Raw genomic sequence first — 118,173 nt, forward strand, 5'->3', positions numbered from 1 at the left:
CCTCTATCCCCTCTCTCCTCGCCACTCTTCCCTCTCTCCTCTTCCCTCCATCCTGATAGCCTCATAGCAGTATGATTTATCCTCAACACCACTGGCCAGAGTATCAATATATAGAAAGGCAGTAAACTCCTACTACCTATAAAAATTATTAAAGTACCTATTTTTCCTAAATCTGTGCCCTCCCCACAACTGCATCTGATTTCCTGTGTAAACCAAAAACATGTGATGTTCCATGGTCTCGTCCAGACTTTTTTTCTTTGCAGTTTCAGGAAATGAAAACCATGATGGAAAAGAGAAAAAAAAAGCGGAGAATAATCGGATCCTCGTTGGTTCAGATGGTACTGAGGTTATAATGCCTGTGTGTGTCAGTGGTTAATTGGGAGAGACTGGTGCTGGCTCAGGTGTGCTTCTACTGTCCACCTCTGGCCAAAATATACAAGATTCTTGTCATGTGGAGAACATTTTCTTCAGTCCTCAGGAAATGTTTTACTTAATATCACTCGAATATTTTCGATTCAACAGATGAAAACACCCATAATAATAGATATTGTTAAAATTGTTTATTCAGGCTATAATGCAATCCTTCTCAAAGAATGCAATCATGTATTACACATATCATGCATGTACTACAGATATATCATGCATGACCCAAGAGAAAACTCTCAGATTATATATAAATACTGTGACATCAATACTATTAAAATATTTAGTCAAGGGAATTCATTTCCACAATATGTCAATTTCTATAAATACGGAGTAGTGAATAATGTCAGGGGAAGTGTATTGCTTTATAAAAAGCTGTGGTTCAAAAAAAAAAAAAAGCATACCTAAATTAACACAAAGCATCATTTCAGTTGTCAAAGCAATCTCAAACGTTATCTGTATTTTTAGTCGTAGGTCAAAACAGGCATGTGGAATGTAATAACCATTAACCCTTTACACTCATGGGAATAGGCCTTTATGGATAGGGCTAAATTGAAATGTTTCTTACACAGAAGAAATATCAAAAGCATATGCATCATGTGGTTACAATTGAAAGGGAACAGTTTGGCGATGATGGGAACATTATTAGACCAATGGTGAGAACACATCAGTTGAAGACTGAATCCAAACATGACATTGTTGATTTTATGTGCATTTTACATGTACTGTACTTTTTGCTGCGTTTGTTGAGAACGAAATCTGACAATACTCTGGATACGTTCAGTAGCATGATACAAATATTCCTGGAAAATGTGCTGTAGGTTCAACATAAGACAAAAACATGACAAGGGTTTGAGTGAGAGGACTAACTAGTATCTCCAAGTGGCACCACACCTGTCCAAAGTGTGCCCATTTCCTACACAATTTCAATCAACTTTTAAGACTCAAAGAAGAGTCTTCAACTATAACTGTCACGACTTCCGCCGAAGTCGGTTCCTCTCCTTGTTCGGGCGGCGTTCGGCGGTCGGCGTCGCCGGTCTTCTAGCCATCATCGATCCACTTTTCATTTTCCATTTGTTTTGTCTTGTCTTCCCACACACCTGGTTTCAAATCCCTCATTACATGTTGTGTATTTAACCCTCCGTTCCCTCCATGTCCTTGTCCGGAATTGTTTATTGTAAGTGCTTGTGCACGTTTATCTGGTGTGCGACGGGTTTTGTACCCATTGATTGTTTGTTTTGGATGCCGGTGGTTTTGTGTAATAAACTGCTCCGTTGTAACCCAGTTTTTGCTCTCCTGCGCCTGACTTCCCTGCCGCCAGTACGGACCCCTTACAATAACATACTTTCTTTGCTCTCTTAGCTGTGCCGTTGAGGAACCACAGCAAGCGCACTTGTCGTTGTTTTGTTTGGAACACAACCTTGCATTCCCGCCATCACACAATTACTGTTACGCAATCCAAAAACGGACCATTATAAATTGCAATCTGGGTTTGGTGGGCATCATTTGAAAGCTTGACTAGCTCAGTTGTAAAACATATTGTAGTGTTAGCCTTTCGCATTTGTGGTGCACATAGAAAGGAGTCATGAGTGCATTCGGGTGCTGCACATTTTCTTCACAATAAACAAACAGGCTCATTCTGTTCTGAACAACCCAGGGTATGACGCCATGTACATCACACATAGTGATCATAAACGTTGACACTGTACATGACATGAGTTTTATGATATGGAAATGTGAATTGCAGATTTGGACTCAGGTGTTTGGCTAGCTTGTATGGCATCAAAGCGGTATTTATTATAATCCTCAACGTCTCATCTTTCAAAATACATAGTCCCCTTAATGTACAACATTCAATCAACAACAAATGTGCCCAATTAGCAGGAGGGATGGGGGCAACTTCTGCCATTTTCAACCCGTATACAGGTATGAGTGCAAAGGGCTACAACAAAAACTGATTCCATTTTCTCTGGCATAGAAAAGGAAATAGTAGAACCTGTTCTCGTGCCATGCTGCACTACAACGTCATCTTTTATTTAAGTACACCTTAAAGAAAGCGACCTCCTTTCAAGCACTGCCCTGTAAGAGGTCTCCGGTGGGCGAGGACTGGAGCCCTAGCTAGGGGCTAACCTATGCCAGAATGCTCCCACCCACTGTGTTACTGTTACACAGTATAATGCCGTTACCTGGTGTGTCACTTGTTTGCTATGTCCGTGTGGGGTGGCGGTGTCATAATAGAGAAACTCAGATGCCACCAGCTAGCTCTAACATGCCCTCTCTCTCTCTATTCCTCTCTCTATCCCTCTATCCCTCTCCTTCGCTCCCTCTCTTTCACCCTCTCTGCTCTCATTTTCCCTCTCTGCCTCTCACACACACAGCGCCCAGCAGAGGAGAGTGATGAGAGGGAGTGTTGGCCTGTCTGTGCTCACCACAGGACAGTGATGGGCGTGAGCCCTGCAGACTCAAATAAACACACACACACATTCACACACTGGGCTGTCTGTGCTAAACACACTCTCTCACAGCCAGGGTGACCTGCTCTCAGCTAGCATGCTGGGACGACAGAGCAGTACTACGTACTTTAGTCTCACAGAGAACATTCGCACGCACACTTCAGTCTCAGAGAGAACATGAGAAAATAGTGCTTTTGCTGTAAAACCCAGATAGCCGTCGGACAGTGCTACAGGCTAAATGATGTGAAGAGACGTGAGGGAGAATTCTGCTGTGTTGGCCAATTTGCGTGGCTGACTAGCCACCAGGATAACAGCGAGGGCTTCGTCCCAAATGGCACCCTGTCCCCTATAGTGCACTACTTTTGACCAGGGCCCATAGGGTGATGAAACAATGGTAGCCCATTCATTTTCAATGGAGGGTAATGAAGTGGGCGGGGGGACGTGAACAGGGCGGGACCTACGTTGGGGAAAGCTCTGCGGTATCGCATCGCTATTGACCAATCGAAGCACACTATAGCTTCCGAACCCTATTGGATTGGCTGTTGATACCTAGCAGTGTACCTAGCATGATTGGTAGCTTGCTAGGACCCTCATGAGGGTGAAGCTAGCGTGGCTATCCAAATGATCATGTTCAGTGGATATCCGCCCGACACTGCCAGTCCCCCTGTCCACCCTTTAGAGGAGGAGGGCTTCAGACAACACGCTAACCTGCCAGGATAGCACGCTCACAGTAGGGTGGTTAACTACCTACATTTCCCCAAAAAGTGTCCGGAGTGCCACACACACAGGAGAGGATGAGAGGGAACACAGAACAGAGCAGGAGCAACACGGTTCTGTCAGTTTCACATCGGTTCCACCGTGATTAGAACCGGCTGGAGTCTGGGTTCTCTCTCTTTTGCCAGTCAGACCTCGGTAGAACTCAACTCTAGCGTGAGTTTGAACCTACAGTCTGAGCTGTGCGTTTTTATGATGATGTGTTCAGTGTGTGTGTGTGATGGAGTTGTGTTAGACGATATGAGGCATTAATATTCGCTCTCAGCCATCTGTGTGTTTGGGTCTGCCATTGTGTGTACTTGAACAGTACTACGTTGAACAGCACGAGCGGCCATGTTTGCTTCTAAATGTCAGCCTGTCCCAGACGAGGCTTGAACACATAGTGGAATGCAATGTCTTGCATTTAAAGAAAAGACATCCGTGTCCTCAGTAGAGATTGAGGTTTTAGACTGGGTTTCTGTATAGCTCTTTGACATCTGCTGATATAAAAAAGGGCTTTATAAATACATTTGATTGATTGATTGAGGAGAGACTGCTGGAAACAGTTACATCAGTGTGTTCTCTTCAGGGAAAACTTGACCTCTGCAATGTGTCAATGCTATGGGTCAGCAAATGGGATGTCATGTCCTCACTGTAATATTCATGACATGACATTGTCCTTTCTTGAGTCACTGAGGTGTGGTTGGCTAGTAACTAAATGTAAATCCAGTCACTCACTCACACACGCACACACGTACACACACACACACACACGTACACACACACAGTAGAGGTTGGATCAGACGTCCTCTATGTCTATATAGGAGGAGGAGGGAAGGACTACTAAATGGATGGAGGGAGGGGAGGAGTAGAGGAATGTATTATTTATTGTTTGATTAGGGCCTTGTTCTACCCTATTGTAATCCTGTTGTTCTGGAGGGCTGACAGAAAAGTGTTTTGCAAATTCCCTCCCTCCCTCCCTGCGTTGCGTGATGAATGTTGCCTTAAGCAGACAGAAGTGAGGTTTATAAATGCATTGTGCCCCGAACATTTCAAAATCAAGTTGAGAGGGGAAGAAGAATTACCTCAGGAAAATAGCTAAACCTGAGCAATAAAAAACTCTTAATCTTACCTTGAAAGCCGCCCGACGATAGAGGTGGGTGCCTCCCTTTGGAAAGAAAAACAGGACTGCAGATTATTTCCATTTGAAAGAACATGCCAAATTACAGAAATGTGTTTTCAATCGCTCTCTTTCACAAGCGGCAACAGATGGATGGAGGCTGTGCGTGCATGTGTGTGTGAGCAGATTGTGCGTGTGTGTGTCAGCAGATCATGTGTGTGAGCAGATCGTGTGTGTGTGTGTGTGTGTGTGTGTGTGTGTGTGTGTGTGTGTGTGTGTGTGTGTGTGTGTGTGTGTGTGTGTGTGTGTGTGTGTGTGTGTGTGTGTGTGTGTGTGTGTGTGTGTGTGAGCAGATCATGTGTGTGTATGCTGCTACATGGAACCAACCAGCAGCCCGCTGCAGCCAACGACTTCCAGTCTCTTCCACAATCAGATACAGAATGAATAAATCGACCACAGAGTTCTCATTCAACAAGTCCAAAGACAAGGTCAATGTAACCAGCTGTATTGTTAGGTTTCTCAGCCATCTTCTTCTCCTGTTTGAATGCTATGAATATGTAACATTGGCACTGGTTGGCTTTACTTTTCTGCTGCCTGTTTGGGAGCTTATTGTCTCTACAAAAGCCAGCTCAGGGCAACAATCAGTGTCAAGCAACAACGATCTGTATCACATGAATGAGGAAAAAAACAGGAGACATTTTTAGAGCTGGTCTTCAAAAAAAGCAACAGTCAGTGACCAGGATGGTGAACCAGGGCCAGATATGGCACATTGACATGCCAAACAAGAGCATATCCTGGAATGACGATGACGACAAAGATGAGGATGATGATCATGATGATGATGATAATGATGTTGATGATGTGATGACACATTCCTGTTCCCCAGAGAGAGCGAAATAAAAACAGCCGGACTGAGCATCTGCAGCAGTGCAACTATGAATCACAGGGAAGGTGAGGTGAGTGAGTGACAAATTACAGCAGTGACTGTAGATGAATGGTGAGCTGCTGGCAGACTGACTAGTTGCTGAAGGACCGGTGACTAAGGACCTGCATAATCAATTTCACCTGAGAGGAGGAGGGGGAGATTAGAGGGATGGATGTATTGAGAGGAGATGAGGGAAGAGGAGGGATGGAGCGTTTTTTTGAGGTGGCAGGCGGCTAAGTGAGTTATAGTGTCTCGTCTTGTTCTCTCTCTGAGGAGTGTCTGTCCTTTTGGTCCCCCTGAGAAACAACGCCCAGGCTGAACTCTGACCCCCTCTCCTCCGGCAGAGGGAGAGAAGGAAGGAGAGCAAGAGAGGGCTATATGAAGGAAGGGAGGGACGTCAGAAAGGTGGAGTGTTTTGTGAGAGGACATCTCTTTGCTGCGGCTCGCGGTCTGCTATTAATTATTCAACAGAGGTGTCATGTCCCCTCCACCCTTCCACTCTGTCGCTCCTCTCGCTCTCATCCCTCTTTTTCCTCTCTCATCCCCCTCTCTCTCTCTCCCTCTCACTAATTTTCCCCAAAAGGCTTGAATCAAGAGCAGTAATCAAGGAGCTGTCAGACTGACGAGGGCCATTTGATCAGGTGAGGAGAGAAAAGATGGAGCCCTCCATCCCCTCCTTCGCCTCCATGACCTCCATCACCTCCATACCTCCTTCACCCCCATCCCTCCTTCACCTCCTTCAGCAGACAAATGCAACATGTCCCCTCAGGGTTCCACTCCATAATCTCCAATCACCAACACCTTGGTTATGTCCCAAATGCCACCCTATTCCCTATAAAGGGCACTGGTCAAAAGTAGTGCACTCTATGTGGAATAGGGTGCCGTTTGTGATGCATCCCTTGAGGTCTCAGCACAGACCTCCAACACAGATATATTCTCCCATTTGGGAGATGGATGTACAGTACAATAAATGAAACCAATCTGCAACAAATTGATTGAGTTATATTGTAACCCCCAAACTTTCTGTGATATAGAAACATATTATACTTATGTCATGATGAAAGCCTTTTACGATGACGTAATAAAATATACATTTCATTCAGGAAATCCCATCAAACACCCAGGCACTCAGGCGAATAGTAAGCTACCAGTGTGACGGAAATAAGATGCACATCCAGGGAAGACCTTTCTGACAGGCCAGCCATTGGCAGTATTGAAAGGTACGATACTGAGACAAATGCAGGGAAGCAGCAGCCTGGCCTCTTTCTCTCCATCACCTCTCTTCTCCTCTCTCTTCTCCTCTCTCTCTCTCTCTCTCTCTCTCTCTCTCTCTCTCTCTCTCCTCTCTCCTCTCTCCTCTCTCTCTGTACTTTCTGCCACGGGAAGAGATAGCGAGGCATTGAAGTCGATCCCACTGTGAATAAAGCAGAGGTTCTTCTGAATCTAATTTGAGAAAAGAGACGTAGTCGGCAACACGAGGGACTTACTAAAACAGGTACAGTACAGGCAGATGAATCAAAGCTGCCTTTCGCTTTGAAAGATCAAAAGATTTATGAAACGGGAGGAAAGGCTGTTTTTGGAAGATCTTTAGGGGTATTTCCCACCTCTGAGGTCCCTGGTCTGCTCCTCCGTCTGCCAGTGCTACTGCTGAATCCCAAAACAAAACTACCAGATTCCAGAGCCTCAGGTTCTTCTGAGGTTAATTTTGGTCTGCGTCTGGAAAAGTATTCCCTATGTGGTGTACTACTTTCAGCCAAGGCCCACAGTATTACCTTTTTATTTTCCATGCTTCCTGTGTTGAACATCCATATATTACCTGGGGTAAAATGCAAATGGCCCAAAATGTATCAAGCTGTGTTTTATTAGTATTTAGTATTTTATTAGGATCGCCATTAGCTGTCTCTGAAGCAGCTACTCTTCCTGGGGTCCACAAAGAAATACAAAATGACATGATACCGAACAACAACAGACAAGAGCAGGTCTTGGCGAAGTGTACTTGGCAGAAGAAATGGGACGGTAAATGTAATCTAACGTTGGTGATAGATGAGCCACCTTGGATCCCTAAATGTCCCTGATGAACTGCTGACACAGAGAAGCAGTATGGTTCCCACGGTGCTGCCTGTCAGCACAGGCCTACCCATGAGCCTGGGTAAGATCCAGCCAGGGGTGTATCAACGTTTGTCTGCCCGGCTGGGGCTGCCTGTAGCTGGGGTGAATCTGTACCACCTATCCCTTAAGGGACTGACTGACTATTGTACTCCTTTCTGCGGGTGATGGTTTTGTTTGTAAATTGTTTGTGGTTTATTGGTAGAAGGATAGACGCTAGGAGACGAGAAGCAAGTACAGGGAGTGAACATTTAATAAATAACGGACATGAAACAACATATGGACAACATCTGGACAGGGGAAACAAAACAGCATTAATGCTGACACGGGGATCAAACTGAGGAACAAACAGATATAGAGGGGGCAATCAAAAGAAGTGAAGGAGTCCAGGTGAGTCCAATGAAGCGCTGATGCGCGTAATGATGGTGAAAGGTGTGCATAATGATGGACAGCCTAGCGCCCTCGAGCGCCAGAGAGGGGGAGCACGAGCAGGCGTGACAGTACCCCTTCTCTAGGGGCGCCATCCGGTGTCTCACCTGGGCGAGCCTGACAGGCCGGCCGAGGCATGGGAGCCTGACGAGCCGGCTGAGGCGTGATGTCACCTTTTGCACACACTACTTCAGAAGTGGATACTCTGTGTCTGACACAAGGCTCCAGAAATGGGTAACACCTGATCTTTTACCTTGCAATGTGTCATTTTCCTGCAGCTCCACTATCTCACTTTCTATTCCAGCATGGTCAGGACAAAGGGCCGTGATGACTGGGGTCAGAGATGACACTGGCACATGAAAGGTTCTCAATGAAGTTGAAAAACTCATTGTACTCCAGTTTATAAGGAAGTGCATTGGAGATGTTGTACACCCTGTGACTATTAAAACCTACCCTAACCAGAAACAGTGGAGAAATGGCGGCATTCGCGCAAATTGAAAGCACGAACCATCGCATTTAACCATGGAAAGATGACTGGGAATATGGATGAATACAAACAGTGTAGCTATTCCCTCCGCAAGGCAATCAAACAAGCGAAATGTTGGTATAGGGACAAAGTGGAGTCGCAACTCAAAGGCTCAGACACGAGACGTATGTGGCAGGGTCTGCAGAAAGTCACGGACTACAAAAAGAAAGACAGCCATGTCACGGACACCAACATCTTACTTCCAGACAAACTAAACACCTTCTTTCCCCGCTTTGAGGATAATATAGTGCCACCAACTGCTACCAAGGACTGCGGGCTCTCCCTCTCCTTCTCTGTGGCCGACGTGAGTAAGATATTTAAACATGTTAACCCTCGCAAGACTGCTGGCCCAGACGGCATCCCTAGCCACGTCCTCAGAGCATGCGCAGACCAGCTGGCTGGTGTGGTTACGGACATATTCAATCTCTCCCTATCCCAGTCTGCTGTCCCCACATGCTACAAGATGGCCACCATTGTTCCTGTACCCAAGAAGGCAAAGGTAACTGAACTAAATGACTATCGCCCTGTAGCACTCACTTCTGTCATCATGAAATGCTTTGAGAGACTAGTCAAGGACCATATTACCTCCACCTTACCTGCCACCCTAGACCCACTTCAATTTGCATACTGCCCCAATAGGTCCACAGATGATGCAATCACACTGCACACTGCCCTATCCCATCTGGACAAGAGGAATACCTATGTAAGAATGCTGTTCATTGACTACAGCTCAACATTCAACACCATAGTACCCTCCAAGGTCATCATTAAGCTTGAGGCTCTGGGTCTCAACCCCGCCCTGTGCAAATGAGTCCTGGACTTCCTGACGGGCCACCCCCAGGTGGTGAAGGTAGGAAACAACATCTCCACTTCGCTGATCCTCAACACTGGGGCCCCACAAGGTTGCGTGCTCAGCCCCCTCCTGGACTCCCTGTTCACCCATGACTGCGTGGCAACGCACGCCTCCAACTCAATCATCAAGTTTGCAGACGACACAACAGTAGTAGGCTTGATCACCAACAATGACGACACAGCCTATAGGGAGAAGGTGAGGGCACTCAGAGTGTGGTGTCAGGAAAACAACCTCTCACTCAACGTCAACAAAACAAAGGAGATGATCGTGGACTTCAGGAAACAGCAGAGGTAGGTGGAAAGTTCCTCAGTGTACACATCACAGACAACCTGAAATGGTCCACCCACACAGACAGTGTGGTGAAGAAGGCGCAACAGTGCCTCTTCAACCCCAGGAGGCTGAAGAAATTTGGGTGGTCACCTAAAACCCTTACAAACTTTTACAGATGCACAATTGAGAGCATCCTGTCGGGCTGTAACACCGCCTGGTACGGAAACTGCACCGCCCACAACAGCAGGGCTCTCCAGAGGGTCCAGAAGGTGAGGTCAAAACATGTGCATCTCAAAGCTGGGACTGAGAGACTGAAAAATAGAAGCTATCTCAAGGCCATCAGACTGTTAAACAGCTGTCACTAACACAGAGAGGCTGCTGCCTACATACAGACTTGAAATCATTGGCGACTTTAATAAATTGATTACTAGTCACTTTAATAATGCCACTTTAATAATGTTTACATATCTTGCATTACCCATCTCATATGTACAGTTGAAGTCGGAAGTTTACATACACCTTAGCCAAATACATTTAAAATCAGTTTTTCACAATTCATGACATTTAATCCTGGTAAAAATTCCCTGTCTTAGGTCAGTTAGGATCACCGCTTTATTTTATGAATGTGAAATGTCAGAATAATAGTAGAGAGAATTAGCTGTTCAGCTGTTATTTCTTTCATCACATTCCCAGTGGGTCAGAAGTTTACATACACTCAATTAGTATTTGGTAGCATTGTCTTGAAATTGTTTAACTTGGGTCAAACGTTTCGGATAGCCTTCCACAACCTTCCCACAATAAATTGGGTGAATTTTGGCCCATTCCTCCTGACAGAGCTGGTGTAACTGAGTCAGGTTTGTAGGTCTCCTTGCTCTCACACGCTTTTTCAGTTCTGCCCACACATTTTCTATAGGATTGAGGTCAGGGCTTTGTGATGGCCACTCCAATAACTTGACTTTGTTTTCCTTAAGCCATTTTGCCACAACTTTGGAAGTATGCTTGGTATCATTGTCCATTTGGAAGACCCATTTGCGACCAAGCTTTAACTTCCTGACTGATGTCTTGAGATTTTGCTTCAATATATCCACATAATTTTCCTTTCTCATAATGCCATCTATTTTGTGAAGTGCTCCAGTCCCTACTGCAGCAAAGCACCCCCACAACATGATGCTGCCACCCCCGTGCTTCACGGTTGGGATGGTGTTTTTCGGCTTGCAATCCTCCCCCTTTTTCCTCCAAACATAACGATGGTTATTATGGCCAAACAGTTCCAATTTTATTTCATCAAACCAGAGGACATTTCTCCAAAAAGTATGATCTTTGTCCCCATGTGCAGTTACAAACCGTAGTCTGGCTTTTTTATGGCGGTTTTGGAGCAGTGGCTTCTTCCTTGCTGAGTGGCCTTTCAGGTTATGTCGATATAGGACTCGTTCTACTGTGGATATAGATACTTTTGTACCTGTTTCCTCCAGCATCTTCACAAGGTCCTTTGCTGTTGTTCTGGGATTGATTTGCACTTTTCGCACCAAAGTACGTTCATCTCTAGGAGACAGAACGCGTCTCCTTCCTGAGCGGTATGACGGCTGCGTGGTCCCATGGTGTTTATACTTGCATACTATTGCTTGTACAGATGAACGTGGTACCTTCAGGTGTTTGGAAATTGCTCCCAAGGATGAACCAGACTTGTGGAGGTCTACAATTTTTTTCTGAGGTCTTGGCTGATTTCTTTGGATTTTCCCATGATGTCAAGCAAAGAGGCACTGAGTTTGAAGGTAGGCCTTGAAATACATCCACAGGTACACCTCCAATTGACTCAAATAATGTCAATTAGCCTATCAGAAGCTTCTAAAGCCATGACATCATTTTCTGGAATTTTCCAAGCTGTTTAAAGGCACAGTCAACTTAGTGTATGTAAACTTCTGACCCACTGGAATCGTGATACAGTGACTTATAAGTGAAATAAAAATTACTTGTGTCATGCACAAAGTAGATGTCCTAACCGACTTGCCAAAACTATAGTTTGTTAACAAGAAATTTGTAGAGTGGTTGAAAAACAAGTTTTAATGACTCTACGTGTATGTAAACTTCAGTCTTCAGATGTATATACTGTATTTTTATACTATCTATTGCATCTTGCCTAAGCCGCTCGGTCATCGCTCATCCATAAATGTATATGTATATATTCTTATTTCATCCCTTTACTTAGATTTGTGTGTATAAGGTACAGTGGTTGTGGAATTGTTAGAGTACTTGTTAGATATTACTGCACTGTCGGAACTAGAAGCACAAGCATTTCACTACACTCGCAATAACATCTGCTAACCATGGGTAATTTGATTTGATTTTGATATCCTTGAATCTTGACTCAATCTCCAACTTCAACTCTTCCAACACATGTACAAATGCATCATAGCTGAAATGTTGCTGTATGTCTGGGTTGGATGTGGTGACTGCTCTGAGTGTTGGGAAATGAACAAACTGTCTATCAGTTATGAACAGTGTGGTGATTATATTTTGAAATGCTGTGACCACACGCAGTATTTCCCCCAGCGTTTTAGCTTTCCTTTGGAGCTGGAGATTCACCGTGTTCAGGTGGCAGGTGATGTCAGTTAACTTCTCTGCGCTACGGATCCCTTTAGCGGGATCATTTTCCTAAACAACCGCTGAATTGCAGGGCGCAAAATTTTACTAACAATATTTATAATCATGCAATCGCAAGTGAAATATACCAAAACACAGCTTAGCTTGTTGTTAATCCACCTATCGTGTCAGATTTTGAAAATATGCTTTGCAGCGAAAGCAATCCAAGCTTTTGTGAGTGTATCAATCAATGCTACAACAGCTAGCCCCAAATTAGCATGGTCACGAAAGTCAGAAAAGCAATAAAATGAATCGCTTACCTTTGATAATCTTCGGATGTTTGCACTCACGAGACTCCCAGTTACACAATAAATGTTATTTTTGTTCGATAAATATTACTTTTATAACAAAAAAACGCCATTTGGGTTGCGCGTTATGTTCAGAAAACCAAAGCCTCGTTCCGTTCGACGAAAATTCCAAAAAGTATCTGTAATGTTCGTAGAAACATGTAAAATGTTTTTTATAATCAATCCTCAGGTTGTTTTTAACAAACATAATCGATAATATTTCAACCGGACCGTAACCTATTCAATAAAAGAGAGAAAGAAAATGGAGTTTCTCTCGCGCGCAGGTACTAATCAGAGGACACCTGACTAGTTTTGAAAAATCTCGCTCATTTTTCAAAATAAAAGCCTGAAACTATGTCTAAAGCCTGGTCACAGCCTGAGGAAGCCATTGGAAAAGGAATCTGGTTGATACCCCTTTAAATGGAGGAAAGACGGGCCAGGAAACACAGATTTAAAATTCAAAAAATCACTTCCGGGTTAGATTTTCTCAGGTTTTCGCCTGCAGAATCAGTTTTGTTATACTCACAGACAATATTTTGACAGTTTTGGAAACTTTGGAGTGTTTTCTATCCTAATCTATAAATTATATGCATATTCTACGATCTGGACCTGAGAAATAGTCCGTTTACCTTGGGAACGTTATTTTATTTTTTTAATAATAATAATCTGACCCCTAGCGTCAAGAGGTTAAAAAAGCCAGCTTTAATATCCACTGTGGATCATCCAGCTCTGGCTCCTCTTGCACCTTGCTTGCAACAAATTCATGGGTTGAGGGAGGAGAGAAATCTTTCCAAAACTTTTCCACGAGACAGCCATCTCACCTCATTGTTAAATATCAAGTCGCCGTATTCTGTCTGGTATTCCCACAGCAACTTGCAGAATTGCCGGTGATTCAGTGTCCTCGCAATAATAATGTTCACCACGCACACGACTTGCTGCATCACATTCTGTAAGTCACAGTCTTTGAGTTTAGTCACAAGTGCTTCCTGATGAATGATACAATGAAACATAGCAAATTCAGAAATATCCTCTCTTTCTTATCAGGCCTATGAGTCCCTTCTCCTTCTCTCGCATGTTTGGGGCGCCATCAGTGCACACAGATGCCAGATTTGACCAGTCAATATTATCCTCAGCAAAGAATGTAACAAGGGCTTTCAGAATATCCTCTCCTCGTGTTTGTCCCCGAAGGGGCAGTAAACATAAAAGTTCCTCTCTGAACGACTCGTTTTGAGGGAAGTAGACCCAAACACATAATTGGGCAATGTCACTTACACCAGGGCTTTCGTCAAGCGCAATACTAAAACACGGCGCCACAGATATATCAGTAATGAATTGCTCACTGATGTCCTCGTCGATGTCTTCTATGTGTCTTGTTATGGTCGAGTCTGAGAGTTGCAGTTCCTTAATTTGCTTTAAAATAGCTTCCTTGTTTGAGAAAAAAACATTATTTGACAATCTCCGCGTCTGTTTCTCTCAAGTATCCAAGCAATCTCATATGTTGCCTCTGTCGTTTTCTCTGCAACAGTGATAGATCTGTCCATCATTTGTTGTTGTCCTTTATGCTGTCCATTGAGTTGCGCTATTTAGTTTTTTCTGAGGTTGCTTTGTGGCGGATATGTTTTGTCAAAGTGGGCACGGTGTGACTGGAAATGTCACTCTAAATTTGCTCGATTAAAACAATTGACTGCCTTCTGGCAACTAAGACAAAGTGAGCTAGTCCCATCATGCAGTACTTGTCTGTCCATTTCTCTTGGAACTTTCTGTGTTCTTCTTGAATCGACCGTATACTTCTCTTAGCCACCGTTGCCACGTCAGCTACGTTAGCTAGCAGCATTTCCATCTTCCTAATTTTCCTGGTTCTCCAGTGGTTGTTTGTTCATAGCTGTCACGTTGTTCTCCAGCTCTTCCCCATCATTTTCATTGTCAATAGATTTACGTTTCTTTTTAACAATAAATCTACCAGTCTACCAGACTGCAAAATTAGCAAATAGCAAACTGATATGTGTCGGCCGCTGTAGCTGAGCAGTTGCGTTCTATTTCGGCCATTCTGTTCATCAGCTGCACTATGCTGCCGTCTATCTGCCATCCAGGGAACAATATATATATTCAATGAAGTGACTCAGGCCTGCATTAAACACATTGAATTGAAATTGTATTGTGGAAATTGTGGACATGAAGCTAGGTTTAGGGCTAGGGATAGGGCTACAGTACCTGACAGAATGGTTCTCACTGCTGTGCCTTATCAGACCCTGTTAAAATAGGACAATTATCTGGTGTCATTCCAGGCCTATTGGCCCAGTGAGTACATGACCTTGTTCGTCTAAAATCGCACCCTATTCCATATAGTGCATTTCTTTGACCCTGGTCAAAAGAAGTGCACTTTATAGTGAATAGGGTCCAATTTGAACAGAGGACAGGAGGGTTAGTGAGGTATTGTGGGAGTGAACATAGCTGTCATGCCATGCCCTTTTATGGTATTATCCCCTGACCTACAGCACACCAATAAGCTGGGAGGGACAGAGATGACATGCTAAGGTCTTAGCATCCCTAAGGAGGAGGAGGAGAGGGAGGAGAGAGGGGAGGAGGAAGGGAGGAAGGGAGAGGAGACAGAGGGGGAAGGGGTAGAGGGAAGAATGGGATTGGGAAGGAGGGAGAGAAGGAGGAGAGGGAAGAGGAGGGGGTTGGAGGTGAAAAACACAATAGGTTAAACAGAGGATAGTGTTATGAAGAATAAGTGATGTCAAGTAAAGGACAGATGCAATCCATGATGTGTGTGTGTGTGTGTGTGTGTGTGTGTGTGTGTGTGTGTGTGTGTGTGTGTGTGTGTGTGTGTGTGTGTGTGTGTGTGTGTGTGTGTGTGTGTGTGTGTGTGTGTGTGTGTGTGTGTGTGTGTGTGTGTGTGTGTGTGTGTGTGTTTCTACGTCCGTGTGTGTTTGTGGGCGGTAAACCCTTTAAAGAGGGGCAGAACATTTAATTGAATTCTGCGGAGCTGCAGTGCCTTATTATTCCAGTCATGATTGAGCGCTCTGCTGTGTTGTCCTAGTCCTAGCACACACACACACCTGGAGCCAGACAGACACATACAAACAGGCACACACACACACACTGTAGAGAGAGGAGAGCTGGGTGGGCTGGATGTACTCTGGAGGCCTCACACCACTAGGTCAGTCAGGGTTGCAGGGTGGTTGTGGTTAATTGTAATGTTTATCTAACAGTTTAAATGTCCCTGACTGGTAACTGCAGGGGAAGTGGTGAAATGCCAGTTCTGGTTTGGAGCCGCAAAATGGATGGAGCACGTGTGAAGAGTGTAAGTGTAATGGATGAGGAGAGTGAGAGTGTATCAGTGTCACCGTACAGCTCTCCAAACTCAATGCATCATTTATCAGACCCTGAGTATGGAGAACGGTCTGGTCTGTACGCTACTCCTGGAGTTCCCATGTATTGGGTGTGCTTTATACTATGCATATCTGTGTGCGCTGTGGTCTATTGCCAGTGGCTTTTGCATACGCGCAAGACAAACGTCCTCTCAAGTGCAATAAAGGCTTTTATAAAGTATTCTATACAGGAGGGTAGGCAAACTACAGGCACTCACCAAACAGACAGAGAAACATACAATTACTGAATTTCTCTTGTTCTCATACATACTACCAAAGAGCGGGTGAGCAAGAGAGGCCGTGGCTGTTTAAATGTCTTAGCTAGCAAGTAGCAGAGATAAAGGAATATGTGGTCTATAATAAAAGGAATATTGCCAGTGAGCAATGACAAGCATGGGCAGAAAGCCTTCTACAACCCTGCATAAATTACATTTCGCTAGATTTCACCAGATCTTATCAAACTCTATAATTGTATGTGTGTGTGTGATATCAGATTCCTGGGAGCACCACTTACAACAAGGACACACGTACAGACAGTATACTGTACATCATCTAATAGATACAAAGTCATAATAACAATGGATTGTTCTACTACACAATACATGTATTCCTGGAGGGAGGTAGAGGGAGGGAGGGAGGGAGAGAGAGAGAGAGAGAGAGGGAGGGAGGGAGGGAGAGCCCTTCAGGTGTCAGTAGTTAAATACAGCACAATGACAATCCAATTGCCCTCATCTCTATCAACATATTAGAAGAGAGAGGTCCTCTTCAAATAGCCACCTCTGTTGATGAGACAATGACCGCTACGATGAAACAAATATTACTTGTGTGCATACAGTGCCTTCAGAAAGTATTCACACCCCATGTCTGAATTTAATATGGATTAAATAGACATTTTATGTCACTGATCTACACACAATACCCCAATGTCAAAGTGGAATTATGTTTTTAGAAATGTTTACAAATTAATAAAAAATGAAAAGCTGAAATGTCTTGAATCAATAAGTATTCAAACCTTTTGGTATGGCCAGCCTAAATACGTTCAGGTGTAAAAATGTGCTTTTGTTATGGCAAGTCTTGTCACGACTTCCGCCGAAGTCGGTCCCTCTCCTTGTTCGTTCGGCGGTAGACGTCACCGTTCTTCTAGCCATCGCCAATCCACTTTTCATTTTCCATTTGTTTTGTCTTTGTTTTCTACACACCTGGTTTCAATTACCCAAATACATGTTCATTATTTAACCCTCTGTTTCCCACATGTTAGTGTGCGTGTTTATTGATTGTTCATGTCGGTTCTTGTCGGCTGGTTATGTTTGCCGGGTTATGTATGTACGCCCGTTATTTTCGAATGACCGGTATTTCTCCGCACTTAGAGTATTGTCTGTATACTGGTGCTGTTGTGGAATTAAATACCTTGTACACTCATCTCTGCTCTCCTGCGCCTGATTCACTGCACCAGTTACCCACCGCCTGACAAATCTAATTAAGTTCAGGAATACAAATTCGCTTAACAAGTCACATAATAAGTTGCATGGACTCTGTGTAATAATAGTGTTTAACATGATTTTTGAATGACTATTGAACCTCATCTCTACCCCACACATACATTTATCTGTATAGTCCCTCAGTCGAACAATGAATTTCAAACACAGATTCAACCACAAAGACCAGGGATGTTTTCCAATGGTTCGCAAAGAAGGGCACCTATTTGTAGATGAGTAAAAATGTAAAAAGCAGACATTGAATATCCCTTTGAGCATGTTAAAGTTATTAATTACACTTTGAATGGCGTATCAGTACACCCAGTCACTACAAAGCGCCCTTTGTAGAGGCGCCCTTCCTACAGGCGCCCTTCCTAACTTAGTTGCTCGAGAGGAAGGAAACTGCTTAGGGACTTCAACATGAGGCTAATGGTGATTTTAAAACAGTTACAGAGTTGAATGGCTGTAAATGGAGAAAACTGAGGATGGATCAACAACATTATAGTTACTCCACAATAATAACCCAATTGACAGAGTGAAAAGAAGGAAGCCTGCACAGAATAAAAATATTCTAAAACATGAATCCTGTTTGCAACAAGGCACTAAAGTAATACTGCAAAAAAAACATTTTATCCTAAATACAAAGTATTATGTTTGGGGCAAATCCAATTCAACACATTACTGAGTACCACTCTCCATATTTCCAAGCCTAGTGATGGCTGCATCATGTTATGGGTGCTGGGGAGTTTTTTAGGATAAAAAATAAATGGATTGGGGCTAAGCTTGGGCAAAATCCTAGAGGAAAGCCTGGTTCAGTCTGCTTTACACCAGACACTGAGAGATTCATTCACCTTTCAGCAGGACAATAACCTAAAACACTAGGCAAAATATACACTAGAGTTGCTTACCAAGAAGACAGTGAATGTTCCTGAGTGGCCGAGTTACAGTTTTGACTTAAGTCTTCTTGAACATCTATGGCAAGACCTGAAAATGGTATTCAAGCAATGATCAACAAGCAATTTGACAGAGCTTGAAGAATGAAAATAATAATGGTAAATGTTGCACAATCCAGGTGTGGAAAAGCTCTTAGTGATATATATTACATTTTTTACAAATGTTAGAATTTCCCCCCACTTTGAAATTACAGAGTATTTTGTGTAGATCATTGACAAAAAACAAAGACAATTAAATGCATTTGAATCCCACTTTTTAACACAACAAAATGTGGAACAAATCAAGGAGTGTGAATACTTTCTGAAGGCACTGTACATGTAAATGTACATTATAATTTATTACACATGTAAATGCCCTCTATTGACAGACCACATTGTAGAGAAGGGAGTGGATACAACCTTTAGTCCAAGCCAGTGAGATAGTAGTCTGACTGTGCTGATTCCTTTTCAACAGTTTAAATGTTCATTTTCTATCAAAAATCTGCCCGTCTTATAGCAGTGGCACTTACTATGATTAAACTCACGCACAGACACACACACACACACACATGGCATTGTATACCGTACATTCCGGTATGTAGTGGTTGAGTAAATGGACATAATATTTTTGTGCTATTTCCTGAGCACCATTTTTTCTCTCCTGTTGGCTTCTCTTTAAATTTCCCCTGGGACACTGGACCTTGGGTTTGGCACCATGTCAGAGACTCAGTCTGGGTTTGGCTCCAAGTCAGAAACTCAGCAGCTATGATAGTTCATCAGGCTTTTGCTCCATTACCGCCCTTAGCACACCATATCCTCTTAGCAGTTCTAATGGCTGGGTCCCAAATGGCACCCTATTCCCTATATAGTGCACTACGTGTATAGGGATCTATGTAGGGGATAGGGGGCCATTTGGGATGCAGATATATAGCTCTTAAATGACATTTTCTTTGAGCCCAGCAGAACTGGACCTATGGCAATACCTGAGCTTGGTAAGTCTCAGATATGACTGAAATCCTTTTATGAAATGGGCCGGCACAACCTGATCTGATACCTTGTGATTTTACTGGCTTACATTTTATGTTTGCTATTGATATCAAAATCGTAAAACTGATTCAAAATGGTCTAAATTACTGAAGGCAGTTTGATGTGATAATATGTTCCCTTACAGAAAAAACCTATGAATTTCACGTGATAACACGTGTGATCATGTGATTTTATGTGAAGTTAATGTGACAACATGTAAAAGCAACTTGATAATTTCAACTTTTTTTTCACGTCCAAATGCAATTCCACTGTGACAATTGTTCACGTGTGAGAGTGCAAATGAGATTTTCACATAACAAAACGTTATTCTCCTCACGTGAAAAGGTGGTGTTAACATGTGAACGAAAAATCTCATACAGTTTAATACATTTAAACATACGGTATCGTTTCACATGTGAACAACTGACCGTCAGTTTTTGTGACTTTTTGTTGGGCTGTTTCACATGTGAAAATGTGATTTGTGTAGGAATACAGGTGAAATCAGTCATTGACACAGACATGGTGGTGTAGCAGGAAGATTAAAATGTCGTGAACCAATTTTCTTTTTTTTAGGTCTAGTGAGCAGAAACTTGAATGTTGTGAGAATTTTGTGCAACTTCCGCCGTGCGTTAACAGTGAACACTGAGGCTGTACCCTTACAGTTTTGCACAGTAGTCAATAGGCTATTGTGGCTATTTGAGCATAATGTAGGCCTACCAACAAAACCAATGGAGCAAATGGCATAACATTTTCACATGGAAATAGCTTTTGATTTCTATGATATAGCCTACAGTAGCCTACACGTGGTGTTCAATGCAGGCCTACATTGCATGAGATTAAAAAATAAAAATAAACATTATGAAGGGATTAATTCATTAATTAATGATTTTTTACTTGGTCTGTAACACCATGGGCCAAATGTGACAGTAAATGGCATTGTATTTAAGTTGTATGATGCAAGAAACCACTTAACGAAATACAATTCATTAGTATTACCATATAGATAATTAGACAATGTAGGCTACCCCTCTGCCTATTAGCTTATTTCCATATTCAAGCCTGTCTCAATAGACAACACTGCCCCATAAATTAAGAGATACGATTTTTACCTGATTGGCTTTTCAAAGACAGCTTGAAATGTAGCCTACAAATGTTGTGCTCTTGTAGGAAGCAGTAACTCCACATTGCTGACCTATACTTATTTATAACTGGGCTAATAACTCACTAACTAGCAAAGAATATGTACAAACGTGCACATGCGTGGCCCTGCGCTCTGATCTGTAACTGATCTGAAAAGCTCATTCACTCACAGGTGATTGAAAGACTGCTCCTGGGCTACCCCCACCAATAGAATTCTACTCAGTTGCACTCTGGCTCTGCCTACAACAAAATCACAGACTCAATCTTGCAAAGTTTGTTTGTTCTGGTTTGTTGCATTGAAAAGGGGCGGATACAATGTTGACTAGATCATAGAAAACAGGTTGATCTATATCAGGGGCGCAACTTTGGTTTTAGAAGTGGGGGGGACATAATTATCATTACAGCCTACAGCTGTAATGAGGTGTCCGCATAGTCCTAAAGCACACCGTTGCCTTGTTTTGTATCACATGCCAAGGATTAAACTGGGGGGACGACAAAAATGCAATTTCAGAATGTGGGGGGGACATGTCCCGCCTGTCCCCAATGAAAGTTGCGCTGATCTATATAGTGCAAACTAATTGGGCGAACCCAGTGAAGTTCAATCTCTTGCATCGCTGTGCTGCCTGGCATTTCTTCCGTGCGGCAGTCCTGGTGGAGGTACACGTCTGAGCATGCGCGCAGCTTAGAGGGAACATTGCACTGAAACAAGAGGTTGTGAGTTCAAATCCCAGGTGAGGACACGTTGAATAATAATTACTGTATAAATAAACATACACAATGTAATCATGTATGTTAATGTGTGTCAAAAATAGCCTACCGAGTGGTGCAGCAGCCTAAGGCACTGCATTGCAGGGCTTGAGGTGTTAGTACAGACATGGGTTCGATCCCGGGCTGTGTCAGAGCCAGCTGTGTCCAGGAGAGCCATGAGGCTGTGCACAATTGGCCCAGCGTCGTCCGGGTTAGGGGAGAGTTTGGCCGGCCTGGATTTCCTTGTCGCATCACGCTCTAGTGACACCTGTGGCGGGCCGGGCGCCTGCACGCTGACTTCGGTCGCCAGTTGTACGGTGTTTCCTTTGACACATTGGTGCGGCTGGCTTCTGAATGAAGCGTGCAGTGGCAGGGTCGTATTTCGGAGGACACGTGGCTCTCTCGGCCCTCTCCTGAGTCCTTATGGGAGATGCAGCGATGGGACAAGACTGTAACTACCAATTTTATGTCATGAAAAAGGGGTAAAAGTACCAAAAATATATATGTACGCTGAAAACACACTGTTTGCGTGTGTGTCCTAACGACTCATTTTTGTTTGCAAGGCATCATCTGTGAAATCGTGTGTGAAAATTAGAATCCACTTGTAAAAGGTTAGGTGATCACGTGAAAATCCAGGTGAAACTTCATTTGAAATGTCATCACATCTGTGTTTCAAAAACATGGTTTCAAATATTTTTGGAGGGTGGAATTTCGTGTGAAATCGTGAGGGTTAGTATATAATGTTATGGTAGTGTGGTACTATTAGACATTATCACGCCTTCCACCTCCCTCCCCTACCTACTCAACACAATCAACACTGCCAAATATGACAGATTACTTTCTCTGACACACACACACACACACACACACACACACACACACACACACACACACACACACACACACACACACACACACACACACACACACACACACACACACACACACATTCTCTTTTACACATTCATCATACCCACTATCAACCTAGACAAAGAGAGGCTTGGCGAATTGTTGAATCCCCTCCCACACAAACACACCCACACCTGCTCTCATTTTTTACCATGGAGAAAGATGTAGAGGATCTAGACATGGACCAAATCACCAAAATCCCTTCAGAAAGTATCCCTTCTCCAGTCCCGAGGTAGAGAAGAGTAACAGTAATAGACATGTTAGAGTATTGTATCATGTTCACCTCCTCATCAGACTATAGATTTTGGGTCCATACCATTACTAATTCATGTTAAGGGTAGACCCTCCCTCTCCCTGAAGGAAACCTGATCGGGATCAATAGAAATGACCTTGGGCTGGTCTGGGCTCTGTTCAGCAGGGTGTAATGTCACACATCGTTACACAACGTTCAGATAGAAATGTATTGTTTAGAACATACAGTGGGGAGAACAAGTATTTGATACACTGCCGATTTTGCAGGTTTTCCTACTTACAAAGCATGTAGAGGTCTGTCATTTTTATCATAGGTACACTTCAACTGTGAGAGACGGAATCTAAAACAAAAATCCAGAAAATCACATTGTATGATTTTTAACTAATTCCTTTGCATTTTATTGCATGACATAAGTATTTGATACATCAGAAAAGCAGAACTTAATATTTGGTACAGAAACCTTTGTTTGCAATTACAGATATCATACGTTTCCTGTAGTTCTTGACCAGGTTTGCACACACTGCAGCAGGGATTTTGGCCCACTCCTCCATACAGACCTTCTCCAGATCCTTCAGGTTTCGGGGCTGTCGCTGGGCAATACGGAATTTCAGCTCCCTCCAAAGATTTTCTATTGGATTCAGGTCTGGAGACTGGCTAGACCACTACAGGACCTTGAGATGCTTCTTACGGAGCCATTCCTTAGTTGCCCTGGCTGTGTGTTTCGGGTCGTTGTCATGCTGGAAGACCCAGCCACGACCCATCTTCAATGCTCTTACTGAGGGAAGGAGGTTGTTGGCCAAGATCTCGCGATACATGGCCCCATCCATCCTCCCCTCAATACGGTGCAGTCGTCCTGTCCCCTTTGCAGAAAAGCAGCCCCAAAGAATGATGTTTCCACCTCCATGCTTCACGTTTGGGATGGGTTCTTGGGGTTGTACTCATCCTTCTTCTTCCTCCAAACACAGCGAGTGGAGTTTAGACCAAAAAGTTATATTTTTGTCTCATCAGACCACATGACCTTCTCCCATTCCTCCTCTGGATCATCCAGATGGTCATTGGCAAACTTCAGACGGGCCTGGACATGCGCTGGCTTGAGCAGGGGGACCTTGCGTGCGCTGCAGGATTTTAATCCATGACGGCGTAGTGTGTTACTAATGGTTTTCTTTGAGACTGTGGTCCCAGCTCTCTTCAGGTCATTGACCAGGTCCTGCCGTGTAGTTCTGGGCTGATCCCTCACCTTCCTCATGATCATTGATGCCCCACGAGGTGATATCTTGCATGGAGCCCCAGACCGAGGGTGATTGACCGTCATCTTGAACTTCTTCCATTTTCTAATAATTGCGCCAACAGTTGTTGCCTTCTCACCAAGCTGCTTGCCTATTGTCCTGTAGCCCATCCCAGCCCTGTGCAGGTCTACAATTTTATCCCTGATGTCCTTACACAGCTCTCTGGTCTTGGCCATTGTGGAGAGGTTGGAGTCTGTTTGATTGAGCGTGTGGACAGGTGTCTTTTATACAGGTAACGAGTTCAAACAGGTGCAGTTAATACAGGTAATGAGTGGAGAACAGGAGGGCTTCTTAAAGAAAAACTAACAGGTCTGTGAGAGCCGGAATTCTTACTGGTTGGTAGGTGATCAAATACTTATGTCATGCAATAAAATGCAAATGAATTACTTAAAAATCATACAATGTGATTTTCTGGATTTTTGTTTTAGATTCCGTCTCTCACAGTTGAAGTGTACCTATGATAAAAATTACAGACCTCTACATGCTTTGTAAGTAGGAAAACCTGCAAAATCGGCAGTGTATCAAATACTTGTTCTCCCCACTGTACATGTCAGCTAAATAGGGGGATCATGTTAGCTCTATTCATTACATTTCTATCTGCTTGCAACGGTCTGAATGTTTCACCTCACTGAATACACCCCAGAAGGGAATCTGACTGATCTCTCCAGGCGGCGAGTTTTATTAGGAGCTGGATTCAATCCGTATCGCAAGAAGTATTGAGGAAGATCCGCGTTATTGCTCGATTGAAATTTAAAGGTGTTGTTCCTCCGTTTGCGGAGACTGCATTCACGGTAAATTCTGCATATGTCCCTAAGGGCGGGATTCAATCCGAAACCGCACTATAGTGCATTTGACATTTAAAGGTAATTTCCAATTCAGCCGACATCTGCAGTGTTTACCTGAAATACGATCTCCGCAAACTTTAACAGCCGCATTGTCTCCAAACACGATCGGATTGATTGCTGGCCTAAAGCTTTATTATGCAAGCAAATACATGAAAAAATAGATGATCAAACCAGGGGGATGTAGTTGATGTATTTTATTGTGAGATGGGGAGTCATAGAAAAAACAAACAAAAACTATCACTATAAAAATGATCATGGATTAAAACAAGTACATATAAAAGAGGTTGTGGCCTTGACGTAGTATACATACAAAGTAACAAATTGGCACAAATAAAACACAAAAAATGTCAATATTATTTTGGCTTGGCAAAAGGACAGGTTCATGGTTACGGGTCATCCTTCAATACAACAGCACACTCATGCTATTAGACATACAGTTAGTTCTCAAAAAGTTTCAGTAGCTTCATATTAAAGTGGGCAAAAGGTAAAAACTAACATGAGAATGAATGGATTTAGAAAGGTAACATGTTTCAATTTCAGGCTTGTGGGGTGTGTTGACAACTTTACATGTGTTTTCGTTCTAAAACATACTTCAAAATGCCAGAGCTTTTTTTTCTTTTCCCACCTTTGTTGTAGTCAGCTTACATTTGAAATGATTTTCATACTAAAATATATTATTGTATTAATACAAACTACAGTATTGTACACTACATTGTGTAATAAATAACTATAAAGAAATATAAAATAAAAAAAAGACACATAAATATAAAATGTTTCTATAACTAAACAGATAACCCATATCATTGGGAATGGGAAAAATACTGCCTTTTCTGAAAACATACAGTACACACATTTTAACATGAACATACAAAACAATCCAACAACAAAACAACAAAATAATACTGACAGGTAAAAAATATTGTCTCAATAACCATTATGGGATCATATTTGCCTACTTTTGTTACCTGAAGAGAGCGCGAGCGTTTCACAAGTGTTAAACAAGTGCACTGGAATTGGACTGGGGGAAATTATACATTTCAAGGCAGGAAATATTTCAAAATCACGTTTCGCCGTTCCGTTAAAACATTGTAAGTCCTTTTAGTCTTTGATTGCTCTGATTATAAAAGAGGCAGATCTTTTATCTCAAATATGTAATTCATGTCTAAATTATAATTCATGGTAACGCTATAATCTACAACATCAGGACAAGTGGTAGTGAGCCAAAATCAACAGGATATCGTCTGAAAGAGTTGACATGTTTGAGCTGCTATCAAATCTGGGCCTCGACACAACCTGACAACAGCTGCTAAGGAAAAACAGCAGTATTCAATGGCACTTTTGATACGCATCATGTCTTCTTGTTTTGCATAAGGCTGGGAGTGGGAATAGGATTCAGGGGGCAAATGATCTGACGATTTGTTCTTCTTTCTTATTCTGCTTGATCTGATTCTGTACATGTAACACTGATGATAACAGATTGATGAAATGAACAAACGAACGAACAGAACATTTTAGAACAATGTATCAATGCAGACTCCTTCGATACTCCCCCTTGTCTTCTTCTTCATCTATAAGGTAATCAACTACTGGAATATCATCATGGATGAACTCATCTCACAATCGTTTTCTTCTTTAAGGCTCACAATCCATGTACAACAAAAGGTATGTTGTTAACATGCTGATGATGTATACTGTAAGTCTAGTGCCATAACACTGAAGGGTAGACAACACAACTGTTAGTGCCGTAAGTAAACCAAGCCACTTGTAGTGCACAGGATCTTTTTTCCTCCAACTTAATAAAATACTGATATTTTTTTGTTCATTGGCAATAAAAAGATATAGAAATCTCTCCTAACTGTACAGGTTTTTAAAGGTTAAAATATGAGGGATAAAATTAGTAACACTGATAAAAAGAAATGACCCAAGGTTGATTTAGTAATAAAACATTATCTAAAACGTGTCGGCTCTAGCTTCCAAAGTCCGTATAATGCATTTTTTGTTGTTAAAATTTGTGTTTTAGTTTTTTACAAATACATTTTCTAACACTGAAAATGTTTCTCCTCCTGTGGAAAAAGCCACTAGTATTTTTTCAGGCACACCTGGATTCATACACAGTAGTGAACTGAAATGCAGCGTCCGTCAGAGCAATCCAAACTTTAGCTCTCTATCCTCTCCCCCAATGTCATGGGGAAAAAGGATCCTTCCATTTCATTAAGGAAGAAGCACGGGTCTGGTATCTCCCTGTTTTAATTCGGATCACCTTTCTCTCCTGTCGGTGTCTGGTTCTTGTCTTCTGAAACAGTGTTCCTGTTTGTTTCACCTTCATTCTCTTTCATGACCTCGCTTTCCTCCGCCGCCCTCGACCCTGACTCTTCCTTGTCCTCTGAGGTCAATCCTTTCTCTGTGTCCATTGTCTCCTCCTTCTCAGACAGCTCCTCCTCCACCTGCTCCTCAGCCTGTTCCTTCTCACCTTCATGTTCCTCCTCTTTCTCCCTGTTCTCCTGTACCTCCTCTTGCCTTGTGTCTGCCTTTTTCCCTGTAACCTCCTCTTCCTCCTGCTCCTCCTTTACTTCAACCCCCACTACCCCCTCTTCTTCTCCTTCCTCCCCTTCACCCCCCACCACTACTCTCTCCACTCCCTGCTCTTCCTCATTCTCTCCCTCCTCTCGACCAGTGTCTTCTTCCTTCTCCCCCTCCGCCTCGTCCTCCTCGTCCCCTCCCTCGTCTCCTATCCGCACCACCTGTATATCATCCATATCCAGAACTCTGTCCGGATCCCCCTCCACCTCCTCCCCTGCCGCTGTCTCCATGTCCTCCTCCTCTCCCTCCTCCTCGCTCTCCTCCTCGTCCTCCCTGGTGCTGCTCCCTCGCTCGTCAGAGTCCAGGTGGGAGGAGGTGGGCCTGCTGTCTGACTGCTCCTGCTGCTCCCCTCCGAGGCCCAGGGCCAACCCCACAGGGCTCTCCATCTCCTCCTCCAGCACCTCCTCCCCTATACCTCCCTGACTTCCTTCCTGCGCCTCTTTCTTGCAATAGGAGTAACGGTGGTTCATGTGCTGGGAGTAGGAGCCCGAGTGAGAGAAGCGCTTGCCACACTTGTCGCACTGGTAGGGCTTCTCTCCAGAGTGGAGACGCATGTGTTCTATCAAGTGGTGCTTGTGTTTGAAGGCCTTCCTGCAGATACCGCACTCGTGGGGTCGCTTGCCTGTAGCACGGGAGAAAATAAACAGTCAATAAAAAGGTATCTGAAACAGAGTGATAAAACATTCAGGCTCAGGATTATTGTTGAGTGAAATCACAGAGTAACACCGTATGGGCTTGTAACAGGGGTTGCACCCTCCTTGAAAAATACAGGTCAAACTGTTGTAATTCCCCAGACTGTTGTGCTCGTGAAATGGTTTGGATTATTGCGCCAAAGGTCGGTGAAACCCATATTATTTATCATCACGTATCCATGGTAAATATTGCAAACAACGCAACAAAAAACAGGACAAAGTGAATTTAGATTTAAAAACGGTGGTTCTACGGCAGTTATCAAAGTCGTAAAGACAGAACGCCTCGGAGTGGGTTGACCTGTGCTTGGCCACAACACTACCCATGTTCTCATTTAAAATTACTAACAGAGCTCTGATGCAACATCCCTTCAACATTTCATACCGGAAGGTAATGTGGTTGGCAGGGGGAGTTCTGGTGGAGTGCGTGTGTGTGTGTTTATTGGGTAATAGCTGCTGGAATGGTGGTGTCTACCGCCCTTCTGCAATATACTGAAAATTTCCCCCTTCAGTTTCACTTCGCCTCATGTTTTCCTGAGGTCTCTCTGGGGAGGTGCAGTGAGGCTGATGTTCAGTAGGTATGAAATGGAAGAAAACCGTCTAAAATGGGGAGGTACTATGTGAGCATTTTATTTTTCAGTTGCAAAGCGATTCGCTGCATGTTGCACCCTAAAGAACATGACCCAGGTCTGATTGATCTAGTCCCTGATGTACCTGTGTGTTCGTATTTATGTCGGAGCAGAGAGCTGCTCTTCTGGAAGATCTTGTCACACAGGTCGCAGGCGTACATCCCACTCTCCGTTTTCCTCATTTTCTTCCTGGAAGGGGCAGAGTCTGAGTCGTTCAGCTCTTCCATGGTGGACACGCCCTCTGAGCTGGTGTCCTGACGCTCCTCCTGAACAACAAATATCAATACATGAGAACATATAATTATATAATTTATAATGTATTATGTCAGATCTAATATGTGTGGATATATGTAATATAATGTTTACTGTTTTTAAGTATCAATTGTTACAGTAGTACAGTAATACAGTTATAGAGAGGCCAGGAGAAGTGTCATGAAGTGTCATTCTTGGATTATAACGGTTAACAATATGTGCAAGACAATAATACAGGCAATTTAGAGATGGAAGTGATTTGGTGGAGGTGTTTTTTTGGTTTGTCATTCTGTTTCTCAAGGAAAACAAATCAAATCAAATGTTATTTGTCACATGCGCCGAATACAACAGGTGTAGACCTTAAATCAAATCAAATCAAATTTATTTATATAGCCCTTCGTACATCAGCTGATATCTCAAAGTGCTGTACAGAAACCCAGCCTAAAACCCCAAACAGCAAGAAATGTGTAGAAGCACGGTGGCTAGGAAAAACTCCCTAGAAAGGCCAAAACCTAGGAAGAAACCTAGAGAGGAACCAGGCTATGAGGGGTGGCCAGTCCTCTTCTGGCTGTACAGTGAAATGCTTACTTACGAGCCCCTAACCAACAATGCAGTAAAAAAAAAAAAACGTTTTAAAATACGGATAAGAATTAGAAATAAAAGTAACAAGTAATTAAAGAGCAGCAGTAAAATAACAATAGCGAGACTATATACAGGGGGGGGTACCGATACAGAGTCAATGTGCGGGGGCACCGGTTAGTTGAGGCAATATGTACATGTGGGTAGAGTTATTAAAGTGACTATGCATAGATGATAACAACAGAGAGTAGCAGTGGTTTAAAAGAGGGGGGGGGGGGGGCAATGCAAATAGTCTGGGTAGTCATTTGATTAGGTGTTCAGGAGTCTTATGGCTTGGGGGTAGAAGCTGTTTAGAAGCCTCTTGGACCTAGACTTGGCGCTCCGATACCGCATGCCTTGTGGTAGCAGAGAGAACTGTCTATGACTATGGTGGCTGGAGTCTTTGACAATTTTTAGGGCCTTCCTCTGACACCGCTTGGTATAGAGGTCCTGGATGGCAGGGAGCTTGGCCCCAGTGATGTACTGGGCCGTTCGCACTACCCTCTGTAGTGCCTTGTGCTCGGAGGCCGAGCAGTTGCCATACCAGGCTGTGATGGTGCAGCTGTAGAACCTTTTGAGGATCTGAGGACTCATGCCAAATCTTAGGTTTTGTCGTGTCCAAGGAACTTGAAGCTCTCAACCTACTCCACTGCAGCCCCGTTGATGAGAATGAGGGCGTGCTCGGTCCTCTTTTTCCTGTAGTCCACAATCATCTCCTTTGTCTTGATCACATTGAGGGAGAGGTTGTTGTCCTGGCACCACACGCCCAGGTCTCTTACCTCCTCCCTGTAGGCTGTCTCGTCGTTGTCGGTGACCAGGCCTACCACTGTTGTGTCATCAGCAAACTTAATGATGGTGTTGGAGTCGTATCTGGCCGTGCAGTCATGAGTGAACAGGGAGTACAAGAGGGGGCTGAGCACGCACCCCTGAGGGGCCCTTGTGTTGAGGATCAGCGTGGCAGATGTGTTGTTGCCTACCCTTACCACCTGGGGGCGGCACGTCAGGATGTCCAGGATCCAGTTGCAGAGGGAGGTGTTTAGTCCCAGGGTCCTTAGCTTATTGATGAGCTTTGAGGGCACTATGTTGTTGAACGCTGAGCTGTAGTCAATGAATAGCATTCTCACATAGGTGTTCCTTTTGTCCAGGTGGGAAAGGGCAGTGTGTAGTGCAATAGAGATTAGAGGTTGACCGATTAATCGGAATGGCCGATTAATTAGGGCCGATTTCATGTTTTCATAACAATCGGAAATCGGTATTTATGTGCGCCGATTTGCCGATTTTTTAAAAATTATTTTAAAATTATTTTATATATTTTTTTATATACCTTTATTTAACTAGGCAAGTCAGTTAAGAACACATTCTTATTTTCAATGACGGCCTAGGAACGGTGGGTTAACTGCCTTGTTCAGGGGCAGAATGACAGATTTTCACCTTGTCAGCTCGGGGGATCCAATCTTGCAACCTTACAGTTAACTAGTCCAACGCAATAATGACCTGCCTCTCTCTCGTTGCACTCCACAAGGAGACTGCCTGTTACGCGAATGCAGTAAGCCAAGGTAAGTTACTAGCTAGCATTAAACTTATCTTATAAAAAGCAATCAATCATAACCACTAGTTAACTACACATGGTTGATGATATTACTACTTATTATCTAGCGTGTCCTGCGTTGCATATAATCTGACTGAGCATACAAGCATACAAGTATCTAAGTATCTGACTGATCGGTGGTAGGCAGAAGCAGGCGCGTAAACATTCATTCAAACAGCACTTTCGTGCGTTTTGCCAGCAGCTCTTCGTTGTGCGTCAAGCATTGCGCTGTTTATGACTTCAAGCCTATCAACTCCCGAGATGAGGCTGGTGTAACCGAAGTGAAATGGCTAGCTAGTTAGCGTGCGCTAATAGCGTTTCAAACGTCACTCGCTCTGAGCCTTCTAGTAGTTGTTCCCCTTGCTCTGCACGGGTAACGCTGCTTCGATGGTGGCTGTTGTCGTTGTGTTGCTGGTTCGAGCCCAGGGAGGAGCGAGGAGAGGGACGGAAGCTGCTATACTGTTACACTTGCAATACTAAAGTGCCTATAAGAACATCCAATAGTCAAAGGTTAATGAAATACAAATGGTATAGAGGGAAATAGTCCTATAATTCCTATAATAACTACAACCTAAAACTTCTTACCTGGGAATATTGAAGACTCATGTTAAAAGGAACCACCAGCTTTCATATGTTCTCATGTTCTGAGCTAGGAACTGAAACGTTAGCTTTCTTACATGGCACATATTGTACTTTTACTTTCTTCTCCAACACTTTGTTTTTGCATTATTTAAAACAAATTGAACATGTTTCATTATTTACTTGAGGCTAAATTGATTTTATTGATGTATTATATTAAGTTAAAATAAGTGTTTATTCCAGTATTTTTGTAATTGTCATTATTACATTTTTTTTTTAATCGGCCGATTAATCGGTATCGGCTTTTTTGATCCTCCAATAATCGGTATCGGCGTTGAAAAATCATAATCGGTCGACCTCTAATAGAGATTGCGTCATGTGTGGATCTGTTGGGGCGGTATGCAAATTGGAGTGGGTCTAAGGTTTCTGGGATAATGGTGTTGATGTGAGCCATGAGCAGCCTTTCAAAGCACTTCATGGCTACAGACGTGAGTGCTACGGCATGTCATGAAGTGATGGTGTAGGCTGACTAATACCACCTTCTTTCTATAGCTCTCAAGGTACCATAACCTCATCAGAACCAAACAGCTAGTAACACTTTTTATTGGCTGAGTGAAAATCATCCCACCTTGGTGTTGACCCTGAAAACCAGTCATCCCCATCATCATGACTCATCAATGGTGAGTAAAAACCCCTCAGAAACACCCTTTACTGCTCCCATCCCTTCCTGGGTGTAGGTTGAATATGGATGTGTCCCAAATGGCACCCTATTCCCTTTATAGTGCACTACCTTTGACCAGGGCCCATAGTGACCTCTGGTCAAAAGTAGTGCACCACAAAAGGTAGAGCCGGGATGATACCAGTATCATAATCATTTTCCCATGGCAACAATGACAACACGAAGCAGACCAAACTCGTCAGGTATCGTCATCTCCCTAATATAGAGAATAAGGTGCCATTCCGGACGCATACTACAACTGAGTATTCAACACTGAGACACTGAGAGAGAGAGAGGAAGTACAGCACAGTAGCATCAACATCGTTAAGGAACTGATATATAATACCTATACGTACAGTGAGGGCTTTTAACAAGGCATGCTCTATGCCAGTCCACTTAACAGGAAAGCATAATACAACAACAAAAAATCAATGGTGAGACAGGAGGCTGGGCCTTTAAACAGATTCCTACCAATCAATAGGTCTCTACAGTAAGTGCTGCCTCATGTCTTTTGGCTCGGTGACTGCAGCAGCTTAGTGCTGGGCTGGGGGAGTGATGGCTCTTCTATCCATCATTATGGATCATTAAGTGGCCTGGCTCTTACTTCTAATACTACTGCATGAGAGTCTTTTGGCAGAATTCAGAATGGCACTTTCTGTATATAATGCATCCGGGATGTGTTAGACATTTTAAAAACATTTTGACACTAATACTTTAACTAATTTCACATTTTGAACATTCACATATCATGAGCCGCAATAACTGTGTTGGCAGTATACTATAGCTTGAAACCCAATTTAATTTTATTCCACCTCTCTCTCCGTCTTTCACCAAGAGCGAGGGAAGAGAGGAGCGCTAGAACTCCTCCCTTGAGTACTCCGGTCCACCTTTAACCCTCCTCCTCCCAGCGCTGAAGCTAAACAGTTCATCACAGGAGACAAAGACAGCGGTGCCAAAATACCACCGCCTCCACCCAGAGCTACAGGAGAGAAACTCATTCAGCTGAGACTGAGGAGAGTTCCCATATCTCCAGCTCAATAGGTGGAGCTTAACCTTCTCAGTATGGCTAAATTGCAGTGGGCCAGATCCAAGAGAACTGAAGCACTAAAGGGGCTATAGACGCTGAAGTGTTGAGGGAGGCATCTGTCCTAGGCCTTGCTATTTTACTCAAAGCAGATGAAACAGGTAGAATGAGATATAGGAGGAATGATTATACTGAGAACTTCCTATTCTTCCAGTACCTCGTCCCTCACTAAACATGAGCCAAGTCAGTCAGAGAGGAACAAACAGCAACATACTGTTCGGAGAGACTAGGCAAGAAAACATGATTCTCAGTACCGCACCTGCAATACCAATCATGCTAGACTGTTTTCATGTAGTTTTCTCTCTAACTGGCAAAACAAATTCCCATAGTACACTCTTCGGGGGAAAAAAAGTGCCATCTAGAACCTAAAAGGGTTCATCGGCTGTCCCCATAGGAGAACCCTTTGGAGAACCCGTTTTGATTCCAGGTAGAACCCTTTTGAGTTCCATGTAGAACCCTATACACAGAAGGTTTTTCATGGAACCCAAAAGAGTTCTACCTGGAACCAAAAAGGTTCTACCTGGAACCAAAAAGACCTGGAACCAAAAAGGTTCTACCTGGAATCAAAAAGGGTTCTCCTATGGGGACAGCCGAAGAAACCTTTTGGAACCCTTGTATCTATGTGTAGTCATACAGACACAGCAGATGCTTTTCTTGCAACTGACTTGAAAAGAGCATCTGCTAGGCCTTTGTTATTGACCAAAATGTAAATGTAAACTGTGCCGCTGATTTGACCTTGGGGGGTCCAGGCTGGGTTCACAGTAGGCTGGTGAGGGGAGGACAGCTCATAACAATGTCTGGAATGGAGTAAATGGAACGGTATCAAGAACATGGAAACGCTGTGTTTGATAAGTAAAGTAAGTAAGTGGCCTTACACAAGCCTTGGCTTTTGCGAGTCGGAATGGCTAACGTGAGGCTGTGTTTGATACCGTTCCATTTATTCCATTCCAGCCTATTTGAGCCCATCCTCCCACATTAAGGTGCCACCAGCCGCCTGTGGCTGGGTTACTGAAAAGCACACCGTGACAACTGTTGCTGTGAAAAAGGGCTATATAAATACATTTGAATGATTAATTGATTAACCAACCTTGATGCCGTTGACCTGCAGTGTGGTCTTCTCCTGTGTCTCTGTCCCTGCAGGGCTGTTGGCTGTAGCTGTAGTGGTATAGGTATAGGCCAGCTGTGGGATGAGGATAGTCTGGTTGTTACTGGTGGTAACTGCCCGGAGGCAGGGCATGCCTGCACGGCCCTGGTCAGTGATGGCATAAATGGTCCCGCTGGGCAGCTGAGTGGTCATGATACTGATGGGGTTGGCACTTTGTGGGCTGGCGGTGTACAGGGACACAGGTTGACCAGTCACGTGGTGGCCAGCGGCGCAGGCGAGCGGAAGTTCTTTCTTTGTTGTGCAAGTCTTCGTCAAGTTCAGGGGTTCGTCCTGATGGGAGTAAACAGCGGCGTGGTAAGTGGCGGCGGCTGCGGCCTCCTCTCGGGTGGGCTTTGGTAGCGACAGGTCCAGAGGGCCATCAGTGCTGTCCGAGGAGGAGGGTTTGGCTGGGACGGGCCCCCCGGCGGTCAGGTTTAGTGGTGTGGGGGAGGCTGGGGAGCGCATGGAGCCGTTGACCTCAGCCGGAGTGGCCTCGGCTGGGCCGGACTGCATCATGGTGGGACCCTCTGTGTCCTGCTCCGATCTTACCTTAGGGGACACAACTGTGGCCCCAGGACTCTCAGACAAGGGTCCCTCTTCCTCAGACGGAGGTGTCGGAGCTCCTAGTGAAACCTGACTGCTCTGCATCTTGTCGAACCACTTCTTGACCACGTCGGTGGGCAGGCTGACTGAATCTGAGATCTTGCTGAGCTCCTCCTTGGTTGGCTCAGCGTTTAAGGCGAAGTAGGCCTTGAGGAGGGACAGGAGGTTCTTGGGCTGGTTCCCGACCCCCTCGGACAGTAACGAGGCGATGGCCGACTCTGATTTGTCCCCATTGATCTTGAGGCCTGAGGCTTTCTTACAGTGCTCGAGTGCGTGGAGCACGTCCAGACCACCGGGGCAGTCGTCACAGAGCAGACAGGTCTTAGTGGTCTCCTCCCCCTCCTCCTTCTCGTTTTCCTCTTCCATCTTCTCCTCTTTGCTCCTGGGGGGCCTGCTGAGTGTCAGGTCCTCTGGGAGTCTCTGCTGGGCCTTGCTGCAGGGCTCTATGGCAGCCTCGGCCAGGGGCTGGCCTGGCATTGTAGCCAGGGTCTGAGGTTCCTTCTTCAGGTTCTGGGCAGTGAGCTGGGTCTGGCTGGGATCGAGGCTGTAGTTGATGATGATCTTGGTGGCGTTGCCGTCCTGACCGATGATGGGCAGACTGATGGCTGAGATGAGCTGCTGGTGAGGAACACCCGTCGCCCCTGTGCCGGTCCCCGCTGCCTTGGCGTTGTTCTCCAACATCTGTCTGATCATGTTACCGTCCACCGCCACCTTCAAGATGAAGATGATAATGGTTTGTTCATTGTTCAACAAATAATTGTACAAATAGCAACAAGCAGCTCTTTACAAGTATTTCATGAATTGTAAGTTGTATTTCAACTGATGATGCAGACAATTACATTGATGGAAGCTACAATCTATTTGCAATATTAAAGCTGATCTACCCCCTTAAAAAAAAAAGTTGCATTTGAACTACAATTAAATTATTAAATACATAGTACACTTTAGTCCTATTACAAGTTTACAAATCACCTTCAAGATGTTCTGCAGGTCTGCCAGGTTGATGCTGATGGGAGATACCAGACCCATGGTGGGGAGCATCACAGCCTGCACCGCACCCTGCAGGGGGGCCACGGCACCCCCGTTTAACACCCCTCCTCCATGACCATTTCCTCCCGTCGTTGCTGGAGACAACACCATGGCCTTGTACTCATAGTCAACTGGCTCGCTCTTGATCTGATTGAGGGGTAGTTGCTCCTGTAAAGGTTTATCCCAGATCTGTGTGCGTGTGGTGGAGGAGGGCGAGGCGGGCATGGCTGGGGACGGGCACTGGGACGCCTTGGCGCTGGGCCGGGGGCGGCCGTTGACTGCCGAGATCACGCTGATGCACTTCTTACTGCTGATGTGGGAACTGTAGGAGCCCGAGTGGGAGAAACGCTTCTTACAGTTGGAGCACTCGTACGGCTTCTCTCCTGTAGAGGCAGACGGCCATGCACAGACAACGCACACACACATGACCTCCATTAGGAACAGAGCTAAATGAATCAATCTCCTCGGGGAAAAAGGGACTAATGCATTTCAATGACGCTTAAAGGCTGAGGATAATGGGTCCATTGGGAAATACTCTCTAGTTGTTGGCCGGAGCCGCCAAAAGAAACACAATTATGTCACATTAGGACGAAGCACAATGCTCCAAAACACAATCAAGGACACATGAATACACAGAGTTACTAAACATAAATATTTGTTGGATGGAGGCAGAAACATCGGTGCGGATGGTGTGGCCAATAGAAACTCACGTCTACAATTACCCCAACCTTTTTCCCACATAACAAAATACACACGCACGTTCACAAACACACATGCGCACTCACACACTGAGGGGTCCACTCACCGCTGTGGATGCGTAGGTGCTCCTTCAGGTGGTGCTTGTACTTAAATGCTTTTTCACATTCGGTGCAGTTGAATTTGCGGTTGCCCCCCGACTGCGTCACGTGCCTCTGTCAGACAAAGGGAGAGGGTGAGGGGGATGGTCAGTTCACTTCAGTCACACACTCATGGAAACAGGCACTTTGTGCTACTTTCAATTCATGAAACAACCGCTTTAAACAATGGCTAAAAACAATGGAAAAAACAACCCTTTTTGAGTTCCATGTAGAACCTGTAGAACCTTCTATAGAAAGGGTTCTACATAGAACCCAGAATGGTTCTAGCTGGAAGCAAAAAGGGTTCTTCAAAGGGTTATCCTATGAGGACAGCTGAATAACCCTTTAAGGTTCTAGATAGCACCTTTTTTTCTAAGAGTGTACAGTGTAAAAAATAAAAAATAAAATTGGTAACATAATAATCTGTAAGTTTTTTTTTTCTTCAAATGTTTAATTTAACCTTTATTTAACTTGGCAAGTTAGTTAAGAACAAATTCTTATTTACAATGACGGCCTACCCCGGGCAAACCCAGACTACGCTGGCCAATTGTGCGCCGCCCTATGGGACTCCCAATCCCAATGTTTTTGTCGCAATGCTTTGCTTTATCTTGGCCAGGTCGCAGTTGTAAATGAGAACTTGTTCTCAACTGGCCTACCTGGTTAAATAAAATAAAATCGCAGCCAGATGTGATGCAGCCTGGATTCAAACCAGGGACTGTAGTGACACCTCTTGCACTGAGATGCAGTGTCTTAGACCCCTGCGCCACTCGGGAGCCCCCTAAATTACTGTAAAGAATTATGTTACCGTAAGTTTCTTTGGAATTTACGGTAACAATGTACTTTTTTTTTACCATAACTTACAGGTAACTGTCTGTCAGTAAATTACTGTAAAAACAACAGTTTTTTTTTTAGAGTGTACATTATCTTTACTACACACTACGCAGTGCTGTAGCTAGTAGTTAACAAACAGCAGGTATAGTTGTGTATCTATCTATAAGTGTTATGTATAGGGTTGTGTCTATAAGTACCTGGTCTCTACCAGCTTTGTGGGCCGTCATGTGTCTCTCCAGCTGTGTGCGGTAGGCAAAAGTGTAGCTGCACTGGGAGCAGCTGAAGTTGTCCTCGCTCTTCTCGTGGCGCAGCTTGATGTGCTCCTTCAGGGACGTGTAGCGCTTGTAGCCGCGGGAGCAGTAGGGACAGGTGAGGAGCTGGGAGAACGCATCCGGAGTGCCTGGTGGGGGGGAGTAGAGAGACGGGGAGGGAGCATGTGAGTGGGTGTGGAGAGGTCTGTAGACTAATCAGAGGGTCAATAGAGAGTAAGGATTATTTGATGTGGTTGATTGACAGACAGACACAGGAGTTCTGGACTGCTGTTTCACCTATTTCACCCGGTACTGACCGATCCTCTGTTAAGACTAACAGGGGTCTGTAAACACTAACTACATGACAGATGCTGCAACATACTCTCACCTGCTGGCTGGATACTGTTGGTTATTCATTAGTAACGTAACAGGTGTCACAACACTCCTGCTCTCGGAGTCGGAAAAGTGCACTCAACGGTCCTAGTTTACATGAGTAACATGACTAGTCTGTGTCTTTACAATATTGGAATTCAAGGCCTATATCTTAAAAAAAAACAAAAAAAAACATTGGTTTCAAATGAATGCCCAGACGTTGGGTAAAAGGCGTCTGGAAACACGGTAGAACACGGTGAGAAGACATCATGCACACCTAGCTCCAGGTCCCCAGGGTTGTTATGCTCCACTGGGTCCCACACAGGTAAAGTATTACCTGTTAACAGGTGATGTATTAAACCTCCCTGCTGGCCAGGTGAACCTCTCAGGATGTGAACACACACATTATCTCTCTCACACACACACACACACACACACACACACACACACACACACACACACACACACACACACACACACACACACACACACACACACACACACACATTATCACCCAGGTAGGTACTAGTGACTCATCACTCACACAGACGTGTTGCTATTTGCTGTTTTTCCTCCTGTGAGGCTGACAGGTAACAGCCAAAAGCCCTTAACTCATAAAGAGCCCAGTGTGTGTCCATTTACAGCAGAGAGAGTGTTTGTGTTAATGGATGAGGGGGGGTTAACACCTTCAGAGGAAGAGACGGAAGTTAGAACAACACAAGGTTTTTCCTGGAGGCATAAAACCTGCAGTCCCAGAGGTGGAGGCGTTGTGTGTAAAGCGCTATTGTGTAGAGTCCACATTTGGGAGGTAGGGGTAGAAAAGTGTGAAGTTTTTTTTTTTTGTGCACTGCTCTTGCTGTGCTTAGTTCAGACCTGGGACGCTATGTGTGTGAGTGGAATCCTCTGGCTAATCAGTTAAATGATGTATCAATCAATTAACTACCAGTGAGAAAAGAAAACCAGTACTTTGTACAGCGTCGAACAGTGGAGAGTAGATGCACAGGTGGTGTGAGTGTTTGTACGAACCGTTCTCGTCATGTCCGCTGGCCTCGGGCGTCCCTTGGCGTGGCTCGTCCTCCGGCGCTTCTGGGTAAATGACGGCCGTGTCTCCCTGCTGCAGCATCTCTTCCACCAGAGCATCCGTCCTGCCATCGTCCTCCCCGTCTGAACCACACTCCTCCCTCGCTGTAACCCACAGAGACAGGACGACTGTTTACACGAGGACATGAGGAAAGGACATCAAGGACCTCTCCATTGTTCTAAGACCTCACCATTGTAATACATCATTTTATCATGTTCCTTCTATCTAAAAAATATGATTCTTAATTAGAACTGTGACCTCCAACCAGACACACAGGTAAGTCAGTACAGTCTAATGCACCCCCCAGAACCAACCAATCCCCATAGCTCCTAAATCCCCAGGCCTGCATAAACCTTTGGATAAGAAATAACAACTTTCCCACTGTGGTGCCTAATATCCCAATTCCCCAGTAAATGAGATCCGTTATCCGTTATCAGGGAGCATGTTCTCTCCTCCGCATCACATCAGATGCCGTCGCTCCACTAATGAGGGCTAATTAAGGAGCTGTAGGCAGCAGTGTAACCTGAGGACACAGTTAGGAAATGAAAAGCTTCCGTCTCTCTCCCTCACTTCCTGGAGCACATACAGCAACAATGTACAGTGTGTCAGCAGTTTAAAAAAACACAACTACACCTAGCATCATTATTATTAAGTAGTATTATTATTATTAACCCTTAAAAACCAGTGAAAACAAGGGGGGGAGTGTCACGACTTCTGCCGAAGTCGTTGCCTCTCCTTGTCCGGGCGGTGTTCGGCGGTCGACTTCACCGGTCTTCTAGCCATCATCGATCCATTTTTCATTTTCCATTGGTTTTGTCTTGTCTTCCCACACACCTGTTGTCAATCCCATTCATTACCTGTTGTGTATTTAACCCTCTGTTTCCCTTCATGTGTTTGTCAGAGATTGTTCGTTGTCAGGTGTTGTGTTGATTGTGTATAGGTGTGCGACGGGTCTTCGTACCCAGATTTGTTTTATATTTTTTCCGTGAGTGTTATGGAGCAGATTACTGGGACTTTAATTAAAGTACTCCATTCTACACTCTATTTGACTCTCCTGCGCCTGACTTCCTCTGCCACTTATACACGCCATTGTGACAGAATCTCTGACCATAAAAAATGAAGTCAGCAGGAGGAGGCACTTCGCTAATGGAGGTTGAGAAACGCGTCCTGGAACACGCGGCGGAGATTGACAGTCTGTGCGCTGCCATGGATCGCATTGTCCAGAGTATGGACCGCTGGGAGAGACAGGGAGCTTGTCCAGTACCTCCACCACCACCTGGAATTCCTTTGAACGTTTTTTTATCCTCCGGAACAGAACAGGATCCAGTTATCCCTACCCACGGGATACAATGGAGATACTGCCAGCTGCCAGGGTTTTCTCCTAAAACTGAACTTGTATCTGGCCACGGTCTCTCCAGTACCATCAGACCGTGAGAAAAGCTTCGCCCTCGTCTCATGCCTTACCGGGAAAGCCCTGGAGTGGGCCAACGCTGTGTGTGGAGAGGATAAGGTGTTGGACCATTTTGAGGAGCTCATCTGCCATTTCCGGAAGGTATTCGACCACCCATCCGAAGGCAGAGCAGCAGGTGAGCTCCTCTATCATCTGAGGCAGGGGAAGAGGAGTGCTCAGGAGTTCGCGTTGGAGTTTAGGACTTTGGCTGCCGGCGCTGGATGGAGCGACAGGGCCCTGATCGACCACTACCGTTGTAGTCTACGCGAGGACGTCCGTCGGGAGCTGGCCTGTAGAGACACCACCCTCAACTTCGACCAACTGGTGGATATGTCCATCAGGCTGGACAACATGCTGGCTACTCGGGGACGTCTAGATCGGGGTCTGGTTGTTCCATCCTCCCGCACTCTCTCTCCCGAACCTATGGAATTGGGAGGGATGGTGCGCAGGGAGACCGGAGGGGGTACCCGCTCGAGCACCATCTATGATCGCAGAGATCACACTGCTGATCGGTGCCGGGTTGGTTCCTCTGGGAATAGAGAAGGCAGGCAGGGCACTCTGGCATCACCCCAGGTGAGTAGGCACCATACTCATCCAGAGCCCTCTGCTGCACTTATGTTTGTCTCTGTCACCTTTCCGGATTTTTCCCTGCATTCCCAGTATAAGGCGCTAGTAGATTCAGGCGCGGCTGGGAATTTCATTAATAAAAATTTTGCTCATAGTTTAGGGATTCCTGTTGTTTCTGTGGATATGCCTTTCCCTATTCATGCCTTAGATAGTCGACCAATAGGGTCAGGGTTTATCAGGGAGGTCACCGCACCTTTGTCTATGATAACGCAGGAGGGTCACAAGGAGAAGATTAGTCTTTTCCTTATTGATTCCCCTGCGTATTCTGTGGTGTTAGGCCTACCCTGGTTAACTACTCATAACCCCACTGTTTCTTGGCCACAGAGGGCTCTCACGGGGTGGTCGCGAGAGTGCTCAGGTAGGTGTGTAGGGGTTTCCGTTGGTGCTACTACGGTGGAAAGTCCAGACCAGGTTTCCACCGTGCGCATTCCCTCAGAATATGCCGATTTGGCACTCGCCTTCTGTAAAAAGAAGGCGACTCAATTACCACCCCATCGACAGGGGGATTGTGCGATAGATCTCCTGGTAGACGCTGCATATCCCAGGAGTCATGTGTATCCTCTGTCGCAAGCGGAGACAGTGGCTATGGATAATTATATCTCTGAATCCCTGCGTCAGGGGTTCATTAAGCCATCCATTTCACCCGCCTCTTCGAGTTTCTTTTTTGTGAAGAAGAAGGATGGCGGTTTACGCCCGTGCATTGATTATCGAGACCTTAATAAAATCACGGTAAAATATAGTTACCCGCTACCTTTGATCAATACAGTAATGGAGTCAATGCGCGGGGTCCGCTTCTTCACAAAATTGGATCTCAGGAGTGCGTACAATCTGGTGCGTATTAGGAGGGGTGATGAGTGGAAGACGGCATTTAGCACCACCTCAGGTCATTATGAGTACCTGGTCATGCCATATGGGTTGATGAATGCTCCATCAGTCTTCCAATCGTTTGTAGATGAGATCTTCAGGGACCTGAACGGGCAGGGTGTAGTGGTGTATATTGATGATATTTTGATATACTCTGCTACACGCGCTGAGCATGTGTCCTTGGTGCGCAGGGTGCTTGGTCGCCTGTTGGAGCATGATTTATATGTCAAGGCTGAGAAATGCTTGTTCTTCCAACAATCCATCTCCTTCCTAGGGCATCAGATTTCCACTTCAGGAGTGGAAATGGAGAGCGACCGCATTACAGCCGTGCGTAATTGGCCGACTCCAACCACGGTAAAGGAGGTGCAGCGTTTTTTAGGGTTTGCCAATTACTACCGGAGATTTATCCGGGGTTTTGGTCAGGTTGCAGCTCCCATTACCTCACTGCTAAAGGGGGGACCGGTGCGCTTGCAGTGGTCGGCCGAGGCGAATAGGGCTTTTGGTAAACTGAAGGCTCTGTTTACCTCGGCGCCTGTGTTGGCTCATCCGGATCCCTCTTTGCCATTCATAGTAGAGGTGGACGCATCCGAAGCTGGGATAGGAGCAGTGCTCTCTCAGCGTTCGGGTGTGCCACCGAAGCTTCGCCCCTGTGCTTTCTTTTCGAAGAAGCTCAGCCCGGCGGAGCGTAACTATGATGTGGGGGACCGAGAGCTGTTAGCTGTCGTAAAAGCCTTGAAGGTGTGGAGGCATTGGCTTGAGGGGGCTAATCACCCTTTTCTCATCTGGACTGACCACCGCAATCTGGAGTACATCCGGCAGGCGAAGAGACTAAATCCTCGCCAGGCAAGGTGGGCCATGTTTTTCACTCGTTTTGTGTTTACGCTTACTTACAGACCAGGCTCCCAGAACGTCAAGGCAGACGCATTGTCTCGGCTGTATGACACAGAGGAGCGACCCATGGATCCCACTCCCATACTCCCAGAGTCGTGTTTGGTGGCGCCAGTAGTGTGGGAGCTGGACGCGGACATTGAGCGGGCGTCACGTGCAGAGCCCTCTCCTCCTGAGTGTCCAGCTGGTCGTCTGTACGTTCCGTCTGCTGTCCGCGACCGATTGATCTATTGGGCTCACACATCACCCTCCTCTGGTCATCCTGGGATAGGTCGGACGATGCGCTGTCTTGATGGGAGGTACTGGTGGCCCACTTTAGCTAAGGACGTGAGGATTTATGTTTCCTCCTGTTCGGTGTGCGCCCAGTGCAAGGCTCCTAGACACCTGCCTAGAGGTAAGCTTTTACCTTTACCCGTTCCTCAACGGCCGTGGTCGCACCTGTCAGTGGATTTTGTGACTGATCTTCCACCTTCACAGGGTTACACCACGATCCTGGTCGTTGTGGATCGGTTCTCTAAGTCCTGTCGTCTTCTCCCTTTGCCCGGTCTCCCTACGGCCTTACAAACTGCGGAGGCTCTGTTTACACATGTTTTCCGGCATTATGGGGTGCCTGAGGATATAGTGTCTGATCGGGGTCCCCAGTTCACGTCAAGGGTCTGGAAGGCGTTCATGGAACGTCTGGGGATCTCGGTTAGTCTTACCTCAGGTTTTCACCCCGAGAGTAATGGGCAGGTGGAGAGAGTTAACCAGGATGTGGGCAGGTTTCTGCGGTCCTATTGCCAGGACCGGCCAGGGGAGTGGGCGAAGTTCGTGCCCTGGGCAGAGATAGCCCAGAACTCGCTACGTCACTCCTCCACTAACCTTACCCCTTTTCAATGTGTATTAGGGTATCAGCCGGTTCTGGCTCCTTGGCATCAGAGTCAGACCGAAGCTCCTGCGGTGGACAATTGGTTTCGGCACGCTGAGGAAACTTGGGAGGCAGCCCACGTCCACCTTCAGCGTGCCATAAGGCGCCAGAAAATTGGCGCAGACCGTCGCCGCAGTGAGGCCCCGGTGTTCGCACCAGGGGACAGGGTCTGGCTCTCGACCCGAAACCTGCCCCTCCGCCTGCTCTGCCGGAAGCTGTGTCCGCGGTTTGTGGGGCCGTTTAAAGTCCTGAGGAGAGTGAACGAGGTATGTTATAGATTACAACTGCCCACTAATTACCGTATTAACCCCTCGTTCCATGTGTCTCTCCTCAGGCCGGTGGTGGCTGGCCCGCTCCAGGAGGCTGAAGTGCGTGAAGTTCCTCCGCCTCCTCTAGACATCGAGGGGGTCCCGGCGTACGCTATTCGATCCATTTTGGATTCGAGACGTCGGGCGAGGGGCCTTCAGTACCTCGTGGACTGGGAGGGGTACGGGCCGGAGGAGAGATGCTGGGTTCCGGTGGAGGACGTTTTAGATCCTTCCATGTTAAAAGAATTCCACCGCCTCCATCCGGATCGCCCTGCACCTCGCCCTCCGGGTCGTCCCCGAGGCCGGTGTCGACGCGCTGCTGGAGCCGCGCGTCAGGGGGGGGGTAATGTCACGACTTCTGCCGAAGTCGTTGCCTCTCCTTGTCCGGGCGGTGTTCGGCGGTCGACTTCACCGGTCTTCTAGCCATCATCGATCCATTTTTCATTTTCCATTGGTTTTGTCTTGTCTTCCCACACACCTGTTGTCAATCCCATTCATTACCTGTTGTGTATTTAACCCTGTTTCCCTTCATGTGTTTGTCAGAGATTGTTCGTTGTCAGGTGTTGTGTTGATTGTGTATAGGTGTGCGACGGGTCTTCGTACCCAGATTTGTTTTATATTTTTTCCGTGAGTGTTATGGAGCAGATTACTGGGACTTTAATTAAAGTACTCCATTCTACACTCTATTTGACTCTCCTGCGCCTGACTTCCTCTGCCACTTATACACGCCATTGTGACAGGGAGAGTTCTATTATCCTGTTTGAGCGAAGGAAGTGAGAGGATGATGGTGATGATGAAACACCTAACAACAACGTTGACCTCCCTAAAGAGATAAAGCATTATGCAACCGTTTAATTTACTGAGCAGACGCTGTAGGCCGGGGGAATTGTATTCTCCTGCTAGTTTCTTCAGGGTTGGGTTGAGGGTTGAGGTTGTTCTGTGAGTGTGAAGGGCTGTAAAGGTCTGACAGTGAGACCCAGCTGTGTGTTGCTGTGTCAGATGGGAGCAATGAGAACTTGTACGCTCCGTGACTCAGCAAGCCCGGCAGGCCAGTAAATTCCAACAGCTCTCCTCCTGCAGGGCCCAGCCCTCTCCTGACGCTCTCCTGTGCATTATAACAGCGATGAGACACGGTGAGAAATGGACGGTTCCACTACACGGAACACACATCCCCACGCCAACCACGCGGTACACACACACAGTTACTGGTTACCATGGTGATTAAATACTTTCAGCGGAACCACCCCCATCCTGCTGCCTCACATCAAAGAAGGGAGAGGAAGGAGAAGGAGAGAGAGTGAAAGGGAATGTGAATGAAAGAGACTGGCCAACACAGTGTATGTATGAGAGAGAGAGAGCGAGAGAGCTCTGCGCCAGGTGCTGAGAAAGTCAGATTGCAGGATTATATGCATCCTCAGTATAGAATGGAGGGATGGAGGGGGCAGAAACAGATGAGAGCCTCCTAACTCGCCACAGCTTTACTTCCCATGACCTCAGTGGAACCATCTCTCTCTCTCAACCATTCAGGAACGTCTTAACAGCTCTTCACTGAGATGGATTTTGAAGATTTCCACTTTCTTTTAATAACATGACGCAGCTAAATAACAGCCTGTTTACCCAATCACACGCGTTTCTGTTGCTGTATCTACAGTTACCTGATCCCTGCCTCACTCTGGCTCTCAGAATGATGTAACAGCCCTCCAACACACACAGCTACCCCGGGAGACTGTGTGTGTGAGGTAGGGTCGCTCTGAGGGTCGGCACTTCCAGGTCTCTGGTTGTTATGGTTAAGGCCCCCTCGCTGTCTCTCTAAATTAGAGCTGAAGGCTACATGGTTCAAAGCCAGTCAGGCAGTATATGAAAAGTGGCCAAACATCACTCTCAGACCGGTTGTGTGCTGACACATTGGACGTGAACGAACTGAAGCACGAGTGGAAAACCTGGACAGACTCTGGAGTTCTGACTAAACCCTAAAGAAGATTCATTCAAAATGCATTTTGTTATACATACCGTTCAACATCCAACGTCAATCCTTGATGTAAAAACTCTCTAACCTTGTGCTTAAATAAAAAGTTAAATCCTCGCTTACAGCAGTATCCCATGTTCCTAACTTTACAAGACAACGACATCAGCATTTCCTGTCCTGGTTGAACTGGACTCACCTTTGACCCCTACTTCCTGTGGCCGTGCATCCTGCCCCTGTTAGGTACCCTCTATAAGGGAAGGAGAGGGGAGCCAACGTGTCTCAGAGATAAGCAGTTCCACAACAGAGAGTGAGTGATAGTCTCACATAGACCCAGTCCATTCAAAAAATCTTGAAACAACAGGATGCAAGCCAGTGTGGTGGAACCTGGGATGAATGTGAGGTATATCCTATCTACGCTATACACTGAGTGTACAAAACATTAAGAACACCTTCCTATTATTGAGTTGCACTTCCTTTTGCCCTCAGAACAGACTCAATTCGTCTGTGCATGGACTACAAGGTGTCGAAATCATTCCACAGGGATGCTGGCCCATGTTGACTCTAATACTTCCCACAGTTGTGTCAAGTTGGCTGGATGTCCTTTGGGTGGTGGACCATTCTTGATACACATGGGAAACAATTACGTGTGAAAAACCCAGCAGCGTTGCAGTTCTTGACACGCTGGTACCTACTACCATACTCAAAGACACTTAAATCTTTTGTCTTGCCCATTCACCCTCTGAATGGCACACATACACAATCCACGTCTCAATTGTCTCAAGGCTTAAAAATCCTTTGTTAACCTGTTTGGGATGATTTAGTCAGTCACGATGGATCCACCACACAACTTTCCCAGCACTCTGTCTGTCCGTCGGTTTCCCTTTCCTTTCCTGTTCTTCCAAGGTGTCTTAACTTGATGACTGAGGGTCCACTCATGACAAGCCCTACTGGAATGTATTATGACTCCTACTGTAGTATTCATCCTGAGTCAAGGCCCATTCTAATGTACTACTGAGACTCATCTTCACGGGAAACGCATGAGACATTGCAGAAGAGCTACTAGGTGATTGGCAGCATACTGTGTATCGAATCCTGCGACGTGAGCAGGAAAAAACTCTGGGGTTTATTATATAGTTATAGATGCCGTAGCAGATACATGCCGTGCCTATTAACACAGTAATCACACAGAGTGGAAAGAACCCTGCATAGTTCCACATGGCCAGTCAGTCAATACCTCCTTCCCCCTCCTCAGTCCTCAGTAACAGTAATCATCCAGGTTGTTCACTGAGGTGGTTAAGGCAGTGTTTAACTTGTGGCGGTGCTGCAGTGGATATTCATTTAGAACTAAATGAGTAATGACAGCGAGCAAGGGGCCGGTGATACCATATAATCAGGAAGAATGATTCCGGTAGATAGGGGGAAAACGGAAGGAGGGAGCGAGGGAGTGCAGCAGAGTGAAAACCACCCCTACGGTATGTTTCTCCTCACTTGGTCAGAGAACTGGCGTCAAGTCTTTCATTTGAGCGCCAGACAGCCAGAGTGACGGAAAGATTAGTGGGTGGCTGCAGTTTTCAATGGTTACGCTGACCTACAGTACAGAAAACTGTCTTAAAGGAAGAGGGCTGAGACTTGCATTATGTATAATCAGTTTAGTCCCTTAGCGCTGGCGTGTGAGAAAGGGAGAAAGAGAGAGAGAGAATTAGGAGGGAGAGAGAGAGAGATTATCATTAACAGAAGACTCGTACATTTCCTCAGTGAAAACAATGTACTGAGCGGTGTTGGGGGAAAAACATACGACATTATAAAATCCACGTACACAAACACACACATTTCTTTCCACAGGGCCGTGGGGTGAGACAGGGATGCAGTTTGAGCCCCACTCTCTTCAACGAGCTGACAAGGTAAAAATCTGTCGTTCTGCCCCTGAACAAGTCAGTTAACCTACTGTTCCTAGGCCGTCATTGTAAATAAGAATTTGTTCTTAACTGACTTGCCGAGTTAAATAAAGGTAAAATATATATATATATATATATATACACAGTTGAAGTCGAAAGTTTACATACACCTTAGCCAAATACATTTAAACTCAGTTTCTTACAATTCCTGACATTTAATCCTAGTAAAAATTCCCTGTCTTAGGTCAGTTAGGATCACCACTTTATTTTAAGAATGTGAAATGTCGGAATAATAGTAGAGAAAATGATTTATTTCAGCTGTTATTTCTTTCATCACATTCCCATTGGCTCAGAAGTTTACATACACTCAATTAGTATTTGGTAGCATTGCCTTTAAATTGTTTAACTTGGGTCAAATGTTTCGGGTAGCCTGCCACAAGCTTCCCACAATAAGTTGGGTGAATTTTGGCCCATTCCTCTTGACAGAGCTGGTGTAACTGAGTCAGGTTTGTAGGCCTCCTTTCTCGCACACGCTTTTTCAGTTCTGCCAACAAATTTTCTATAGGATTGAGGTCAGGGCATTGTGATGGCCACTCCAATACTTTGTTGTCCTTAAGCCATTTTGCCACAACTTTGGAAGTATTCTTGGGGTCATTGTCCATTTGGAAGACCCATTTGCGAACAAGCTTTCACTTCCTGTCTGATGTCTTGAGATGTTGCTTCAATATATCCACATAATTTTCCTGCCTCATGATGCCATCTATTATATGAAGTGCACCAGTCCCTCCTGCAGCAAAGCACCCCCACAACATGATGATGCCACCCCCGTCACGGTTGGGATGGTGTTCTTCGGCTTGCAAGCCTCCCCCTTTTTCCTCCAAACATAAAGATGGTCATTATGGCCAAACAATTCTACTTTTGTTTCATCAGACCAGAGGAAATTTCTCCATCTTTGTCTTCATGTGCAGTTGCAAACCGTAGTCTAGCTTTTTTATGGCAGTTTTGGAGCGGTGGCTTCTTCCTTGCTGAGCGGCCTTTCAGGTTATGTCGAAATAGGACTAGTTTTACTGTGAATATAGATACTTTTGTACCTGTTTCCTCCAGCATCTTCACAAGGTCCTTTGCTGTTGTTCTGGGATTGATTTTCACTTTTCGCACCAAAGTACATTCATCTCTAGGAGACAGAACACGTCTCCTTCCTAAGCGGTATGATGGCTGCGTGGTCCCATGGTGTTTATACTTGCGTACTATTGTTTGTACAGATATACGTGGTACCTTCAGGGGTTTGGAAATTGCTCCCAAGGATGAACCAGACTTGTGAAGGTCAATTTTTTTCTCCTGAGGTCTTGGCTGATTTCTTTTGATTTTCCCATGATGTCAAGCAAAAAGGCACTGAGTTTGAAGGTAGGCCTTGAAATACATCCACAAATTGACCCAATTGGAGCTTCTAAAACCATTACATAATTTTCTGGAATTTTCCAAGCTGTTTAACTTTGTCAACTTAGTGTATGGAAACTTCTGACCCACTGGAATTGTGATACAGTGAATTATAAGTGAAATAATCTGTCTGTAAACAATTGTTGGAAAAATGACTTGTGTCATGCACAAAGAAGATGTCCTAACTGACTTGCCAACGCTATAGTTTGTTAACAAGAGATTTGTGGAGTGGTTGAAAAACAAGTTTTAATGACCCCAACCTCAGTGTATGTAAACTTCCGACTTCAACTGTGCATATACATATATATATATATGAATTGGCGAGGGCACTAGAACAGTCTGTAGCACCCAGCCTCACTCTACTAGAATTTGAAGTAAAATGTCTACTGTTTGCTGATGATCTGGTGCTTCTGTCCCCAACCAAGGAGGGCCTGCGGCAGCACCTAGATCTTCTGCACATATTCTGTCATACCTGGGCCCTGTCAAAAAACCTCAGTAAGACCCCTGGCAACTGTTCCAAAAAATGTCCAGTTGCCAGGACCACAAATACAAATTCCATCTAGACACGGTTTCCCTAGAACACACAAAACTATACATACCTTGGCCTAAACATCAGCACCACAGGTAACTTCCACAAAGCTGTGAACGATCTGAGACACAATGCAAGATGGGCCTTCTATGCCATCAAAAGAAACATTAAATTTGACATACCAATTAGGATCTGGCAAAAAATACTTGAATCAGTTGTAGAACCTATTGCCCTTCATGGTTGTGAAGTCTGTGGTCCGCTGGCCAACCATGAATTAACAAACTAGGACAAACACCAAATTGAGACTCTGCATACAGAATTCTGCAAAACTCCTCCATGTACAACGTAAAACAACAAATAATGCACACAGAGCAGAATTAGACCGATACCCGCTAATTATCAAAATCCAGAAAAGAGCTGTTAAAATCTACAACCACCTGAAAGGAAGCGATTCCCAAACCTTCCATAACAAAGCCCTCACCTACAGAGAGATGAACCTGAAGAAGAGTCCCCTAAGCAAGCTGGTCCTGGGGCTCTGTTCACAAACACAAACAGAGCACCAGGACAGCAACACAATTAGACCCAACCAAATCATGAGAAAACAAAAAGATAATTACTTGACACAATGGAAGGAATCTACAAAAAAACTGATCAAACTAGAATTCTATTTGGCCCTAAACAGAGAGTACACAGCGGCAGAATACCTGACCACTGTGACTGACCCAAAATGAAGGAAAGCTTTGAATATGTACAGACTCAGTGAGCATAGCCTTGCTATTGAGAGAGGCCACCGTAGGCAGACCTGGCTCTCAAGAGGAGACAGGCTATGTGCACACTACACACAAAATGAGATGGAAACTGAGTTGCACTTCCTAACCTCCTACCATATTCCCTTCAGATTACACAGACCCACAAAGAATTTGAAAACAAATCCAATTTTGATAAACTCCCATATCTATTGGGTGAAATACCACAGTGTGCCATCACAGCAGCAATATTTGTGACATGTTGCCACAAGAAAAAGGCAACCAGTGAAGAACAAACACCAATGTAAATATAACCCATATTTATGTTTATTTATTTTCTCTTTTGTACTTTAACTATTTGCACATCGTTTTAACACTGTATATAGATATAATATGACATTTGTAATGTCTCTATTCCTTTGTAACTTTTGTTTGTAATGTTTACTGTTCATTTTATACGGTTTATTTCACTTTTGTTTATTTTCTATTTCACTTGCTTTGGCAATGTAAACATATGTTTCCCATGCCAATAAAGTCCTTTGAATTGAATTGAATTGTAATTGAAAAAGAGAGAGGAGGGAGAAGGGAGAGGAGAGAGAGGAGAGAAAGAGAGTAGGGAGAGGAGAGAAAGAGGGAGAGAGCGATAATTAAGAGGGAGAGAAAGAGAGAGATAAAGGAGGGAGAAGGAAAGTGCCTGATCAGGCATGGACCTGGCCAGAAGCCAGCCCTCTTGGGCTTAGACCGTTTCAGTATAACTCATGCTTTTGAAGTGTTTAATGTTCTCATGACCTGGCCAAAACCAATGACATTATTCTTCCCAAACTTTCCCTTTAAGAGGGAGCGAGCAGATGGAGAGGGGAGGATATGGATTATGTTGATGAGAGTGACATGTCTGGGGAGTAGGTCAGTCAGGTCTGAGAGAGCTGTTGAGACCGTCAAAACTGTCTGCATCACAGGCAGTCCACATAAAATAATACACAAATCTGTTTTGTATTGAGAGCTAAACTGATGACCAAACTCATCTTTCCAACCCAATGTAATGAAGAACGCGCAGGTTGGCATTTATTGAGATGACTCATGTACTGGAGGCAGCTCTGCAGAGTGGTCACTAGCTGGCACAGCCACAAAGTAATACAAAAACCCTAACCTTAATCCTTGCCTTAACCACACTGGTAACCATAATGCCTAACCCTAACCTTAAATGAAGATCAAAAAGTAATTGTTTGTTTTCATGAATTTTTACAATATAGCCAACTGACTTTGCACTTGGCCCATCTAGCGGAAACAGATGAGCTCTGCCTCCAGTGCAAGACTCATGACAATAAACATCAACCTGCGAAAAACACACTGTTCTATAAGTATATTTACATAGTCATATAAACACAACTCTGTCACGACATCAGTCCCTCCTACGTATTCCACTGGCTAACACACCGAGCCAACTGAACCAGTGTCATATAAGCAACAATCCAAACTAAATAGCCCTGTAAACGACATGTACCATTAAATAAACCTGTTGCATTACATATACACTACACACTTGGCACAGGCCCTAGAACCACACACACACACACACACACACACACACACACACACACACACACACACACACACACACACACACACACACACACACACACACACACACACACACACACACACACACACACACACACCATGAGCTAATGCTCCCTGCGAGATGGCCTTGGGGCGGCTGTTGAAATGTTAACATCCTTTAACACCTCACATTGTTGTGCTCTGGGACCTGACATCAGACCCTTCCCGCAGTGATGTCACTTGCAAGTGTAGCGGAGTGTGTATAAGTGTGTAGGTGTATGTGTGTATGTGTGTGTGTCTGTATGTAGGATTGTGCGCGTGTGTGTGTGTGCGTAAAGTAAAGCTCGGTTCAGTCACAGAGCCGTACAGCCCTCTAACGCCCACTAGCAACATACAGTTCTCAACGTGGCCTTTTGCCACTGGTCTATTTTAGTAAGTTGAAGGACTCTGCCCTGGTGGCATTGTCCTGCTTAAATATCAGGCTTCCTGTCTTAGTGTTAACCCTGCAGCCTGTAGTACCCATTTTCTTTCACTATCTCACAGTCACACACCGGCAGAGCCCGGTCAAGGTATTACGTTCACTGTAAAGGGGTTGCCATGATTTTGACAAGAGACAGAGGAGGCTCAGTGGCGTACAGTACACCAACTGTAATATACAGTGCCTTCAGAAAGTATTCACACCCCTTGACTCTTTCCACATTTTGAATTTAAAATGGATTCAACTGGCCTACACACAACACCCCATAATGTCAAAGTGGAATTATGTTAAAATAATGTTGTTCAAATTAATAAAAAAATGAAAAGCTGAAATATCTTGAGCCAATAAGTATTCAAGCCCCCCTTTGTTATGGCAAGCCTAAATACGTTCAGGAGTAAAAATGTGCTTAACAAGTCACATAATAAGTTGCATGGACTCACTCTGTGTGCAATAATAGGGTTTAACATGATTTTTGGATGACTACCTTCTCTCTGTACTCCACACATACAACACAGATTCAACCACAACGACCAGGGAGATTTTCCAATGCCTCACAAAGAAGGGCACCTATTGGTAGATGGGTACCAAAAAAAAAAAAGCAGACATTGAATATGGTGAAGTTATTCAAATCTATTGACGAATCCGTGTGTCAATCTAAGCAACATTATTTAAAAAATCCCCATCAAAATCCGTCCGTTTTTTTTTACATGGGCTGCGTCTCAATCCACCACATCCGCCTATGTCGGCCTTCCGCATCTGCGGTGGAAGGTGGGCGAGCTACAGTGGTGCTTGTTAGACCATGAGACATCCCGAAAATGTGTCTTCTCACGAAAACGTACGTAGCGTCCAAACGGTTTGGCCTAAAAACTATTATGACCACACTGTTGAAAGGGGAGACTCATGAACACGTTCTCCGTTTTGCTCTACGACCCCCTTAAGTGCCACCTGACTCGTCTGAAGGTAACCCATACAAATGAATGGAAATATGGAGGTAGGTTTGTGCCAACAAAAATAAGGGGTTAAATATGTGTCCAAAAATACTAAAATAATTCCTGAGCTTTCGTATATCTCCTAGATATTGGACGGACACTTCAAAACCTTATATTTTTTTGGTCATTTATGAATGTGTTATTCAATGCATTTTGATGATCTTTAGCAGTAAAGGCCAAATTCAATATTTTATCAAATAATTGTTTTATGTATTTTTTTGACAACCAACTTGACAGAGCTTGAATAATGTTTTTAAGAATAATGTGTAAATATTGTACAATCTAGGTGTGCAAAGCTCTTAAGAGACTTGCCCAGAAAGACTGACGGCTGTAATAACTGCCAAATGTGATTCTAACATGTGTGAATATGTATGTAAATGAGATATTTCTGTATTTCATTTTCAATAAATTTGCTTACATTTCTAAAAACATGTTTTCACTTTGTCATTATGGGGTATCCATTTTGAATTCAGGCTGTAACACAACAAAATGTGGAATAAGTTTAGTGGTGTCACGTTCGTCGTATTGAGGAGACCAAGGTGCGGCGTGATATGAATACATTCTTCTTTAATTAAACGAAGAACACAGAACAAACTAACATGACGCTATAATAACCGAGTGCTGACAGGCAACTACACATAGACAAGAACCCACAAAACCAAAATGGAAAATGGCAACCTAAATAGGATCCCCAATCAGAGACAACGATAAACAGCTGCCTCTGATTGGGAACAAATTCAGGCCACCATAGACCTACAATACCTAGACATACAAAATCCCCATAGAGAAACAAAAACCCTAGACAAGACAAAACACACATACCCACCCTCGTCACACCCTGACCTGACCAAAATAATACAGAAAATATAGAAAACTAAGGTCAGGGCGTGACAAGTGGTATGAATACTTTCTGAATGCACTGTAAATACGGTATCAAAGTATTTTACACCACCGTAAAAATTGACTGTGTTATATTGTAAAAAAAAGTAAATGCTACCGTAATTGGAATTAAAATATGAATGAATGAATGAGTGAGGGGAGAGGTTTGTATTTCACAGTATTTTACTGTAATTACAAGGGATTGGTGCAAGCAGGTTGGCTGCTTGATAAAGTGTTTACACATTACAGCATATTAATTAATATTTGTGTCTTATATCACTTGCACTTATAGAGGCCTTAAAAAAGGCTTCCAAACTGGCAGTGACTACAGAACAAAACAGACCAAAAGGACATGGCAAAATGTTCAAACATTTAAAGGTGCAATATGCAGAAATCGCTCTTCCATTTCCTAGTTGCTAAAATTGTGATAGTTTGCCTAAATGTGTAGAAAATCATTGTACCATCTAAACACCTTGAAGCATTTCACTACACTCGCAATAACATCTGCTGACCATGTGTATGTGACCAATAAAATTTGATTTGAAATATCTTTTCAATAACCCCAAATATTGTTTTTTCAGCTATTTGAAGCCGGTGTACAAAACTGAAAGTAAAAAACGCAAGAATGAAACTTAAGAACGGGAAGCACAAAAGTAGCGTACATAGAACAGATCTACCGCTTCTTAGACTTGCTTTCAATGAGAATGACAGATCTATAACTCAAATGTCTATGTTAATGTGGTCAGGTCACCCAAAAAGTTACATATTGCAAGCTACATATTGTTACATATTGCAAAAATTACTGTACAAATTACAGTTTTCTGTGACAGTGTATTCTTAACTGACGCCATCTTTACTGAGTTCAGTGCAAGGAAGAATACGTTTTCAAAGATTTGCATTAGAACAGCAGACAGTCACCAAATGTTGCACACAGAGAAACAGGCACGGAGAGGGAGACAGAGAGAGAGAGAGAGAGATCTTTGTGTGTGTGTGTGTGTGTGTGTGTGTGTGTGTGTGTGTGTGTGTGTGTGTGTGTGTGTGTGTGTGTGTGTGTGTGTGTGCGTGCGTGCGTGCGTGCGTGCGTGCGTGCGTGCGTGCGTGCGTGCGTGCGTGCGTGCGTGCGTGCGTGCGTGCGTGCGTGCGTGCGTGCGTGCGTGCGTGCGTGCGTGCGTGCGTGCGTGCGTGCGTGCGTGCGTGCGTGCGTGCGTGCGTGCGTGCGTGCGTGCGTGCGTGCGTGCGTGCGTGCGTGTGTGTGTGTGTGCGTGCTTGTGTGTGTGTGACCTGCATCAACTAACCTTCATCTGAGCGGTCTCCGTTGTGATCTTCACTGGGCACATTACTATCACAGTCTGCCCCGTCTGCCAGACTCCCGTCCTCCTCCACGATGTGCAGCTTGTCCTCATCATCTGAGTCTGAGCCAGGGGTCTTCACCACATTACTGTAGTTGGTTACTGCAGAGAGAGAGAGGGGTTGGTCATTTCACTGCCTATCAACGATTACCATAGAAGTGATACGTGATAGAAGTGTCACGTCTGCTTCCGCCCCCCCCCCCCGGCGCTTGAGGGCGCCAGGCTTCCCTGCATCACGCACTCCTATCATCCTTTACGCAAACCTGCCTTCCCTCGTCACGCGCATCAGCGATATTGGACTCACCTGGACTCATTCATCACCTGTTTATTTACTCCCCTATATGTGTCCGTTCCTTCCTCTGTTCCCTACAGCTGCATTCATTGTTTTTTGTTTGTGTTACTTGTTTGCCGACGCTGTTCCTGTCTGGTTCCATGTCTGTTCCTTATTAAATGTTTGACTCCCCGTACCTGCTTCGTCTCTCCAGCGTCATTCCAACAACTCAGAATAATGACCAAACTCACCCCTGGATGTGTCAATTGTCAACAACTGACCCAGAAAATTGCTGAATTGGAGGGTAGAGTGTCTACTCTTCATCAGATTAAAGAAGATGAACAGCTGATTGACTCTTTGCTTGAGTCCGCCAAAAATGTGGTGAACGAAGCCACTTGCCCATGGCTTGTCACCGCGGCCTCGGAGGAGCCTGCGGCTGTGAGACTTTGGTCCCGCTGGAAGAGCCTTGGCCATTACCGGGAGCTGTGCTCGAGCACCCGGTCTGCTCCACTCCCTCTGCTCCACTCCCTCTGCTCCACTCCCTCTGCTCCACTCCCTCTCTCCACTCCCTCTCTCCACTCCCTCTGCTCCACTCCCTCTGCTCCACTCCCTCTGCTCCACTCCCTCTGCTCCACTCCCTCTGCTCCACTCCCTCTGCTCCACTCCCTCTGCTCCACTCCCTCTCTCCACTCCCTCTGCTCCACTCCCTCTGCTCCACTCCCTCTCTCCACTCCCTCTGCTCCACTCCCTCTGCTCCACTCCCTCTCTCCACTCCCTCTGCTCCACTCCCTCTGCTCCACTCCCTCTGCTCCACTCCCTCTGCTCCACTCCCTCTGCTCCACTCCCTCTGCTCCACTCCCTCTGCTCCACTCCCTCTGCTCCACCTCAGGAGCCATGGATTACTGTACGGAAACCAAAAAACCTTGGCAGGTGAACGCCAAGGCAAAGTGATGCCTTGGAACTGGGAAACAGATACCAGGTATTGGAAGAGTTGGAGATTTTTGCCGCTGGCCCCAAAGGAACAAAAATTTTGCCCGGAAGCAAGTGGACCCCTGCCATCTAAACAATTTACAATGAAACAGCTGTATAACTAGCCCCAAACAACCTTCTAGGAGGCTCATCTATGATCCAAAATGTTTTATTAGGAAAGCAGAGACCATCTGTTACCCGGGTGCCCGGATCCAGGACATTGACTGTATGATCCCGCTACTTATTAGTGAACACCCAACTGATTCAGCTATCACTGTCCATGTAGGGTCCATGTCCATGTCCTGTCCATGTAGGGTCAAATGATATTCAACTACAGCAATCTGAGCAACTTAAAAAGGACTTTAAATCACTGATTCATACTGTACTTAAATCGGGTAAACAATGGATTATTTCAGGTCCATTCCCGTCTCCGCGCTCTACGGATAATCATTTCAGTCGTATACGCCAGCTACACATCTGGCTTAAAGGTTATTGTTGTTCAATAAGCATACAATATGTGGACAATTTTACAGCTTTTCTACATCGACCAAATGTATTTCTCCGGGATGGACGACATCTGAATAGGTATGGTACAAGCATTCTCTCCTCAAACCTGGCTCTCACTTATAGCCTCAAACAGGGCATGTGAGAATTGACAATATATAGCCATGGGGGTTGATACTCGGAATTGGTTGATTCCCCATCAGACTATACTGACTGCTCCCCCATAGCTTTAAATAGCTCTACAGGTGCTGCTAACATGGATGCAACTTTTGATGGACTTTATGTTATTGTCACACTATCGTCAAGGTACCGTGTTGCCACTTCCTCGCACAGGCAGAGGGGTATTGTTAGAAGTAATCTCATCTCCATCCAACTCAGGCCTGTCAGTAGTTACACCAGGAAGCATTGCTCATCTAATATTACCTTGAATACTCCATCTGATATGAGCTCTCGAAATAGTGGCCTTGGAATTACTCATTTGAATGCTAGAAGCTTGATCCAAAAGTTAGATTTGATTGAAATACTGGTCTCACAATCACATGATGACATATTGATTATATCTGAATCCTGGTTCTGTGTGTCTCTGTTCCAGACTCAGATGTTCTGTTAGCTGGGTGTAATGTCTACAGAGCAGACCGAGTGGGTAGAGGAGGAGGTATTGCCATATATGGTAAATGCAACCTAGATGTCACTGTGTCCATTTCAACTTCTGTTCCGAAACAGTATGAATGCTTAGTTCTAAATGTGGTCCTTGGTCATAATGCACTATTAACGCTAGCGGGAGTTTATCACCCACCCTCAGCTCCGGTATCTGCACTAAGCAAATTGTTTGAGTTAATGTCTAATTATGTCAACTCTGAATGATTGATTATCTGAGATCTCAATCTGGACTGGCTGATGCCAGCATCGTTTAAATTAAAAGACATTTGTAACGAACTAAATCTTACTCAACTAATAACTATACCTACCCGTCCTAATCCAAAAAGACCCCCAAAAATCTACACCTCACAAATATATAGCTAGTGGGTTATTTGCTAATGACATCAGTGACCACTGCCCTATTGCATGTATCAGAAATACTAGGCTAAAAAACCCTGACCCACGTATAATTCTAAAGAGAAACTATAAACTCTTCTCAGAGCCTTTATCCATGACCTTTATTATTCAGAGCTTTTATCCGTAAACTGCATAATGGACCCAGTTTTAGCCTTCTCTTTCTTTTCATCAATTTTAACCTCCATGGCTGATAAACACGCCCCGTTAAAGCGACTTAGTGTAAAAAAATCAAACTAATCCTTGGTTCTCCTGTGATTTGAAAATCCCTTTTCTGCAAAAGAATCAAGCATGGGCCTTGGCGAGGAAAACTGGTGAAACAATTTATTTATTTTTTTATATATTTTTTTGTATTATCTGTGATGGTTTTGTTTGTCTTGTTTAGTTTTTTAAAATCATTGTACCTAAACTGTATGTGTAAACATGTATATGCAGGACCCAGCTGTAAAAGAGACCTTGGTCTCAGTCTGTGTTCCTTGTTGAAATAAAGGTATAATAATAATAATAATAATGTGACAAGAAGTGAGGCGCGATTTTGGACAAGGACGATGGAAGATGCTGTATTAGATGGCAGAACGGTCTCCGATCTTGGAATATAGTCAATCATGCCAGCAGTTTAGAAAAAATTGATCAGAAAACAGGCCAACAAATCATATAAAGGCTAATGCCAAAGCACTTCATTGCAATCAAGCAAGGAAAGGCTTTTCTCAAACCACCTCTCTAAATTCAGTCTTTTTCTCCTGGAGGTGCCACACAACCAGTGACCTCCATTCCATTCCAGCGTTAGTTTACACAGAGGTTTGGGAAATAAGGGGAAATGCGATGAATTCTGTCTAGTAGCAGGCCTGACAAGTCGAATTACCTGCTGTATGCTAAGGGGCGTGCTAGCCTAGCCTAGCATGCTGACGTTATACAGCAGGAGAACAAGTACTGTTTATGAATGTGATATGTATGGGTTGTAAATGTGTAATGAAGTCCTTGTTCAGACCCATAAGAGGGATGTAAAGTAAAGGGGAACATTCATACACTGGGCCTCATGTGCTTCCTACTAGCCAATAGCCTATAGGCTGCCTCCATAGTAAACCTTGAACTCTCCCCTCCCCCGTCCATGTGTACATCTTTACCTCTCCATCATTACTGTCAGAGAGGTGTGTGTGTGTGTGTGTGTGTGTGTGTGTGTGTGTGTGTGTGTGTGTGTGTGTGTGTGTGTGTGTGTGTGTGTGTGTGTGTGTGTGTGTGTGTGTGTGTGTGTGTGTGTGTGTGTGTGACCCTCTAGTGCTACAGGGTTGGAGCGCTAGGAGAGTCTCAGTCTACAGAGGTGATTATTAAATAATGCTGCCACTCGGCAGCAGATGTGTGTGTGCTTGCATGTGTATTTGCATCTGTGTTTGCATCTTGGGACATGGGACTAATTACACTTCATACGGCCTCTCATCATTTTAACCTGTTTCTCCATCTCTCGCTCTCTCTCTATTCCACCTGTGGTGACTGTCTCTCTCTCTCGCTCCCCCTCTCCATCTATTTGTTCCCCAGCTCACAGCACTGTGCCTCTCTCAAGACAAATCAATTCTCCACCGAGAGGTGCCCAGTCAGCAATGGGCTCAAGCTGCAGAGCTGAAACGCAGATCACACACCTGCACTCACATCACACACACACTGCACAAAACCACACACTACTTCCCCAGACCACACTCTCTGTCCGTATCTCTCTCTGTCCGTATCTCTCTCCGTCCGTATCTCTCTCTGTCCGTATCTCTCTCTCTCCGTATCTCTCTCTGTCCGTATCTCTCTCTGTCCGTATCTCTCTCTCTCCGTATCTCTCTCTGTCCGTATCTCTCTCTGTCCGTATCTCTCTCTGTCCGTATCTCTTTCCGTCCGTATCTCTCTCCGTCCGTATCTCTCTCTGTCCGTATCTCTCGCTGTCCGTATCTCTTTCCGTCCGTATCTCTCTCCGTCCGTATCTCTCTCTGTTCGTCCGTCCGTATCTCTGCACCCCCCTCTCTTTCTCTCTAGGGCATAGTGGTGGGGAATTATGTTTTTGTGAGACGTGGCAACCTGTGGCTGGGGAATGATCTTCTGTTAGAATCTACAAGAATAGTTCTGCAGAGCTGACTGAGAATCACGGGAGGTTAGGTTTCTGCATAGAGTACACCTGGTTGATATTCACAGTGACGCCCAACAGGGCCACACACAGCTCAGGAAGAGAGGGGGGGGGGGGCTGTTATATGGACCAGGGTCTACATGCTCTGCATCTGCAGAATTCCACAGCTAGGGAAAGAGAAGGTGGATTACCTAGTCAGTTGTAAAACTGAATGCATTCAACCCAACCGAATCAGAGAGGTGCGGGGGGCTGCCTTAAACGACGTCCATGTCATCGGCGCCCGGGGAGCAGTTGTTGTTGCAGGTTAACTCCCTTGCTCAAGGGCAGAATGGCAGATTTTTCCACCTTGCCGGCTCGGGGATTTGAACCAGCGACCTTTCGGTTACTGGCCAAATGCTTTCTCTACCTATCATCTCTCTCTTCTAATTCTCTCTCTCCCTCCCCCATCTCTCTCTCTCTCTCTCTCTCTCTCTCTCTCCCTCCCTCCCCCATCTCTATCTCTCTCTCCCTCCCACATCTCTCTCTCTCCCACCCCCTCCCCATCTCTCTCTCTCCCTCCCCATCTCTCTCTCTCCCTCCCCATCTCTCTCTCTCCCCCCCCTCCCCCATCTCTCTCTCTCCCTCTCCCCATCCTGTCAGGCTTAGTCAGGTGATGTATAGACCCCCTGGCTGGAGTAGCAGAAGCGCTGAGTGACTCTTCAATCTCAAACAAAAGGCACTCATTTAAAGCCCCAAGAGGCTGTTTAGGGCCATAGTCACGGAGATACAGGCGCTAAAGTCAGCAGTAAAAACACAGGAGCAGCACTGAGAACGGATCGCGTTTTCTCCAACAAACGACAGACCGAAAGTCAACACAAAACAAAGTAGTTTGATGTTGCTGGTCGTGAGAAAAAAAGAGAAATCCCCACTAGACACAGCAGCCATGTTGGTTTGTTTCACCTCAAAACTGACAGAGTAAAAAGATGGAACATATACTTATATGGGGATAGGCAGACACTGACCATTAGCTAAACAGGAAGTAAATTCCTCTGAGCCAAATGGTCAGTGATACTAGCCTAGAGCATGTTTCTAACAGCAGTAGGTAGGTAACACCTAGGGGAAACAAATAGACAGCAGAAGTCCCTCTCCCTCCTCTCCGCTCTGCGGACGCCTGATCTGCTGAATGTTTAGACAGTTGTATTCATTAGCACTAGCATGCTAACGGACAACATGACCCATCTGAGGCTCCACCCCTTTTAACTTAATACCACAAAGAAAAGTATTTTTACAGTCACCTTTACTCTGTATCTTCCAAATACAGAACCAGCTGGAAATTTGTTCCGCAGAGACTTGGCTAACTTTAGGTTAAGTTAGGTTAAATTCAGTTGACCTAAAGCCCAATGCATAAAACTGTGTTTCTCACAAAGTACTTAGTGCAGGAGAGGACTTTAGGAAGGAACAGTCTGGGGATGAACCAGTTGGGATTTCAAACAATACACGCATCAATACATACTCCAATAGAGTAGTGGAGTTGATTCCTATTGGAAAATACTGTGTCAGAAAAGTATTTGGATGAGTGCAGAAACCTGCAGCGCTACACATACTGTACTTTGGTGTCTGAACTATGCCTGGAATGTCAAACCAAACCTCCACAGTGTTTGGGCCTTAAAGAGACAGATCTGAGCGTGTGTGCGTGTCTCTCTCTCTATACTAATCCTCTGCATTCATCCTGAACACTAAGCCGAGCTGCGTTCAGAGCCCTTTGTTACGGCATTGTGTGTGTGTGTGTGTGTGTGTGTGTGTGTGTGTGTGTGTGTGTGTGTGTGTGTGTGTGTGTGTGTGTGTGTGTGTGTGTGTGTGTGTGTGTGTGTGTGTGTGTGTGTGTGTGTGTGTGTGTGTGTGTGTGTGTGTGTGTGTGTGTGTGTGTGTGTGTGTGTGTGTGTGTGTGTGTGTGTGTGTCTGTGTGTGTGTGAGACGCTGAGCAGTGTTAAGTGTTGGAGAGGTTACATCCTGCTGTAGACGTGATTGTGCACCTCTAAATTTAACCTGCTAGGATACACGGTCCTCTGCTGAGGTACACCACTTCTCTACACACACACACACACACACACACACACACACACACACACACACACACACACACACACACACACACACACACACACACACACACACACACACACACACACACACACACACACACACACACACACACACACACACACACAGAAACAAAATTAGGTACAATTTTATCTCACACAGGCCACGTAGCTACGCAGCCAGGCAGCCAACGGACGGTGAAAATACCACAGGCATCCCCCTCTAAAGAATAGACCAGCGCCGTCACAGAGTCTGCTGCGGAGTGAGGTACATTGCTTTCCTCACGAAACCCACAACAACAAAAACGAACCAAACTAAAACAAAGCCGTGCCATTCAACATCTCAACTATGCAGACTCAAGGTGAGACACCCTGCACTTGACTGAGGCAACGCTCCTGTTATTTACAACAATACCACACACTCTCCCTAGAGCCCAGCCAGGAAGGTCATCTACACAGTGTGGGTCACAAAACTAAATCGAGCTTTTTAAAGGCACCCTCTCACTTCACTTGGTAAAAATACATTCACCACCACGAGCCTCGATTTCAGTCTTTCTCACGTTCACTACAAGAGCCGAGGGAGACTAAAACAAATGGAAATGCTTAGTTTGGTTCCATTCATGGATAATATGGCCATCCATGATCACTCTATCAGCCTCTACCTTCTTATAGCCATGACCCAGTGCACAGCTTCCTACCAGCTGTAGAGGGCACTAGGCTCTCAGGGTACTACTTCCCAGCCTGACACTCACCCATTCACCCACTTCACCACAAGTAGGCTCTCCCAGCCATATCAGAGCCCCAGACTCAGTGGAGATAGCCTGAGTGTAGTCATATCCTGCATCAGGCCTCTTTCCATGACTACACAACACAACACAGAAACATGAATCACTATTCTAAGTTTAATATTAAGCCCTAAAAAGAATAACCACCACGTTGCCATAATAGTAACACGGACACCAAGGGGGCTTAAATCAACGAGTTAATCATTCCAATCAAAGAACTGCCGAGGGAAAGAGGGCCCTTCATATTCATCACGTGAGAAGTGAGGAGACAAAGGCCCCTGTCATCTTAATGGCGCTAATCAGGTTTAGCATCGAAGCTATTTAGTCTCTCCACAGGTCACATCCTCTTCCCACAGCATCTCTTCAGGTAGAGTCGTGGAGGGCGCTACAGCTCTGCCACAGATGCTAATGGGTGTAATTGTTCTGTAGGGCCATGTGACCGAGGAGGAGATCGGCTTCACAATCACTCCAGGAAATGAATGACTTCTCACAATACCACAGAGGTAGTAGCTAACGAAACCAAGGCCTCTCACAATAGACAAGTCCCTGTTGGATCGGTGAAGAGAACAAAGACATAACGTTACAGAACATGAGGAAACGATTCGATGAAGTGTTTACGGTTAAATACATGAATTCACTGAAGAACACATGGCCTAACTCTCACAACATTAAGATGAGCCACAGGCGCACAGACGCAGTCTCTGTTCTCAGCTAGTAATGTCTGTGACTGGCTCTTCAGAACTCTTCTAAATAAGGCCAGGTGAACTGGTGTTAGCGAGGTTAGCTGGGCTAGCCCACAGCTCAGAGCTCAGACACGTTCCTCAGTAATGCCCCTGTCTGCCAAGACCTTTACACTCACACACATACTGCCTGTTTACAGTAGAGGTTAGACAGCCCTAGCCACCGCAATAACAGCTTACCTTAATAAGCTGCTCATACAGATGTTGGATTTTGATTTGATCACCCTGTTGCAGGAGAACTTTCCTGCAATGCAGGACATTTTAAACTTGTGGTGTATTTGAGGTTTAAAACGCTTCTTAAGTCTGAAATTTGACTTGATTTTCCCTTCAGAAAAAGGTATCAACCCCTACAAAAATCTCTATTCATTATAATCCACATAATATTTCACATTTCATATTGTTGAAGGATTATTTTCCTGCTATAGCAAACTGGCTCAATTTAATATCCTACATCTGTACCTTCTAAGGGAGTGGAATGAACTGTGTGGGTGGGTGGTGGGTGAGCTCTGTGTGTGCGTAGGTGCATGTGTGTGTGTGTGTGTGTACGTGTGTTTTTCTAGGACAATGCTGGACAAATGGGCCTGTCTGACCGACTTTGTATAGCGCTTACAGTAAGGGCTAGAGTTGATGCGTGAGTGTGTGTGCTGTACATCATGCTACGCGTGCGGGAGAATGTGTGTATATGGCAGTACATTACGGTACGCGGGCAGGGGGAATGTGTGTGTATGGCAGTACATTACGGTACGCGGGCAGGGGGAATGTGTGTGTATGGCAGTACATTACGGTACGCGGGCAGGGGGAATGTGTGTGTATGGCAGTACATTACGGTACGCGGGCAGGGGGAATGTGTGTGTATGGCAGTACATTACGGTACGCGGGCAGGGGGAATGTGTGTGTATGGCAGTACATTACGGTACGCGGGCAGGGGGAATGTGTGTGTATGGCAGTACATTACGGTACGCGGGCAGGGGGAATGTGTGTGTATGGCAGTACATTACGGTACGCGGGCAGGGGGAATGTGTGTGTATGGCAGTACATTACGGTACGCAGACAGGGGGAATGTGTGTGTTCTGTGGCCTACACGAAGCTGTTAAAAGGCACGCCTGCCATGTAAAAATCCCTCCATCTCTATCAGCAGTAGATGCGGCACGCTGAGTCACATGACCTCACCATGTTAGTAACAGCAGGGACAAGCTGCAAGGAAGTGGGAAGTCATACGCGTACACCTATAGGCCAACCGAGTCACTAAGCCCAGCACTTTACACCTGAATATGAAAGTTCCCCGCAAACAACCACCCCACACACACAAGCTCAGCTCCTACGCAGGTCCATACTGAGGTCTGATGTTATCATTCCATTGATTAATGTTGTACTGGCTGGAGGCTGTCCTGTCTTTTATAGCCTGTCTATATGAAGCCAAGGTGTGATGGTTCTAGCAGAGCCGTGACATGCAGAGGAGAGGAAACATCTGGTGGTGTAGCCTGGGAGAGGTACTGTACCTGCTGACCCGCTCCAGCAACCTCTCGTCTGGTCTGCCTGCTCTGTTTCTCTCACCAAGTCTCTCTGTTTCTCCTTTTCTAGAATTCTCGTTTCTACCTTTCATACCTCGCCAGCGAATTTGGTTTAGTCAGTCAGTGGGAGAGAAACCTGATGGCTCCACTTACTAACAACAACAACAACAACGCCGGCAACACAGCAATCCAAATATTGTGATAGCGCACCTGGATAAACAACTCTTCCTCTCCTGGGGGATAGGTTTAACTGCAACACCTCTAGAGGGAAGGGTTTCACTGTAACACCTCCACAGCTCCACAAACACTGACAGAGCAGTTAAAGACACTGGTAGTTACTGCACTACTTCAAACCACTCCACCTTCAGAAGGCAACAGAAGATGTTGTCCAGTGGTTGTCTCCACTCCGAGACCTCACAGAGAGACAGACAGGGGCAGTGAGTGCACAGCGCGATGTTATTTTTCCTTTGGACCCCCCCCCCCCCTCAACTGATAATTGGAGCAAGAGGACAGAGGAGTCTGAAGTTATAATTAGAGCAGCTTCCTGGGGCTTTTCAGGCCCCTAGTGATGGGTCGTTGGTTGTCTGAACACACATGCACGGGGCTTTATCATCACCTAGCATCAGATCAGCTGTTTCAACCGCCGCTCTGCTCTCACCCCTTTGAATAGCCCAGCAAAAAAGAAAAAAAAGAGTTTGCTCCATAGTCCGTCCATACACTGTTCCTGTCCCCTAATGGACGGGTTGGTCGTTTAGCATTAAAACCGACGTGTGTGCAACTATGGAGCTAAACAGACCGCGTCGGCTTAGATTGTTGACAGCGTATAAACTATATTTTCGTCGCCAATGTTTATTGAAAACATAACATAAGTACTCGTTGTGCAAATGTATTTGTCTCTCAAATACATCATTGCAGTTGTTGGTTAGCTAGCTAGCGATTTTTGTTGTTGTTGCCATATTAGCATTGAAATGAAATTGGTTGAAACACCTCAAAACAAGACATGGTATCAAGAACAAGAGAAAACGAGCTGAAACGAGCCACCTACCATTCCCCACATGGCAGCTTCTTGCCTTCTGCCCCATTGAAGCATACACATCGTTTTCGTGACATCGTCAGCTAACCCGTCTATACATGGCTCAAGCGTGAAGCTAGGCCAGGCTAGCACTCAGCTGTTGCATTCTATGAGCAGGTGTCTAAACATTCCAAGCCCTACTATCCTTGTTGGTGGACTCTGCAGGAGGTAGACTAGAGTAGGGTGCGGGGGAAAGGCCTTTGGACATCAGGTGAGAAGTATGTAGGGCAGGTGGTGTGATGCCACCGTTCCACAGCAGCACACACTACAAGTACACTACACAAATACAAACCCACATCCCTATTGTCATCAGTATTGTCCTTCACCTCCACAACACCCTGTCAAGCCAATTCCCTCCTGCTAATGTAACACAACAGGTTCGCAGTTGATTTGGTAAGAGCAGGCAGTACAGTACTAGACTACTGGGCTCTGTGCAGTCCAAGCAATAACAGTCAGCAGAGCAGTCACACACTTCACCGAGCTGCCAGATCTAGGAAAATCCTGTTAAAAGGCATGGACACACACATGCAGATTCATGCGTGTGTGCACACGCACACACACATACACACCCCTGTCGAGTTCTTAATAAAGTGACATCTGAAATCACTTCCATATCACAGAGCCGAGCTCTCCTGCCCCTGTGTTTATCCCCTTCTCCCCCTGAGGCGCTGGCTACAGATGGAGGGTAAAGAGGAGACAGAGAGATTTTTTTTTAAACGACGAGAGGGAAGATGGGGGGGAGCTATGTGACAGGGGGCGTGAGGAAGGGGTGGAGGGGAGGAGGGGAGAATCCACCAAGAAACTGCTAATGACTTAAAAAGACAAAGCTGGCCTGTCAGATACAATGCTCATCTGAGCCTGGAGGGAGGCAGTGTCACAAACAGTCAGAGTCTGTGACTCCCTGCTCTGCCAAGCAGAGGGAGAGAGAGAGATGGTCAGAGAGACGATGACCAGAGAGGAGGTAGAGAACGATAGACAGACTGAGAGACGAGAGAGAGATGGTCAGAGAGACGACCACCAGAGAGGGAGGTAGAGAACGATAGACAGACTGAGAGACGAGAGAGAGATGGTCAGAGAGACGACCACCAGAGAGGGAGGTAGAGAACGATAGACAGACTGAGAGACGAGAGAGAGATGGTCAGAGAGACGACCACCAGAGAGGGAGGTAGAGAACGATAGACAGACTGAGAGACGAGCACCAGAGAGGAGGTAGAGAACGATAGACAGACTGAGAGACGAGCACCAGTACCAGGGTGGCTGTAGTGACGGTGGCAGTCCATGTAACCCTGTCTCTGTCTATCTCTTCTCTGTGGTTCCCTGGTCCCCCAGTTAAAGGTCAGATGTTGATGCGGTGGCAGGGCTGTAGTCAGGCGGCATGACAGATGCCTCGCTGAGCAGAGCGCCAGGGGCAGGTCACAACCACCACACACAGGCCGCTAAATCACACGCACACCCGTGCACACACACTCACCCACACACACCCGTGCACGCAAACACAGACACACACATACTGACACAGTAGGAAATGCTGAAATAACTAAGCAGAAGTGACTTTGTTTGTCTGCTAAATTGTATTTTTACAACCCTTGCAACCTGCACGTTAGAATGACCAGATCAGCACACCTATGAAACCTTGACGACCAGGATTCATGTGGACATCCTAGGTTAACTAATTCTGACACCAACACAAACTGCATAGACACAACTTTTTTATTTATATCTGAGAAAACGCTATGCTTTGTCCAATTGTGAGGACTTCTGAGAAATCTCCCCTTTCTCTCGGTTCTAGAATGTCAGCTGAGGACCATCTGATGACCTAACTTCCTGGTTACACACCCCGCCCCCTCCCTTCACAACGCTTCAAGCTGTCCTGCTGTTCTCCTGTCAAGTGACATTAGCAACTTGTTATTGGGCAGAGCTGTAAGAAAGGGTCATAAACTTTCATCAACAAAGGGCCCTTCTGTCACCCTTACCCTACCCCCCACAGACCCCCACACCTCCCTACCACTCTGCCCCAGGCCAAGTGCCCCCTCACTGGGCTATCAAGCTGGGTTAAGCCCCTCCAGCCCCATGCAGCACCAGCCTACCCTATCCTTCAACCCTACCCCTATACCCCTGCTCCGATCACTAGAGCGGTCAACCAGCAAAGCTCACACCATTACTCCTTAATGACCAGGACAACCATCACTTAAACCCTCCGTCGGCTGGCTGGGGAAATCTGTCTTGTTAAAACAGGTGCGGGAGAGAAAGTGAAGACGGGGTTGACTTTACAAAGCCTTTCCCTGACGGCGTCTCGTGTGCTGTGTGTGTGTGTGTGTGTGTGTGTGTGTGTGTGTGTGTGTGTGTGTGTGTGTGTGTGTGTGTGTGTGTGTGTGTGTGTGTGTGTGGTTGTGACTGAAGACACTCTGTACTCAGTGGGTGTCTATACGTGATGCAAAACCCACATGATTTCTCAACAATATAATGACAAACCAAGAAAAACAAAATGACCCCGCAATGAAACACTGTCTTCTAAGTGCCCTTTCCCTCTTTCCCTGGACTGGTGCTGATGTGAACAACCCAGTCAAATGGCCGACCTAGCAGGTAAGCTCTGTCGTCAGGTATTGACATACTGACAGCCGCCTTTTGTCCATTCACCCCAGAAGTGCTGCACTACACACTGGAGATGGAGATGTGTGTGTGTGTCTGTGTCTGTCTGTCTGTCTGTCTGTCTGTCTGTCTGTCTGTCTGTCTGTCTGTCTGTCTGTCTGTCTGTCTGTCTGTCTGTCTGTCTGTCTGTCTGTCTGTCTGTCTGTCTGTCTGTGTGTGTGTGTGTGTGTGTGTGTGTGTGTGTGTGTGTGTGTGTGTGTGTGTGTGTGTGTGTGTGTGTGCGGGGGGTGGGGGGCTTTAGCACTGGCAGAGAGACCATTCGTTTTCTGTGGCAGAAATCGAAGAGAGCATCGACACTCTCTGGGGGCAGTCGATAGGCACAGGTCTCTCATTCCCTCCTCCCTCCTCCCTGCCTGCCTCCCTGCCGGCCTCTGACCCAGCCATTAATGAGTGCCTTGGTCTACTCTATGGAGGCCTCACCTATCTGACAGAACCTGACAGAAACACAGAGAAGTCAAGGATATGAACTATCAATACTGATCTAGCCTAAAACCAAATTCAGTTCTGATTACATTTCTCCATGTCCTCTGTCCTCTATCAGGAGGTCATTACGGTGGCTGCCGATGGACACACAGAGCACTGAATGTGTGAAGTGAACGTCCCTGGCCTAGGGGAATTCCATGAGGCAATGTGACCGTGAACAGTGGCCTTCCTTTCCAGGATACAAAGAGTGTTCTACGCAAAGTGAAAGACAAGCATCTAGACCGGTCACGCCAATGTGAGGCTGACTAGTAGTGATGGTAGTCTGTGCATGGTAGTCTGTGGATGTGAGTCTGTGGATGTGAGTCTCTGGATGTGAGTCGGTGGATGTGAGCCTGTGGATGTGAGTCTGTGGATGTCAGTCTGTGGATGTGAGTCTGTGGATGTGAGTCTGTGGATGTGTAGGTTTTGCTGCTGCTGCGTGAGGTGCGAGTGTGACACTCGTGTAAATCTGCGGGGTGTGTGTGCGTGTGTGCGTTTTGTCAGCCAGATCAGCGATCACACTCGTGCTTTTAATAAACCCAGCATGCGAGGTGTGCTGAAAGACCCTGGTGGAGTGATTAATGGTAGGCCTAGCACTGATCCTCCTTACCGTAAACACACACACACAGACACACACACACACACACACACAGAAAGAGGAGAGGGGGAGGGGAGGTATACATTGACACTTTGCTAACATTATTCATCCCTCTGCTCATCCATGCAAGCAAAGGCCCCTGTCCTGTCCTCCATATTGATGAGCTGTGTCTGGGAATTAGTCATTTTATTGACATGGAGACGCAGTCTGAAAACACACTGAGTGAGGGACAAAGACAAAGCCTTGGGAGTGGCTAGACAGACATGAGGAGATGTGAGTGTGTTTTGGTGTGAGGAACCACCTCTTGGTTACTCATTCCGCCCTGTCCACAGATTTATTTTGGGGAGTAAAGACTGGCACTGAGGATAATAGGAAACCCAACACACTATTAGACAATGTGACCTGCGAGAAAACAAAAGCGAAAGACGTAAGAGACACGCCGGACGGGTGGGAGAAGGAGAAGTGTAATCAGAACCTCCAGCTGCTTCCTCTCAGGTGCTCACAGGGACGTAAATAGAGAAACAGAGAAAGAGGGAGGGAGAGAGGAGGTGGGGAGCGAGAGAAGAGGGGAGGGCAAAATGAAGACAGCAACGAGTGTCACATAAAGAAACTGATAAATTACAGATAGATAGCCTCGGAGAGAACCAGTTGAAGTGGAAGTGGGGATCCAGGAATTCGGCTGATATCTAGTCAACACGTTATTGGTAAAAAAACAAAACAGTAGGCCAGCCTATCATATAAGCATAACCAAATTCTCCCCAGTCCATGCACTCACACGTTACCCTTCAGGCTGTCGTGTGAGAGGCTGTAGAGGCAGTGGATTCCAACACGGGACTGGGACAGGAAGTGGTCATAGCAGGAGGATGTTTGGAGAGCTGACGCTACACTTCCACAGCCTGAGGGTTAGGATGCCGTGGTGGAACCTCTAGCCCACGGCGGTGTCCCAAATGGCTCCCTATTCTCTTCATAGTGCACTACTTTTGACCAGGGCCCATAAGAAATAGGGAATAGGGTGCCATTTGGGACATACTGTAGCCTATGTCTCTATGTCTGGAAGTGGGTGTCCGGTTGGACTCACACTCAGCAGCTGACACGGACAGACGGACAGACGGACAGACGGACGACAGCGACTCACCGAGTTGTGCAACCGGTAAGCAAGAGGGCGTCTAGCTGGCTTTTTTCAAACCAGATCTGTCTGCTGTGTATGAACCAGAACCCTTCTCATCTAGCACTGTAAAGGGAACTGGTGTTGGTCAATGTGAACCCTGTCCTGTACGTCAACAGGAAGTGCGGGACGGTGGACCGTGTCCAGGCTAAGTCGATCCACTAACATGGTTGAGTCAAGCAAGCGTTCCTTCACTTAGTCCGAAGGCTAGCTAACGAGCTGAAGTGGTCCGTGTTATTGAAATGGGGCCTTGACATAACATTAGTGTGTTAAACACAAACAGTAGGTGTGTAAGGTCAGGGTAAAGTACTACTGACACACACACTGTACTATACACACACACACACACACACACACACACACACACACACACACACACACACACACACACACACACACACACACACACACACACACACACACACACACACACACAACCCACCGCCCACCCACACACACACCAACTAGTCACAGAGAGTGAGTGATGCTGGAATAAATCCCTTCCACATGGGAGGGCAGTCTGGTCCACTAGCGGTGCGTCACAGTAACTAATCCATGGCAGCCGTCCATTATTTTCACAGAAAAACAGTGGCGCCCGTGAGCCATGTCGCCAGCCACAGCTAGTCAGCCACCCCTGTTCCGCTCGCTCCATTTTCAGTCTGTACAGCACTTTTACTACCAAACCACATCCACATTATCCAGCAGTCACCAGACCCTGAGCTCACTGCTACGCTACAGTCAATATAGCCAGTACACAGTACTGTTATATTATAGAACATCTCTGCTCTGTATATCACTACCCTATACTGTCCCTTTACAGGGCCCTGAGTTCACAGCTGCATCATACACTATAGCATGCGGAGGACACTCAATCTTTCCATGAAATATATTGACCAGGTGAAAGCTATGATTCCTTATTGATGTCACCTGTTAAATCCACTTCAAATCAGTGTAGATGAAGGGGAGGAGACAGGTTAAAGAATGATTTTTAAGCCAACCGAGACATGGATTGTGTATGTGTGCCATTCAGAGGGTGAACGGGCAAGACAACTGATTTAAGTGCCTTTGAACATGGTCTGGTAGTAGGTACCAGGCGCACCGGTCTGTGTCAAGAACTGCAATGCTGCTGTGTTTTTCACTCTTAACAGTTTCCTGTGTGTGTCAAGAATGTTCCACCACCAGAAGGACACCCAGCCAACCTGACACAACTGTGGGAAGCATTGGAGTCAACATGGGCCACCATCCTTGTGGATCGCTTTCGGCACGTGGTGGTCCATGCCCCGACGAATTGAGGCTGTTCTGAGAGCAAAGGGGGTGCAACTCAATATTAAGAAGGTGTTCCTAATGTTTGGTATACTCAGTGTAAGCTATAGCTATAGCTATAGAGCCTATCATCACAATGGCGAATGGTGTTTCGTAAACTACAGTTTGTGGACATGCCTCTAAATGCAAGAGTGCAGCCTGCTTGCTTGAGCAGAGATAAATCCGGCCCCTATCCCTGCCCAGGGCTACTGCCTAGCCAGCTGTATAGCACAGTCCCAGTAAATGCAGGCGTCAGCAGATCCCAGGCCTGTATTTATGGTGCTGGTGATGGAGGCTTGGTTTTATGAATTGTTGGGATCAAACCTGTAACTACAGCACTACTAGCTGCACTGGTTTTTATTATAGACACTATCAGCAATGTGCTGTGTGTGTGTGTGTGTGTGCGTGCGTGCGTGTCTGTCTGTCTGTCTGTCTGTCTGTCTGTCTGTCTGTCTGTCTGTCTGTCTGTCTGTCTGTCTGTCTGTCTGTCTGTCTGTCTGTCTGTCTGTCTGTCTGTCTGTCTGTCTGTCTGTGTGTGTGTGTGTATGCGTGTGTCTAAAAGCAAGGCAACTCCAGTCTGTCGTATAGAGGTAGCCGTGTTCCCTTACATAATATTTGAAAAGCACTCCATCCCTCCTAGTGTTCAGCAACGCCTCATCCACCGACACACCACAATATGTACCAGTCAGCCATATCATTTTAAACAGACGGTCAGGGAACAAAAGGTTTGTCACTTTAACTAAGGATCATACTAATAAAGTGTCAGCTCTCTCTCTCTCTCTCACACACACACACACACACACACGCACACGCACACGCACACACACACAGGATAACAAACAGGTTCCTAGCCATGTAGCCATGCAGATCAAAGTTCACAACAACAATAGGAAGCTCGATGCTCAAAATGACTGAAGGTGAAAGGTTAAAGTATAACACAATGTCATCCTCTTAAAACTGACACTCAGGTTATTGCACAATCAAACCTGTCCTCCACTAAGCAGTAGGATCAAAGTAGGATCACAGAATCAAATAATCTGCAGCCTGCCTGTTCGTGTCGTGTAGTGTGATGGCCACACACCTGCTACTTTTCTGTAATGCCCGTAGGATTCTGATTAGGGCTACAACAAAGGGACATGTGGGTGAGTAGAAGTAGGATTTAGGTACTATCTAGGGATCTATTGAGGTAGATAGGGTTTTATCAACCTGAGAGGTTTTCCATTTAAATTGCCTCTGAGAAACCACCACACTGACGCAAGTTATTGGTAAAAGAAAAACATTAGGCCAACTTATCATATTAACAAAAGCAAATGATTCTAAAATCTGCCTAGCACTCACAGACTGCGCTCCAAATAGTGCACTACCTTCCTTCACTCATCCACTTGGTCAACAGATTGTGTGTCAAGGTGTGTGTGTGTGCACGCATGTGTATGCCCATGTGAGTGTGGGTGTGTATGTAGCATTAGAGGGCCTGATATCTCTCTCCGCGTTAAAGTGGCGTCACCATCTCTGATAGAATGGAATCGTACTGCAGAAGAGATTGGACTCCCTGGTGGGTTTAAACAAGGCACCGATCCAAAGTAAGCCCCCAAATAGTGCTGCTACTCTAATGCCAGGAAAGGAGAGGAGAGAGGGATTAAGGAAAAAGTTGACCTCTTTCCTTTCTGCTCACTTTAATGATCTCGCTCTCTCTTAAATTAACCAGGATGATAATCTGCTCAGGTGCTCAGTTGAGTCCAATTTCACTCCATGGACAGGCAGAACCCACACACTCGCACGCGCACACACACACACACACGCACGCACGCACACACATGCACTCAATTGTGTCTCACACAGAACATGCACACTTAAATAGGCCCACAGCGCACAAATTCAAGGAGCAGCAGTCAAGATCCTCCACACATTACATCAGCGCTTGTTTTCCCCTCATTCCTGAAACCACTATCCTATTAAACCAATGGGCAGGAAGAGGAGGGGGAGAGAAGAGGGGGGAGGAGAGAGTTAGAGAGAGAGAGAGAGAGGGGATGGATATCACGCTGACACCATCAGCGTAGCTAGCAGTGAGTCCACAGGAAGTGCTGATTCAATTTACCTCATGAATTCCAGCAGCCAGAGGAACGAGCTAACACAGTCAGCCGCTCAGGGAGAATCGCTGGCCAAGCACTCCCCCCCCCACCGCCCAATCTACATTTTTCTTTACCTTTTTCCCATTCTGTTCCTCTCTCCCTGTCTTTATCTCTCTCTTTAGCAGTCCCCTGTGGCACATGTAACTACTGAGTAGGAAGGGGATGCTGCCTGGTACATCATATAAGGTATGAAACCTTTTGGGCTGAAAGGCCAATAGACACAGACACACTACTGTCCGCCATCACCAGACAGGGGCGTCATGCCGATTGAAACGATTCAGCCTATCCAGTTGTAAGCTGAATAAAGAAGACATTGTTTCTTGTACCCGTAGGCCTAATTAGTTCAAAGATGTCAAATTTGTCCATCAGTGCCTGAAATGTGCGTGCATGCCAAGTCATGCATATAGTGCATGTTGGGATGGGAGTTGGGAGGAGATTGCCTGGCTCTCTCCAGCCGTAGTAAAAACTCTGTCATCTACCACTAGTGTCCACTGGGGCCCTCGGCAGCATATGGCCCTCCTGTCCCCAACACGACTCCGTGGGGCCCTAAGAGAACCACCGTGATGCATATTTCATCCTCCCTTCCTATCCTCATCCTCCTCCACTCAACACATATCAATAATGTACTTCTCTGTGGGCATGTTCCTGTCTAATGGAGAGAGGTACAGCAACAACTGGCAAAGGCAATTCTCCTGCTGTTTTAATGGGGATGAATAAAGGATGACGTCTCAGACACCTACAGGTCTGACAGTAGTGTTTATCACCTCCAACACAGCATGGATGGAATAGAACAGAACAGAACATAGTTTAATGGTACAACGAACTGAAGCAGAGAAATTACTCTTTAAAGGGACAACTTTTCAACTTGCTTAAAAATGTCAAATTTAAAGGTGAGTGAATGGAACAGAACAGAAGACAAATTGGTACAGCAGACTGAAGCAGAGAACCATTTCTATAGAAACCATGGACAAATAGGAACCTTACAAGAGAATGCCCTTCCGAAAAGGGAGGCCGAGAGCGGGCGCTTGTCGACATTGAGTCTAGGCTCTATAATTTGTACTCCTTTGTCTATGATCTAGCTTGAGAATAAATAAAAAGAGCTCCATTTGGAAAGGGCAACCTGAAAAAAGGAAGAAAAGGGGAAAAGAAGAGAAAATAAAAAAACACCTCTGTTCCTTTCGAGAAAGACAGAGGTCCCTACCCACTGACCTTCTCTTCCAATGGGTTTTGAGAAGGAGGAGGGAACAGAGGACGCGAGGAGTATGCATTTGAGATTCTCCCTGTGACATCTCTGGCGGCAGAGTAACCTCACCTCTGGATACATTGTAATGTCGGCCAACTGCTTCTGAAGCACAACCAACCAGCGCTATCATCAGACTGTATTAGCCCGCTGAACTAAAGGGTAACAAAGTCTTCATGTCTCAGGCGAGGTTGATCATCGGTAAGGGTACTCCTCTGCTCCTGTTGACTACAACTTATCATCTTTGGCGAACTTGCTTTAACATTCAGGTACTTCAAAGGGGTGAGAGTATTTGAGAACTTGTGGGGCCAGTATCACCAGACAAGGTGTCGCAAGACAAGGTGTCACATGACAAGGTGTCACAAGGCAAGGTGTCACAAGGCAAGGTGTCACATGACAAGGTGTCACAAGGCAAGGTGTCACGAGGCAAGGTGTCACATGTCTATCAGAGCATCTTATTTTAGGGTGTGGATAAGGTGTTTAGAGGAGGGAAGGGGGCAGCATGTTGGAGCTCCCCGCTGGCCCTCCACAGGCCCCTGTTCCTCTATATATCTATATTCAGTCCTCTAGTGCTCTTTAACATAACTCCTGCTCCATGCTCCCTCAGGTTCAGTCACTGGTCTGAAGTAACTCCCTGGGCTCCAGTCTCTCTCTCCCCCACCCTCTCTCAATTCAATTCAATTTAAGGGCTTTATTGGCATGGGAAACACATGTTAACATTACCAAAGCAAGTGAACGAGATGATAAACAAAAGTGAAATAAACAATAAAAATGTACAGTAAACTCTCTCTCTTTCCTTTTCTGTCTCTTTCCTCTCTCTCGCTCTCTCTCCCTCTCAATTCAATTTCAATTTACCCTCTCTCTCTCTCCCCAGAGCACTCCTCCGCCCCACATAGCAGTTTATTTAGCTCCCCTGTTTACATTCCGGAGCAGTCGGACAGCTTCTCTCTCTCTTCTCTCGCTCTTCTCTCGCTCTCTCTGGGGAATGAGTGACTGGGCAGACTGGACCCTCACACCCTCTCTCACAGCCACAACCCAGACGTCCTCAGTTCCATTCCTCTAGGAACCTCTGCTGGGGATTTCTGGGAGACACGTACACACACACACACACAGCTTCCACACCAAGCAACACGCACTCATCGATAAAACAGACAGATGAGTTGCACAGTTTATAAGTGAACGTGTAAGGCAGAATCTCTTCGTCTGTGACAAAGACCACTGTGGCTAAATGGTACCCACCTAGGTGCAGCTGTCCACCTTGTCACTCAGGCTAAACTGCGGTGCTCAGACGTCCTGACCATTTACACCAAGCTCGACTGGCTGGCTTCCTCTCTAGCCTCCAGGAGAATGCGGTCTGCCTGTCTACATCTAATGAACGCTGAGTCACACGTGGCGCCATTAAACAGGGCTGTGCTACTGAGCTCAGAATGGACAACAACGGTACATTCCCCATGCACACTCACAAGCATCTACAGTGTGGTGCAGGAGACAGACAGAGGTCTCTGTTTACATTGCTGTAGACCCTTCAGGTGTTGCTGTTGCTCCGTTCTCTAGGGGCCACTCTGCCTATGACTCACCTCTCTAGTCATTCCAGAAGTGAGTGACTCATCGGGGTGATTTTCACCCAGCCATCACACCCATCTCTCAGCGTTGTTGTGAGAGTGACTGTATTGGGGGCTGGTAGTTAGTTGAGCAGTCACGGGTTAACAGGACAGAGTCACACAGAGGAACGCGGCACAGAGAGCTGCTCTGTTTTCTAGTCTAGTGTGACTGGAGGGGGTGTGAGGAGAGACCACTCCTGACCAGGGGGAAGGAGAAGCAGCTTGTGCTGCTATCTTCTCTAACCCCTGAAGGGGGGAGAAATCAGAAAGATGGGCTGAATCACTTGTGATCATCACAGTAGGCCTGTGTTAAGGCGAGCAGGAAATCCCCTTTTTTGAGTGGTGCATCAGGGAGTGCCTCTGCCGAGCCAGATTCGATTTCCATGCGAGCCCACGCACGATCATGGAGTCTGCCTACGTAGGATGAAACTCTCCCTAACGGAGAGAAAGCCTCAACACCCCAGATATTGTAAGTCAAACTCCCCAACAGGGAAGACCCATTTATACCAAGTTAAGAAAAGGAAAGAGAGCAGGAGAGGAGGAGAACCCTGGATTCCCAGGGCATTCTAGAGGGGGTTTAACCCTCCTCCTCATTGTTCCCCCGTGTTACCTCAGGCTTCTGCCCAGCTGTTATCTGGCAGAGAATTGCAGGCTGCATCATTCCTCCATTAGACACTGTCTTAGTGTCCGAAAGCCTAGCACTCCACAGCCAGAGCCAGGTGTGACCAAAGCACTGGGTGTCGACAGTGGGAGAAGAGAGACATCTGGTAGGGATTTGGGATTGGGCGAGATGACCAGTGAGCCTGTCCTGAGAGAGGGGAGAAGATCTGCCGTACACTGAAAGAAGATACCACGAGAATGTCAAGTCAAGTCAGCCAAACGGTGAAATATTCTAAATATGTACGCTATACACCGCCATCAGCTAATTATGAATATAGGCAATAACCTACAGGCTACATAGTGATCAGTGCATTTACAGCAATGGCCCTAAATCACTGGGATCATGCAGAGCAGGGCTGGTCTGGTCGAGTGGTTCTAGTAAAATGGAAAAGCAAACTGTCCTTGTCTGCCACAGCCCCATAAATCAGACTGAACCATGCGAGTTAATGCTGTGGAAACACCCAATGAAACGTCCCAGTACACAGCCTTATATAGAGACACACAGACTGGAGAGAAGCAAGGAGGGCGAGGGAGGAAGGGAGGGACGAAGGGAGGGAGGGAGAGAAAGGAGAGAGAGGGAAGGGAAGGAGGAGAGAAAGAGCAAGAGAGGGAGAGGAGAGAGAGCAAGCGAGAGAGAGAAAGAGAGATAGATAGAGAGAGGGGAGATAGGGACAGAAAGAAAGAAAGAAAGAAAGAAAGAAAGAAAGAAAGAAAGAAAGAAAGAAAGAAAGAAAGACGAGTAGAGAGGGAGAAGACTACGGCCTAAGTCCACAGAAGTAAACATTTTTTTTTGCCTCTCTCCAGAGACAGAGAGCAGTGCATCACTCCTCCTGTTCCCCTATCCTCTGCTTGTAAAAGGACGCAGTCTGCCAGTACCATCTCCACCCGGGTCCCTTGCTGCAGCATGAGCTCAGAGATGACCACTTAATCAATAACGCCAGGTTGCCACGACAACCTTGATTTCCTGTTGCTGGTTTCTGGTATCTGATGATTACACTCCCCGTTAGCTGCACCTGCCACCCGTCTCTCCTTGTCTCATCCACACCTTATCCATCAACCCACTGGCTTTGGCTGCTTCTCAAATGGTACCCTAGTCCCTATATAGTGCAATACCTATGACCAGGGGCCATATGGTTTTGGTCAAAACTATTGCACTATATAGTGAATAGGGTGCCATTTGTGATTCAGTCCTTATCTGTCAACACACCGGCTTTGTCACATAGGAAACCTCACTCAGCCATCAGCACACTAGATACATAAAGCAAAAGGATATTCAACAATACTGAGAGAGAGAGAGAGAGAGAGAGAGAGAGAGACAGAGACAGAGACAGAGACAGAGAGAGAGAGAGAGAGAGAGAGAGAGACAGAGAAAGAGAGAGAGAGAGAGAGAGAGAGAGAGAGAGAGAGACAGAGACAGAGACAGAGACAGAGAGAGAGAGAGAGAGAGAGAGAGAGGAGGAGGCTTGTGTCCAGGCAAACAGACAGTAAGGGCTAGTAATACACAGACACACCCTCTCTCTCATGGATAATAAACAGAGCTGATAGACATCATACCTCCCTCAGAGTGATGTCATCCCACCTGGGGAGAGCTAAGCATCATCTTCCTACTCCCCCTCTCTCCTCCCTCTCTCTCTCTCTCTCTCTACGGCATCTCGCTCTCTTTAACCCCTGTTATCTCTCTCTCTCCGCCTCCTCCATGCTTTCCCTCTCTCCTCCGGGCTGGTGTTACACATGTGGAGGAGAGAGGGAGGCGGGAGGTTAGCAACTCCTGCTTTTTTCATTAATGGCGAGCTCATTAATCTAGGGTGATAACGAGGACATGTGTCAGTGAGATGATTAAACCTCCCCTGCTTTACAAAGAGGCGCCCTTGGGGATAAACAAGCTCGGGACAGACTCGGGCAAAAGGTGGAAATCACACACACACACAGACAGATAGAAAATACACACACACATCAACAAACAAACACATACTGTAAGCACACACTGCCACACACAGTGTGTATCTCTTAGGTAAAGGGCACAGCCCACACATTGCCTATCTGGAGGACATCTGGAGGTTGAGATACTACATGTGTGTCCACTTAAACACACCCACTACATCCACGTAACATTCCCTTTCTCACCAGCCTAAAATCTCACAACACATACTACCAAAAAAGCAAGGTGAGGGGTTGAGAGGGGGAGGTCAAAACCTCCCTGGTTACAGCCAGGTGAGTGGTTGAGAGGGGGAGGTCAAACCCTCTCTGGTTACAGCAAGGTGAGTGGTTGAGAAGGGGAGGTCAAACCCTCTCTGGTTACAGCAAGGTGAGTGGTTGAGAGGAGAAGGTCAAAACCTCTCTGGTTACAGCCAGGTGAGTGGTTGAGAGGAGAAGGTCAAAACCTCTCTGGTTACAGCCAGGTGAGTGGTTGAGAGGAGAAGGTCAAAACCTCTCTGGTTACAGCAAGGTGAGTGGTTGAGAGGAGAAGGTCAAAACCTCCCTGGTTACAGCCAGGTGAGTGGTTGAGAGGGGGAGGTCAAACCCTCTCTGGTTACAGCAAGGTGAGTGGTTGAGAGGGGGAGGTCAAAACCTCCCTGGTTACAGCCAGGTGAGTGGTTGAGAGGGGGAGGTCAAAACCTCCCTGGTTACAGCAAGGTGAGTGGTTGAGAGGGGGAGGTCAAACCCTCTCTGGTTACAGCAAGGTGAGTGGTTGAGAGGAGAAGGTCAAAACCTCTCTGGTTACAGCAAGGTGAGTGGTTGAGAGGAGAAGGTCAAAACCTCTCTGGTTACAGCCAGGTGAGTGGTTGAGAGGAGAAGGTCAAAACCTCTCTGGTTACAGCCAGGTGAGTGGTTGAGAGGAGAAGGTCAAAACCTCTCTGGTTACAGCAAGGTGAGTGGTTGAGAGGAGAAGGTCAAAACCTCCCTGGTTACAGCCAGGTGAGTGGTTGAGAGGGGGAGGTCAAACCCTCTCTGGTTACAGCAAGGTGAGTGGTTGAGAGGGGGAGGTCAAAACCTCCCTGGTTACAGCAAGGTGAGTGGTTGAGAGGGGGAGGTCAAAACCTCCCTGGTTACAGCCAGGTGAGTGGTTGAGAGGGGGAGGTCAAAACCTCTCTGGTTACAGCCAGGTGAGTGGTTGAGAGGGGGAGGTCAAAACCTCCCTGGTTACAGCCAGGTGAGTGGTTGAGAGGAGAAGGTCAAAACCTCCCTGGTTACAGCCAGGTGAGTGGTTGAGAGGAGAAGGTCAAAACCTCTCTGGTTACAGCAAGGTGAGTGGTTGAGAGGGGGAGGTCAAAACCTCTCTGGTTACAGCCAGGTGAGTGGTTGAGAGGAGAAGGTCAAAACCTCTCTGGTTACAGCCAGGTGAGTGGTTGAGAGGAGAAGGTCAAAACCTCCCTGGTTACAGCCAGGTGAGTGGTTGAGAGGAGAAGGTCAAAACCTCTCTGGTTACAGCAAGGTGAGTGGTTGAGAGGGGGAGGTCAAATCCTCTCTGGTTACAGCCAGGTGAGTGGTTGAGAGGAGAAGGTCAAAACCTCTCTGGTTACAGCCAGGTGAGTGGTTGAGAGGAGAAGGTCAAAACCTCCCTGGTTACAGCCAGGTGAGTGGTTGAGAGGAGAAGGTCAAAACCTCTCTGGTTACAGCAAGGTGAGTGGTTGAGAGGAGAAGGTCAAAACCTCTCTGGTTACAGCCAGGTGAGTGGTTGAGAGGAGAAGTTCAAAACCTCCCTGGTTACAGCAAGGTGAGTGGTTGAGAGGAGAAGGTCAAAACCTCTCTGGTTACAGCAAGGTGAGTGGTTGAGAGGAGAAGGTCAAAACCTCTCTGGTTACAGCCAGGTGAGTGGTTGAGAGGAGAAGGTCAAAACCTCTCTGGTTACAGCCAGGTGAGTGGTTGAGAGGGGGAGGTCAAAACCTCTCTGGTTACAGCCAGGTGAGTGGTTGAGAGGGGGAGGTCAAAACCTCTGGTTACAGCAAGGTGAGTGGTTGAGAGGGGGAGGTCAAAACCTCTCTGGTTACAGCCAGGTGAGTGGTTGAGAGGAGAAGGTCAAAACCTCTCTGGTTACAGCCAGGTGAGTGGTTGAGAGGAGAAGGTCAAAACCTCTCTGGTTACAGCCAGGTGAGTGGTTGAGAGGGGGAGGTCAAACCCTCTCTGGTTACAGCAAGGTGAGTGGTTGAGAGGGGGAGGTCAAAACCTCCCTGGTTACAGCAAGGTGAGTGGTTGAGAGGGGGAGGTCAACACCTCCCTGGTTACAGCCAGGTGAGTGGTTGAGAGGGGGAGGTCAAAACATCCCTGGTTACAGCAAGGTGAGTGGTTGAGAGGGGGAGGTCAACACCTCCCTGGTTACAGCCAGGTGAGTGGTTGAGAGGGGGAGGTCAACACCTCCCTGGTTACAGCCAGGTGAGTGGTTGAGAGGGGGAGGTCAAAACATCCCTGGTTACAGCAAGGTGAGTGGTTGAGAGGGGGAGGTCAACACCTCCCTGGTTACAGCCAGGTGAGTGGTTGAGAGGGGGAGGTCAAAACCTCCCTGGTTACAGCCAGGTGAGTGGTTGAGAGGGGGAGGTCAAAACCTCCCTGGTTACAGCCAGCTGAGTGGTTGAGAGGAGGTCGTCCATGGGAGAGGACGCCTACAGCAGAGCAGTGTGAGTGGGGAGGTCTAGGAGAGACAGGCCTCTCACTGGGAGGAAGCAGGACTTAATAAACACATCTCTGGAGGTTATTTTCTCTCTTTTCAACAGGAAATAGGGATGCTGAGTCACAGGCATTATTTAGGGGAAAGCCAGACCATAGTTTCATCCCAAATAGAATTATGTGGATCTGTCTAGTCACATTGTCGTTGTGTTTTCTAAAGTAGGGGTGCTATGATGCTGTAATTATCAGCCACGCATGAGGGAAGGGAGGTGTTTGTGCATGTGTGTGTTTGTGCATGCACACGTCGCACACAGGGGGGTCAGAGGCAGACATGAACAGATCATTCCCTACATGAGAGCTTTGCGATGCAGCAGCAATTATTTTGTCTAACACACACATTAAATCCAATCTGTCTCCCCCCCGCCACCTAATCGCCTTTTCACGGACAGACAGACAGAGACAGTAATCCTCCATATCTGTATTTTAATAGCAGGGTAGGCTCCCTGCTAGCCTATATCATGATACTGGTAGGTTAAGCAGGCTTTAAAGGTCCAATACAGACGTTTTTTTTCTCAATATCAAATAATTTCGTGATAACAATGAAGTACCTATTGCGATTGTTTTCAATTGAAATGCTAAATAAAGAAAAAACAGCAATTTCTCAAGCAAGAATCTGGGAGTGGTCTGAGTGGGGAGGGAAAACTGAAAACTAGCTATTATTGGCAAAGAGGTTTGGAACTTTCTTTCTTATTGGTCTAATAACTAATATATACCGCCTGGTGATGTCACCATGCAGGCCAATACTCCATCCCACCAAAACAGGGTGAAATTTCAGGCAGTCTTTTCAGATAACTCTCACACTAAATGGGCTTTATCATTATTGTCACAATTTCACAGTATTATTCCAACCTCATAGTGTGGAGATATATATAAAAGTCAGGTAATCACATTTTTGACTGCACTGGGCCTTTAATATGCATCTCTAGATTAGATTAGCAATCCAGGTATAGGACTATAGGGCAGGAGTATGACTAAATATTTATCTAAAAATACTCATAATCTACAACAGCACATACAATTGGGGCGCATACATAATCTTCATAATCGTACATTATTCTAATCCTACAAGAGACTTGCATTAGGAGGTCCTCTTCCCCCAGATAATGCAAAAAGAAACACTTCATTTTGAGAACATGCTACAGGTACTGCTACCTTAAAAAAGTATCCTCGTTTTCAGAGGTTTAAAGGGCCACTCGTATGGTATGCATAGGCTATAAATACAGCTATGTGGAGTTGATTGAATTACAACTCATTCTGTGACTGCTGATACAATCAGAAAATACTGTAGCTAGGTAAGATTCCTTTAGTTCCCATTTCTAGAATTGATTGACAACTCCTTCCATGTCTCCTGATAGAGGGGATACAGTAAGATTCCTTCAGTTGTGACTCCAGAAGGGCGTAGCAACATTCTCTCTCCCTGTCGAGACGAGACGTTCCCACAGGCCAGCCAGAGTTAGGAGATTCCTCTTGATCTAATTGATTTATTAGACAGACATTCGATTAAGAAGGCACTGCTTTAAATTAGCCAGCCAGGGGGAGGACACGGGGGCTGCTTGACTCAGGGAATTAAGGCCTAAGTGGAAAGTCAGTGTCCTCCATGCTAAACCTTACCATGGCCTTTACCATATTAAGACATTTCCATTTTGGGGAAAATAGCATTACGTAATCATTTCTATTGCAAGATTTACATTAATATACAGTATATAGAGAATTGCAATCTGACTGAGTCTTGGATGAATCAGTCTGTGAATCTGATCAAGCAAAGCATTTAATTATTTCAGTTATGATGGTATTTTACATTAGCGGATAATGTAACAAAGTGCCCACAGACAAAATCTGTGTATCCATTCCAGAGAGTCTGGTGAAGGCCAAATACCTTCCCATGTTACTGAGGGGCAAAGCAGCCGTGGTCCAAACCTCTGGTAGTAACAGCCCCACCAGGTCAACTGGGCTGGGTGGCAGGCGCGAGGCATGTGGCCTCAGAAAAAAAAGCAGTTCATTCACAGGTCATCATTCAGGTGGAGGTCAGGAATGCATAGTAAACCAGATCTCACACACACACACACACACACACACACACACACACACACACACACACACACACACACACACACACACACACACACACACACACACACACACACACACACACACACACACACACACACACACAATGTTAGAACACATGCAGACAGACCATGTGACTTTCACGGGTAATCTCATGGCAGCACCATCACCTTGTTCGCCCAACACAAGTTACGGCAGCGTCAACAACAGGAAGTGAGCTTCCACTAACCCTGACTCGCCTCTCCCCTCAGGCCTGGGAGTGCTGATCTAGGGTCAGTTTAGCCTTTTAATAATAAATAAGAGGGAGTACCTGACCCTAAATCAGCACTCCTACTCTGAGACGCTTTGTGAATATGGACCCTTGGTGTTTCTACACTCCCGAGGTCAAGTTGACCATACAGGCACAGATCTAGGATCAGAAAAAATGACTTTAAACAGCTGTAAAAACTATATTTTTTGGTACATTTAGATGGTACAATGATTCCCTACACTATTCAGTGCTTGTTTTCTCACATAAACTGAAATTGAGCGAACAGTGTAGAATTTTAGCAACCAGGAAATGACAGAGCGATTTCCATAACACAGCCACAAAGTCAGAACAGAGACGTCAGAACAGAGACGCCGCTCCAGCAGGTAGAAATCAATAGGTGAATATCGCAGCCAATCACAACACTGGCGGGTAAGTAATACTGTGACACACTATCATTCCACTATTAGCGCCAGATATAATATGGACATTTTCTGAAATTACAATGCAAAAATTCAAAAAAATCCTGTGTAGCACCTTTAACTCTTTACAGTGTTAATTTAACTCTTGAATCAACACTCGAAATGTTACACTGAAAATTCAACACTATTTAACACTGACCATTTTACTGTGTGCTATGAAAGGGACACATTTGCAGGTTTCCATACATTTTACGAACCCTTTAGAATTCTGAAGAACCGTAGATGCCACGCCAAGAACCCCACACTTAACTCAAAGGGTCTTTATCGGGCAAGAGTTCTCCAAGGAACCGTAAGAGCTGAGGAAGAACCATTTTAGAACCTTTCTCTTTTCAGTGTAGAATAGACTTAACACTACATACAGTAACAACATCCTATAATATAGGATAACGATACATAACACAGATATATTATCAGTGAGTTGTACATGGTGCCACGATGGCAACGATGCCAAGGAAGACTGGCTACATCCTGGCACTAGAACAAGGAAGGCCACAGTCACACTGGGCAGGGGGGTACACACACACACATTGGGCAGGGGGGCTTTTTACTGGTTGAATGAAGCGTCTTTATAGCCCTGTTTAGAAGTCAGGAGGGCGCTACAGTGAATGAGGGCAGTTAGCATAGATGGCAGAATAAGGACCGGGTCATTTGTATTGAAGGCAGGTTGGTGTTGGGGAAACGTTTGATGCCAGCGGCACACACTCAAAAGAAAGGACGATGGGACACATTGTGTCATTTTCAATGGGTGAGAATTTGACTTGATAAAGCAATGGGTGACAGGGTTAATAGACAATTTCCTATCAAACAAATGATGACAAACTTTTCGCACCAAATAAAAACCAACCATCTTTAGTCAGCACACCAGGTCTATGTAAGAGGTTACAGACGGCAGCTCTATACCGTGTGAGGCCAGAGTCAGACCTCTTTTATAAACCTGTGTCTGCAGCTATTTGAGAAAAACATGACCTCTCATTCCTGCAGTACCCCTCAATTGACGCAACTAACATTTTGATACTGTTCTCACAAAAGTTGTTTTCTTCTGCTAAGTTCACAGAGCTTTTAAAACGATATGGCAGCACAGCTAGTCCTCCTAACCCAAGTCCTTTATGTTGTTTCCAACTCCCAACAAGAAGCCTTAAATAGGTCCCTGCCTTCCACAGGGGCTGGGGTTGCTGCCTTTAGCTGATTAGGACCAGACCTAGGCTGCATCCTAAATGGCACCATATTCCCTATACAGTGTACTACTTTTGATCAGGGCACATATGGTTCTGGTCAAAAGTGGTAGTGTACTATATTATATATGGAAAAGGGTGCCATTTGGGGCGCAACCCTGGCAAGGAACACCGTTGTTTTGACAGCGATAAAGACCAGAGACAGAAGAGGAAGCGAGACATTCCACTCCCTAATTTCTTCTGTTTCAATGGAAGTCAATGAACTAAGTAGACCAGACCCATCTGCTATCACATTGGTGTCTATGGGAGAGCCACCCCCTTAAGTAGACCAGCCTGAGTGAACTACCTTCATTTATCCACCATTTTTTATAAAGACTGCTCAGGTTGCATCCTGGGTGATCTTACAGACTTCCTGGTTTTGTTCATAGGTTAGCCAATCAGAGAAGTGACTGACTGAATGAGTGATCGATAGTTGTCCTGAAGTGGCTAAAGACAGACTGAAGATTTGAAGTAGCCTGGGCTATAAACGCATGTTCTTGCATTATCATTTTTATTTAATTTCTTTGCGGTACAAGTTCATTATTGTGAGAGATTATTAAAGTGTGCATGAAATGTAATTCCTGTTTGACCACTTCATTTGCTTTTAGAGTGCCGGACAATTAGCGTTGTTCAGAAGCTCTTCGGTTCTTAATTGCAGCAAAAGATACCTCAATGACAATACCCTCTGTCTGTGTGGTGCCCTTCTCTTTGTAAAATGTATTTTTTTACTAATTTGATGTGGCATGAAAGTGTGGGCTATTTGGCTTACATTTTTAATGGGTAGTTGGTGGAAGAAAGGGAGTGGAGGCGGTGAACAAATACATTTGAGAAGGGCAGGCAGGGTAGGCAGCCACTTCATTCACATTGCCCCCGGTGAACAGCAGCATCTCCTTCTGCAGGAGGCTGAGGAACAGAGCTGACCATGAATCACGCCCTGCTCTCCTTGATATAGCTCTCATGCCAGAGGAAACTTTAAATCTTGTTCACTCTTCTATCTCTCTCTCTCTCTCTCTCTATCCCTCCTTCCAACTCTCTCCAATACTTCTGTCAGGTGTTATTTATGAGTGCTGTAGTGAGTTCCTGCATGCCTGCAGCACCTGCTCATGTTGGAGTGGGAGAACCCTGGCAGCTGTCAGAGAGAGAGAAAGAAAGAGAAAGCGAGAGAGAGAGAGAGAGAGAGAGAGAGAGAGAGAGAGAGAGAGAGAGAGAGAGAGAGAGAGAGAGAGAGAGAGAGAGAGAGAGAGAGAGAGAGAGAGAGAGAGAGAGAGAGGGGTAGCGCACCACCAGTGCCAGGCTACAAAATAATGTGATGCTAGCTCAGTGGCGCGCGGCTAACAGATGAGACGCCTAATGATGCCTGGTCCTCTGTTTAGAACACACCACGAGCCGGCAGCAGGAAACAACAAACAAACACACAAACAACTACAAGCACTAATTAATGGTGTCATATGACTCTAAACATGATCAATTAAAACCCACGGTTCATTGGCTCTCCCTCTGTGTAAGCGGGACAGGAAGCTCGGTGCCTGAGTAATGAGCGCGGCAAGGATGATGTCGTTATGGCTAAGAGGAGGACAGATGTGGTACTGTCTGGCTATAGCGACCACGTTTGTACTCCTTATCTCCCTCCACCCCAACTCTGTGGATGAAGCGTGTGTAGCGAGGCTGAGGCCAAACACCTGAACGATAACAGAGAGGGAGACGGGTCAAAAGGGTAGTCAGTGGTTCGATCAGGGTTCTCTGCTCCCAGAGTTGACAGAGAGTCTGAGGGGTGGAGCTTGGAGAGGTAGCTACAGTAGGTAGGTGTACTTTGCTCTAGTCTAGAGTCAATGACATCAGGTGAGTATTGGTAGGTAGCTAGACACACAGAAACCTGATCAAATGAGGACAGTAAGCAAGAAAATGCCATGCCGCCTCTGACCAACGGGCCTACAGTAATGAAGAGCAAAAAACACCAAAGAGATGTGCTTACAGCTCACCAACTCCCCAGAGACGTGTACTTAACACAGAGAACAATGACATCAGGGGAAGCAGCATATGGGGTGGTGGCGGTGTAACAGCTAGGGGAATAAACCGTTTATAAAGCTGTTTACAGACCAAACTCATTCATCACCCAGGGATGTGTCCCAAATGGCACCCTATTCCCTATTAGGCCTAAGTACACCACTTTTGACCAGGGCCTGTAGGGGCCCATACTAGTGCACGTTATAGGGAAAATCTTGCCATTTGGGCGGAAGCCTCAATGGCTAAATGTGAGAGCACTCCTGTCTCAGACTGAACTCTGATGAAACAATACGATTCACTCACTATATCTCTGTTGCACTAGCAGGGCCGATCCAGCTCAGCTGCACATGCTCAGTGACGCTGGGTCTAGGGACGATGCTGTGTACATTACGCTCCAGCCTGTCCCATTCCCCTCCCTGCCTACCACGCTCTGTTTTCAGGCTACTACCTCTCTCGTTCTCTCTCTGTCTCTCTCTCTCATTACTCCTGTGTGCTGTGATGTTTACAGACTCTGACATTCAGCGTAGCCTCCCTCCTCTCCTCTCTGCCTGACTAATAAACAAGGTGACTAGGGTTTCTGTTAAAGCAGTGTGCTAGCTAGCTACTTGACTGTGTGGCTCCTGTGTAAGTCACTAACGGTGGCCTGGGGATAGGGACATCACAGGAGCCGTTTTAGTCTCTGTCAACATTTTCAGATCATTAGGATAGCTCTTGACACACACGTCCCTCTGGGCTGAGTCCCAAATAGCACAGTATTCCCTATACAGTGTACTACATTTGACCCCAGCCAATGCCTGTCTTGCCTGATATAATCACAGCTATAGTACATGCAGGCCAGGAGGTAATAATGATAAGCAATGGTAAGTGACTCAAAAAGACGCACTACAAGAAACGTTACGATCTGTCAGCATAAAGTCACCATATTGCTCCATTGGCTTTGTACTGTCACGTTTTCAGGGAAACTGAGAATGAATTGTCAGGTTAAAGGTGAGGAACAAAGATTCCACTGATGAGTTTGTGGCCCAAACACAAACTGGCATGATCAGGGCTGGCGGCTCAGCGCCTGCTGCCTGCTGCCTGCCTATTGTTAACACAGACCTTTCATTAACCGCTCCACTGAGAAACAGGGGAGGAGAGGAGGAGGAAGGAGAGGAGGAGAGGGAGGAGAAGGGAGGCTGAGGCAATATGAGAGTAGGAGGGGGGAGGCAGGTGAAGGAGAGAGGCGATCGCGTGAGAGGGGAGGGAGAGGGAAGAGAAGATGAAGCAGCAGACACAGAGGAACAGGGGGGATAAGAGGAGGAGACGGAGGAGAGGGGAGGCTGAGGCAACAGACAGTAGGGTCACTGTCAACTCCCAACACGACTAGCCCAGCCTAAAGAGCAGCCACCAAACACATTATTCAAAAAGACATGTCACCAACTGATCCTGGAGCTGCCATCTCCCCCGGCTATAAGCTATACACAACGGGACACTATCATTTCAGCTCCCACGTGGCGGGGTCTATGGGACAGGTAGAGAAAGAGAGGGAGGAGTAGACACTTTATTTGTTTTTGGACTTATTTTTATCGCACCTGTCTCACAATATCCATGTAAGAACAGAGAGCGAGGGAGGAGAGATAAGGAGAGAGCGAGATGAAGAGAGGAAGGCATTTCATTTCTTGCCCTCTCGAATCGACACACAAATTGTGAGGCTGTGGGCTGGGTGAGGTCATCTAACCAACACACCTGTCTGTCTATGACTCACTCTGGGGAGTCAGTAATGAGGAGAGGAAGAGGAGGAGAGTGTAGGATGGAGGCACTTCCTGTATGGTCACAACAACACACTAAAGTGTTCTCTAGTCCCAGTGCTGGATACGGATACTGTAAGCCCATTGTATTGTAAACAGCTGAGTGCACACACTCCATGCAGAAGTTCCATTGGTCAAATCAATGCATTTTTTCCATTGCCGAGGGACAATGGTGAAACTGCCACATCCGTTTGCGATGTTACAACAACAAAGAAGTTACTGCCAACATCGAACACTGTTTTTCCCCCTCTGACATCATAGCATGTGCGATAGAACAGCAGCATATGCACTGTAATGTATTTGTTACCCTGATGTGCGACGCTCGCCCTACGCTCCCCGCCTCTGCTACGTCAACGAAACAAAACCAAAACCAATAACAACGGCTGTTGGGTGGACAGTGGCGCTGTTTCCCCGTACCGCAGATTCCATCTATAAGTTCGTATACTCAGTCCCCTGGTTGGATCTGAGCCACTGAGGAAGGCTCCTGATCTTGCTAGAACGAGAGCCTATTCTGGGGCCCGGTCTTCCTCTTGCTCCTTCTGAGCCCCCCGTCATGATTTTGTTCAGTTCACTGGGCCTGACGTGTATAGTCTCCCCCTCTACACACCCAACCTCCCCCCTCTTCCCCCGCCAACCCCCAACTGAACAACTCAAAGATATTTCTGTCCTTTCAACAACATTATTGACACTCCATCCCTCATTCCTCCTCATTCATTATGTCAGCCTTGGCCCCCGCATGGCCCCCCGGCACGTCCAGCACAGGCTGCCCAGTCACGCAGCTCCGTCGTGGGCCCTATCTGGGTTATATAGGGAGGAACTCCTGCCTGCTGCTGGAGCACATTATAGGACGTAGCCTCAGTTTAACACTAAATACAGGGCTTAGACTACACACAGGAAAAACACAACACAAAATGATACCGTCAGGAGGCATAGACAAACCTTCAGCAAAAAGTGAGCATGACACGGACAAAACACATTTCCGAAAAACAAGAAAGGCTGGCGTATTCAAAAAAAAACGCAAACGCAAAAACCTGAGTGTCGTGTCGTGAGACTGAGGGAGATTGTGATGAATTCTCAGAGCTTTCCACAGATTCCTCTGTCAGTACTGGGGTCTCTGGGAAGAGAATGGGTCATATGCAAATAGCCATGCCCAGTATGGGGAGAAGTTTCCCACAAGCAGAGTGTGAAAAGGCCTCTCCTTCCCCACGCCGGCCCCACTCAATGGGCCTTTTCTTCCTCCACTGACAGTGTATGTGGTAGAGCGAGCAGACTGCAAAGGTAACTAGGCTCTTTCTCCTCAGGCTTTCCTCCAACCAAAGCTTTAACACACAATGGTTCATTTAAGCATTCATCCCACACACAACCCCAATAAAGGACATCCAAGCGTAGTTAAGGGGGTTAGTGAAACTGACTTGGGGTTTAAAACTGCTTTTCTTAAGGGAAGGGAGAGCACATTTTTATAGGCTAATGCAATACCTCTATAGGAGCTTGCTAATCATTAAGCTGCCTCAACAACAGTGGGAAAAGGGTTTGAGTGTCATCAGATTATGGGCACAAACAGAACTGTCTGCTGGGAAATCATTGAAATGTGTGACATGGTGCATTGAATGGTGTAGAGATTAGAATTTCATATCAAACATTTTAAAACGTGTGGAGAAACATAAAAACTGCAAAAGAAGAAAACATGATTAGGCCTATTCAAAACACAAGACAGAACCTCAAGAGGGCTGTAAAGCCAGTTCCTCGACTAGAGATTTGTTGTTAACTTGTCATATCCTACTTCTTAGTTTGCCTCACTACCCAAAATTAATCCTTTGGACTCCTTTCCATTGGAAACACTCAGACTATTCTCATGTAAAGGGAGCGATCATTTGTGTTTGACAGAGTGAGTGAGTGTCCACCTTCCTTCCCACTGGCTCTCCTCTCCAGCAGCACCTCACTGTCATCTCTCCCTGCCAGCTCTCACGGCCGCTCCCCCCTTTATCCCTCCCTCCTTCCTTTCCCTCCTCCCTCCTCTACCAAACTCAACAGGACAGAGGGGTTTTACTGGTCAGGGGGATGGAGGGAGGGATGGATTGAGGGAGCAGGGGGAGGAGACTAAAGTCCAGAGCCAACCCCCATGCTTTTATACCCCTCGGGATCCTTTCATTGAAGGGACTTAAACACAAACACAATTGGACATGCTGGAAGGGACCCAACAATGGCACAGGGGGGAAAGTGAAGTCATAGTGGAGGCACACATGGGTGCCTAGGTCAGGGGGTAAGCAAAAGCACCCCTGGATACTGTGTCTTCCCCCGGAATAAAGGACTGGGGGAGGTGAGGAGGGGTGAGGAGACGAAGGGGCGGGGGACGTTCCTCTGACTTGGCACTTTCATATGCAGCAGAGGAAGTTGTTCAAAAGTTAAAGAACTGATAAATGAAAATGTCCTCTTCTGCTAAACTCCACTCACCAGGGGTAGACCTTTTAAATGTTAACAGATGGCTTTTAAAACACTAAAGAAGCATGCCGGCCCACAGAACACCACACCTCTCCTCCTGAATGGCCAAAACATCTGAGTTTCTTAAGAACTGTAGCTTAACCACGGTGTTTCTTTATTGTTCTCACACAACTTTACAGCGTGTGGTTACATTCAATATTATTTAGGGGGGGAAATTAGTCCAGCACACTAATTATAGTTTTACCAGCCAAATAAACATCCTGTACTACATCACACAGCTTTACGGAAGCCAAACCTAGAACCACAGACCCATTCTTCCTCTTCTGTAGGATGATTAAGTGAGAGAGAGAGAGAGAGAGAGAGAGAGAGAGAGAGAGAGAGAGAGAGAGAGAGAGAGAGAGAGAGAGAGAGAGAGAGAGAGAGAGAGAGAGAGAGAGAGAGAGAGAGAGAGAGAGAGAGAGAGACCCTTTGATCAATTCAAATAAATACCTATATGGAAAGTTCCTTTGAAACGAAGGCCCTATAACCTCCACTTTCACACGTTTACAAAGACAGGCCAAGAGTGACTGTTTATTTTTGCTAAGAATGTTAATACCGGGCCGCATTCCTCTATTCCCAAATTGCGGTGTTAAATTACCATTCCGGGGAATGGTTGCTGCTATTCCTGATGGGATCTGGACTAGTCCTGGTCGGGATAGAAGTGACCAAGGAAGCCAGTGGAGACAGTGTCCCACAGATTGCAAACACCTGTTGTCCTGCCTGCTGGCCGGCTGTTAGCACCTCCATGTTTACAGCTGTGACGGGGCTCACCTTGATCTCAGCTTGCTCTGCTCTGTCAGGCCCAGCCCCAGGCCCAGTAAGACAACCAATACAGGGCTGGCGCCAAACACCTTTTGGTTTCAGTAACTGCCAGATAACCCCCCTGTCCTGTCCCGTCCCAAAGCAATCAAATCACTGCCCCTCTAAAAGGGGTTTTCTTTTTACCTGGTAACCCATTGTTAGGCTGAACACCCAGCATAACACAGTTGAGGTAACCAGTGTGTATGCTAAATTAGATAACATAAGGAATAAAACATAGGCTAACTCACTTTATTTTTAAAATGAACATCAAATGGGCAACACTACAGTGACATGTAATTTACACAAAATGGAAAATAAGTGAAGAAATTAAAATAAGTGTAAAAAAGAAAACGAATTATGCAAAAATATCAATAAATAATATGTTTGCATTATTTTCTAGAATTGTCTATAAATGACTCATATTAATCCGTGTACAAATGACATCATCTGTCAGCACCTACCAGGTGCTTCTTTATTTCTCTGAGGTGACTCGAATGCAGTAAATATTCACGACGGACCATGAATGAGCCGCAAATGCACGCTACAACAACTCCGCTATAAAGTGTGAAGGCACAAATGAACCGTTGTCAACCGAGCACTGACATGATGGCATGCACGGATCTGGGATCAACACCTTGGCAAAGAGACAAGGCACACAAGAAATATCCTACGTTTATATTATAAAAATGACAAACAATGACAGTAAACACAACAAGCGACTCCTCCATGACAAAAATCACAACAAATTGATACGATGACAGCATGCCGCGCCTACAAGACACCCGTTGCCTTTTCTACCTGCACAAGTTGCCATTTGCTGCAGCGCACGGCACAGAGGCCGCTCTCCACTGCTTTGGAAGACAGATTCCAGTGAGACGATTCCTTCTCTAACTCAGCGTATTCAGTCACCAGAAATTAGATTTTAACTTTGTTTTGACAGGGGGGTGTTTAGAAACACCAAAGCCCCGTTTTCCAGATCAAGTAAACATGTCCTTATATTCCTGCAGGCTCCGCTGGGTGGCTCGAGCACTTGCGCTGCTGTGCTGACTACTTGCATGAGGCTATAGGCTACGCATGTCGTCAGGATAAAATTGCCCTTTTTCCAGAAAACCTATACTAACAGCCTACAAAACAAACATTATTCCTATGCGTAAAAAACGCCCACCTCTGATGGTGAAACAAAACTAGTAATAACGAAATAACATGAGAACACATGATATGGGTTTACAAAAAAGCATAACGGAATGACAAGCAACCCCGAAGAGTATGATCTTTGCAAGTCGGGTTTAATATAAAGTACAGATAAAGCACTTCACTATTACATTAATTAAATTACTGCCAGAAAAAAAACGATTCGGAGAAAACGCACTGGCTACCCAGCCAACCCTACAGTGCAGCCTTTTTAACCGCAAACACAAAACACAAACAAAAACAACAAAAAATGATGTATCAAACAAAAAACATTGGATGAACAGGTTGGTTCCAACTGCAAGTTTCGCTCCCGCGGCACCAAACCTATAAAATCTGAATTCCCAGCGCGCGACTGTGGATGTAAACGCACATTCCTTATATAGGCTGTGCCTTGTTCACACGCACAGCGCGTGAGCTACCCTTCCCAGTCTCTAAAACGTTACCCAACAATGCATGCTACAGAAACAATGTTTTTTAGCTCGACGGTCATTTGCATTTCTGTTTATTAATTATATAGCAACCTTATCTTATTCTACATATTTTCTACTTATCTTAGCAATAACTTTTTGAATGTTTTTTTAATGCACACTTGCCATTGTCAATTGTGAGAAAGCGTGCATCTCCAATACACATGATTTACAACGAAAAATAAGACAGAAAGTAGCATGTGTAGCCTACCTAACATAACGGCAAGCATTTGAATAGATGATCAAGCAGCAGAACAGTACAATTTTCACATTAAAAACATTTTTTAATGCATGGATGGTGGGCCCGAGCCCACGATGTAGCAAGTGTCCTATCAAGGCTCGCGCAACCTGCTACCGTGCGTGAAACGAATAGAAAGCGACAGAAACAGTTCAGTTTCTCCAAAGTGCATTGAAGAAATACAACTTTTACACATATTCACTCATTTCAGATTCAGAACATCAATCTATTTTCTATATTGATAAAGAAGGTGACAAACTACCGTGGTCCGCAAAAACAACCAGGTAAGGTTATTTTTCCCAGACACCGGTTTTAGAAAGCTAGCCAAATGGAAGGCAAGAGAAGGTGAAACAAGCTATCAAGTTGAAAACTCAAAAAAATACGAAAAAGGATTTAAATCAAATCGAAAAGGGACTGAACGGGGAACAAAAGCGAGTGCAGGGACGAGATTAGGTGCGTATAACGGTCCAGGGTGGTGCACTCAACCGCTAGGCGGTGGGAGAGTCGCGAGCCAGGTATAACGGTACACCACAGAGGGCTATAATTGTGCGCTTACTTGCTACTTTCCAGCACTTTGACCCACTAAAAACGCGACTCCGGGGGTCCCAAAGTCTTCGGAGAATCGAGAATTCGATAGAACTCATTCTAGTCCACTTCACCACACGAAAAGAAGGAAATTGGAGTAGTTTTACTTACCGTTATTCCTCCTCGGATTCGCCTGCTTTCTGCGCTTACACCTGGGGCCATCCGCCATGATCCTTTCGCTGTGTCTAAATGCTGTTGGAGAGTCACCTCCTCTTTCGCCCCCACTCCCCCTCCTCCCTCTGCTTCACCTCCCCTCCCTGCACCTGGTTTACGACACTCTGCTTTACGACATTACCTTCTACACCTCCTAAACCGTAGGACCGACCACCCTAAACTCCTACTCTATGCGTTAATTCTGATCATCGCACCATTTATACATGATTATATTTTGGAAAAAAATATTCATATTTTCCTCTGAGTTTCTGGTATGGTTGGGGCCATGTCATTACGGGAATCTACAGGTAGGTAATTGACTAAGACCCTTACGGTGAAAACATACTCAACCTAGTAGAGCCTATACCGATGCATGATGACAGACAGTGTCACAGCTCTAGAGCAGGGATCATCAACTAGGTTTCTTGAGTGAATGGTCGGGGGGCCAGAACATATTTACAAATCATTTGTAGACTGCCCATTTGACCGCAAGAATCCCAAACATATATAATATTTGACTAAAACACAATAATTTCAAACCTTGCTTACATTTGTATACGATCACATGTGCACTATATATACAAAAGTATGTGGACACTCCTTCAAATTAGTGGATTTGGCTATTTCAACCACACCCGTCGCTGACAGGTGTATAAAATCGAGCACACAGCAATGCAATCTCCATAGACAAACATTGGCAGTAGAATGGCCTTACTGAAGAGCTCAATGACTGTCAACGTAGCACCATCATAGGATGTAATTTTTCCAACAAGTCAGTTCGTCAAATATCTGCCCTGCTAGAATTGCCCTGGTCAACTGTAAGTGCTGTTATTGTGAAGCGGAAACATCTAATAGCAACAACGGCTCAGCCACGAAGTGGTAGGCCACACAAGCTCACAAAACGGGACCGCCAAGTGCTGAAGTGCGTAGCGCTTAAAAATTGTTTGTCCTTGGTTGCAACACTCTGCCTCTGGAAGCAACGTCAGCACAAGAAATGTCTGTCGGGAGCTTCATGAAATGGGTTTCCATGGCCGAGCAGCTGCACACAAGCCTAAGATCACCATGCGCGATAACAAGCTTTGGCTGGAGTGGTTTAAAGCTCACCGCCATTTGACTCTGGTGCAATGGAAATGCTTTCTCTGGAGTGATGAATCACACTTCACTATCTGGCAGTCCAACTGACGGATCTGGATTTGGTGGGTGCCAGGAGAACGCTACCTGCCCCAATGTGTAGAGCAAACTGTAAAGTTTGGTGGAGCAGGCATAACTGTCTTGGGCAGTTTTTCATGGTTCGGCCTAGGCCCCTTAGTTCCAGTGAAGGGAAATCTCAATGCTACAGCATATAATGACATTCTAGATGATTCTGTGCTTCCAACTCTGTGGCAACAATTTGGGGAAGGCCCTTTCCTGTTTCAGCATGACAATGACCCTGTGCATAAAGCAAGGTCCATACAGAAATGGTTTGTCGAGATCGGCGTGGAAGAACTTGACTGGCCTGCACATAGCCCTGACCTCAACCTCATCAAACACCTTAGGGATGAATTGGAACGCCAACTGCGAGCCAGGCCTAATCGCCCAACATCAGTGCCCGACCTCACTAATGCTCTTGTGGCTGAATGGAAGAAAATTCCCGCAGCAACGTTCCAACATTAATGAAAAGCCTTCCCAGAAGAGTGGAGGCTGTTATACCAGCAAAGGGGGGACCAACTCCATATTAATGCCCATGATTTTGGAATGAGATGTTCGACAAGCTGGTGTCCACATACTTTTGTAGTGTATCTCTCTATTATAAGCGGGAATACTTGGGAACAGATTTACAACATTAAAATCAATTAGAGCTGATTTCCTGGTGTTTTTACAGTCTTTATGTCCAACAATGATATAAATATATATACAGTACCAGTCAAAAGTTTGGGCACACCTACTCATTCAAGGGTTTTTCTTTATTTGTACTATTTTCTACATTGTAGAATAATAGTGAAGACATCACAACTATGAAATAACACATATGGAATCATGTAGTAACCAAAAAAGTGTTAAACAAATCAAAATCAATTTTATATATGAGATTCTTCAAAGTAGCAACCCTTTGCCTTGATGACAGCTTTGCACACTCTTGGCATTCTCTCCACCAGCTTCATGAGGTAGTCAAATGGAATGCATTTCAATTAACAGGTGTTCCTTGTTAAAAGTTAATATGTGGAATTTCTTTCCTTCTCAATGCGTTTGAGCCAATCAGTTGTGTTGTGACATGGTAGGGATGGTATACAGAAGATGCCCTATTTGGTAAAAAACCAAGTCCATAAGAACAGCTCAAATAAGCAAAGAGAAATGACAGTCCGTCATTACTTTAAGACATGAAGGTCAGTCAATTCGGAACATTTCAAGAACTTTGAAGGTTTCTTCAAGTGCAGTCGCAAAAACTATCAAGTGCTATGAAGAAACCGGCTCTCATGAGGACTGCCACAGGAAAGGAGGATCCAGAGTTACATCTTCTGCAGAGGATAAGTTCATTAGAGTAACCAGCCTTAGAAATTGCATCCCGAAGAAATGCTTCACATAGTTCAAGTAGCAGACACATCTCAACATCAACTGTTCAGAGGAGACTGCGTGAATCAGGCCTTAATGGTTGAATTGCTGCACAGAAACCACTACTAAAGGACACCAATAAGAAGAAGAGACTTGCTTGGGCCAAGAAACACGAGCAATGGACATTAGACCGGTGGAAATCTGTCCTTTGGTCTGATGAGTCCAAATTTGAGATATCTGGTTCCAACCGCTATGTCTTTGTAACATGCAGAGTAAGTGAACGGATGATCTCCGCATGTGTGGTTCACACCGTGAAGCATGGAGGAGGTGTGATGGTGTGGGGGTGCTTTGCTGGTGATGCTGTCTGATGAGTCCAAATTTTAGATTTTTGGTTCCAACTGGCCTCCACAATCACCTGACCTGAACCCAATTGAGATGGTTTGGGATGAGTTGGACTGCAGAGTGAAGGAAAAGCAGCCAACAAGTGCTCAGCATATGTGGTAACTTCTTCAAGACTGTTGGAAAAGCATTCCAGGTGAAGCTGGTTGAGAGAATTATTCTACAAAGTAGAAAATAGTACAAATAAAGAAAAACCCTTGTAGGTGTGTCCAAACTTTTGACTGGTCCTGTATATACTGAACAATAATATAAACACAACATGTAAAGTGTTGATCCCATTTTTCATGAGCTGAAATAAAAGATTCTAGAAATGTTCCATACGCACAAAAAACGTATTTCTAACATTCCTGTTAGTGAGCATTTCTCCTTTGCCAAGATAATCCATCCATCAAGAAGCTGATTAAACAGCATGCTCATTACACAGGTGCACATTGTGCTGGGGACAATAAAAGGCCACTCTAAAATGTGAAGTTTTGTCACACAACACAATGCCACAGATGTATCAAGTTTTGAAGGAGCGTGCAATTGGCATGCTGACTGAAGGAATGTCCAACAGAGCTGTTGCCAGAGAATTGAATGTTCATTTCTCTAACATAAGTTAATTCTAATGTCATTTTAAAGAATTTGGCAGTACATCCAACCGGCCTCAAAACCGCAGCCCACGTGTAACCACGCCAGCCCAGGACCTCCGCCACCGGCCTTTTCACTTGCGGGATCGTCTAAGGAGGGGGCGGGGTGGTGCTGAGGAGTTTTTCTGTCTGTAATAAAGCCCTTTTGTGGGAACAAAAAGTATTCTGATTGGCTGGATTTCACATGACTGAGCAGGGGCGCAGCCATGGGTGGGCCTGGGAGGGCATAGGCCCACCCACTTGGGAACCAGGCCCACCCATGACTGCACCTTTGCCCAGTCATGTGAAATCCATAGATTAGGGCCTAATGAATGTATTTAAAATGACTGATTTCCTTCTATGAACTGTAAATCAGCAAAATCTTTGAAATTGTTCCATGTTGCATTTATATTGTTGTTCAGTATATACAGGTCCAGTCAAAAGTTTGGACACACCTACTCATTCAAGGGTTTTTCTTTATTTTTACTATTTTCTACATTGAGAATAATAGTGAATACATCAATACTATGAAATAACACATATGGAATCATGTAGTAACCAAAAAAGTGTTAAACAAATCCAAATGTATTTTAGATTTTAGATTCTTTAAAGTAGCCACCCTTTGCCTTGATGACAGCTTTGCACACTCTTGGCAACCAGCATCAGGAATGCTTTTCCAACAGTCTTGAAGGAGTTCCCACATATGCTGAGCACTTGTTGGCTGCTTTTCCTTCACTCTGCGGTCCAACTCATCCCAAACCATTTCAATTGGGTTGAGGTTGGGTGATTGTGGAGGCCAGGTCATCTGATGCAGCACTCCATCACTCTCCTTCTGTCACACCCTGATCTGTTTCACCTGTCCACGTTATTGTCTCCACCCCCTCCAGGTGTCGCTTGTTTTCCCCAGTGTATTTATCCCTGTTCATCTTGTATGTTTCCAAGTCAACCAGCGGTTTTCCTGTTCTCCTGCTTTTTTCATTCAACTTTTTCTAGTCCTCCCGGTTTTGACCCTTGCCTGTTTCTGGACTTTGTACCCGCCTGCCTAACCATTATGCCTGCCTTGACCACGAGCCTGTCTGCCACTCTGTACCTCCTGGACTCTGATCTGATTTTGACCTTTTTGCCTGTCCACAACCATTCTATTGCCTACTCCTTTGGATTAATAAACATTGTAAGACTCCAACCATCTGCCTCCTGTGTCTGCATCTGGGTCTTGCCTTGTGCCTTGATTCCTTCTTGGTCAAATAGCCCTTACACAGCCCGGAGGTGTGTTGGGTCATTGTCCTGTTGAAAAATAAATTATAGTCCCACTAATTGCTTCGCTGCAGAATGCTGTGATAGCCATGCTGGTTAAGTGTGCCTTGAATTCTAAATAAATCACAGACAGTGTCACCAGCAAAGCACCCCCACACCATCACACCTCCTCCATGCTTCACGGTGTGAACCACACATGCAGAGATAATCCGTTCACTTAGACTGCGTCTTACAAAGACACAGCGGTTGGAACCAGAAATCTCATCAGACCAAAGGACATATTTCCACCGATCTAATGTCCATTGCTCTTGTTTCTTGGCCCAAGCAAGTCTATTCTTCTTATTGGTCTCATTTAGTAGTGGTTTCTTTGCAGCAATCGACCATGAAGGTCTGATTCACGCAGTCTCCTCTGAACAGTTGATGTTGAGATGTGCCTGTTACTTGAACTCCGTGAAGCATTTATTTGGGCTGCAATCTGAGGTGCAGTTAACTCTAATGAACTTATCCTCTCTGGAGCTTCCTTTACTGTGGCGGTCCTCATGAGAGCCAGTTTCATCATAGCGCTTGATGGTTATTGTGACTGCACTTGAAGAAACTTTCAAAGTTCTTAAAATGTACCGCATTGACTGACCTTCTTGTCTTAAAGTAATGATGGACTGTCGTTTCTCTTTGCTTATTTGAGCTGTTCTTGCTATATGCAGTTTTTAATTGAAATGCATTCCAGGTGACTACCTCATGAAGCTGGTTGAGATAATGTCAAGATGTGCAAAGCTGTCATCAAGGCAAAGGGTGGCTACTTTAAAGGATCTCATATATAAAATGTGATTTTGATTTGTTTCCAATTTTTTGGTTACTACATGATTCCATGTGTTATTTCATCGTTTTGATGTCTTCACTATTATCCTACAATGTAGAAAATAGTAAAAATAAAGAAAAACCCTGGAATGAGTAGGTGTGTCCAAACCTTTGACTGGTACTGTATACATTTGTATTTTTTCTCAGAAAACTTGGGTGGCCAAATAAAACCACCGCCAGTTGGGTAAACCTGCTCTAAAGCTTGTACATGTAGTTGTGGGTGGAGCTTAGATGGCTATTTGCACCTGTATACCACCCCTCTGCTGGTGTTTTTGTTTTTTGCATGGACTGAATTAGGCTATTACATGAAGGAAGATTTATTCACCCAAAAACATTGTGAACATTTAAAAAAGCACATTTCTACTTATAGAGAAAATGTATGTACAGTGGGGAGAACAAGTATTTGATACACTGCCGATTTTGCAGGTTTTCCTACTTACAAAGCATGTAGAGGTCTGTCATTTTTATCATAGGTACACTTCAACTGTGAGAGACGGAATCTAAAACAAAAATCCAGAAAATCACATTGTATGATTTTTAAGTAATTAATTTGCATTTTATTGCATGACATAAGTATTTGATCACCTACCAACCAGTAAGAATTCCGGCTCTCACAGACCTGTTAGTTTTTCTTTAAGAAGCCCTCCTGTTCTCCACTCATTACCTGTATTAACTGCACCTGTTTGAACTCGTTACCTGTATAAAAGACACCTGTCCACACACTCAATCAAACAGACTCCAACCTCTCCACAATGGCCAAGACCAGAGAGCTGTGTAAGGACATCAGGGATAAATTGTAGACCTGTACAAGGCTGGGATGGGCTACAGGACAATAGCCAAGCAGCTTGGTGAGAAGGCAACAACTGTTGGCACAATTATTAGAAAATGGAAGAAGTTCAAGATGACGGTCAATCACCCTCGGTCTGGGGCTCCATGCAAGATCTCACCTCCTGGGGCATCAATGATCATGAGGAATGTGAGGGATCAGCCCAGAACTACACGGCAGGACCTGGTCAATGACCTGAAGAGAGCTGGGACCACAGTCTCAAAGAAAACCATTAGTAACACACTACGCCGTCATGGATTAAAATCCTGCAGCGCACGCAAGGTCCCCCTGCTCAAGCCAGCGCATGTCCAGGCCCGTCTGAAGTTTGCCAATGACCATCTGGATGATCCAGAGGAGGAATGGGAGAAGGTCATGTGGTCTGATGAGACAAAAATAGAGCTTTTTGCTCTAAACTCCACTCGCCGTGTTTGGAGGAATAGAAGGATGAGTACAACCCCAAGAACACCATCCCAACCGTGAAGCATGGAGGTGGAAACATCATTCTTTGGGGATGCTTTTCTGCAAAGGGGACAGGACGACTGCACCGTATTGAGGGGAGGATGGATGGGGCCATGTATCGCGAGATCTTGACCAACAACCTCCTTCCCTCAGTAAGAGCATTGAAGATGGGTCGTGGCTGGGTCTTCCAGCATGACAACGACCCGAAACACACAGCCAGGGCAACTAAGGAGTGGCTCCGTAAGAAGCATCTCAAGGTCCTGGAGTGGCCTAGCCAGTCTCCAGACCTGAACCCAATAGAAAATCTTTGGAGGGAGCCGAAAGTCCGTATTGCCCAGCGACAGCCCCGAAACCTGAAGGATCTGGAGAAGGTCTGTATGGAGGAGTGGGCCAAAATCCCTGCTGCAGTGTGTGCAAACCTGGTCAAGAACTACAGGAAACGTATGATCTCTGTAATTGCAAACTAAGGTTTCTGTACCAAATATTCAGTTCTGCTTTTCTGATGTATCAAATACTTATGTCATGCAATAAAATGCAAATTAATTACTTAAAAATCATACAATGTGATTTTCTGGATTTTTGTTTTAGATTCCTTCTCTCACAGTTGAAGTGTACCTATGATAAAAATTACAGACCTCTACATGCTTTGTAAGTAGGAAAACCTGCAAAATTGTCAGTGTATCAAATACTTGTTCTCCCCACTGTATATAGTAATACATAACATCATTACGTATCATTATAGAAAGAAAAATATAGAAAGTAATATACATTTACAAGATTTAGAGGTTTTTCACCAAAATTGGGATACTTTTACCAGAAACGGTATGATGCATCTAAACAAGTTTTTCTCTCCACAAATCTTATGCCAACTCTGGGAGAGGAGAGAGTGCGTGTGGGATGGACGAAGGAATGCGATGGAGGGCAGGACCAGACCGAGACAGCAGAGAGAGAAAGAGAGTCATGAGACCATCAGCCAGCCAGCCCAGCGGTGATTCAATCCTCCTGCCTCTTACCTAAAGAAAGGCCTGGCTGTTCTCCTGTAGCTCAAGCTTTACTGCAGCTCTAGGGAGGGCAGGGCCCACACCTGGGTTCAAATACTATTCCAAATCACTTAAAATGCTTTATCTGTGCTTGATTGAGCTTGCCTGGCTTAATGGACCAATATTATAGTCCCAAAACTTTAAATCCCACCCATCTTGCACTCCACGGACAGGCTAGAATGAACGCTCAAAGTATTTTGAAAGATTTGGAATAGTGTTTGAACCCAGGTGTGGCATACGGAAGGAAGACAGGGGCATGCCAAAACAATCAGCAGGTCTGACTGCATCCAATCAGACCTGTCACACACCTCTTATCACCCACAGACTGTGTCCCAAATGGCACCCTATTCCCTATATAGAGCACTACTTTTGACCTGAGCTCTATGGGTCCTGGTCAAAAGTAGTGTACTATAAAGGGAAAAGGGTGATATTTAGGATGCACAGATTCTCTTCTGGATAAATGGAAAGAACTGATCACATGCTTAGTTGCTGGTGAGGTGAATTCCTGGCTTTCGGAAAAATATGGACCAGAAAAAAAAAAAAAAGTTGTATAATCTAGCTAGCTAAGGACAAAATGAAATGATTATTTTTCTTAAGATCCCATGATAGGCAGGCAATTATAGGTCACACACAGGAGCAACTGTTGCTGCTTGGCCAGGCTATTCTTGTACCTACAGACTATTATAGGGGTTCTTGTGTACAAGCTTGAAGCATGTCTTTTGTGTGGAGAGAGAGAGCGTGTCATTATGTCTACTTAGTATATTTAAGCCAAGAGTTAAAAGAAAAAAAACACTCAGCTTTAAACGTAACACAGACTTCACTTACAAATGTTTTTTTTACAGCAAGGAAATGTTACCTGCTCAGCTTGTAAGTCATTTATTACCATGTTAGCAAAAGTATATTGTTCTCTGTTTGGTCAAACACTCGTAGAAGAGTCCCCTATCACCTACATACTAGAAGAAAAAAGATGGCTGTTTATGGTGTGGGTCTGCGGACTGAATAATTCAGCAGAGGAGAGTGGTCAGTCGGTCAGTCCACAGTGGGCCACGCGGTGCTGCCTGGGTTAGCCTGACACAGAAAAATAGCTTTAGCATACCCAATGAGTCCCTCCCAACCTGTTTCAGCCAATAGCCAGCCAGGACCTGTTGGATAGGGGGTGGGTGGAGGTGAGAAAGAAGAATGGTTTGACCCCCCCCCCTCTCTCTCCTCTCTCCCACCCTCCTTGATGAAAAAAGGGCCAGAAACAGTCTACATCAGCAAAGATCAATTATGAGGCGTTTAGCTAAACCACGTTCTGTTCCTGTTCATACCCTCCAACCGTACAGAGACGACTGACTGGAAAAAGAGATGGTTGTTATCCAATGGAAACTCTCTCAAATCTTTCCCATTTTCCTTGGATCATGCCACTGTTAGCATGAAGTCATTTTTCAAACAGAACGTCTGTGGAAAACAAAGAATAATAATAATATGAGTACCAATAATGAAACAGCCTGAAAAGAGGGAGAACTGAACTCTCTGATGTGTTTAAAAGCAACTAGAATAAAACAGCACCATCTATTTTCTCTGGCAGCATAAGCATTAGGATTCCGAACAAGGACAAATTCATACACTGGCGGAATTGGATGGAAGCTGGTGGTTATTCCATCCCATACATAAACCCTTCAAGTTGACCCTATAGCTAGAGTAATATGGTTCAATGAAGTCAATTTCAATGCATTGATTTAATTGATAACAATTGCTACAGAGGACCTAAACCAATATTGTAGCTAGTAATACAGATAGTGATATAGTAATCCCGTAAATCAAAATTCTCCCTACACGGCATAACACAATTGACTGAAATAATGACATCAGCAACACAAAAGAACAATGTCTTTAACTAACTACCTAACTAACCCCGTCCCCAGGAGGTGAGAGAAATGAAAGTACAGCTCTAGCTGCATGCGCTGGCTCCTGTAGAGAGACAGATGTGTGGGGGGGGGGGGGGGAGAAGCAATCCTCCTCCACTACATTAAGGGATCATGCTGCTCCCTGAAAATGAGTATTGATCCTCTTAGGGCTGGGATCGTTTAGGAGATGAACGCTAACAGCGGTGCTGTGGTGCAGTGGAGCTCCAACTGCCCCAGCCAGAGAGAGAGGCCGGAGCCTGGCTAGCAGCCTGCCGGTGGGCCTGGGGACCATTTGTGGACGGCTCTGCACCCTATTCTCTATATAGTGCACTACTGACCAGGGCCCTGGTCAAAAGTAGTGCACTATATAGACAATCTGGTGCCGTTTGGGACAGTCCTGTAGTAGAGGGCTCTGGAGCAGGACAGGAGGCCTGACGTGGGGGTGGGTTGCAGAGAGGGGTCCAGTCTGGGCCTGAATACCACCAAGCCACCTGGGCTGTCAGCTAAGAGCATCAGCTGTGTGGGTGATTGACTGAGTTGTCTATTTCACTTGGTTTGGCAATGTAAACATAATGTTTCCCATGCCAATAAAGCCCTTTGAATTGAATTGAAATTGAGTGACAGCGAGAGAGGGGGGGGGGGGTAAAGAGAGAAAAGGGCAGTGTTGGCACACTCCAAGACAACTGAAAGGGGGAGAGATATGAGGGAGTAAAGGAGAAATAGACACTGAAAGGAAAATAGAAACAGTTTAGGTAGAGACAGACACATGGGGGTTAACATAGGAAAGAATGTGAGATTAGAGGAATATGGAGTAAAGAAGAGAGGAACAGAAAGTGCAAAAAAGAGAGCGGAAGAGTGAGAGAAAGAGAGAATAGAATAACCATCCGTTGGTTCCAAACAAAGAGAGACCAGCATCGAGCAGTCAAGAGTGTGGCAGTGATAGAGATAGAGAGAGAGACACCAGAGCCTAAACTAGCTAATCTCTCCCAGGAGACCACAGCTAAATGTGAGGCCCAGGCCTTCCTCTTCACACACATCCCCCACAGAACAGCATCAACACAGCACTTAGCTCACCACATCACACTCAGAGCTGAAGTGATAGCTGATAGATAACAAACTAAAAGAGAGTGCACTGCACACCCCCAATAGCCCAGGTGGGGCACAGATGGTTATTGATCACAGAAAGATCCATTACTAATAAGCAATGATAGTTACTAGTACCAAAATACCAATGTAGACTTGAATCAATATACCATATCAATTACCAGATTGATTGTCATAAATAAACAATAAATCATACAAATAAACAAATCATATTGCCTGAAATTCTCTCATATTCTCATACTCTGGGACCGAAATTCTGAGTCTCTCTCAGGAAGTCAAACCCTATTCTTGGAAAGGAACATTCCAGGACAAATACCAATTCATTTGATCACAACACACATGGAGGCCCTGAAAAACCAACAATGTCCAATGTTTTGAGGACTAGATGTAAATCTCGGTCCGTTTCCCTCCTAAACGCCTGGTCATTCTGAACTCGCTTCCTGTCTGTTATGACCTCACTTCCTCCCTGCTTTATGGATTTTTCTCCTCACCAGGAAGTAGCGGACTGACACACTTGTTCAGATCGAGCCACACCCCAAACATCTTAGTCAGGACAGGGGTCAGGGAAAGATTCGGGGCCTAACTAAAATACAAGAAACCCTGAAGCATTCACAAATTGTTCTGGAGTTCTGCAAAACAGTACTGGTCATCTGAGTGCACCACCTTCTATTCATTTGCAAATAGCATTCAAATGCATATTTTTATTTCTCTGCAGGATGAGACTTTGAAATCTGGAAAAGGTTTTGGATAAAGGCCCAGATGTGACAGATAGGGTCATGACAAGTCCAGCACCCCCTCCCCCCCCCCCACACCCCTCTACACACACTTAAACAAACAAACACAAAAACTCAGTCATATGAATCTACTGACTGTGTCATTAGCTGAGGGACTGAGGTCTTCTGACTTCAGGGTGAAAATAGTACTGCCTGTCAACCCAACTATCCAAGATACATTCTTACCTTGGCCGCTCAGTACAACGCTCTGTGTACGTGTGCCTCACACGCTGAGCCCCAGACAACCTTTCCCCAGTCTTCCCCCTGTTCTGATTGTCAGAAGAGACAGCCATCCCCTGGAAACCACCGTTTGAAATTTATACTGTGTTTATTGGGGCGCTTGTTGCATTTTACTGCTCATTTGTTGCTGTTGCTGGAACGGCCACCCGTAGGTATTGCAAAGATGTCAAGCTCAGTATATCAAGGTGTTATTGTTGGAAGCATCTTCTCACAGTTTCAAATCGCTCTGGGATGAAATAATACCTGTGAAGGGAGATGTAGTGAGAAAAAAAGTATTACTCAGGTGTTAGATGCAGAAGGAAGGATATTTTTCCAGACCCCTCCTCTCTATCTCCGTTCATCCTTATACTTTAACATTGATCTAACATTGATCTACCATCTAAAAGGACCCACGAGTACCAACTTGTGAAGTTTATAGGAGCATATCAAAGTTGGTGTCAAATGAAAGCTAAGAGTCTATATTTTTGAGAAATGAAAGACTTTTCCATCCCAAAGATTTGGAATAAGCAACGGCTTTGATTTCTGGTCACACGGATGGAAAATGTTTCTTAAAAAACATCTATTAGGAAAAAGTCTTAAAAGCTATTAGAAATACATCAAAACACAATAATATTGAAGTAAAGGCCCCTGCCAACTAATATCAACGTTTGTATTTAGTTTTGCAGAAATTATTCACCTTCTGTTTAACACATTTTGCTACATATTGTGCCACAGGGTTCAATTCTCGGGCCGACTCTTTTCTCTGTATATATCAACGATGTCGCTCTTGCTGCTGGTGATTCTCTGATCCACCTCTACGCAGACGACACCATTCTGTATACATCTGGCCCTTCTTTGGGCACTGTGTTAACAAACCTCCAAATGAGCTTCAATGCCATACGCTCTCCCAATGCCATTCCGTGGCCTCCAACTGCTCTTAAATGCTAGTAAAACTAAATGCACGCTCTTCAACCGATTGCTGCCCGCACCTGCCCGCCCAACTAGCATCAATACTTTGGACGGTTCTGAGGACAACTATAAATACCTAGATGTCTGGTTAGACTGTAAACTCTCCTTCCAGACTCACATGAAGCATCTCCAATCCAAAATTACATCTAGAATCGGCTTCCTATTTCGCAACAAAACTTCCTTCACTCATGCTGCCAAACATACCCTTGTAAAACTGACTATCCTATCGATCCTTGACTTCGGCGATGTAATTTACAAAATAGCCTCCAACACTCTACTCAGCAAATTGGATGTAGTCTATCACAGTGCCATCAGTTTTGTCACCAAAGCCCCATATATTACCCACCACTGCAACCTGTATGCTCTCGTTGGCTGGCCCTCACTACATATTCGTCGCCAAACCCACTGGCTCCAGGTCATCTATAAGTCTTTGCTAGGTAAAGGCCCACCTTATCTCAGCTCACTAGTCACCATAGCAACACCCACCCGTAGCATGCGCTCCAGCAGGTATTTTTCACTGGTCATCCCCAAAGCCAACACCTCCTTTGGCCACCTTTCCTTCCAGTTCTCTGCTGCCAATGACTGGAACGAATTGCAATAGTCACTGAAGCTGGAGACTTATATCTCCCTCACTAACTTTAAGCATCAGCTGTCAGAGCAGCTTACCGGTACACAGCCCATCCAACTACCTCATCCCCATATTGTTATTTTTGTTGTTGTTGCTCTTTTGCACCCTAGTATCTCCACTTGCACATCATCATCTGCACATCTATCACTCCAGTGTTAATGCTCAATTGTAATTATTTTGCAACTATGGCCTATATATTGCCTTACCTCCCTAATCGGGGTGGCAGGTAGCCTAGTGGTTCGAGCGTTGGACTAGTAACTGAAAGGTTACAAGATCGAATCCCCGAGCAGACAAGGTAAAAATCTGTCGTTCTGCCCCTGAACAAGGCAGTTAACCCACTGTTCCTAGGCCGTCATTGAAAATAAGAACTTGTTCTTAACTGACTTACCTAGTTAAATAACGTGAAATAAAAAACAAATTTTTAAGATATTTTCTAATTTCTCTCCCTCATGAGGAGGGAGGATTATGAAAGTTTACAGAAGTAAAAAGAAAAGGTAGGTCTACCAATTAGTTGTAGTGTTTTTACTGATAACAATGTTGTTCATAAATTATAAAGGGATTAAAACGTGTCACTTTGTTACCAAATCGTTGCCAGAGTGACTGAAAAATCCGTAACAGAATGACTGCAATTGAATCGGCCACAATTGGAAAGCATAGAAGTCACAAACCACAGTTGTATTAGAGTAAAGTAAAGAAATGTAGATGGGGGGACTAGATACACAAAGTGCATTAATTTCTAAACTGTAAAACAGATATGTATGAAAATACCCTCAAATAAAAGGTGACATTCTGTCACCTCACACAAAACATTTGATCTCAAATTCAAAATGCTGGCGTATAGAGCCAAATTAAAAGTTTTAGCTTCACTGTCCAAATAAATACATAACGGCGGTAGTCTGCCTATGTCATGTTCCTGACCTATTTTCTGTTGTTTTGTATGTGTTAGTCGGTCAGGGCGTGAGTGTGGGTGGGCATTTCTATGTTTTGTGTTTCTATGTTTAGGTCTATTGTAATCAGCCTTATATGGTTCTCAATCAGAGACAGGTGTTTGACGTTGTCTTCTGATTGAGAACCATATATAGGTTAGCTGTTCACACTGTTTGTTTGTGGGTGGTTGTCTCCTGTGTCTGTGTCTATGTTGCACCATACGGGACTGTTTTCGGTTTGTTTGTTTGTTCGTTTCGTTTTATGTAGTCATTTTTTCCTGTTCGTGCGTTCTTCCAGTTACATGTAAGTTCTTACGTTCAGGTTTGTCTACATCGTTTTGTTATTTGTTAGTTTATTCAAGTATAGTTTGTTTTCGTCTTATTTAAATAAATATCATGTCATTTCACTACGCTGCGCCTTGGTTTAATCCCTGCTCCTCCTCTTCGGATGAAGAGGAGGAGGAACGCCGTTACAGCCTAGTCATAAAGTACTTGTTCATTTTAGTTGACATTAAGCATAAATGCATGTGAATATCTGCAGTTTCCCTCCATTCAACTTCCCCCTTATAAGTCCCAGTTGTCCAACTCCAGCAGACCTTCTTTGGTCCTCTACTCTGCTTCGTAAAGTAGCTTAGGTTTCATTAAAGGAAGGATTGCCATTTGCCTCCCTGCCTCACCATTATGACTTTAGAACTGGCGACTTAATGCAATTTCACAGCTCAAAATCCACACGTCCACCACAGGGTCCAAACCCCTGACTAAGGCTGAGCCCGACCACCCACAACTTTACAAGCACCGACTGGAGAGGTGCTGAAAGGGTTACGGGACTGCCGGGGAGTATGGGTAAAGAAACTCAGAAGCCACCATCTAAATTCCAGAGCAGGAAAGGACTGTAATAACACAACATTGTCAAAGGGCTAGCTGGAAATAAACATGTTACAATTATATTCTCGTTTATTATTCATAATAAAGACGGTAAACGGGGGGAAAATAGAAGTTCAGCAGTGCATGAGTTCTATAATTGGTGCCTAATCCTGCCTCCCAATAATTCATGGCTTCGCTGACAGAAAGTGGGACAGAAACCTTCTACAGCACCAAATGACTTTTGTGAGGGTCCAAAATGATCACACACAGCTTGTAATAAATTGTGTGAAAGGAAGGAAGGAAAGGTGGGTTATCAACACAGACCTGCACTTCAATCAGTGTAGACGAAGGGGAGTAGACAGGTTAAAGAAGGGTTTTTAAGCCTTGAGACAACTGAGGCATGAATTGGTATGTGTGCCATTCAGAGGGTGAATGGGCAAGACAAAAAATGTAAGTGCCTTTGAACGTGGTATGGTAGCAGGTGCCAGGCCGCAGGCGCACCTGTTTGTGTCAAGGACTGCAAGGGGGGGAAGTTGTTTCTAATGTTTGATATACTCAGAGTACATATAATCCAGGCGTCTTCACAGACATTTTACGTTTACATTTTAGTCTTCAATCTCTCCTTGTCCCAGTCTGTAATCCCAGCATATTTCAAACTGACCACCATTGTCCCTGTTCCCAAGAACTCCAAGGTAACCAGGCTAAATTACTATTGTCCCGTAGCACTCACATCTGTAATTATGAAGGGCTTTGAAAGGCTGGTCGTGACACACATCAACACCATCATCCCAGACACAATGGACCCACTCTAATTTGCATACCGCCCAAACAGATCGACAGATTACGTCATCTCAATTGCACTTCACGCTGCTCTCTATCTCAACTGAAAAAGAGGAACACCTATGTGAGACTGGGATTCATTGACAACAGCTGAGCGTTCAACACCATAGTCCCCTCCAAGTTCAGTACCAAGCTCGGGACCCTGGGACTGAACATCTTCCTCTGCAACTGGATCCTGGACTTCCTGATGGGCCGGCCCAAGGTGGTGAGGGTAGGCAACAACACCTCCACCACGCTGACCCTCAACATGGGGGCCCCTCAGGGGAGTATGCTTAGTCCCCTCCTGTACTCCCTGTTCACCCACGACTGCATGGCCACACACGATTCTAACACCATCAATAAGTTTGCTGACAGCACGACGGTGGTAGGCCTGATCACCGACGGCTATGAGACATCCTACAGGGAGGAGGTCAGAGACTTGGCAGTGTGGTGCCAGGACAACAGCCTCTCCATTAACGTCCGTAAAACCAAGGAGCTGGTCGTGGACTATAGGAAAAATGGGGAGAGCACACCACCATCCACATCGACAGGGCTGTAGTGGAGCGGGTCGAAAGAATCAAGTTCCTCGGTGTCCAAATCACTAAGGATTTGAAATGGTCCACACACACCCACACAGTCGTTAAGAGGACACGACAGCGCCTCTTCCCCTCGGATCCTCAAAAAGTTCTACAGCTGCACCATCGAGAGCATCTTGACTAGCTGCACCACCGCTTGATATGGCAACTTCTCTGTCTTGGCCGCAAAGCGCTACAGAGGGTTGTGTTGACGGCCCAGTAAATCACTGGGGCTGAGTTCCCTGCCATCCAGGACCTTTATATCAGGCGGTGTCAGCGTAAAGCCCAAACAATTGCCAAAGAATTGAGCCACCCGAGCCATAGAATGTTCACTCTGCTACTGTCCGGCAGAGCATCGGCTCTCGGATCAACAGGTTCCGAGACAGCTTCTACCTCCAAGCCATAAGACTGCTAAATAGCCATAAGATGGCTAAATAGTTAAATAAATGGTTACCCGGACTGTGTGCATTGACCCTATCCTGGTACTGTTATCCCTGCATATAGCTAAATGTTTGTGTATTTTATTCCTGTTGTGTTGCTATTTTTAGTTTTGTAATTTTTTTAACTGCATCGTTGGGAAGGGCTCGTAAGTAAGCATTTCACAGTAAAGTCTACACCCTTTGTATTCAGCGCATGTGACAAATACAATTTGATTTGAATAAAGCAAGCAATACACCAAAAGTCACACCATTACGACTGACTGAAAATGTCTTGCAGCCCAACCTCAACCTTGAAAATAAAAGTTGAGAAAAGTGTTTCATTGGAATGTTTTACAGCTCTGGAGAGTGCGGTTGAGAGAGGGCGTCTTGCCTTGCCTTGACTTCATCATTGGGAGGAGAAAGAGAGGAGCGGAGAGACAGAAAAAAAGAGAGAATGAGAGAGAGGAGAAAGAAAGAAAAAAAAAAGACAGGTGCATACTTAAAAATTCAACCATCATCTCATGAATTGTTTCACCCATAATTCTAGAGTAAATGACTTGTTCCACCCACCATACTAGAGTAAATGGCTTGTTCCACTCATAACACGAGAGTAAATGACTTGTTCCAACCATAAGACTAGGGTAAATGGCTTGTTCCACTCATAACACGAGAGTAAATGACTTGTTCCACCCATAATACTAGAGTAAATGACTTGTTCCACCCATAATACTAGAATAAATGACTTGTTCCACCCATAATACTAGAATAAATGACTTGTTCCACCCATAATACTAGAGTAAATGACTTGTTCCACCCATAATACTAGAGTAAATGACTTGTTCCACCCATAATACTAGAGTAAATGACTTGTTCCACCCATAATACTAGAATAAATGACTTGTTCCACCCATAATACTAGAGTAAATGACTTGTTTCACCCATAATACTAGAATAAATGACTTGTTCCACCCATAATACTAGAGTAAATGACTTGTTCCACCCATAATACTAGAATAAATGACTTGTTCCACCCATAATACTAGAGTAAATGACTTGTTTCACCCATAATACTAGAGTAAATGACTTGTTCCACCCATAATACTAGAGTAAATGACTTGTTCCACCCATAATACTAGAGTAAATGACTTGTTCCAACCATAATACTAGAGTAAATGGCTTGTTCCACCTATAATACTAGAGTAAATGGCTTGTTCCACCTATAATACTAGAGTAAATGGCTTGTTCCACCCATAATACTAGAGTAAATGACTTGTTCCACCCATAATACTAGAGTAAATGACTTGTTCCAACCATACTACTAGAGTAAATGGCTTGTTCCACCTATAATACTAGAGTAAATGACTTGTTCCACCTATAATACTAGAGTAAATGACTTGTTCCACCCATAATACTAGAGTAAATAAATAATAATTGAGTGAATTACAGTATATTCCATGATGAATTATAAAAGAAGAGACAACATTTTGACGATCAACAATGACCTATTAGAATGTGCTCAATAAAGACCTAAACATTCACCTTAGAGGATGCTGTGCAGGATAATTTATTTTTATTTTTTATTTCACCTTTATTTAACCAGGTAGGTCAGTTGAGAACAAGTTCTCATTTACAACTGCGACCTGGCCAAGATAAAGCAAAGCAGTGCGACATAAACAACAACACAGAGTTACACATAAACAAACGTACAGTCAATAACACAATAGAAAAATATATGTACAGTGTGTGCAAATGTAGAAGAGTAGGGAGGCAAGGCAATAAATAGGCCATAGAGGCGAAATAATTATACTCACACAATGTGTCCAGTGAGGTGTGTTATGCACTCTCCTCATTTAATATTTCCATAAGGTTGCGTACGAGTTTACCTCAGAAATCCTATAATAAGTGGGAAATGTATTCCGCAACATTGGCATAAACATACGCCTGAAACATCCCTCACTGGAGCATGAGTTTCAACTTGACAGTGGACACATAAATACATAATTAACCAATATAAAAAAATGAATATTTCATCTTAAAGCATTTCATCTCAAAACATCAAACCTCTTCACTACACTGACATAATGAGCATGGTTCTGGAGCCTAAATTATTTTGTATTTATGGTAAGAGAGAATTGGCATGGGAATCTTTGCAAGATCCCCCTCTATCTCCATAAAGCTGAAGAAAAAAAATGACTAAGAAATGTAACCCCTTGTTTTGGATCAAATTAATTGACATGAATGGCTGATTGCATATAAACTGTATTCAGGTATTCAGCATAAGTAGCGGGGCTGCAGTTGGGCTGAGATACAAGCTCCAGATTGGAGAGAGATATAGTGGTGAGATAAAGAGCAGAGAAACGTACACTGTAAGATGGTGCCCTATCAGTCAGCTATGTAGGCATGTATCTGACTCGTAATGGGTAAGGATTACCTGACTAAATGGGCAAACCACATATCAGTCTGTCTCACTCCTCCTTCACCCTATCCCTCCATCCACAGAAGCTGCTTGTGATTACCAGCCTGAAAGGGTTTCTGTGAGCCGATCAATAGTGTCATTACTGCCACCGCCCAGCCCATTCTTAATTCTATTTAGTGATGAAGGTAAATAGAATTACCTTCACCTACAGATTAAGAGCGTTGGGGCAATAATCGAAAGGTCGCTGGTTCAAATCCTCCAGCAGACTAGGTGAAAAATCTGTCGATGTGCGCTTGAGCAAGGCACTTAACCCTGATTGCTCCTGTAAGTCGCTCTGGATAAGAACGTCTGCTAAATTACAAAAAATAAATAAATAAAAATGAAGCAAAGATTAAGGTATTGAACCCAAAAACTAGTAAAGTGCCATTTACCTTTCAAATGTTTTAAGTCTATTGTTCATAGGCACAGGACCTCTAAGCCAGATCCTGCTCAAATGGCAATAGTAACATATAATTACATATTAGGACATATTAGTAATTTAATAGGATCTCTGTGCATAGTTATCTGTTCTCGGGTCAATAATACAGTATGTCTGAGGGAAACATTTATGCTTCCTCAGTATTTCATTAGAAGCTAGTCACCTATATTTTTCACTTCCTGCTTTGGGAGATGTGAAATATTGATACGCTGCCTCTGGTCCACAATCAGCATGAAATATAACAACACAGCACCACATCATTCATTATACACTACCTGTAACGGTGTTGCATCAACAGTAACAAAATCCTATAGGAAGCAAACCATGCTTCAGCCT

The 118,173-nt window shown here is 45.2% G+C and overlaps 1 protein-coding gene and 1 long non-coding RNA gene across 2 annotated transcripts; both read right to left on the minus strand.

Annotated features, from left to right (window-relative positions):
- Positions 1 to 545: 545 nt before the first annotated feature.
- On the minus strand, positions 546 to 14,087 carry LOC139583751 (uncharacterized). The gene is made up of 2 exons (XR_011676605.1): positions 13,607 to 14,087; positions 546 to 4,797 (listed from the first exon to the last, which is right to left on the minus strand). It is a non-coding gene; the product is annotated as an uncharacterized lncRNA (long non-coding RNA).
- Positions 14,088 to 24,951: 10,864 nt separating this feature from the next.
- LOC139583758 (zinc finger E-box-binding homeobox 1-like) lies at positions 24,952 to 97,849 on the minus strand. The gene is made up of 9 exons (XM_071415195.1): positions 97,747 to 97,849; positions 56,472 to 56,627; positions 39,602 to 39,760; positions 38,150 to 38,352; positions 37,091 to 37,196; positions 36,229 to 36,668; positions 34,597 to 35,967; positions 28,756 to 28,936; positions 24,952 to 27,974 (listed from the first exon to the last, which is right to left on the minus strand). Exons 1-9 carry the CDS (start codon positions 97,802 to 97,804, stop codon positions 27,019 to 27,021), a joined length of 3,630 nt encoding a protein of 1,209 aa, XP_071271296.1. The 5' UTR covers positions 97,805 to 97,849; the 3' UTR covers positions 24,952 to 27,018.
- Positions 97,850 to 118,173: the final 20,324 nt, after the last annotated feature.

The sequence above is a fragment of the Salvelinus alpinus genome, chromosome 8 (assembly GCF_045679555.1).
Source record: "Salvelinus alpinus chromosome 8, SLU_Salpinus.1, whole genome shotgun sequence".
Taxonomy (NCBI): Eukaryota; Metazoa; Chordata; class Actinopteri; order Salmoniformes; family Salmonidae; genus Salvelinus; species Salvelinus alpinus.

What these genes read in the sequence shown, in the direction of transcription:
- LOC139583758 (XM_071415195.1), bottom strand. Translation starts at nt 97,804, where the DNA reads ATGGCGGATGGCCCCAGGTGTAAGCGCAGAAAGCAGGCGAATCCGAGG. An exon ending in CAGCGGACATGACGAGAACG is followed by an intron (nt 38,353 to 39,601) that starts GTTCGTACAAAC and finishes CCCCCCCACCAG; the next exon opens with GCACTCCGGATGCGTTCTCC. An exon ending in GCACCTACGCATCCACAGCG is followed by an intron (nt 36,669 to 37,090) that starts GTGAGTGGACCC and finishes CTGCCTCTACAG; the next exon opens with GAGAGAAGCCGTACGAGTGC.